The 128,947-nt window shown below is 47.4% G+C and overlaps 1 protein-coding gene across 1 annotated transcript; it reads right to left on the bottom strand.

Annotated features, from left to right (window-relative positions):
* Positions 1-54,658: 54,658 nt before the first annotated feature.
* Positions 54,659-107,583, bottom strand: KCNJ3 (potassium inwardly rectifying channel subfamily J member 3). The gene is made up of 3 exons (XM_074144862.1): positions 106,906-107,583; positions 100,544-100,760; positions 54,659-55,960 (listed from the first exon to the last, which is right to left on the bottom strand). Exons 1-3 carry the CDS (start codon positions 107,581-107,583, stop codon positions 55,368-55,370), a joined length of 1,488 nt encoding a protein of 495 aa, XP_074000963.1. The 3' UTR covers positions 54,659-55,367.
* Between the last annotated feature and the right edge of the window lie 21,364 nt (positions 107,584-128,947).

Raw genomic sequence — 128,947 nt, forward strand, 5'->3', positions numbered from 1 at the left:
ACTGCTCTTACAGACTTTTTCCAGCACTTTTTAGACACAATCTTGATCAAGTACAACACTTTGCGAGGCAGAGAGGAGAACAGTAAGGACATATGACTCTAAAATTCAGAGTTTCAGAAGAACCTCAATTTCAACGTGAGAGAGGTGGCTTTTAAAAATGATAGAGACTGAATGAAGAAAAAAAAACCAAAACAGCATTAATAGAATAAATAAATGTTAAAAATCAATTAAAAAAAAAAAAAGTGGTGTTTTTTTTTTTTTTTAACTTGACATTTTAAGAAGCAGTCTCTCCTGTACCGTGGAGGGGACACAACAAACTTTACTTACTCTGTGCTTCTCTCCAGGTTTTATTACAACTCTGCCTCATAGAATCGAGCACAAAGCAAGCCAGACAAGAACTTGCTGGCTGTCTGACAATATAGATGAGTGCCCCAGCCTTGAGTCAACTTGGGAAAAAAAAAATTGATACCAGATTGCACAATGAATTGACATACTAAATAAGTATTTAACAAATAATTAAAACAGATAGCTGTTGCTGCTTAACTGACTAGGATAAATTATCATAGAATAATAGAGTCATTGTGGTTGAAAGAGATCTTTCAGAGCATCAAGTCCAACCATCAACCCAACACTGACAAACCCACCACTGACCCATGTCCCTCAGCACCACGTCTGCCCGGCTTTTAAACACCTCCAGGGATGGTGACTCCACCACTGCCCTGGGCAGCCTCTGCCAAGGCTTGACAACCCTTGGGGTGAAGAAATTTTTCCCAGTCTCCATCCTAAACCTCCCCTGGCACAACCTGAGGCCATTTCCTTTTGTCCTCTTGCCTGTTCCTTGGGAGAAGAGACAAACCCCCACCTTGCTACAACCTCTTCCAAGGCAGGTAGAGAGAACTGTTAATATTGTAGAGAATTTGTTAATAGCTAACAGGTACAGGTAATTGTAGAGAAATTGTAAATAGCTGTATTATTTACTAGGTAGTGGACTGTGGTAACCACGCGGGGTGCGAGGAGAGCCCCAAGGATGGGGTGGCCAAGGGTCAGTAGCGCAGCACAGTGTGAGCAGTGTCATCGTCAGGAAAAAGGAAGGTTCTTGAAGCCAAAGGGGTTCTCATTGGAAAGGGAGGTCAAGAGATGAAGAGGGTGGGAGAGGAACGCTGCCTGCGCCCAACCCATGCTCCACACTCCATAAGGTTGTTGGTCAGCACATGTAGGGTGGGAGCAGGGGAGAGAAAGACTGGCTATTAGATAAATAACCACTATTTTATCATACAATGGCTGGAAGATGGGTTGACAGTATTTTGTACTGTCCTGCTATTGCTCCGTGTGCCACGCCATCCCTGTCATCAGCTTCAGGCTCTGCCCATCCTCTGCTTCTTGATCTCTTTCCAATGAAAAAGCACTTTAGTCCAGTATTATACTTCGTACAATACATTTAGTACAAAGATATTCAATCTAAATATATATTAAAAAAAAAATCTGTTATGCAGCAGAGCAATCTCTTTGATTGGGATTTGATTGATTATTGCTTTCCCTAAGAGAAATTCTATTAATTGCCTTGTTAAAATAATTTGGAATGCTAATAGGTAATGTTTTCTTATTTTGAAGGCACAGCCCAAACCCGTGTGTCTCGCTGTCGCTGCCTAGAAACTCATCTTTCTGGCTTGGCAGCATTTCAGGGCTGGGGTGTTTTGGTTAAAGGAAAACAGCCTCTATCTTTTTTTTTTTTTTTTTTTCCCTAGAAAAAACAGACTTTTAATTGCTCTCAAAACTAATCACTAAGCTGGGTTTATCAGTGCGGCCAGTTGACATTTTAGCTGCAGCACTGGCTCTTTGGCTTTGACATTAATGACATCTCGTGAAAATGCTAATGTGTTCGTAAGAGATGATCCTGCTTATTAAATATATTATACTGATTTGCAGAGTGTGTTGTTGAAAACATGTATTCCCCCAATCAAAGATAAATGTATTTGATGTGCTTTATATGACTCCGCTGCTAATCAAAATTAATCAAGGTCAGAACTTTTGATTAGATTTTTTTTTTACTGTTGTGGCTAAGATTAGGCTAAAAGAAGATACTCTAATCTGTACGGTATGTATATTCATTTTTATATAGGCTTTGGGAGGGTTACTTTTAAATGTATATGGCTGGATTTTTCAGTGCCTATTTTAGCAATGGATTTGATAGATGCAGGGGATAAAAAGTGCTAGATGAGAGCTGGAAACACACGACTGACCCACTCACCGATGACGTGCAGCAGCTTCTCAGCTGCCGGAGCCTAAGAGGTACGTTCAGTTGTGTGAATTGTGAGCGTGTCGCTGTAGGGTTTGTGTTGGGTCCGAGATCAGGACGTTATTTTATGGATATTAGCTTAAAGAAAAACTCATAACACGTTCAAAAAGGCAAGTGTTGCCACCAAACTGAGAAGGATGCAAATCCCAGATGATGGCACCTACTACATAATACAATGTGATGGTACATACCATCACATTCAAAGCCAAGTATAGAATGGGACATATTTGCTCATGAAACAAGTAATATAGTTTCTTTTCTTCCTGTAAACTTGTTCTAAACTAAACTAAAGATGTTCTTATTTTTAAAATAATGGAGTTTTGAGATTACTTTTTTTCTTTCTTCAGCAACATAGTTTGGTGGCCATTCTGTTTGCTTCTAACCACTAACTCCACTAGCATCGTGCATAGAAAATGCAAGCCCAAAATGTAAATAGTCCTTCTATGTGCACAAAAATTATTATATATATGCCTATATATAGACGCATATATCTCTTAATATACTTATGAAGAGGGATATCTCCATAGCAGAAGATGATGCAGCAACCTGATCTAGTTGGAGATGTCCCTGCTCACTGCAGGGGGTTGGACTAGGTGACCTTTAAAGGTCCTTCCAACTAAACTATTCTATGATTCTGTGATTCTCTGATTACTATGGCAGCGTTGCATTATGGGGGATGTGGGAATTACTGACTCCTTGTATCTGGAAGTTCCTGGTAACTGGTATGGCTGTCTCTGGCAGCCCTCATCCAGAGATGTTGGCGGGACCGACCACTAAATCCTGATTGGGAACAAGGACAATACCTGAGACAGTTTCTCTTCAGTTTTTAATTACATCCTTTCCTCAATTTCTTGAAATTTAAAAAAAAAAAATTAACAGCTGGTGTAGAAAAAAATATAAATAGTCCATGGGAAATATCTTCCTTCCTCTTGAAAAGGATGTTTGAGGTTTGGATAAAATAGGGTGAAGGAATTCCCATTTATGGGAAGCAAAGCCAGTAAAGTATCATGAAGCTGTGATGTACCCAGCACCTCCTGGCAGGGCGATGTCCCTCTTCTACAGTCATGGATTCCAGACTAGCAACCCTTGGAAAGGTTCAAGGGTAACAGAGAAGTGAAATATGGCATGTATCAAGAGTTTAATTAAAGAGGGAATGATGCAAAGCCCCTCAGATCATTTAAACAATAGCTCAAGGGGGTCTTCTCTTATAATAGGTAATTACCAAAACGTTTCCTTCCTATATTCCAAAGGAAAAAAAATGAGTGTACTCATCTATCAGTTGGTTAGTACCAAGGTTTGTAATAAATATGTACAAGGCATTATCAGGGTGAAATATGCTTGCTATCTGCTCCACTCTTTAATTGTGAAAACGAGTCTTTCAAAAATCAAGCTAGTTAGGTGTTTCAAAGCAGAAATATTTTAAAATGTTAATTACCTCACACTGGTGTAAAAAAATCCCCGTATAGTAAAATGGCAAATCAAAAGAGGAAAGACCAGTGGAGCACTGGTTGGCCGGCCTTGTTGGTACCAGCCCAGATCAGAGGGAGCAAATGTGCTGGATTTAAGGGGGATAAATCGCATTTTTAAACACGGGTTTAAATTACACTGTGTGTAGTACAGAGTGTGTTTAGAGTTAAACGACACGTGTGTGCTGTGCTGCAGTGTGTCTGTGGGTCCCACAGTGCTCTGGCAGAACATTCAGACTCCTCACAGGACTCCAAAAAAGTCCAACTATGAAGACTTTCGTAATATCGATGCCCACCCTTTGGGTCTGGATGTGTCATGGGTAAAGGCAGTGCTACTACTCTTCATATTGTTTAGTATTTATCCCTATTATCAGTAGATGGTTCCTGGGAAGAACAGCTGCAGATCCAGTTTAAATATGTTGGGTTTATCACTTTATCTAACTTACATACGCATTTTGCAAACTGTACCTGTTAATTACGTACCTGAAACCTTGCCCGTGCTGTTGTGTTTGCTAACACCATGTTGACACCGCAGCTTTTTAAGCAGGTTGGCACAGCCCAGAGAGAATTTTGCAAATACTGGGGAAATCGAGCATTGATCTCTTCTGGGGATGCTCGCTGCTTTCCTTCTTTATTACCATTATGATTAAATGCTTTAAGAGGCCTATTTTTCCTATTACTCTGTCACCAGAAACCATAAAAATCTCTTTTAAATTATGCTATTATTTACTTATTTTCCTGTTGTCTGGAGAACAAATACTTTCATGTCGCAGATGAAAATTAAAAACCTCACTGAGGCTTCCCAAACTCTGGCTGGTTTCTGTTTCCAGCCTCTTTAGCGCTCTGTGCCAGAGCCTCATGCGTGTTTAACACACCTCCTCCCTGTCGTTGTCGCCCAGGGAGATTTATCTCCGGCATCTGTGTCACGAATCCTCAGAGAAGCTGCTGGAAAAGGAAAATTGGACTGTGTATCACCACTGTGGCGGCCCCCTTGGCAAAACACCCCTTGAAGCTGTGCCAGCATCCTTTGGGTTCATTGCTCAGCCACAGCAATGCCTGGATTTCCCCATATTACCAGAATTCCCCACATTATCAGAATTCCCCATATTAGTAGCTTTAGTCAGCCGAATCATAGAATGGTTAGAGTTGGAAGGGATCTTGAAGACCATTTAGTTTCACCCTCCTGCACTGGGCAGGGACACCTCCCACTAGACCAGGTTGCACAAAGCCCCGTCCAACCTGGTCTTGAACCCCTCCAGGGATGGGGCTCTTTTCCTCCCCATTTTGGGGCAGAGGAAGCCCAACAACGGTTGGCTTCAGCTGTGGTTGGATGGCACTGGAGACCAAGGCAAGTGCTGCCCATGGATGCTGGCAGAGCCAGAGCTGGTCCCTCCCTCTTGGTGCTGCCATGGGGCTGATTGTCTCCTGCCCCAATGGTCCTGAGGTGACACCAACCCCCATGAGAGCTGTAATGCCAAGTGGCACACCATTGTCCTTGCTGGGCACTCATGAACTTAAAAATGTTCCTTCTGCCATCTGTCACTAGGGAATCCATGCATCATCCATTTAGTCATAGAATTGTTTTGGTTGGAAGGGACCTTTCAGATCATTGAGTCCAACAATCAACCCAACACTGACCAAACCACCACTAACCCATGTCCCTCAGCACCACGTCTGCCCAGCTTTTAAATACCTCCAGGGATGGTGACTCCACCCCTGCCCTGGGCAGCCTCTTCCAAGGCTTGACAACCCTTTCCGTGAAGAAATTTTTTCCCAATCTCCATCCTAAACCTCCCCTGGTGCAACTTGAGGCTGTTTCCTCTTGTCCCATCGCCTGTTCCTTGGGAGAAGAGACTGATCCCCCCCTGGGTACACCCTCCTTTCAAGGAGTTGTAGAGAGCGAGAAGGTCTCCCCTCAGCCTCCTTTTCTCCAGGCTGAACACCCCCAGCTCCCTCAGCCGCTCCTTACAAGACTTGTGCTCCAGACCCCTCACCAGCTCCGTTGTCCTTATCTGGGCTCCCCAGATGACTTAAAAGAGGTGATATATTACATTTCTGGCTGCCAGAACCAGCATCCAGTGTGGGAATAGAGAAGCTCCAGCCCTCAGTGGTGGAGCAGGAAGAGTGGAGGTCTCCATGGGGAAGATCTGCAAGGCTTCACTGGGAGACCCTTCATTCCCCGCATCACAGCAGTTCCATACACATCACCATTGCAAAATGTGGCATTAAATCCTGTAGTTGTACCCCTGATGTGGAAGAGGTTTAAGTATGACAGCCAGAATGTAGCCAGGGCTGGTGGAAGGGGCTGGAATTGGGGTCTTGCTTTGTACCGTAACCCCCTGAGCTGTTGCTTCACCTCCATCCTACCTCCAGCTTCACAGCAAAGGGTGTCCAGTGGCACACACCAGCCTAATGCCACCGGGGACCCCTGTCCCCAGGCAGGGCTGTGCCCCAGTCGGGCACCCAGCCCAGGGAGGGAGGGAGCCCAGTGGCCACCAGGCTGGGCCGATGGACCTGAGGGGTCCCCGCTCCCAGAGGAGGTGACAGACGTGGTGGCTCCTGTTCAGAAACCGCTCAGCTTCAGGAGGTGCGCTTTGGGGTTTTGAGTCGGCAGCTCAAGCATAAGGAATGAAACAAGGCTATATTTAGAGCCATGAATAATTCTGCGCTATGAATGAAAGAACATGTCATGTGAGACCCGCACAGAGAGGCACTCTCTACGTGCAAGGACTTTTCTCCACTCGGGTGTTGGGTTTCCTTTGGGAAATGGGATTGTTATTCGCTTTTGCATGATTCATCCATACGCAGAAAAAAATCTATAAAGGTAAAAACCTCTTATTCGCATACATAGATAATGAGCAAAAAAGTTATAAATGCCTAATGATATTCAGATATTTCGTAGATTCATGGCTTAGAACTTCTTATGTCTTGTATTTTCTCCTTCCAGTCCTAACTCAGTCTGTTTTCCCAGGAGTATAGGGATTGCACTTGGAAAGCATGAATGTACAGGGTTGCTAGGGAGGGCTGTTTAATTTTTGTATCAAAACTAAAGAACTGAAAAGGAGGTATGATGACTTAACAGTTAATTCACTCAAAAATATTTTCTGTAATAGATTTAAGTTATGGCCCGTCAGGAGAAAAACGTCAGGAAAGGTTACAAAACACTTGGCTATCTAATTTCAAAGTTGTCTGCGATTCATAAATTGGCTTCCCCTGATAGAAGATGTATTTCAGGATTTCTCCTAGCTATAAAAATGTAGGAATGGCATCATAAATCAGGCCACAGATTCCCGGAGTCTGACTTGCAGTGATCGGTTCACATAGGGATAATTTGTTCTAGAAAACACCGAATGCAAATGATGTTCCCGTGTTGCCCGTGCAGACCTTGTTCCCAGCCTCTCCTGAGTCACTGCGCACGGGAGCTGGGGATGCTCTGACCTTTCAGCTTTGAAAGATGGTGTCTGATTTCCCTTAGTAAAAACGTAAAGGTTTGAGGAATCTCTCCCTGTGGCCCATTTTTCTGGTTTTCATTTTTCATGCTCATGGTATGCTCACATGTAGCATAGACAGGATGGCACCATCCTGGTCCATGCATCAGGGACCACCACGGCTACAGCCACCAGCATCTCCAGCTGGACCTGTAGGGTTCTGCTCTTCTGCTGCTGCTGCAGAACACTCACAGTCACCCCCCCAGGGTCTGACCCTGCCACACCATCTCACCAGGGTCAGCTGGTAACACCTCGGAACATCTCTCTTTTCACCTTATGTTTCACATCAGAGGGTGGTGAGACCCTGGCCCAGGTTGCCCAGAGAAGCTGTGGCTGCCCCGTCCCTGGAGGGGTTCAAGGCCAGGCTGGAGGGGGCTTGGAGCAACCTGGTCTGGTGGGAGGGCAGGGCGTGGGACTGGAAGGGCTTTAAGGTCCCTTCCAACCCAAACCTTTCTATGATTCTATGATCAGTTCAATCCATTTTCCATCTGTTTGGATGGAATGTCCATGTGTCAGGCTCCCCACACACCTACCCTCTGGGTTACAATACCACATCCCAGGTAGTTTGGATGCAGAAGGGAAACAGTGCAAAGAAAAGCTGTGGCCAGACGGGGAGGTCATGTCAGAGCTGCAGCCTCAACCCTCCAGCCTTGTATACCTTGGACAAAGCCTGCAGCAAGAGCACATACCCAGCCTCCTTCAAGATCCTGCAAGGCCATGAAAGGGTTATTGCTCATTACCTAATTAGCTCTAATGCTAATTAGGAGCACATGCCCCGTTTCAAAATCAGGCCCAAGGGTAGGAGCTCCCCTGGAAGGAGCAGCTTGGGACAACTGAGCTTCATCTGGCCATAGTCCTTGCTGCTGGTGTGGGGAAACAGGTAAGTGTGTGGTGCCTGTGGGACACAGGGAGGTGGAAATAGGATTTTTGAAGGGGATTGAGCAGCTGGAGGTGGGGTAGGTTCTGTTTGGTGTGGCCTTGGAGCTGGAGCAGCTGATGGTGGTCTCCATGCAGCTAGTCTGGTCCTGTGAGACTTGCCTGCCCTGGGCAGGGCTCCCTGGCCCTGCAGTGATTGCTGTCCCTACAGCGAGGGGACGGCACTCCACAAGGCTGAGCAGATGTGTACCTGGGTCAGGGTTTGTGCTCTTGGAGGTCTCTGTTTCCTGGGTGATAATGAAGGTGCTGCAAGCCTTGGATCCGTGCAAGGAGGTCACCCCCATGGCAGCAGAGTGCTCTGTGTGTGTGTGTGCAATTACTTTCTAGATGTAAAAGTCTGCTTTTTTGGCTTTTCTGCTTTGTCTAATGTTTGAGATGAAACTTTTTAATTGGCTTCCTGTTATGAGAAAAAACTCTGTGTGCCTCACGGGTTCTTAGAAGTGCTCGTGAACCTGGACACCATGTGTGAAATTGTCTAGAGCTAAGAGAGACTTGCAGAGCTGCTCTATGTGTAGCTCAGCTGTAGCGTTGAGTTTGCAGACCTACTTCACAACCCCATTAAGTGTATTTATATTTTTTTTTTAGTGATTTGTATTGTTTTGAGCACAACTGGAGCTCTGCTGCCAACTGAGTTAACTCAGCTAACGATGCTCTGCCATTGTGGAGGGGTTGGCAGGTTGGATGGGAGACAAGCTGGGAGACAGGGTCTGGGCAAGGTGGATGGCTGCTTCCCCATGAAGTCTCTTATCTGTAGTCCCCTGGAGATGGGTGTCCAGCCCGGTCATCTCTGTGTCACACTCTGGAGCCTTTAGGTCAGTGTTTGATACGAGTCTGAGCAAAGCGATGGTGGGAGGAAAGTCCCAGAGAGTGGAAGGTGCTGCCAACACTGATCTCTCTGTGTCAGGAAATGTAAAATTGAACTTCTCAGCTTTGTGAGCGTGTAGGTCTTTGGGTGTTTTTTCTTTGTTTTTTATTTAAAAATAAAAGGAAAGATCACAAATGTTTTTTCTTAGCACGTGCAAGTGAGTATCTGGGTGTGAAATACCTGTATACCTCAAGTTACACCAGTCTGGCAAGATCTCAAATGTACTTAGCCTCCTTTTCTTCCAAGCCATCTTCAACACTACTCTCCCTAGAAACTCTTCATTTTAAGTCAAGGATGCTTAAAAAAGGGAGCAGCATGGCTACGGGTGCAGCTCGAGGGACCGCCCATGCTGCGCCAGGTCCCTTGTCTTTTCACAAACTGAGCTGCCATCAAGATATCTGAGCAGGCTCACAAGGAACGCTGCGTTCTTAAAAAGGCTTTGCGACATTAAAGACATCTGTAAGAGCCGTGTAACTGCTGGTTTGGTTTCATCAGCTCCTGATGTTCAGGTAGACGTGTCTGTGGAAGCCCCGTGGCAGCTTGGCTGGCTGTTCTCCTCTCTTCTGGACCAGGAGTGTGCATGTGAAGGGTACGTTTCCCAAACTCTGAGTGGTTCCAACCCTTGGTACTAGATAAACATAGTTCATATAACTTCCCCAACCTGCACTGAGGAATTGCTTAATCCTCACACATACAGCTCCTAAAAAAAAAAAAAAATTGAAAAGAATCTCATTATTTTGTAGCATATGGAACCATTCCAATCAAAAATAGCTTGTCTAGAATATTTGCTGAAATATCCAGGTATAAGTGGAAAACATAATTACCAGCTTCATGCGAAAAATGAAAACACTGTTTAGGCTGGAGGAGATTCAATCTGTTGAAGTACATTTCAATCTCCATCTGATGCTAAATAGCTATCTGCATTGCAGATAAAGCTGTATTTGCATGCAGACCTGGATGTTGTCATCTCTCTTTCTGCAATTGTTTTGATTTGAAGTCCCTTGTACAGACTCATTAGCTGCCTGGAATATCTCAGTCTGTAAGTATCTCTCTGGAGGCAACATTCAAGACCTCTTGAGGACCCCTGATTATTTTATACAAGTGTTTTTCCTGCTTTGATGGAGCTCGCTGTCTTGGTCACCTTGATTTAATCTAAAATGAATGCAGTCAGTGTAACTCCACTGGGAGGGGGGAGAAGGGGCTTGATTGTAGGCTTAATTTCTAGGCGACACAAATACAGTTGAATATACCCTGGGAGTCTGAATAAAAGTGCTTTGGACACTTTACAGGCTTTAGAAACAAACAGAAGAACCCTCCTCCTTCGTCTCTATGGAAAATCATAAGCTTTCTGACCTGTGTGCTTCATCACTATTATTTCTAAAAGAGTCCAGAATCTACGTGGAATGCAATTGCTTTAGCCCAGAAAGACTTTAACCCTTTACTGCAAAGACAGGCTACTTATGAAATGTCAATATATGCATATAAGGACTTTTCTGAATACTGAAATGGAAATTATGGAGTGATTTTTCTATTTCTGCAGCAGTATTTGTTGTTAAGATGCACCTACAAGAACAGAGACTTTTTTGGGATAAATCCCTGCTTCTAAAATAAATGGCTACAAGTGTGTTCCCCGTAATCCATGGCCGGTTTATTCCATTTTCCATGCTATTTGGACGCACATGTCAACAGGACTTTAGGGAAAGACAGCCACGCATGCAGATCAGAGGTCTAGCTATTACAGGAGTCTTCTGGGTTTGTGGGTTTGGTTAGCACAGCTGTTGAGAAAATAATTGAAATAGTTAAGTATTTAAAATAGTTAACCAATAGTTAAAATAATTAACTATGCCAGTGTTAAGTGATCTGCATCCTTTCGTGTTTATCAATTTAATTTATTTCCATGATCTGGGCTAGTCAGAAAATGGGCAGCTCTTTAATTTAGAGGTTTGTTAGCAACACTGGATAAGCTCTACCTGGACATCTCTTGGGTCTTAAAATGGTCTGCAAACTATGTTAAAATGTCTTTTTAAATGTGAACCTACTTATGTTCTCCCTCTTCTCAGGTTCAGTGTTCTTCACACCAGTGAAAGAAATTTATGTATTGCATGTTGTCATGGTGAAGTTATTTTCCTGTGTGGTATGAGGGTGCTGGGATCTTGCCATGGAGCCCCTCCTACTTGCCCAAGCTGCTGCTTGGTACCCCAGGAACATGGTCATCTCGGGTGGTGGCCGGGAGGAGCCGTTTTGCCTCTCCTTTGCCATGTTCTCATGGGTCAACGATGTAAGGAGACAAGAGGAATACAGACATGCCCTTCATGTTTAAATCCCCTCTAAGCAACTTCTGTAATGAGAATTTTCCCCTTGTTTTCCCCAGTGATTAACTCTGGACAATGAATGTCACTTACAAACTCTTGGAGCTCCCGGAGCTCCATCGTGTCGCAAGCTGTTAACGAAGGCAGGCAGCACATGTACACAACTGTTGCTGCCGAACATTAGTAATCACATTAGCCTGGAAAATGCAGGCAGGGCCCATGTTCATTAGCATGTATCCCTTCAGCTGAGTAATTAGAGCCTGTTTGTGAGAACAGCCCCTTTGATTGGGAGGGTGACGGTTCCTGGTGAACATCTCCCTGATACAGATGGGAGCGGTGCAGGAGCAAGCAGGATAGCTCGTCAGTGCCAGAAGGGATTGAAGCAAGTGTTGGGGTTAATTGCAGTGAAACCCTTCTGTGATGAGCTCCACTGCAAGCGAAAGCACACGGGGGCTGGGGATTCCCGGTGAGCTCTGGGATGGATTTGAGGGAGCTGCCTCTAACCCAAACCTGAAATTAGCCATGCCCATAAGTCTCCCTTTTCAATACTCGGGATGATACGTGGATTGATGGCTAGACACTTAAACGAGGATGAAATGCCTTTTGTACTAATGGATTTTCTGGTTTATTATGTATGTATTCACGTGAAAAATACTGTTTTGTGATGTTTTGACATGCATGGGGCTGAGCGGGAGCTGCAGATCTCGGGAGCTCGTTTTAGTCCTGCGCAGGTGGCTCATTTTGCTAGTAAAAATCAGCTCATTAACTGTTTGAATAAAAACAAAACGAAAACAACCAAACAAAACCCATTTGGGCCAGGACCCCTGGCATGGTTGATCTGGCCTCCCTCTCAAGACCAAGGTGCTCTGCACCTTCTCCCTCTCCACGAAGGGAGACGTTGCACCCTCTGTCCTGGCTTTTGGCCACCCCCTTGGCGAGAGGTTTTTTCCTAATATTTAATCAGTCTCCCATACCCAGGTTTTCCTGCTCTCCCTTGTCCCCTCTCCATGAACTACAGGAGGGGTCTGACCCCATCTTCCCCCGCCCTCCCCACCAGCAGCAGAGGACATGGTGAGGCACTACGGCTGCTCTCAGACCATGAATCCATCATGGTGGGGATGGGCTGCTGAAGAAAAGTAGCTAGGTGTTGGAGTAGACTTCTTGAATACAGCCTACAAATGTTTATGTACATCTTCATGTCTTTGGAAACTTCTTGCCTGCACCCTCTTTAATGGGGGGAAAAAAAAGAAAATAAAAAATCAACAAACCTGAAATAATTGTTCAGAACATAGCATAATTTGACTCTTGGAAAAGTAGCACTGATGCAAGGTGTTTTCTTTCTTTATTTTAAACTTGATGAAAAACCTTTCTGTGATCAATGCCCCATCCCTGGAGGGGTTCAAGGCCAGGTTGGAGGGGGCTTGGAGCAACCTGGTGTGGTGGGAGGTGTCCCTGCCCAGGGCAGGGGGTGGCACTGGATGGGCTTTAAGGTCCCTTCCCACCCAAATCATTCTATGATCTGTGCTGAGCTGTGGGGTGTTTTCCTTTGTCAACCTTCTTTAATTTGGATTGAGTTTCATTTCCAGCTGAATAGGTCTATACTTTTGAGATTGGTTTCCTGAAAGCTAGCACCAGTGTCTCTTCCCCTGGGGGAGGTTTCTGCACTTCTGCAGACACCGATCCTGACCTGGATGGTGAAACAGGAGGATGGATGATGTCTTCTTGTATGGGCATCCCTGGGTCTCGGCAGCAATCAGCATGCGGCACTGGCCTCCTTCCTCCCTTTCTGGCCCCATTTTAATGCTGTATTTTCCACGTGTGGGCAAAAGCAGCATCCGAGCTCTGCACTGCTTTTCTATTGAGCATAAAGAGTTGGGGATAGAAGCAGTGAACATGGCAAGCTCCAAACAACCTGACATGCGTCTTCAGAAGGACTTAGTTAAAATACTGAGAAACTTGATGTAATCTGCTGCTATTTACTGTGTTTATAGTCATTTTACCATCTACAGAATGAAGGTAATGGGCTACTAGTTATTGGCTGAAGCTAATAGACCTTATAAAGGAAATTGTAATTTTTGCTGGATGTGAGGGGCTATTATCCTTTAGATTAAGACCAGCTCGTTGCAACTAATGAACTATATCGCACATAATGTGCGAGATGAACTCTTACTACCTCTATACAGAGAGCTTTGGTTAATCTTCTAATTATTAAATGAATAAAATTATTCCTAATAGCATGTAATTTTGTGGTCAAGCAGATAATTACCTTTCTTGCATAAAACAGTAAAAATCTTCTTTGGTGTAAATCAGCATGTGCAGTTATTGACTTCATGTCTGGATTGCAACTCGTTTGTCTCTGTCCCTGCTTAACCCTGAACCAAAGCTCAATGGATCAATGAACTGGGCTTCTCCACAGCTGCTGGTGCTTGTGTCTGAGCTTGTCTGATCGACCTGCGTCCTGACTCTTATTTATGCTATTCCTGATGGTCCCAACCCTCCTTCTTCTTCTATTTATTCCTCTCTAAGCAGCCATCTTCTCCTAGACAGAAATTCTTAAATATGTGTATAAAATAATTAATGTCTTTAATATAAACTGTGGTAATAGCTCTTTCCTTACAAACCCTACCTCCAGAAATTGCTCACCATAAGAGCTCTGACACTTCGATACCACTGATGCGTGCTCAGATGCCTAAAGCCCCCAAGAGTTAGGAAAAGTCTTTTTTCACTGTGTGAATGTGCTACTGAAATACAGAATAAACTTTGGATCTTTCTGAGCAAGGGGGATGAGGTGGGGCAGGGAAGTGATGGAGCAAAGAAACTAAAACCAGCTGCAGCAAGTTTTGAGACCAAGAAGCAAACAATTGCCAAATGGCAGGATTTCTGTGGCGAGACACAGTGCACCAGCACGACACGTGGGACACGGACACCTGGAAAAATGCTGTAGCTTCACAAGAACTTTGTGTGGGCTAGACACTGGCTTTAGTGAACTGGTGATGGGCTAGATTTTGGTAAAATGAACTCAGGGTTGAGCATGAAACAGCTGAAATTCAGGACCCAGGGTACTTTGCTCCTCGCTGCATCCAAATTGTGGAGGTGGTTGATGACCAGGAGAGTTGTGGCTGCCCCATCCCTGGAGGGGTTCAAGGCCAGGTTGGAGGGGGCTTGGAGCAAGCTGGTCCGGTGGGAGGTGTCCCTGCCCATGGCAGGGGGTGGGACTGGGTGGGCTTACAGTTCCTTCCAATCCAAACCATTCTGTGATTCTCTGACAGCTCTGTATGTGCCTTGCGTGGGACGTGCATGTGCTTCCCACCTGCATGTGGGGTGGGGGAGGAAGGTGGAGGCACCACTTTGGACTTTGGTTTAGGGTGTATAGTAGAAGATTGTTGGTTTGGGAGCTCAGTCTGGGCAGCGGGCATGGAGCAGGAGCTGCTAGATGAGTTCACTCTAGTTCACAAAGCAAGAGGTCATACCTGCTGCCCTGGCAGTGGGGGATGCTCCCAGAGCTACCTTTCATTTAGTCATGTATGACTGAGCTTCTCCAGGATTTTGGCTTGAGTTCACCTTTGAGTGTCAGACCAGGACCTAGACCTGCTCTAGGCGGACCTGCTTTGGCAGGGGGTTGGACTAGATAATCTCCAGAGGTCCCTTCCAACCCCATATCGTTTATTCTGTGAAGTCAGCAGTAGGGCTCCAGCCTGGTTCTCACAGTGGGTAGACCCTGACCCTTACCAGGATGGATGTGCCACCATTTCTGAGGGTCTCTGCAGCTTTGCCTCCACTAGATTTCAAGCTGACTTTAAGAGCTCTTGATGTTCAGGAAATGCTGAAGATGTGCTTCTCCTTGCGCTGTGCGGTTTGGTCTCATTTGACCTAATCGGTTTAGTTTTAGTAAGGCAACTGCTGACTTTATCCTTATTAAAATTTTATATTGCTTATAAATAAGAAATGAGTTTCTAATAATAGCCACTTTCTTTGCTTAATTAAGGTATTTTCATTTAATGACTGCTGAGTGTTTTTCTGCTTCCTGTTTTGTTTCTTAACACCTTGTCTTAATGATGAGGTAGTTCGAGGAATTACACTCAGGAGGAGGAAGGACTTTCTTGTACCAATTAGAGAGTCTCCAGAGAGGATGCCGTGAGTGGTGACACATTAGGTGTTACCGGGGGCTCTTCCTATTAATGAGTTGCAGATGCATCCAATGAGGTATTCTGGGATCACGCTGGAAAAGGTAGGTGAGAAAACAAAGGCAGATGACTACAGCAAATAGGACTTCCTGGGGCAGCTCCCCTTTCCTCAGCAAAGGACAGAGCTGCTGCTTTCATGAATAAATCAAAGGGAGGGAGAACCACAGAAGGAAAACTAGCACCTTAAACTAAGGAACTTTCAGTGAAACGCTGTAGAGTATTGCTAAATGTCTTTTAACAGCCCTTCTCACAAGCAACAGGCACACCATTGCATGGATCTGCTGTGGTTGTTTTATTTCATTCCCTTAAAATACTTTTAAAATACAGCTGCTTTAGAAATAGAGATAACTTTAAGATGGCACTTTTGTAAATATGTCAGTATGAACACTAAGAAAAATCATGATTTAAAAGAAAAATATTAATATATGTAATAAAATCTGCAAGTGCAGCAGGTATTTTCCCGTGGCTGGATGTTGTGCAACTATATCCCATGGCCTCTGCCATGGTGGTGGCTCATTTGAGGAACTTCAGCTCAGGTCTCCATGTGTTGGGATGTAATGACCTCCCTGCAAGATGCAGGAGCAGAGCAGGGCTGGGCTGGAGGGGTGATGATGTGCCCAGACACCAGGGCCTCTGCCATCAGAGCAGAGGGAAAGGGAAACCCCATCACTGGAAGTGTTCAAGGCCAGGCTGGATGGGCCTTTGAGCAACCTGCTCTAGTGGAGGTGTCCCTGACCGTGTCAGGGAGGTTGGAACTAGATGATCTTTAAGGTCCCTTCCAACTCTAACCATTTGATGATTCTATGAAACTGGGAGCAGCGCTGACTGTAGCAACGGTGACATCTCTCCCTTTGTTAGCCCAAGTGCCAATGGGCGCCCTCATGGGGTGAGGGTGACCAGGGGCGTACGTGTGAAGGGGAGGCCCCCAGCCCCTGCTCCATCCTCAGCTTCCCTTTCTGCAAGAATTCAAAATCTTTGGAGGTGATGCTTGGACAGTAGAATCACAGAATCTTTGTGGTTGGAAGGGACCTTTGAGATCGAGTCCAACCACCAAAAAAAAAAAACCAAAACAAACAAACAAAAAAAACAAACCACAAACACCAAACAAACAGACACAAACAAACAATCTTGGGCACTAGAGAGAATCCGGAGCTGGAAAGTGTTCTCCCAAATGGAAAGAAGAAAATTTGCATTTCTCTAAAAAACCCTGAACAATAGACCTCCGAAATAGACTATTCCAAACTATTTAAAGGCAGGTTCAACCTCCTAGTAGCGTACGTTATTATCTTTGTTAATTATACTATTATTTTCATTATCTGTGTTCCCACTGGAGGAACACTGTGAATACTTTGAGTAATACTGTCTAGTCTTTGTATTTCCAAGAATCTTACTATGGTTTAACCTTGACCTCAAGTAATCTCTGGTTACTTTATGTTAGGTGTGTACTGGGAAAACTGTTGTAAAATGTATAACGAGAAAGATTATTTGCTTAATTCGCTCTCCTCAAATTAACAAAATCATACATTGATTGTTTAATTGTTCTGGTGGCCAGCCAGGTCATGGCCCACGTGCTGTGGATGGAGTCTCTGCTGGATGGAGGCTTCTGGTAAGTGGCATTTCAGTCTTTGCAAGCGAGAACAGAGGTTTCTGTAACTCTGCTTTTTCCCCACTCTCCTCCCTTTTCAGGAAACTTTGTTTATGGCAAAATAAAACCCAAGAAAAGCTGCTTCAAGAATCTCAGTTAATCTTCAGTTTTAAGGCAGGAGTCATTAAAGGCATTATTGCTGCGCTCAGAATGTTTTTTTCAAAAAAAGTATTGCACTGTTTATTCCCTCCATACCACTGTAGTACTCTTCTGGAAAATTCTTGAGCTAAGATTTAAGGATGATTTTCATAACTTTTTACTAACTACAGTGTTTCCTCGGGGTGTTGGCAGCCAAGTCCATACAGTGACAACCTCCGGGAGATCTTCATTAAAGGGTGGCAGAGATGAAGCTTTTAATCCTACAGAATTAAAGAAAAAAGTCTTTTTTTTCTAAAAATAATAAATAAATAAATAAATAAAAGTCTGAACAATATTTTCAACTGAGAAACAGCCACAGGAAGTTACCAGTTTGCAAATTCCCCAGCAGTTTTTCCTTAGCAGAATAGCTCCTGCACTTTGAAACGTCAGAGCTTCTGCAGTGATTGCTGCTATGTTGCATTTTGAATAAATGGTCATATTGAGTAATATTGGTCATGTTAGAGTAATACAGTGTATAATGTGGAGCTACACTTAGGACTGTATGTTGGGGAAAAAAGTGTTTCCCACACAAAAAGACATTTCTACCATTTTTCATCAGAGTTCAAGGCTTCAGATAGTTTAAACGAAATATAAACATATTCAGTGTCCTGCTTTTCTGCCTTTCAAAAGCAAAATTGTTGGTTAAACTGAAATTCCACCTACAGTGATGCTTGGAAGGCTTTGACCATGGGCAGCTCATGAATTCTGCCTCCCTTAATGTCTGCAGATCCCTATTACTGACAGTGTTTCTAAGTTTTTTCATAAATGTAAATTATTTTTTCTTATCTGTTACCGAGTGCCATCTGTCCAAGGCCAGTGTAGGTGGGGCATCTGCCTTTTCTCTTGCCTTCACCCTCCGGGGAGACCTCAGAGCCCCTTTGAGTCCCTCAAGTGGCTCCAGGAAAGCTGGGGAAGGGACTCTTGATGAGGGAGGGGAGCCATAGGAAGAGGGGGAAGGGTTTGACCCTGAAAGAGAGGAGATTGAGATGAGATGTGGGGAAGAACTTCTTTGCTGTGAGGGTGGTGAGAGCCTGGCCCAGGTTGCCCAGAGAAGCTGTGGCTGCCCCATCCCTGGAGGGGTTCAAGGGCAGGTTGGAGGGGGCTTGAAGTAACCTGGTGTGGTGGGAGGTGTCCCTGCCCAGGGCAGGAGGTGGGACTGGGTGGGCTTTAAGGTCCTCCATCCCCCCTGAGATACTGGTTAACATGAAAGTTTCTCTTTGGATGCTTCTCCTGTGATGGAAAGAGCTATTCCCGTCTCCCAACAACAATCTTAATGCCAAACTTGACATTTTGCCTGACAAAGCCCGGTGATTAAGGGACTTGTTTGGGAGAGCTGGCCCCTTTCGGATCTCTAATTGCACTGGGGAAGCAGTTGTAGTGACCAAAATATCTGTTCCCCAGCCTGAGAATACTGCTGGGCAGTCGCTCTCTGCAGGAGAAGTGACTCATCTCTGCACTGTAAAATAGCTTTTTGATGTTTTTTCTATTTTCAGTTGCCAACACTGATGTAACTTTTATAGAAATGTGCTATTAATAATTACCAAATGTAAGGATTTTTTTTTTTCCTGGAAAATACAAACACCTGAATCCTTCCTGTAGGGAAGAAGATCATCTACTAAAAGTCTTCCCTTGGTCTTTGAGGTGACTGGAGAGAGTACTTAAGCTTGTGTGCATTCCCCTTTTAATTTATTTTCTGACTCTTAGAAGTTTACTGAATTCTTTGTTCTTTCCCTTCCTAATAGGTAAATTGAAGGTGTATCTGTATTTTAAGTGTTATTCGGACACCCCTTTCCCTTGTCCGGGGTGATAGGACTGATAATAGCTGTCATTTTTCTCTCATTTGTTAGAGTATGGAGGGATTTCTGCGGGGAAAAGTAAGTAGACTGTGCTGCTTCAGTTGGGAAAATGACAGAAAAGGCACCTGAAATGAGTGAGCAGGATATATAAAATAGCCAATGTCATGGAGGCGGTGATATTATGAGAAATAGGAGACATAAAATTCATATGAAGCCCGAGGGAAGATGTGGAGGAAGAATAGGCTTTCATCCTCTGTAATGAGGCTGTGAAACTCATTGCTCCAGCAAATTTGCTTGAAAACCAAATCTGATCAATTATTTATAATAAATAAACGAAAAGCAGACAAACAGGTTGTTCAGCCTCAGAATTCAAGCTCCTGGTGAAACTCTCAGGACAGCGGTAGGAAAGCAAGGGGTGAATATTTGGGAAGGGCTGATGGAAAGTAAACCTTTAGTTGGCTTTACGTCCAGAGGGGAACAAAAACTGTAGCGTTTGACTCAATTCTAGGTTTTCACTGGCTTTTGCAAAGGCCAAACTTGGGTTGAAGTACGTTCCACGGTGTTGGAAGAGCTTTAGGCAAAGGCAAATAACGAACCTGTAAATAGAGTACGGATAAACCCCTCTGGGATGACACAGTGGAGTTGGGGCCACTTGAACTGATGTTGAGGACCCCTTGGGGAGCTCTCTGCAATGGTGGGGGACAACATGGAAGGGAAGAAACGGGTAGGTATTGAGGTGTCCTTGCAGGACCTGGGCAAGGAGCTCACATCATGGTTTAGCCGTGTCCCAGGTGTTCCTTTCAGGCCCGGCAGATTCCTTTTAGGAAGGCTCTACTGATGTTACATGGTAGTCTTAATTAAAAAGAAAAAGACTAATCACATTTTTGGGAAAAACATGCATGTCAGTTGAAGCTGTAATTGAGAGCAGTATTGACTACTAATTCAACTCTTATTTTCACTGGTTCTAATAGACTAATAATAATTTTTATTTTCTGGGCTTATGATTATTCATTAAGCAAACTTTAACTGTTGACAAAAAAAAAAAAGAAATCAGAATGTTGGATTGATACGTCGTGGCCCAGCAGAAAATGCAAAACATGAGTGTTGAAGGAGTGGAAGGAGATACACTGAATTATCCGTACAAGATCTCTGCCAGACAGAATTATACGTGCATCTCTTACATTTTAATTTAGTAGCAAGCCTGAGTGACTTCAATACACGGCCTGCATCTTGAATAAGAAATATTACTGCTGATAACTCCAGTATTTTTTGAGTTATTCTTTCTTCCTCCTGCCCTAGCATTGTGTGCCTCCATGCCTGGGGTCCCCCCAAGGGTGGGGTGATGACAGTGGTGGTCCCCAGACCCTCTGGCTGCCCACTGCCATGACCTGGGAGCTGCCGTGGGGCTGCAGAAGCCTGAGGAGCACTTTGCTTTTGCTGAAATATTTTGGCTATGGAAACTTAACCATTTATTTTTATAACGCTGTCCCAGCCCTGCCTTGTTTTAATCCATAGTGCTTGGGTCTGCTGCAGTGATGGGCCAGGGGGAGCAGAAATCCCTGACATATAAAAAACATTACAGACAGGGTCCCCAGCTGGCATTTGGGTTAGGTGCTAGGAAAAATAGCTTTCCAAACAATAACCTGGAATCCAGTGGAGGGCACAAATACAGGAATTGCACCACATGCAAAATATGCCCCTGTATAAAAGAGCGCAATTCACTGCAGCACTTCACATTAATGGAACGTTAAACACTGTCCTTTTTATGCAAGGTTGTTTCTATGGCAACTGGACGGGATTGCTGGGACCCAGTGTGTCTCTGCTCCATGCACCAGTGGTGGGAATTCTGTTCTCTTCTTCTCCCCATTAAAATTGGCAGTGTGTTGTGGTTGTTTAGAGGATGGGTATGATCTTGGAGCTCCAGACCTTCTCTCTTGCAACCAGTCTTAGACAGATGCCCGTGTTCTGCCTGTTTGCTTGTGAGAGAATTGTGCAATTTTTGGAGGGGAGTGAGATCTAAAAACTTGCAGTCCCGTCATCGATGGTTAGTCATCTGTTTGGGGTCTTTCTTCCAGTCCCTCAAGGGGCTCCAGGAAAGCCGGGGAGGGATTCTTGATGAGGGAGAGGAGCCATAGGAGAAGGGGGAAGGGTTTGACACCAAAAGAGGGGAGATTGAGATAAGATGTGGGGAAGAACTTCTTTGCGGTGAGGGTGGTGAGAGCCTGGCCCAGGTTGCCCCGAGAAGCTGTGGCTGCCCCATCCCTGGAGGGGTTCAAGGGCAGGTTGGAGGGGGCTTGAAGTAACCTGGTCTTGTGGGAGGTGTCCCTGCCCAGGGCAGGGGGTGGCACTGGATGGGCTTTAAGGTCCCTTCCAACTCAAACCATTCTGTGATTCTATTGCACCTTGCCATGATCCACCCGCTCCTCCAGTGCCAGAAAGTCTCTCTGGCTTCAGACCTCAACCTGTATGGCCACCACTGTCCATATCAGCCTTCAGAACACACTGAGCTCACTTAAACAAAGCAAAACCAAAATATCCCTGTGTCCCCCCCCCCCGGTTTTCGTGCAGTTTTGCTTCTGTTTTGTTCAAGACTGATTCAAAATGGCTTAAAAAGATCTGTAGGCTGCAGGTGACAGCGCTGGGCTTGGAGCTGGTGGTCCTCATTCAAAAGGGAAAAGCAGAAATACTTATTAAATGGCATAAAAGGTCCTGATGATTAGACTGAACTAATTAATGAGTACCCGTGATGGGCCGTAACGACAAAACTGTATCATTTTATTGTCTATAACAGAAAGGGTATTTAATGAGGTTGCGTGGGTGTAACACTGCCACAGTGACACCAACTGCTGTTCCAAGTGCATTGTGCCTCTTCATCACTTTTTTAACAATAACGATACGGAACATTTATACCACAGCTCTTCCTTTTAAAAACTTGGCAACAGGAAAAAAAAATATCTTTCCCTACTTTCTGTGGCTTTTGAAATATACTTTAATCAGGATTACCAGAGTACTGCATATGAAATACAGCACGTCTGTAACAAGAAATTATAGATGTGGAGCGATGCTTTGATAAATCACTGCCCCCCTTTCTCAGAGGGCTGAAGACAGTATGCATGGTGTGTAACTATAACAGGCTTTCCCTATGGTGGATGCTTTATGGTCTTGAAATGGAATGTGAATTACTTGCAAATATCTAATGAGCCTCAGCCCACGACCGGAATAAAACAGGGCAAATAAATCTTTCCCAAATAGCAGGATTTAAGTGCCTGCTGGAGTTAGGGAGCTTTCACGCAGCTGGCAGAGTTCAAAGTGTGTTCATATATACCTCAGCTTCTCTGCCCGTTTTTTAACTCAAATTACTCATGTGAACTGCAGGGTGGTTTGGGTGCCAACAGTGGAGCTTGGCTTTGGGTGGGTTTTTTCTTGTTAATGACAGATGTAAAGATTTTTTTGGGTGGTTTTATTTTTTTGGGTAAATGCATTTGGATTAGTGGTCACAGTCAGCATTTCTTTCCACTTAAATTAAACCTGCTCTGTCCCTTGGCTGCAGCAACGGTGACTCTGGTCCTTGATGGCCACATTGGGATGAGGACCAACAGGAGGGACACAGTGCCCTGCTCCGACTCCCCTGGAGAAGGGGGAATCCAATCACAAAGCCATTGGGTTATGCAGCCTCTTGACAAACAGTTATTCACTAATTAGACTCATCTGCAAGCCCAGAATCTCAGTGGATTACAATTATCCAGCGTATTTAATACTGCCCCTTGTCCTACTGCTTTGTCCATTTTTTTTTCTTTCTCTTTTTAAAACCTTTCACTGAATCAAGACAGACCTGTCTCTATAGAAACAGATTCTGTGGTTTTCTACAGTCAGTTCTTAAGTGTTTCATTTAATAAATGTTCTGAAATTTAAAGGTAGGGGGAGGATATAACGAGGAAAAGGAAATGATCGGTTACAAAGATCTCCAATCTATGAATTAAGGGAACGTTTTACCCTAATGTAGGGGGGGAAAAGTGAGTGAAAAATTACTTTGAGTTATATATATTTCATCAACGCTTTAATACACGTGAAAGAATGGAAGTATTTAAATGACTTTTCAACCAACAGTGGCCATCTCACATAACCAAAGTTTAATGGGAAATAAATACAAATTTAAAAGGGTATCAGTCACTGACAGATTTATCTCCCTGATGTCAGCGCTTTCCCCTCTCTGAAGACAAATAGTTCAGTGTTTATTTGGTTAAATCCTCTACTCTGATTATTATAGCTTGTGTCGTTAGGACCACTATCAGTTACAGGTTTTCCCACTCAGTTCCCAGCGAACACACATACCAAACTCTTAATTTCCTTGGGAAAGTGAGTTAAAGCAACCTGGCTGTTGGGTGAGCCCTGGAGCATCCCCCCTCTCTGCAGGGGAGGATCCGGGGGGCTGGGGACCAGGGGGTGTCCATCCTCTGTCCCTGTGGTCCCACTGTCCCCAGCAGCCAGGATTCCAGCAATTGTATCTCCTTGGAAAACACTTGACTAATACCCCATATATTCTTCCTCTATGAGTAGATGCCATATGAATATACATGTCTTCGGTTTTACTTCCTAGGAAATTCTTCAAAAGGGTGAGTTGACTACATTTTTGGTTTAGATTAATCTCTTTTTTTTAGTGCATACTTTTAGCAAGTGATAGAAATTCTAATAAATGCTTGTACAGTCTATACTTTCAAAATACCCTGGAAAAATAAATTAATTCACTATTCTAGCTATGACATTAGCAGGTGCTGTGTGGGCAGTTGTTTTACAGAAACAGGAACGATCTCTTTAATAGCATGATGAAAAGTGAAATAAAAAATAAGACCTTTTTATTGCTGCAAATGGCTAAAAAAGTCTTTATAACGCTGCATTGTCTTCTGCAGAAAGCAAGGTCTTCTCATCAGAAGACTTTACGTTATTGACAATAATGTCTAAAATAAACCAGGTGGTAAATATTTAAAACATTCATATAAAGTTCACTCGAGAAGGTAATTTCACCTTAAAGTTGGTCTGTTTTATTTGGAGCAACACAAGGGCCTTGTTCTTGCTGGGTGCCTCAGTAAGAAGCAGGTTCTGTCCAAAATACCTCATGGGAGCAGAAACACCTCATCTTTCCTGGGGTAACAAATAAAGCAGCCATTCGTCTTCAGTTCTGGCTCTTCCAGACTCGGTGAGGACCTGGGGCTGCATTTCACCCTTGAGTGACCACAACAGTCCTCATGTCCCACTTAGTCCAAATGGTTCTGGGGAGGTGAAACGAAAATCCCTGGATTTATTCAAAAGAGTAAACTGGGATATAATAAGTATTCCAATTAGAAATGGGGGGTTAAAAAAAGCAACCCTAAAACCCAACCTACTGCTTCTCAGTGCTTCTTTTAGAATTTTCTAGAAAAGTCTAAAGACAATTTAGAAAATAGCAGACCAAGGAACTCCAAAGCCTTCCTGACCTGGTAGAGCTCTGAGCAGCACGTGCTCAGCAGTCTGAAAGTACTTAGTCTGGGCTATTTCTCAGATTACTGTTGTTTTTCCAGGGCTGGGAGTTGATGGTGTGACTCTCGTAGCCCGTTTTGGGAGGCTGCGGGCCCCTCTCGTGCCAAGCCTGGTCCATCCACCCAGGGTCCCACCAGCATCTCGCCTGGCTTTGGCCCCTTCACTCATTCCCTCCTGACAGCCATCGTTCCTCCCTGAATAAGTGAGCTCATAGAGAATATTCTTTAAGTTGTGACGCGAAATTTCTTCTCTTAGAAGTATCCCCCATCAGAATAATTTACCAAGAAAAAAAATTACCTGTGCTATCAAACTTGCATTTGTATTTCAATCCTGAAATTATCTAGCTCCTAGCCATTGCATTGCCTTGGTTTTATCTGCAGAGACTTTCTTCCATGAGTTCTTTGCGTTCCCTTGGATGAAATCTGGGAGGTTTTCGCAACAAAGCTGTTTTTTCTAAGCTTAGAAATCATTCTGGTGGCTTTATTCTGGCACCCCTTTGGATGCATCATACTTTGGTACCAGCCAAAAAACCTACAAAGTATTTCAGACCAAAAATCTGATCTTGTTCTCTACTAATGAGCACTAAAATCCTGATTTTCTTTGTAACCTTTTTTGAGACTTGCTTAGACTTTGTGGTGCAAACCTGCTGAGGCATAGCCTGTAATTGCTTCTGTCTGCTTTTGAACAGTCCAGGTTTTTTTACCTTTTTAACTTTTTAACTTTATATACTTCATATACTTTATTTTACTACATTTTTTTTCCATAAAAAAAAAAATAAAATTCCATAATAAACTGATTTCTTATTCACCATTTGTTTTCTTGGCTGTCACAGAAAACTTTAACACCTCTTTGGATTTTTTTGGTCTCTGGAGGATACCTTATTTCTCACATTTCTGTAAGGGGTTTTGTGCACTTTATTACATGTGTTGGGATTTTGTTCAAAGGCCCTATAAAATTTCCCTGGGGATGATGATGATGATAATGTAATTCAAGGATAATATAATGTAGTTTGTTAAACTGTCCTCAGTTTGCTATGAAATGAAGAGGCTGAATTTTTCAAAGTAAATTCCAAAAGACCAGTCTTTGGACTCAAGTCCTGCTCTGGACTTTGATGATCTCCTTTGAACTTTGGGAGTTCCAGACTGAAATGGCTCTGGGCTGGTGCTTCTGGCTTTGTAAGCTGAGACAGCAGGAATTTTTTGCTTCCTCTTAAATACTTCAGTGCATTGCTGTCTTCAGGGAATTAAAGATTTGCTGCTTCTGACATCCCAGCCTATTTTGGGGAAGATGCTGCTCTTCAGTTGCCACCTCGCTTACGTGCTCAGATTTTTTTAAAAAGACCACTTATAGTCTTCATGGGCGTAACTCTACAGATGGGAGGTCTCTTCCTTGGATTTAAAGTGCATCTAAATGCGAGGTACTGTATGCAAAATGGCATATGTTCTGCCTTAGAGCAGGTTCCCGAACAGCCTTAATTTCAAGCTGGGATCTTAATTGTGAGGGTGTAATTCCAGTGGCCCGGGGGTCCTTCGCCAGCTGCCAGCGGGTGTTCTCTGGCTGCAAAAGGTAATCGAGGGAAATACTGGCAGAGTTGCAGATGATTAGTTTTATACTCTAATTACTGTCCTCTCTGCTGGTTCTCCCCATAATCCTCATAGTGGCGGTTGTTTCCATTGGCTGTATGTCCTACGGGTTTTTCTGTATCCTCTATTTCGAGCAGAAATTCAACAGAAGCTTCCGAGACTGCCATAGCCAGAGCTCCACTGATCTTTCCTCTTTTTTAGCCTAACAATAAAAATGTGGTCAACTTGTAGTAAAAGCAAGATTTTTTCTTTTTAAAAGTTAAGCTTTTTCTAATTGTGCAGGCCATGCAGAAAAGAAGGATGTTCATGGGATTTCTTTGCATCCATCTTGGTGGTGGAGAGACCCTCTTCTATCCAAACAGTTTCACCTGTTTCTCACATCTAGAATTTAATGGTGATGGGAGACATGAATGAATTTTTCCCTACATCTCTCATGGAAGTTAGAGCTTCCCTTTCTAAATTGAATTTTCAAATATACATTTTAAAAGGAAGCACTCATTCTTTTTTCTTTTGCTTTTGCAGGCTCCATTAGAATTTGCAAACTAAGGTTGCCTTCCCTGAAGGAAACAAATTTTTAGTGCTTCTAACAGAGCTTGAAATGACAAGTAAATAGGCTTTGGCCTCATATACATTAGCGCCTTTTAATATTCTAGCCATTACCATAGAATAGCTTCATAAAATTCTCTCAATTAGATATAATTTGTGCAACTGGAGCAGGCAGAGATGATGCAAATGACCAATAAACAAGAAGATTTAAGATCATTCTTCGAAGTGATGGATCTCGTGGAGCTGAATTCTTCAACAATTTCCTTGTTGAAGGAAAAAGATGAGTGGTTAATGTTAGCTTTAATCCTGTGGCTCCTTAGAGAAAGGAAATAGGTAAAGGAAAAAAAATAAAGTTAAACAAGTCCTCTAATAGGCTGGGCTAGTAAGTATTATTTCTACCAAAATGTATAGACTCTCCCTGAAAATTTGGATTCTGTTGTGGCCCATAAATAAAAATAGGGGGTAACATATATTAATGTGCCCTGTAAATGAGGGGAGATAAAATTCACCACAGAGACCTTTGCAGCTGGTAGGGGGAAGTCCAAAATGTACCTGATGGTTTAAATGTTGCTTGGAGCTGTGTGGCAGGGCACGGGATGGCAGAGATCCCACCACGCTCACCTGGGGTCCCCAAAGGAACCCGTAACAGGCACCGTACGGGAAACTCCAGATCATAAAGTACCTACAACAAAAATTTTAAGTCTTGAGCTTTCCAGGCAACAGGCCTTCTTTTAGCAGTAAAAATCCTTTAAATTTGGGGGTTTTTTACTGAGTAATTGTGCTCAAGTTCCCTTGTGAAACTCGGCTGTGCTGAGGTCAGCAATGAGCCCGATGCCTGTTTTGCCCTGAGAACTGAATTAAAGGGGGAAAAGGTAGAGAGAAGCCTTTTAACTAGAAAAAGTAGATCTATTTTTAACAAATACATCCTATCCCAGCCAACAGGATGAATTCCCAGTTATACCTCCACACTCCAAACACAACTCATATAAATACCACAATTAACTCCTTACTCTGCTTAGACCTTGTGTTCCTCCCCCAAGGTCAAAAGCTGTTAAATAGAGAAGGAAATCCCTGATGGGAATTCCCGAAGGATGCGCACAGGAAAGCGATGAAGGCGAGAGAGCGCCTGTCGGGTTTGTAACGGCTCCCGGGAGGTCAAGCTTCTGGTGGGTGGGAAACAACCCCAGAGAAGCTTCGTTAAACTAAAATTTTAGAGAATAAGATCTCTGGCTCTCCGTCCCCTACGGGTCTGTTCTGCTGGATGCTCAAAGGTCTGGCTGTTGAAGGTGGGGATGGAGGGAGAGGAGGGGCTCAGGAAGTCAGTGTAGAAACCTAATGAGGTTCAATAAAGGCAAGTGTAGGGTCCTGCACCTGGGGAGGAAGAATGCCAGATACCAATATAGGTTAGGGATGGACCTGCTGGAAAGCACTTCTGAGGAAAAGGATCTGGGGTTCCTGGTGGATAGTAAACTGAGTGCGCTAGTGGGTAGGTGCTGTTTTGTCTTCTGGATGGATCCTTCCTCTGCAGAGCCCAGTGCTGGAGTGACAACATGTAAAAGAGCAGTTTAGGCTTATCTCAGGTGTGGTTTTGTCATTCTTTTATTAGCAAAAACAGTCTGAATGGGTTTGCAGGTGTTGGGGGTCTGTCAAGGACCAAGTGCATCTTTGGTTGTATCTCAGGAGACCTATCAGTGTTGCATGCCTGTATTTTGATAGAGCGGAGTGGAATTTTATACCTTTAAATGTACTACCACTGGTTAACTGTTTTTGTCTTTGGTTATGGTTTTTAGAGAGCACTTTATTTTCACTGGAGTAACTCGTTCTCTCCAAACTAACTCATACTCTTTGAAGTAACTCATACTCTAACCACAGCGAAAGTTTTTGTGACGCTAATTGTGAAATACTTTAATTACTCACAAGTGCCCACGTTATCTTGGAAATATATTAAAATGGGTAACAAAAGGGCAGAAGAGGAAGTCTTCTGAGTGGTCTCCAGCCAAGAGCACCAAATCCCTTTGTGTTTGCTATTGGAGTAAAACTGGTGCCCCGTGTGATGTTGGGATTTCCATCTAGGTGTGCCTGTCCCCTTCCCCAGGCCAGCAGCCATGTGAGGATGTGGGATTTGGGGCTGGGCTCATCCTGGGGATCCACAGCCTCCCCAGAACCGCTCCCGGGGGGATGCAGAGGGGTCCAGCTGCCAAGAGAACTCTTCAGCCCATTCTAGAGGGTGAACGGTGGTACAGGGACTCTGGTCCTTCCTTATGCTGAATGGATTTGCAAAAATCAGATGGCTGAATTGCATCTGTAAGGATAATGGAAGGAAAAGGTCTCTTCAGCAGAAATATAGCTCTTTCCTTCCTGTGCTCATCATCAAGTGTAATTATTCTGATCAATACTGGATATGCCTTGGTATATTCAGACATTTAGGTTAAATTGCTTCTGTTACTGCTAGACCACATACTCCTTTTCATTAGGTTACACCGTAGAACCTTTACCAGGAAATATTTTGTCCCTTATATGTGGGTACACACAGCTATATACATGTCTCCTTGTCACTCAGGACTGCACCCCAGCCCGACTGCTGAGGAACAGACTTTGTCTTTCTGAGCCCCGTAAATACACATTAAAAAAACAAGTTTTCACTGCTTAACTGATGTACAAAATGAAGTCACAGCCTCATTACAGCTGGTGGCCGGTGTGTTCCCTGGCAACCGGCCTTCACCTCTTCCCTCACCATAGTCCTCACCGCCGATTTTGAGGAGCAGAGCAAGGGTTGGTGCATGATGGACGGCTGGGAAAGGCGTCCTGCTCCATGGCTGGCTCTTCTGCCTCCTTCTCATTGTGTCCCACCGCTTCAGACCCATCTGCATGTGTTAAACACAAGCTATAATCCGATTAAGCAATACAAGCCATTTATCACTCAGCTCAATTAAGGCGTGAGTCTGCAAAGAATCCAGTTAAAATCTGGGGATGAATTAAGCAGACCTCAGGTGTTTCCTGGTCTGGTATCTGCCTCTCTGTGCAGAAGCAGCACCCACTGGCTCGTGACGTCTGGCTGTGCCACCACACCATGGCAATGCCATCCTCCCAGTAGGGCCAAAGGGATGGCCACCATTTGGGATGGTCACCAATGTTTGGAGGGAACAGGATGGAGAATGATGAAAAAGTGGTTCAAAGCTAAGAACAACCTCAGTTACTGCCCTCCGTGCTCTGGGCTCTTTCCTCAGCTGCATCCGTGTCCCTCGAGGACCTGTGCTTCCGTGGTTTCTGCACACCAGCCATGGTCTCCATGTCAGACCATCTATTCTTGTTCCTCTGAACCATCCATCATCACCACTCAACCTCCTCATGAGAAGCCTGAGCTGACCTCTCTGCTTTTTCCACCGCTTTCATCCCTAATTGACCAGCATGAATTTTTAAAGAACAGTTTTTTCCTGTCTCCTGCTGCCTGAGCAGCATCTGCGCTGGCACGGATGGTACCATCCAGCTCCTCAGCCCCATTCGGGTCCTTTCAAGCCATGGCAAAACTTCTAAGGAGTTTTTAGGAGGTAACAAACTTAGTAATAAATTTTGGGAGGTCAGAGGGAAGTGGGGAATGGAGGAAAGAGGCTACATGGGCTTCCCCTCCTACCCCACTGCCTGGGGAAAATCCCACCACGGGTCCCTTCCCTGCAGCTCCCACCCGCTGCTGTCTCCCTCCCCAGAGCAGCGTTTTGGGGGCTGGGAAAGAAAATTTCTAACTTCAGCATTATGCTTGCATGCTTCCAGAACTCGAGTCCTCATTAGAACAGAGCTTATGTACTCAGAGGGAAAGCAGTCAGCAAAATTGCTTTTAATATGGTAAGAATTATTATAAATGAATAACAGTAGCTCAGCTCTTTTGGGGGGACTTAGGGGTCATCTTTGATTTTTATCATAAGTTTTTTAAAGAAGAGGAGTTGTAAAAATAACAAATGAAAGATTTTCTATACTGAACAGTGTAATTTTTACCTTTCCTTATAATATTCTGAGTGTTGGCTGCCTTTGATGCCCCCAGAGGCAGGGGAAATGGATGGAACTGCAGCAGGAGCTTTGGCCATGATGGTTGGGAACTGACTGAGGTTGGGACCTCTCCCCTGCTCCACCCCTGTAAGAGCTCTCCTGTCTGACACCCTGATGTTTACTGGTGGTAGATTTTATAGTGGAATTAATTAATTAAAAAATATTTAAAATTTTGGGTTTACATTTTTAATTTTAATTTTACTTTTTAAATTTTCATTTTAAAATTAATTTAAAAAAAAAATGCCCATGCACTCCTTAACTGTCAAGATGAAGAATACTTCTTTACATGGAGAAATTCAACAAGCAGATGGTGCAGACTGAGCAAAGTCTGCCTGTGGGGCTGGTGGGGGCTTTGGTGTGCCCTGAACTGGGGTGAGGTTTAGCCTGGGGACAGTGAGAGCATCTGTGGTGGGAGTCAGGGTCCGCATCTGAGGACCCAGGGGGAAAACTCTGCAGCTGACCTGAGCACAATGGGCATGGCAGGGCTGAGGGATTTCTGGAATATCTGTTATTTGGATCAAAAAGGACCATTGGGTCCCTGCAGCCCCCGCTCCAGCCTTCCTGGGAAGGGTGGTCAGAGACCCCATCCCCTACCTGTGCCTGAGACATTATTGGAAATAAATGTAAATTAGGCCAGTGCAGTGTTAGCCCTGAGCTGTGCTTGTAAAATGGTTTTAGTGTCCTTTTTTTTTTTATTGATCTCTATGCAATAACACTGATAGAAGAGGGTTCTGTAAAACGTGCTTCAGATTGCTCAAAAAATCAAATCTGACCGCTGTGGGAAATGGACTGTAATTTCATGTGGCCTCTTATTTTCTCTCTTCTGGCCATGCTAAGAGCTGTGGCTCTTGGTGTTCTGGTCTGCTGATGAGTTGTGCTGAGAGGACACCACTGGTCCATCTCCCTGCATCTCACCTGCTCCCAGTGCAGGCTTCTAAAGCTGCTTTAACGGGAAGTTTTTTGTGCAAGAGGAAGAGATTGAACCAAAAAGGAGAAAACTCCCATGAAAATTTTACACTTCAGGAGTGGCTTTATTATTTTTCACCTTTAGAGCAGTAAATTTGGGAGGAGGGAAACACACAAAAAAAAAAATTCTATGTGTTTTGAATTTGTGATTGTGCCATGTCAGGAGGAAGGAGTCGTAGGAGCAGGCTGTTGGAAATGGCACAGTGAAAAAAGGAAAATAAAGTATCTGAGAGAAAGTTATCGCCACTAACTTACAACAAGAGGTGGGATATCAGGGCTGTGGTGAAATTTGAAGGCACGTGTTGAATGGCAATCAGGAGATTCATTGAAAATTACAGTTCTTGCTATAGTGGCGTTTCCTTTTCCCTCAAAAGGCCCAAAGTTGTTTCTTTGGGACAGTGTTTTGGAGTACGCAGCCCTGGGACCTGATGTTAGCACCCCCTTTATTCATCATCCCGAATTTATCCCCAAAACCCAAGAGGTGTTTGGCACGAGCCAGCCCTGCTGGGATCACACCACCGTCCCCTTCTCCCCTTTTCAGCTTCTCCGCTGGATCCTTTCCCCGTGTGTGTTGCCCCTGCCCGGCTCATGCAGCTCGTTACCCCAAGCACGGCAATAACGAGGGCCCACTTTCCTGGGATTTAAGGTGAGATTCCAGGGAGGGCCGGGATCACGCTTTGATCTTAAAGGCTTTGGTCTGGGTTAGATACGGCGCTACCATTTGATGAGCTTCAGTAGAGGCCGTGTCCCTGTTTGTTTCAGTAAATAATGCATTTTGGAGTGCATTTGGAATGCACGTACCGGAACTCTCACCCCCGGGTGTAAGGCCCAGTCCGTGGTGTTCACTCACACAAGTTTCTTCAAGATAATGTGAATTTTTTGTCCAAGTGAGGACTTCACATTCCATCTACAAAACATCAGGCTCCAACTTCTGTTTGTTTTTCTAAATAACGACATCCTTTGGCAAGAACAGGAGCCATCCGCGCCGTGTGAGGGTTTGTGTTGCAGAAGGCTAACAGAGATGTGGTTTTTTAAAAATATTAGTGACTTTTCTTCTTCTCGGGTAGCATTGCCCGTACTGTGTGTTGTGGCCCTCAGCAGCTGCCGGCTGAGGTGAAGAATGGGCAGGAATGCCGACACACTCCAAGAAAGTAGATTATAAATTTTTTTCTATCTGTAAATGCAGTTCAGGATGCTGAGGGTCAGGGCAAGAATACTACTAGGGAGAAAAAAAGAAAGAAAAGGAAGAAAACCCGACCCCAGAGCTGATCCTCTCCGGGCAGCGCAGGAAGGGCTCCCGTGGTGCTGTGGGAATATAATTTTTAAAGGAAATATTGTCTGCGTTCCTGCAGTTTCACATCCCTAGGTGTCTGCAGATGCTGGATGGCCTGGCTGCCTTCAATGCAGCCTTTATAGGTTGAACAAATGCAATAAAGGTTTATTTAAAATACCGCAATGCCGCTTCTGTCCAAACAGATCAATGTAATGGTTATTTAGTAGAAATAAATTCAGTCTGGCACAACGGAAACAGCAGCAGGAGAAGCTAAATATAGCGATGGTAGCAGCAGCCCCTGGTGTACCATTTCTCTTCCAACTGCCATGTTGGTTTTTCATGGGGCAAAAAGACACTGTCAGTGCTTGAGGGGCTGGATTTGTCCCCCAGCCTCACCCAGCGCAGTGCCCGGTATAGAATCAGTATGGTTTGGGTGGGAAGGGACCTCAAAGCCCATCCAGTGCCACCCCCTGCCCTGGGCAGTGACACCTCCCACCAGACCAGGTTGCTCCAAGCCCCCTCCAACCTCGCCTTGAACCCCTCCAGGGATGGGGCAGCCACAGCTTCTCGGGGCAACCTGGGCCAGGCTCTCACCACCCTCACAGCAAAGAACTTCTTCCCCACATCTCATCTCCATCTCCCCTCTTTCAGGGTCAAACCCTTCCCCCTCTTCCTAGGGCTCCCCTCCCTCATCAAGAGTCCCTCCCCAGCTTTCCTGGAGCCCCCTGAGGGACTGGAAGGGGCTCTAAGGTCTCCCCGGAGCCTTCTCTTCTCCAGGCTGGACACCCCCAACTCTCTCAGCCTGTTTTTTTCCTGCTTTTCTCCTTTGGAAGGGATGTTCTACAAGGCAGAACCAGGCAGGAGGACAATACCAAGGGGGCTGTGCCATCTCCTCGGTTCCTGCACACGAAGGTGTTCCTGTGCAATGCTTGAACCTCCTCTAAAGCTCCAACCGGCTGCAGGATGTGGCCAGGAGCCAAACCCCTGCTCCATCCTCTCTGGGTTCTCTGGTGAGGAGGTGCCAAGGGGTGAGAAATTGCAGCATTTTCTTCAGCAGTTTGGGAATCGTGTTGGTCAGGTTTGTCCCATTGGAAAGCACAACCCCTCCTTGCTCCCACCTCTGCCCTGGCCCCGCTGGGAGCCCGAGTGGGTGCGGGAAGAGAGCTGCAAGAGTAAAAACCACATCTTCTTTCCTTCTGAGAGCTCCCCCTGCACAGACGGACCCATCCTGCGCCAAAATCACTTGGTTTCAGGTCCGACAGAGCCCCTAAAAGGCACCAGTTCCAGGCCATTAAGCTGAATTAATTTTGTATTATCATTACTAAGTTACCTGTTGGAAGGAGAATTCTCCCTCCTTTGTGAAGGACACATTTTACTTCTGCCAAAACATTTGCAGCTCAATGAGCAGAATTAATCTATAATTTGGCAGTTAATGTGTCCGCGAGCTCTCATGAAAGAAAAAAAACTTATTAAACTTAATCGGGCTTTAGGTTTTCATTATTTCTGCTCTAATAAACGCAGGGAACCGTACTGCAGGAATGCAAGGGCTGAGCATGCGTTCGAGGGGAGGGCTGCGGCCCCCCCAGAATGAGGGGTAACCCCTGCTGGGAGGGTTCCCCTCGGCCGCTTCGGGATATGGAATTACTGGAGTCAGCTCAGCACAGCCCCTTCCCCTTTCTGCTACGCACAAACACACATATATATATTTATATATATATTTTTAATGTATATAAAAAGTATGGTTGACATCATTATGTTAGTAAACAGAATATATTTTATATATATTACATAGTTACAATGTGAATTGTATATATACATATAAATGCTGATGCTGTTTACCAGCATTGCTCCTTTCCCAAGTAGCTGTTGATATTCAGGACCTTGCTAATTACTTTCACAGTAAGAGCTGAAATTAACGATGCAGAGTCAAGATATTTTAAACCCTCTCTTCCTCTCTCTCTTTCTCCGTTGTGGTTTTTTTATTTTCTCCCCAGGCACCTGACGTGTTGCTCTTCGGGGAGAAGAGCTTTGGGGCTGTGCCGGGGCTCTGCCGCGCAGCTCACGGGCACCTCTTCCTGGGGTGATATTTTTTCCATCTCTTTTTGTAGCATAAAATCTTACTGTGCCAATATATCAATTTAGAGTCATGTCTCTAATTGACCTCATTGTTTTCTTAGTGATATCTGTGATTTATGGGTCTCAGGGATGTGGATGGGGTCGCAGGGTTGGGATGATGGGGCTCTCGAGCTCCGCAGACCTTTTTTCCCCCCTCCTGCCCTGACGTGCTTTCACACCTGGGGCCTTTCCTTGCTGAGTAAATTGTTAGTGCACACCTTGTTCCTCTTCTCACGCAGCTCGTATCCCTTTGAAAAAAGATAAAACAACAACAAAAGGCCGCTTTTGTGTCATGCGTGAAATCACTACTCAAACGCCAGAAAAGGATTCTTAAAGAATTTGGCTCATACGTGTGAACTACTGTTGGAAAATGCATGTAATTAAACTTTTTTTTAGAAATTCATCTGGGAATTTGAAACGAGTGTCTGCAGACAATAAATAGAAATGAAGCTACCAGGATGATGAGGGAAACCACAGAGGATGGGAATGTGTGAACACAATTAATTATAGTGAAAAGTTACAATTACGTTTAAAAATTACTTTTCATACTTGAATGTTTTTGGGAGAGTTTCGGTTTCTTTAAATCCAGAACATCAGGCTGGATGCTTGAATCATCACGGTCAGTCTGCTCTCAGCATTGCCTGCTTTCCAGCAGAGCACTCGGTGTCCCTCCCTGCCACCCTGCGTGTGCCCAGGCTGCCAGCATCAACAAGAAGCCATATGTGCCAGTATTATTTAAGAAATAATCAAGGAATACTGCAAGGTTTATCTAAATTGGAAACTAGAAACCCATTTTTTTTAAACTGCAGCTCACCAAGAGCTCTGTTCTGCTCACTGGTCCTCTGTCATCGGGATTCTGCTTGGCTCTCCTTTGCCTGCTGCGGTGGGAATTTGGTATAGGCAAGGGAAAGTCAGTTCAGCCACCAGCTGCTGCTTTGTGGAAAATATATTTCAGTGATTTTTTTTTAACTAAGAGGAAAAGAAATAGGTTGAATTAAGAAATATTAATATATTATATATAATATTTCTATTATTGTTGTTGTTGTTATTATTATTATTATTATTGAAAAAGCCTTTACAATGCAAGTACTAAGCGCTAAGACTTTTGCAGATGCCAAAGCTAAAAACTATTTATTCTCCCAGGAGTTTTAATCAATTAAATCCTTCAGAAAAAAAAAGACGTGAAAACCACTCTAAAAAGCACAGTATTTGAAGTGATGCCCGTTCTCTGTATTCTTTGTGTACATACGCATTTCAGACAGCTATATACAGCTTTTCCCTTATATTGACAGGGTATAAAATCACTCCATAGTGACCGCAAGCTCCAGCCAAACGTTGAGACCGAACTCATCTCAGTGCAACGTGTCCCCAGGAGTCCCCCAAAACGCTGGGGGATGCTGCAGCTTGGGTTTGCCTGATCCCTGCAGTTCAGGCACTTTCCACAGCCATTTTATTATTTTTCTTGTAGTTTTCTCGTGATATTTATGGTATTTGCGTATCAGATTTACCTAGAAAAATTATCACCCATGTCAGCTCAAGAGCTATGTATATATATATGTATATTTTATATATATAAATAATGTGTGTATATATATTTATATACACATATATATACAAAAATAATGTGTATATATATTTATTTATAGATATATAAAAATAACGTAGCTTTGTTGCTCGTTACTTGGGAAGTTTATCTAATGGTTCCCTGTGGATATACTATGGCTTTTTTTTTTCCTTTCTCCTGGGACTGGGAATGCTAATTATAGTCAGTATTAACTAATTGCAGCCAGCAGCCCAGCCCCATCACCAGCCCGCCCATGCTGGCCGTGGCTGGTCCCACCGGTGGGTGCCCGGGTGTCTTTGAACATAATGGAATATTAGAGAAATAATTACAGTACCGGGTGTTTGCGCAGGCTAGATGCAGCACTGAGAGGCTAGTCTGCCTTGGTTTGCTACTCGGGAGAGGGGGAGAAACCATTCCAGAGAGAGAAAACCAAATGATGTGCCCTGGGTCTGTTGTGCTCTTCCCTCCCCATCTCCCACAGCTGCAGAAGGAGCCTGGGAAATTAAACTTTTCTTTCTTTTTTTTTTTTTTTTTTTTTGTTTTCCTTTTCTTCTTTTTTAATTCTCCCTCTGTATTTGTCCAGATATCCTGTTAGTTCAGTTTATTCTGTCTGCCGAATGGGACAAGTTGGTCCTATTTCACAAGCTCCAATGAGAATTTTTAGGGGTGAAATATATTCAGGAATACCGCCATACTTCTTGTTTCGTTTGTATTTAGCTCGACTCTGACTTTCATTTTCACTGGGGATTCATTCAAGAATATCATGGGGTTTTTAATAAATTCAGTTGCTGGTAAAGTAACTGAAAAATTAATTTAATAAATTCAGCTACTGGTAAGTAACTGAAGAATTAAGGCAGGCAGGCACTAGGCAGGGGAAGAAGCAAGAAGTGAGCACGACCTGGCTAACAATTCCAGAAGTGGCTGGGAATTCAGGGTGCTGCCACGCCAGGAGCATCTTCAGGGCTCTTAAACCTGTGTGGGAGGAAGAAAAAAAATCCCCAGTGGGCCAACGCCTGCGTGGGCAGGTAGTCTCCTCTCCTCCCAAAGAGCCATGAAGGTTTTCTGCTGTTTGTAACCCAAACTGATGCCAGGCAGTGAGAAATTTCGGTTCTGCTTCTTCCCTCTGCCCATCACCTCCCGTGGTTTGCGTCTCTCCCGGTGATGGAGTTAATTGCTGGGGGCTGGAGGGTTGAAGCATCGCCAGGGAACTGCTGAGAAGTCAGACCTGTCCCGCTCGTACCTGTGACACTTTGGCTCCCCCAGCTAATTAAAAAAAAGGTGTTTTCATTCTGGCGGTGGCATGTGGGTGACGGTGGCACGTAGACCTTCATAACTCATCTGATTCCTCTTCTTTATGCTGAGCAACTGTTGTATGACCTTTCAAAAAGGCAAAGATTTTCCCTTAAAAGTCAACGGTAGGAGATATTTCATTTTCCTTTGTCCAGTCGGTTATTTAAAGCTATCGGTGTTGTCCTTAGGATGCCCTACATCCCTGGCAGGGCCTGGATGGGGCCTTCTCCTCTCCAGGACCAGAGCAGAGGTTGGATTCCTCGCTCCAAGGGTGAGTTTATATGACGGTAAATTCAATTACTTTCTGTCAAACCAATCTTTTCTGTTGTTTTTTGATTTTTCTTTCAATTCACCGAGGTTTTGTCCCCAGAGTTTCTGGTTCCATACACAATAAGGTGCAATAACACACCTTGGGACTGGCACTAATTGTCTGGGTGTTAGAGGACAACACACATGGTGGGACAGGCAGAGCCACTGGTGGGTCTCCCCCAGGCACTGGCCCAACCCTGGGCCATCTGGGGTGCCATGGGGGGGGTAGGGGGTGTCTCCCCTCTTCCTGCTCTTTGTGGTCTGCTGGGACCAGGGATGGTCCTGCTGGAAGTCCTCCAGGAGGGCTGGGGGACTGGAGAGCTGCGGAAACCCAGGCTGATGCACCCCTGCACCAGTCCAAGCAGAGCTCTTGGGGCAGCAGGGCAGCTTTATCTGTCGCGTTTAAGAGTGGGGAAGAAGTTCTCAGCCACAAAGACAACCTCAAAACCAGCTCCCTTTCACAGGCTGAGAGCAAAGACTTCAATTTAGCCAGTTTTGGTTCATGCAACTAATTATAAAACTAAACTATAAAATAACCAGCACATTATTCCCCCATGGAAAGTTAAAGTCTTCTGGGGTCAAGTCTTTGTCTGCTGCTGTCAGGATATTCTCCCTCTGCTCCACTTCCCCATGGGCTTTTCCCGTCCAACCCAGCCGTGCATCAGTTGCCAGGTCCCTTCCAAGCGCTGCTCAGGGGCTGGTGTCTAAAAAGAGAGAATCCCAGTGGGAATTCAGTTGTCTGGTGGTAAAAGAACTGAGGTGTGACCTTTTATTTTTCATCGAATACTCCAAGGGCTCAACAGAAGCGTTATTTCTGGGGGTCAGGGGTTAGTGAGGACTGGGCGGGATTGTACCCCTGAGGGGGTGCCCCAGGCGTCCTCCCCACCTGAGCAAGCTCAGCTTGCTCTTAGAGTCATTTTACATCCAAAAATGTCTGCTAACGCAGCCATACTTAAAAAAAATGATCTATTTATCCCAAAAGAAGGCTTTTAATTAAAACATTTCTCAGAAATACTTTCAAATGTTCATCAAATCAGTTCTCACCGTATTGGTGGACTGAAAAAAAAAGTTAAGACTTTGTTAAAAGAAGAATATTGGTTAAAAGATGGTTTGTGGCTCCGGTAATAGTTTTGACGGACACGTCAGTAGAAACACAAAATGAAAACTGAAAAATCAGTCAAGGTCCAAAGTTATAAAATAACAACCTGGATGAAATTTTTCCAGATATTGAAAAAATAAAATTAAAAAATCAATGGAGGACCCCGTTGGCTGCTGAGCCGCTGGACCAGAGGCCACAGCCCCCCCCTCTCCAGGGACTGCACGTCCCCTGAGGATGCTCCTGGGGACAGGAGTGCTTGGGGGCTACTGCCACCTCTCCCATCTCTGTCCCCACAAGGCACAAGCTCCGACCCCACACCGCCGGCAGCGTTTTGGCATCACTGGCTGAGCCTGCTGCCTGAAGCCTCGGTTGGCTGCCAAATTCAATGAGCCACGGGGGGGGTTGTTATGATTTCTTTCAGTCCCCCACAGTAAGTCTATTAAGGACTGCATACACTCTTTATAAAGCCTATGCTTTATACAATTTCATCTTTTGATAGTTCTCAAAAGATATAGTATATCCTATAGAGTATAGATATAGTACATAGACTATATACACCATGTACAGTCTATCTCGTATGGCCCAAATCATTTTGGTAACTAAATTTGAAGTGCCTTTCATGTTGCCATCCCCTAAAAAATTTTTAAAAAGGCTGACCTGCCGTTTTCAAGGATGGGTTAAGGACTAGAAAAAAACTATAGAGAAAAACCATAAAGAAAAACTTCCTCGCCCCAAACCTCCCACCAAACCCATCCTTAATGCCGTTTGCACATCCCAAAAGTCAAGCGGGTGCTGTGCTGGCAGCGAGGGGAGGATTTCTCATGAGGAGGATGTAAAAGAGGAAAATCCCCAGCATGAGGGTGAGGAGTGACCGTGAGCGATGCTGCTCTCGCTGCAGCAGGGTCCTCACGGGCAGCCCCAGGACACGGGAATCCCACCACCAGATGAACCTGGCCACGGTTCAGAGATGCTGAGAAAACAAATACAGTTTGATTATTTATTTTTTTTTACAACTGTGGCAAATCCTCAATAAAATGTATGTGGTTATGGGGATGATTAGCATGTTCGGGGTGCAGCCCCAAGCGCTGTTTCGGAAGACCGGGTACAGAAAAAACATCCTTTACTCCTAGTTTCCCCCAGAAACCCTGGGAAGGTCTTTCTCCCCAGATATCTGCAGGACCGGGGCGGGGGGTAATCTCCTTTTTGTTCCTGCTCAAGGCTGAATAATTAATTTCCAACTGCCGATCGGAAAACACGGGGGATGCAAAGGGGAGCGGTTGCCATGGCACCACAGGCCGGGCTGCCTCCATCCTTTCCCACCCACGCCACCGCTCCTCTCAGCGGCAGCACAAGGCCAGGACAGGGTTCCCAGGGGATGAAGGACTAGCTCTGGAGCCCGATGTGCTCCACAATGCCCCCAGACCCGCTGGGGCACCCGGGGACGGCTGGGGGGATGCTGGGGGATGCGGCTCTGGCCGGTGCCTGGCTCCCAGCACCAGCTGCAATGCAGTCAGCAGCCCCCTCCCGGTGACACAGCTCCAAAAACACCCAAAGAAAAGTCTGAAATTAAGCCTAAAAAGCCACTGCGAGGTCTGACATTTGAATTTCTCTTCTCTCCCTTCAGCTCTGCACCAGCGACGTGTCAAGGGCAGGGTGCCAGCACCACGCCAGGATAAATTCCCACCCATAAATAAGGGATGTGTGTTAAAATCCTGTACTATTAATAAAAGTACGTTATACTGGTCTCTTAAACGCTGCGGCGCGTGGGTCGCACATACACAGCTAACTAAGCCCTGCTCCTACCTCTCCATCCGCACATGTACTGCGCCTGCTGCTCCTCCGCTACGCCTTTTAAAAAAAATTTAAAAAAAATCCATCTGGTATATTAGCATTTCTTCTAATTAGTGTCAACTCTAATCACAGCCACCTCCAGAAAAACACAATATACCAGGGAAAGCTCTTTTACAAATACCGACAACATTTCAAATGGGCCCGGCGGCACGTAGCAATGCGCCCCACAGAAGTTTTTACCCAGAGGAGGAAAAAAAAAAAAACCTGGGAAATACACATAATGGTTCATCAAATGTGAAACACTCGCTCCTGCTTTCCCCTGCATACAGGCAAGGGCAAAAATAAGAAAACATCTAATAGCGTTTATTGCATATTGATCACTTTTACCAGACGTGTCCTGCCTTCCTGCCCTGAATATTTAATTTATACATGATATTGGTAATTTAAATGGTCTTAGCAAAATATTTCTGAGAAATCTCTATATAGGCCTGTGAGAAATATCTGCACTGGACTGAAAGATGGGCATTGCAGAGATTTAAAGCCTGGAAAGTATCTTGGTGATCAGCTGCCTCCTGATGAGCACGTGCCTAAAATGCTGCCAGCACCTGCACCAAGCCTCGACCTGCTGCTCTTGAGAAGCCTTAACTTAAATACCTTTGGCCAAATCCTCAGGAAGGTTGTTCCAGTGGCTGATTGCTTCCTCCAAGCACCACTGGGAATGGTTGGGTTTTTCTAGCCAGTTGGTGTTACCCCCAGCAATGCCTGTTGGCTTCTGGTCCTTGTTTGAGGGACACAGGACTAATTTCTCTTCTAACCCTTGGGAAAACTGTGCTTTTAGAAGACTCTAGTCACAGAATCACAGAATGACATGAGGTTGGAAGGGACCTCTGGAGATCATCTCCTCCAACCCCCTGCCAGAGCAGGTCCACCCAGAGCAGGTCCCACAGGAACGTGTCCAGGTGGGGTTTGGAATGTCTCCAGAGAAGGAGACTCCACCACCTCTCTGGGCAGCCTCTTCCAGGGCTCTGCCACCCTCACAGCAAAGAAGTTCCTCCTCAGGTTTAGGTGGAACTTCTTATGTTCCAGTTTGTGCCCATTTCCTCTTGTCCTGTCCCTGGGCACCACTGGAAAAAGACTGGCCCCATCCTCCTGACACCCTCCCTTTAAGTATTTATAGGCGTTGATCAGATCCCCCCTCAGCCTTCTCTTCTCCAGACTAAAAAGCCCCAAGTCCCTCAGCCTTTCCTCAGCAGAGAGATGCTCCAGCCCCTCATCATCTTTGTAGCCCTGTAATGTCTGAATTTGTGAAAATATTCCCTTTACAGCCAGCTATGGAATGTGGGTTTCAAGGTCTCAGTGTTTTCAAGCTCCCCAGGTGCGGGGATGAGGAGGAGCGAGACCCGGGCACTCGACCCAAGCTGCCAACGGGGTTATTTCATACCATGAACAGCACATTCAGTATAAAATAAATATATTTGAATTTCAACCCCCAGGTTTCCTGTTTTTTCCCCAATTCCCCTTTGGAGGAGGGGCCATCAGGTGATAGACTAATTGTCTAAACGACAATAAATTGTGGGTTTCTCAAACCATACCACCCCAGCGGGGTGTTACGTCCCCAGAGGGAAGGGCTACCAAAACACGGAGACACAAGCCAGACACAGAGAAACCATAAAAAAAGGTTAAGGCAGAGCTAGGTCTGACCTAAACGAGTAAGGTTGTTGGTGAGAAAAAAACCCCACCTTTTTCCACCCCCAAGTTAGATTATATAGGTGTGTGCACATAAATCCATGTGTGTCTATATTCTCCTTCCATAAATGATGATGTTATTATATACATATGAACGGATAAAGGCCATTGCTCATTACAGCAGCTCGTTGCTTATTTACAATTGTTATCGACAGCAAAACTTTCCTAAGCAAAGGGCTTCACTGAAACAGTTAAACATTAAATTTTACCTTTTACAGATCGGCTAGATGTTACACATCCCGGGAAACCTGTACCTCACCTCTGCTCCGTGTGGGATCTTCGGCAAGTGTAGCTGTGCTGAGAAATACCCTATTTGAAGTGGAAATACCTTTTAATTGATAGGGTTCATCTCTGTTCCTAACTCCAGGTAAACACAGCGAAATAGTGAATTTTCCCCCTCTGTAAAAGCGTAATTTTCCAGTCATTCCATGACTTTAGTACTTCAGGGACTGAGTAATCACGCGATCCACTTTTCTATTTGCTTTTCTATTATTTATTTCTTATTTCTCCAAGTGAGGCGAGCGGTGAGCTAGCGTTTGGAAGCGTAGCACATTTAAATATTTCAATTCTACCTCACTCCGAAGGGCAATCCTCCCGAGTGCTACGCTGAGGCTTCTCGCATCGGGGAAGAGGTATCTAAATATGCATTTTAAATATTAAAGATTTAAGCAGAGGCACGCTGATATCCGCTGTGGCTGCCGGCTGTGATGTGAATCATAAGAGGATAGCAGGATAATCATTCAGTTTTTACTCCGGCAAAACTCGCATTCCAGGATTTCAGACCATGTTGAGAACAACTTCAGTTCCCAGTGGCGTTTACGGGTGTATAAGGATTTTATAGTATTTCCATTTTAAAACCTACTGACTTCACACGCCGTGTAGCAAACTCTCCTGGTGGATGCAGAGCTCCCCTTTGCATATGGATACCAGAGCCAAATTCCGAAACATTTGGCAGATTTCACATCTAAGGACAAAAGGGGAATAATTTATAAAATACATGCCTTTTTTTTTTTTTTTTGTATTAACTGCTTCCCAAAATAAAGTTATAGCTTTTAAAACTCATGTCTGCATCGGCCTCCTTTTTTCTATTATGATGTAGGGCATCTATGGATTTTCCAGTTTCTGATCTGCCCGTGACAATACGATATTTCTGGCTCTACAAGACCAGGATTGAAAAACATCTTCTTTCTTTTTATTTTTTTTCCTCCCTTATAGTAATTCCCATGTCCCTGGCATCGGGACGGTGGTGGTTATTCACTGTAGCCTATAACTTTCGTATGCAGTTTTGCCACAGTGATTTTTCACGGGCTAAAGCCCGAGCTCTTGCCCATAAATCTCAGTTGATGATCTACGTGGAATTAGATGCTGTATTTTCACTGCTGATAACAGAGACCTTGCAGAAAACAGGGAGCCGAAGGCAGCCAGGACCACAACACGTTTATTCCCATCTATCACCATAGAAACAGATAATCCACAAACAGTCCATTTCCAGAAAGCCAGTGTACAGGATGGAGCAGGAATCAGGCTGCCTCGTTAAACAGCACTTCCTGCTCTCTATTGAGTGCACCTGAGGGGAAAAAATATCTGGAAAAAAAGGTGTTTATATGTATAATTCACCCCAACACCTATGGATGGATGATGCTGGGCATCCACCTGGACAGGCCAGCTGTGAAAAAGACCAGGTGGATTTTACTTATACATATATTTACTTATACTTACATCCACTGGCAACAACGGGGATAAAGACAATCCCATCATGACCCTGTCTACAAATTTCTTTGCAAGAGACCCAAGATATTCATGGAACAGAGCAGTGATCACATCCCAGGGCTGGATCTGACCTCAGTCCAGGTGTGTTCTTCTCTTCTCCTTGGATTCTGGGGCTCTTGCTGATACCTTTATTCACATTTTACCCAGATGTTGGAAAACTGTAGAGCCTGACACAAGGCATCCTTCAGGAGGAACACTCACTGGAGAGGGAAGAAGGGATCTTTGTAGCCACCACTGTCTTGTTTAAGCCACTTGCAACCTCATTAAATAGATGGAAAAAAAGAAAAAGGCATGTCTAGAGCAGGAAGACGGCTCATAAATTAAGTTACAAAATCTTTTCTTGTGTTTTTGAGGAATATTTTGCAAGGGAGAAATAAGATGACAGAAAGGATGCTCTGCTGGAGCATCAGGGGGCTGCACATCTGCAGCCAGGCTGCAGGACCCCCCCATCCCCAGCAGGGTGACATGAGCTAAAGGGATTTCAGAATAACTGCTTGTAATGTGCTTGTCCCACACCAAACTGGCTGGGAAAGCTCCCGGCACTTTAGTCACGGGGTGTTAGACCAGACTCCCGAGGCAGAGCCTGGGGAGACGGCAGCTCTCTCCCTCCCCGGCCTGAAGAACACTGATTTTTTTTTCAATTATCTTTAATATGCTAGCTCTGAAAAATTTGGAAAGGAAGTTCAGCTCTGCTTAAAAATACCCTATCTATGCTGCTTCTATTTCTCGACTCTTTAGGAGCAGCCTAAATGCTCCAAGCTGCTTAAAAGGCACTGAAGCGGAGTGCTAGAAATGTAATTTGAGTTTTTATCTCTTTTATTTCCCTTTCATTTATCCCTTTCATTTTAATATGAAGATTAGTTATTCACGGAAGCAGCAGCAACCTGACGCCTATGGCACTTGGCCTAACCAGACTAACTGAACTTTTTACCACAGCAATAATTATGCTAATATTCCCTTATTTATATAAAAGTAAGGAGCTTCACTGGAGAAGTCCATGTCAGCCAGAGGGGAAGACCCAAATATTTTTTCTTTTATTGTAAAAAAAAAAAAGACCTTAATGAAATAGAACCTGTGTTCTGTGCCCTGCCTGGGATTGCTCACTTGCATTACAGTGACAAACAGGGCAGAAGACTGTCCCTGCCATTAGGACACGCTGACCCAGTGCTCCCCGTCTGTCAGGGAGGGACCAGGGAAAATGTGAAAAATATAACTTTTTTTTTTTTCTTTTTTCACATCTTAAGAAATATGAGAACCGTTAATTCCCAGAGCAAGGAGTTTTATGCAAAAAAAACCAACAACCCCACCTAAGACAAAACAAACAAAAAACCAAACCAAAACAAAAAAACAAGACAAAAGGAAAAAAAAACCACCAACACAAAAAAAAAAAAAAACACAACCCAAAACCAAGAAAACAAAAAAAACAAACCAAACAAACAAAAAACTCCAAAGGGACATGAATGAGCTGATTGCACAGCATTTAAAATTGGCCTTTGTGAGCCAGGTGTGTATTTTCCATGGGAGCCACAGGGGAAGCTGTGGTCGCTCCCTTCACAATGTGGTCTCTCCCTCCCATTTACCCAGGACCCTTCGCTTTTCTTTTTCCTTTTTCTTTTTTTTTTTTTTTTTTTTTCAAGAAGAACCTCAAATGTGTCTATTTGACTACAAGTTCATTTACAGACTTGTTTAAACAGTTTTCTATTTAACCTCTCTGTACCCAAACGTCGTGGAGCCTCGAGTCAGTGGCGTTCCCGAAGCGCCGCTCCAGGAGGAAGCCAACGGCTGGTTATTTCATTCCTGGGTATTGCCAGGGCTTTGTGGTGCCCGAGGCAGAGGGATGCGCAGGGCTCACGGGGCAAAGGCAGCCTGAGTGAAAAGGACAGGGACTGACAGCTAAATCAGCATTATTTTTTTCTTTGCACATCCAGCTGTTTATAAATTGAGATTTTTGATGTCTAGATTTAAGACAGCAATAAATCATCTTCACCACACCCGGACCTACAGGCACTTAAACCCACCCTTCCACTCCGGTCTTTCTGCCCCATTAGCTGCGGGGCTGCAGTATCAGAGCAATATCTGACATTTCTTACAGAGCGTGCCATTTCCTTAGCACCAGATTTCCTGAGGGCTCAGCAAACTAAATATGTAGGCACAGGGGGAAAAAGAAGTACAATATAAAATACATAAATTATGCAACAGCATGAAGGTATCCATATGGAGGGTGCGTGGGCCGGTTGAATAGAGTGTGTGTGCGCGTAGAATTGTAAATGATGGCTAATAAAATATTTGCGCCGTGCAGGACCTGCACTGGAGCTGATAGACAACACCCCAATTTGATAGCCGATACTTTAGGAATGTAATACAACAATTAAGAATAGGTCTTGTCAAATAAACTGTTGTTTCTTGCTTTTTTTAATATTAAATTCTAAATTATGCATTAGGAAGGGGCCATTGAGTTTTTTTGAATGTTTACCACTAACGCCCAGCACACAAATTGTATTTTGTGTCCCCCGTGAAGCAATGTTCCTTCCACAAACCAGCAGTAAAGCACTAAATATTACCAAAAAAGTCAATAATACCTGTTGGTATCAGGACCCTTTTGCTGACGCAGAAGGTGCTCGAGCTGTGTGCTGAGCAGGGTAAGCGAAAATAGGAGGAAATTGGGTATATGGAGATAAAGGTGAAAATAGGAGGAAATTGGGTATATGGAGATAAAGGCGGCGGTGCTTCCTTGGGGGTGTTGGTGGTGGCTGTGCCTGCCATGCCGCGCCGCTGGAGGTACTGAACGGTGCTTCAAAAATGAGAAAGAAATTGCATTTGTACTAGTCCCGATGGATATTTTTGTGCACTGCGGTTTCGCAGCAAACTCGGGGACCGACTCTCAGGATGTCCCAGCTGGGCAAGCTCAGGACATTCAGGTTTTGGCCAACAGGTTGATTCCCAGTGCCAAGCCTGCAGCCGGCACCATTTTTTTCAACTCCATCTTCAAATCTTCCAAGTCGAAAGTACATTCCCTATTTTTAGCTCCATGCACAAGGCAGTTCATGTATTGTCCAGCTGCAGCCCTGCATTAAAAAGCACCAAATTATTGTCTTGGGCTGTGGTAAGGGGGAGATGAACTCTGCTGCTTTTTGATTTTTCGGAAGGGGGAAAAAAAAAAAGAAAAACCACATAAATTTGACATTCCGGCATAATGCCGGTGCCTTGCCCTGCAGTGGTTAACACCTGCCCGGCTCCCCCCACCGCTGCACACCATCAAAAGCCAGTTAAAGAGAAATCAATTATCTTCACTGAGAGCTTTTCACTCAGTTTTGCCACAGGGAATGGCTTGAAGCAGAACAAATGGCGATATTCCTGTAAACATCAATGGCAAATTATATTCACGGGCTCTTTGCATGCACATTTGTATTTTCGGATTTCATCATCTCATTACCGAGAGTCTGTGAGACTGAACAACTTCGGTGGAAAGACGGAGGAGACAGACGTGTTGATGAGATTTTTTTTTTTTTTTTTTTTTTTTTACTTTTCTTGTGGTGGTGTTTCTGAACTCGTCTCCTGCGATGCTTTTGGCACCCGCTCCCGCCGCTGCGGTGCTTTCCGTCACGCCGCTGCCGGTTCTACCCGCTGTGGCCCGGGGAGGCGGCGGAAGCTTCGGGTGGCGTCGCCGTCCCTCGCAGATATCCCCATCGTCACACCGGGGCATCTCCCCGGGCGGGAGCACACGCGCGCGGCAAACACTGCACGGGGACAGGGCGCTATTAATTAAAGCAATGTGGTTCAGGCATCTGAAGACATGGTTAAACCGTAATAACAAGTTGGAAAAAAACATTCCCACGTTGACTCTCCAACATTCCACATTTATTTCCTCGACAGAGAGGTGTTGCCATTTTTTTTTTTTCTTATCAGCAAGGAGAATTTTGTGACTGCAGGAACAGTATGTTATCCAATAATATATCTGAGGAAGTATGTTGAGAGTTTTCCCCACTTTGCATGAAATGAAAAAACCTAAATTTGGAATGTACTGATTAAAAGAAGGACAAAATACTTTGGTTTATCGTCTTAAAGGGCAGCTTGGCTAATTTATCTAAAAAAATAAAATAATTTTGCTATAGAGTGCGGATTTATCAAAATTGGCAATTGGTACAAAATATTTTGTATAGTTATCTTTGCTATAAAGTGTGGATTTATCAATACTGTCAATTAATATAAAAATGTTTTGTTTATTTCCTTCTTGGAGCGGGGTGTAAGGTCATGTTTACATTCCCCCTGAGCATCACCCCAGCACGGGGCTTAATTTTGTCCCGGTGTTGGGCCACGCATCATTTTGGCTTTTCTTTTCCGTCTTACTGACGAAGGCTCCAAGAACGCTTAAGGAAATGGCACCTGGAGCCATCCCAGGGAAAGGCTGGAGGATGCCAAGAGAAGAGTCTCCCCAGGTTATGCTGACAGCGAGCGACGCCGCCGTGCCCACACTCCTCCATCTGTCACGAGCTCTCCACCGCGCGCAGTTGGGGTGGAAAGAGTCCAAAGACCTGGTTCCCAAGGCAGCGCCCAAACCGCTTATCTAAACCCACAACCGTTTTAGACAGAAACAAATGTAAAAGTTCGGAGAGTGGAAATGGGGAATAAATTTGAATGAGCAAAGAGCAACCATGACTGCTACATAGACATCACAGATTATACGCTTCCTTAGAATCATATAATGATAGAAGCGTTTGGGTTGGAAGGGACCTTAAAGCCCACCCAGTGCCACCCCCTGCCCTGGGCAGGGACACCTCCCACCAGACCAGGTACCTCCAAGCCCCATCCAACCTGGCCTTGAACCCCTCCAGGGATGGGGCAGCCACAGCTTCTTGGGGCAACCTGGGCCAGGCTCTCACCACCCTCACAGCAAAGAAGTTCTTCCCCACATCTCAGCTCAATCTCCCCTCTTTCAGTGTCAAACCCTTCCCCCTCCTCCTGTGGCTCCCCTCCCTCATCCAGAGTCCCTCCCCAGATTTCCTGGAGCACCTTGAGGGACTGGAAGGGGCTCTAAGGTCTCCCTGGAGCCTTCTCTTCTCCAGGCTGAACCCCCCCCAACTCTCTCAGCCTGTCCTCACAGCAGAGGGGCTCCAGCCCTCCCAGCATCTCCGTGGCCCTCAAAATGTATATATAATTATTATGTGCACACTGTATATTTTCTTACCTGTATATTGCCTTACCTCCCATACCCGGATACACGGACAAAGCTCTGCTGCGCCCACAGCCTTTGCACTCACCAGAAGATCTCATTCTCACAGCACGCTCCTGCTGTTCCTCAAACCTCCACCAGCTTGGCAAAGGCCATGCCTGGATCCAACAGAGATGGGCACTGACACAGAAGCTGCTGCCTGGGGCTGCGTTGGCTCGGGTGAGTGCCGGTGGGCTGGCAAGCAGTCTCAAAGACAAACTGCATGGTTGGTTGCCATGTGGGATGTTCTACTCGCTTCTCCATCTGACAGGAGGAAAGTGATGGTAGCCTCGGTGCTTTCACTGAGTTGCCCAATTGTCATGGCCATAAGCTGGGCTTAATAGTGAGAAAACACTCGTGGCGGTGGGGTTATCTCCATCCATGGCTTGGCAATGCCCACAGTCCATGAGCGTTATGAATAGATCTACTAGCTTGGGCGAGGACTCTATGTGGTGGCAATACTTGGGTCAAGGTCACTGTTCCCTCCAGGGAGATGGACATGTCTATTCCTGATGTGGGTGTCTGACGGATGAAGCAGATAGGGAAGTCTCAGCCAGTGGATGACTCTCAGCTAGTTCATGTCTATAGTCAAAACATACATAGCCATGAATTAGGAGAAACCTAATTCTCTGCCTTGCTCATGAAGAAGGGAATGATGAGATGCCTGCCATCCCCGAGTGATGGTGCTAAAGCCCATGGCTCTCCCCCAGCCACGGGTGGGCTGTAGTGTGATGCTCCCCAGTTTTATCACCTCTTGGGGCTCCAACCATGTCCCCCACAGCAGAACTCATGGGTGGAGGGCCACCAGGAGCTGCTGGAATAGTCCACCCTGGCTCTCACTGCCGCTTTGGGGCCAGCTCTGTCCACAAACCTGCTCAAACTCTCCCAAAAGCAGTTCATCAGGTGCCAGAGGTGAGGAGAAGCAGCTCGGTGGGGTGGGGTGGGCTGGGGGGGATCAGGCACAGCCCAACATAGCAGCGAGGGCCTCCCAGCCTCTGAAGGACGAGGCACAGATGTTTGTCTGGGGGAATAATAATTCAAGTGCATTTTTGCAGCAATCAGAGGGTGCTTGGAAGTGGTGTAAGCAGATTTAACGCCACCGGTCCTGCACTCAGCCTAAATAGTACTTACAACCCCACAAAAATTAGGCTGCCATAAAAGGATGAGTTCACTCATTCTCTGCCCCTCTCCTTCTTCTTCTCACTCTTTCCCTATTTTTTTACATGAAGCAGAAATGTGAGAAGCATAACTGTAAATCACCTCGAATCCATGGAATTGGCAATTCTATTATCGCACGAGAATGCTGAACTGCCCTCCCTGCCCCCTCCTCCCCCCACCCCAATATTCACTCACAGCTAATATTTTTTTAAAAAAATCTATGGATGCAGCTGCCTCCAGTGGTGCCCTCATCCGTAAATCCTGCCCATGCTGGGGTTCAACTCACAGGAGAGCAATGGGCTTGAGCACTATTGCCCCCAGCAATGTTCCGCCTCCTCGCCCTGGGCAGAACAGAGCCCCTGCACCTCAGGTGTTTAAATTCTCCTCCTCATTTGCCCCAGCAGAGGATGAGAATAAATTTCCTTTAGAGCCCTTATACCGGGGATGCTTCTCTTTACGGTCCTCACATCGGGGCTCAGAGCAAGGCGAGCAGTTAACTGGGAAAAACAAAATTTTGTCACCTTCCCTCAGCATCCTCTTGAGGGGAAGGAGTTAAAAAGTCAACTATCGCCACATATCTTTTGTCTTTCTTTTCTTATTTCTATTTTCTTCGCAGAAAACATATTTTTCCCACCCTGAGCGGTGATACCCAGCCACTAACAGGGCAATTCATAGTAAAAAACCAAAGAGGAAGGTCTGCTCTAATGGGGAAGGATCTGATAGCCTCGATCGATTTCTTTAATTCCTGGGGCTGGATGGGGGAGATAAGGATAAAAATTCCTACTTCTCTGTGCAGAGAGAGAGAGAGCTCCCCCGTCCCTCTGCTACAGAGCAAACGGCATCTCATAAATTAATGTAAAGTTCAAAAATTCGGCAGAAGGTGGGCATATCGGGGCTGCACACACTAAAGGGGAAATCAGAAGCCCTTAAGCAGCTTAAAGGCGTAGCCGTTTATTAAAGTACTAAAAAGTGGACTGGAGAAAAGACAAAAACCTTTAAACCGAACAATTTTTGAAAGTTTAATAGAGCTTTAGATAAAACTGAGCTTGCAGTATTAATGAATACAAGAGTTTGTTATTCTATTCTGTATAATTCAAATAAACTTGTACATTTATACAGTTATAGACTGCATGCCAGAAAATGCATTTAGTTTGTTCTAATCTGAATATGTACAATTTACAATATAATTCAAGCATAAATTCAGCAGTAGAGAACACAGACCGGCTGTGCAATCAAACAGTTCACTTCTTCTTAGCATAAGCATTAGGGCTGGGCTAAAATCTTAATTAAGAGGGAAAAAAAAAAAAAAGTGGCCACACCAACCACACCAATAAAAAATGAAAGAGTAACCAGAAATAACTTCCTAAAATGAGTCACTAAAGAAAGTTACCATCCGTGTCTGTACTTTCACTTTGGTTAATGACAGACACACAGACACATACGCATATTTTGATTTAAAAAAAAAAAAAAAATCAAACTTCTCCGTTAATCATAACTTAATATTTTCTACAGTGTTAATTTAATAAAAGTGAGGATACTTTCACATACTTTTGGGTGGGTTTATAGAGGCCACCGAGGAGGCCACAGCCACTCAGATTGACAATATATTTTACAGCTATGACACTTCTCCCTGTCACCTATTTTAAGTTCAATTTGTAGAACACATCCACACTGCTAATTAATTCAGTCTCGTACACAGATTCCACCCAAAGTTTCCCAAAGAAAACCGCCCCTTGGCTCTCCTGAAGCCAGGACCTGGGGTCCCCCCGCAGGTGGGAAGATGCTGGTGGCCATGGGGCACAGCTGGTCAAACACCATTGCTCCCAGTCTGGGGACACATCACATCTGCTTTTCCATAAAGAAACATCAACAGGACCATGAGCCACCCCCGCAGCTGGTGACAGACCTGGGCAAAGATGGGCAGCCATCAGGTGGGACCTTGATGTCCCGGGATGGGGACACCACCTTGAAGCTGTGCTTTGGTACCTGAGCCACAAAACTGGAGGCACCAAAGCAGTGTCACCGAGTGGGACATTGGGTCAAGCTCCGGAAGCATCTCAGTGGTCCTCCATCCACCCTGAATAAACCAAAGGGGGTTTTGAGGAGAGGTCAAGCTGCTGGAGACCCTGCTTTCTCACCACGCTAATTAATGTTCTTGGGTCTCTGGGTTGGTCTCGGTGGTGGTTTTACTCTTGACACCTGGCAATTGCACATGGCTATTTCTGCTGTCAGGCAAGGACTGGTAGAAGAGTGGTACAAAAATCAGTGATATTTTACAAGGCAACCTGAGGAAGTGTTAGCTGGGGAAAGTCCGGGTTTTACCTTGCCGCATCAGCAATCCCCTCACCACATGTGGAGAGGACAACATCAGCACGCCCTGCCCTTCAACAGCAACGAGCAGAGACTTGGAAGTCCAGCCAGAGGTGTCAAAAGCATGCAGTTCCACCCAAAAACCATGATCAACAATGAAAAGAAACTTTGGAAGTCAAGTATAAAGTCCTTGGGGGTACAACCAACTGGTCGTACACTGCAATTCCAGGGAAAGCCCTGAGCCCAGCCGTGTCCGAGCCAACCCTCAGCTGAGCTGAGTTTCTGTGCTCTTACTCCATGCCAACATTCGGAACAAAACCAATTATTTTTCCTCAAAGATCATCAGATCTGTTGTTACTGGTTATGCAGCAAGCATCGGCATCGGTGCGGGATGGTCCAGAGCCCACGTGTCAGAAGTGCCTGGCCACCACCGGAGCTATAGGGCACCTCCTGTCCCATGCCTGGCCGTGCCTGGGACCTCTTGGTTGTGGTCTCGAGGGTCTGACACACAGACAGTGTCACACAGAGCCCTATCCTACCTGCTGGTGGTGGTGGGTTTCATACCCACCTCCCCATCGGTGTTGCCCATCGCTCCATCTCACCCAGCCCTCCTACCCCATAAAGGATCCCCCTGGTTGCAATCATGACTTGACACCCCAACCCAGACCATGGACCACGGGTGTCCCTGGGCACCACAACAGCCCACCTCCCACGTTTTGGGGTGCTCCAGCAGTGAAAACCATGGTGATGGGGACACCCGCACCCCAGCCCTCCCAGCTCAACCCCCCCCCAGAGCAAAACAAGGTGGAAAAGGAAACCCAAACACAAGGACAGAAGGATATCCAACCAAACATTTATACAAAGTATTACTCATTTTGAAACCCACAGGGTCAACTTCGGTTAAGAACATGTTTAAACATCATTTTCACCACAGAGAAAGCAGTAAGGCGTGAGGCAGCGACGTGCCTGCCCAGGCTTGGGACCATCCCCGGCATCGCCGCTGGCCGGCAAAGCCCGGGCAGAGAAATCCGGGCACTGCAGAACTGGGGGGGGGAACTGACTCTGCCTTTGGGGTGCAGTTCATCCAGAGTAAACCCCTGCTTGGCTTCGTGGAGACATTCAGCTCTTTTCACGTTTAGTTATTCTGCCAACAGGAGAAATCAAGCTCGTCCTGCTTGCTTAAAATGGGTTTCTTGCACGTATATTATAAATCACGAAGATTTTTAAAAAAATTTTTACTAATTGTATCTAAAGTGTGAATTTTACTCATTTATTGAGTGTTTTGCCTAGGCTTATTAATACAAGTTTCTCCTCTAAACAATGCCTTATGAAATACATTTTAACTCTTTTCCGGTAGTCTAGACGCAGGAAAAGAAACCCCAAGAAAACGTTAAAGCAAAATAGAAACCAGCAGTTCATTTAAGGCTAGCAGATTTGGTGTGAGGAATTAACTAATACACCTTTCTTTTAAGAAAAATGACATGCACCATAACTACTTTGTTGAACAAAACGTCACGATCCACATCAGGAAAAAAAAAAAAAAAACAAACCAAACATTTTCAAATCAAATTATAACTTACCCTGAAAGTTACCCACTCGCGTGTTTTACCTACCACTTACTCTTAAGAAATACAGGGGAAAGGAACGCCCCTTCCCGTGGTTTTTTTTGGAGAATATACAGTATAAATATAGTAGGAGTCATGCCGTAAAACTATATGCAAAAATTGCACACTATTATTGCATGCGCGTTGTGATAACTACATGCCAACGAACAACCGCTCGCCCGTCGTCCCCGGGTTCCTACTTACAGTAGGGCATCCCCTGGGGATGCTCCGCTGGGGACCACAGAGTTCAGGACACCTCGGGCTGGTCAGGGAGTGGGGGGTTCTGCTCTCCTGCCCACCCTGCCCCTCGCCAGCAGAAGTTCAAGCTCGACTCGGCAGCTCCAAGTCCCGCCGGGTTATGTAAAACGATCCGAATTCATCTTTCGCAGTTTGGGCGGAAGGTTGCCTTCCATCCGGCCACCGCCCCCGCCACCCGACAGCTTCTGCAGCTTGGGCGGGAGGTCGGCCACCGACTGGCTCATGGGATCTGACATCATCTTGGTGGTCTTAGACACCAGTTTCTCCTCCGAGTTCCCCGGGACTGAGCTGATCCGCTGGAGTTTCATGGGTAAATCCCCCATGCTGTAGGCCTTCTCAGAGGTGGTGGAACTCATCCTGAGGAGTTTTTTGGGGAAGTCTTCCCTCCCGGTTATTTTCTGCAGTTTTGAAGGCAGTTTTGTGCCAACTTCGTCCAGCCCATCCAGGCACTCCACCGAGTTGTTCCTTTCCTTGCTGTTGCTCACAGCAGGCGCTATCAAGGGAGAGGACATGAGCAGCATCTCCTCCTGCTCCTTCACGCTGTAGGGTGGGGTGGGCACTTCAAACGTGGCGTGGAACTGGGAGTAATCAACTTTGAAGAACCCCTCTTCCAAGGAGATAACGGGGAAGAACCGATGACCCCAGAGCACCTCATCCTCGGTGTAGGACGTCCTGGCTTGGCACGTCATCCCTGCAACGAGCATGGGAGAAAAACTCCCACCGGTTATGGACAATTGTGGATGCACATAAATTTTGGGGGGGGAGGGGGAGGAGGTTGAATTTTTCAGTGACACATATTTGATGTTTTTAAATGCATAAAAGGAAAGGCGTTGGCATGGCTGCCATTAACATGCAGGAGCTATTAAACTCTCACCCTGAAGGTGAAAGGAGCCAGAAATAGAGGAGGGAACGTAACTGAGTTAATTCACATCTACCACCATGGCCACTTCTGGAGGTGCTGCTGACAAAGGGAGACACAGGGAATAACTGATAACCCCCTATTAAATTAGGAAGTGTTGCTAACTGTCATGTAAAGTCGGACTTGTCAGGATCTTAAAGAATAACTAAGATATTCCATATTTTCATCGTACTGATGAATGCCCACAAACCCTACACTTTCTGCATCGTACGCACAAACCAAGCCCCTGCCCATGCGTTCCGACCCACCAGCCAGCAGCAGGAACGTCCTACGAAATACATTTATTCCTCTTTAAGGGCTTCACCAGCAATCTGCTCACCCAGCCTGCGCTGCCGGGCTCAGATCCAAGCTTCAAAAAATTTAAAGGGAAGAAAAAAATATGACTAAGAGGCACAACACCGCCCTTGCCCTTCCTCCACCGCCTCCCTCCTCCCAGACTTGGCCATCCCGGTGACCCATCCGGCCTCGGGAACCAGAGGGAAACGATGCCTGTGGATCTCTGGAGGCTTCTAGAAGAAATCCTGCTGCTCCTTGGTTTTTTACTTTTTTTTTTTTGTAAATGATATCTGTAGCAATCTGTAAATAGAATTACCCTGCCATTTTATCCTAGTATAGCAAACTGGAAATATGACATTTGGTTTTCAGGAAGCTAAATCTACCTCTGCAAACACATCCTCTGCTTAGCTGGCAGGAATGCCTCTCAGTCAGGAGAAAATTAAAGGAAACTTTGGAAGGCACAAGAAAAACGACAGCGGGGCTGGAGCGAGGGGGAGCGGGGGACGGATACGCGCCTGGTGACACACAGCCAGAAAAAAATAACATTTTATTACACTTCATGCTACTGCTAATGGAACAAAAGCTTTAGTTGCGCATCGTGATTTCCACTGCTAATACATCTGAGTGTACCACAAGACATAAAACTCAGTTTTCTGTTTTATCTCTTCTGAGAAAAATAGGACCCCAGTGGATTTTTGCGCTCCCACGGCCGGGGAAGGCGCCTCACCTGAGCCCACACACCTCCCGGAGCATCCCCCGACACCCAGCAGTCCTCCCCCCTTCCCACAGCCCCAGCCGGGACAGCATTTTACGCTTTATGGTGTATTTTCACCCGGTCACCGGTGTGTTCCAGTTCTGTTTACTACGTCAAGTGGAAGCAATCACATACCTAATGGGTGTAGAAAAAAAAAAAAAACCTTCAATTTTTAAAAAAATGGTAATTAGGGTGAGTACTTCTTCCATCTGTGTCCTTTACTCTGCAGCTGCTCGTTAGCTGCACCTTCCCCACGAAAGCCCAGACCTTTCCCCCTCTGCTTCTTCAGACCTGACTTCCGAGGGAGACCTCATTAGCTAACGAACACGTCTCATCACGCATGCAAATGGCGGGAGCCGCGTTTGGAATGGGCTCTGCGGTGCCTGTGAAAGCAGATGGCTGGTTAACTCCCCTGACCTACGCTTTAGATAACAAATTGCTTAAAATGCAATTCTCCCTGTATAGGGAAGGTGATAATGGTGGCCCTGGCTGTGTCTCAGGCTTTGCTGAGCCGGGGAAGAGCTGCCCCTCTGGTGTCATCCCATGGGGACACTGCTGGGGCAACCACCCCGGCCACAGCGACGCTCCTCTGCAGAGAGCTGACTGCTGGGTGGGAATCCCCCCCCCCCAGCTTTTTCTTTGCATTGGTAACACTAAAAAAAAAAAAAAAAAAAAAAAAAAGAATTAAGCTTTATTGTCAAGGGTTTGCTATCAAAATGCCATGGGGGGTGTAACAAGGGGCAGTGGGGGAAACACACGGGACAGCAACACTGCCAGGGCTTGGGGAAGGGGACCACTTGGCACCTGCATCCACGTCTGCATCCACATTCCCATCCCATCTGTATCCACATCCCCTCCCCCATCCCCTCCTATGCCCATCCCATCCACACCCCAATCCCCATCCCGACTGCATCCCCATCCCATCTGCATCTGCATCCGCATCCACTACCCCATCCCATCTGTATCCACATGCCTATCCCCATCCCCTTCACACCCCAATCCCCATCCCATCTGCATCCCCATCCCATCTGCATCCGCATCCACTACCCCATCCCATCTGTATCCACATGCCTATCCCCATCCCCTCCCATTCCATCCACACCCACATCCCCATCCCACCCCGTCAGCATCCCCATCCCCATCTGCATCCCATCCCCATTTGCATCCCCATCCCATTTGCATCCCTGTCTGCATCCCCATCCCATCCCATCTCCATCCCCATCTGTATCCGCATGCCCATCCCCATCCCATCTCACAGAATCACAGAATCTTCATGGTTGGAAGGGACCTTTGAGATCATCGAGTCCAACCACAATCTCACCCCCATCCCATCCCCATTCACACCCCCATCCTCAACCGCATCCGCATCCCCATCCCTATCCCCAAGAGATCCCCCAGGTGCTGCTGCTCTCCCCGGGCAATGTCGGGGCACAGGACCTGCCACCCGCTGTGTTGGGCTCCCCTGTCCCCGCCAGCCGCTGTGCTGCAGAGCTGTTTCTGCATCCTCATCCTGCCTCTCCCAAACCTGCCGCTGCCAGTAGGCTTTCGCAGGAGGAATTTTATACCTGATTCCTAACAAAAAATGAGCTGAATCTCAGGAAAACCAGCTTCATGTTTTGTTCCATTGATGGAACCCCTTGTAAGCTCACTGGAGAGAGAAATATTTGCAGGTATATAATTTTTCTTTCAAAATCAGTTTATCCTATTCACTAACAAAGGCGAGGGTGCAAATTATTTAACAGCCTCTCAGGACGACGAGCAGCAACGAGAATGCTCGTCATTACAGGGAATACCTGTCACGCAAAGCAGACGATGCGGAGAGGTGCTAACCTGCTCTGAGAAGCCCTTGGACAAGAAATCAATTTTCCCATTTTCCTCCAGTTCCGTTGTGTTTCCCGGCCCTTCCTTCCCTTTCTGTTTTCTCAGGAAAGCCTCAGACTCCTGGCTATAAGTTCTGCAGTGGCTTTCTGCTGTGACGGGCTTCGAGCAGCCAGTGCCCAACAGCCCCGGCTGTAACCATCACCTTTGTGCTATTTTTGGACAAGTTAAAGCTGGCAGCGGGGCTGGGGAGAGGAACGGTCCTCGGGGGTTCCACCCCACACGGTTTCGGTGTCTGCATCCCCATCCCACTCCGGGAACGCCTCATCCCGCTCCGAGCATCCCAAAACCATTCCGCCGCTTCCCACAGCAAGGGCAGGACGGTCCCCAGCCCAGGCAGGTTCCCACACCGCCCACAGCGTCATCGTGACAGGGACACACACCGGCCACAGTGTCATCGTGACAGGGACACACACCAGCCACAGCTCGGCTCTCCCCTTACCTGCACCATCACCTGCCCGGGCAGGAAAGCACCACACCGAAAATCAACTGGTATTTCCGTGATTTCCCAGAGAAAAAAGCAGGAGGAGCGGCTGGGTGCTCCTGGCAGCCCTTCTTGATAGCTGCCTGGGGATTATTTTCCATTAATTTAGGGTCAGATAAATATAGGCCTTTTACTTTAACGCAGAAGTAGTTTCGTGATGACCTTTAAAACATAAGATGCATAAAGCAGGAGGAGGCCGGCAGCCGTGCGGGGCCCAGCAGCCTCTAATGCATCAGGCTAACAAGTTTTCCTCTCCTTCTGTTGCTATGAAAGGCTTTTTTTGTGCTTTTTTTTTTGTGCTTTTTCTCTTTTCCCTAAGAAGTTATCCATCAGCAGGGTAGGCAGCCAGCAGATCTTTCCGTGCCTTCATCATGGTAATGGGCCCGTTAAAATTTTACCAAGTTGTCTATATTATTAATATTCATTCGCCGTATAAATTTTAAACTCTCGTTTGGAAGCAAACACGCTGTTCTGTGGTGCATACAATTCAAAAGCCACCCATTTGTCAGAGTTAAAGGTTTCGGTAGGTTTTGCTCATCACTCCTAAGGCAGGCTTCCACCACGAGGTGGGCATGTTTAGTTTGGAGAAGAGGAGGCTGAGGGGGGACCTCATTGCCCTCTACAACTCCCTGAAAGGAGGGTGTAGAGAGGTGGGTGTTGGACTCTTCTCCCAAGGGAATAATGACAGGAGCAGAGGAAATGGTCTGAAGTTGTGGCAGGGGAGGTTTAGATTAGATATTAGGAAGAATGACTTTACTGAGAGGGTGGTCAGGCAGTGGAACAGCCTGCCCAGGGAGGTGGTGGAGTCGCCATCCCTGGAGGGATTTAAGAAATGTGTGGATGTGGCACTTCAGGGCATGCTCTAGCGCCCGAGAGTGTGGGGGTCTTTTGTGTGTGTTGGGTTGGACTCGGTGGCCTCAGAGGTCCTTTCCAACCATGAAGATTCTGTGATTCTGTGATGTGCTCTCCTGGGCCGTTAACGGCCAGTGATTGCAAAGCACATCAGCAAAGCTCTGCCTGCACACAAATCACAGCAACGCACCTGAAAAGAGGAATGCTTAGGCTTATATTCCAGTGTAAAACCCAAACCAAGTGTCCAACAAAACACCTCTCTCTATTATTTCAGAAACAGAGGCTGTGAAAACACCGTTCGCTGTGTCCAAGGGCAGAGCTTCCCAGCCGGCAGCAGGGCTCCGGAGGCAAAAAGCGATGCTGGTTTGCCCGAACTCCCCATGATTTCACCAACGTCACTCTGGGGTATTTGGGGCCATCCCTACCCAGACCATCTCTTGCTGTTTCCAGGAATTATATTCCTTCTGCACAAACCAGAAGCTGATGCTGTTTTCAAAGTATTAGGAATAATGAGCTTAAAGGAAGGCAAGGGCAAAGTTTTGGGACTTGTCTCCTCTCGGGCACAGGGTGAAATGGCACTAAAGTAGAGATTTAGTATTAAGCATTATTAGAAATTTTGCTGCTGATTAAATTCAGTCATTTACACCCACCCGTAGCAATCTGGCATCCCTCTGTAGAGTCCGGCACGTAATGCCATAGTCCATAACACAGGAAAATCCCAATTTAGGAAAAATTTCCATTAACTTCCTTAAATAACATAGAGCAGAGCAGCTCTGGAGGATGAGCATGGGTTTAACCAATGGATTTCTCTCCTCAAGTTTGATACGAAAGTATCTTTTATTTTTTTTAATAATCATCCTTCTGCTTTCAGCATTTGCTCTATCTGAAGCAAGTATTATCACTGGAGAAAAATGCTTCTATCTGTCCTCTCATAAGTTATTAATTACAAGTTGTTATTTCTAATGAGGTAGAGCTCTTGGGTTTAGAGTCCTAGCTGAGCTGGAAAAGGGTTTGCAATTATCCCACCCCCAGCCAAAGAGCAGATTATTTAAGCTGTTATTTTTTCTCTGTCTCTGGCTATGGCAGGTTTAGACTCAATATTCCGTTCCCAGGAAACACCAGTGAGAAACAGGGTTGTGCAAATCCTCAGAGACACCTGACAGCTCGATAAACGCATAACACAGAGGAGGTTTGGTGGCACTGGGGTGATGCTGGGGTCAGAATTCCCTGGCATCTGAAACCCTAGTAATTCAGTTAATGAGCCTGATAGCTCCTAGATTCCCTACAGTTCCCCAGGAAGGCGAAGGCTTCCCAAAGGACAACGGTTGTGGCCACCAAACCCACCAAAAATCCATCATTGCACTGAATCCCGTCCCATGTACGTTGGCCACGACGTCCCCGTCGCTGGCTTTGGGTGGCGATGGGCACCACGCTCTTGCTGAAGGTACCACAGCGGGATATGGACAACCCATCCTCCATCCCCACGCCGGGCTCAATTATGGTCATTACCATGATTAGCGCTGGCTTTAGACACTCAGGAGGGTCCTGAGATACCTCCTGAAGTGTCCAGAGAACGGTGAAAATCCACAGCATCCCACCGCTGCCAGCACCACTGAGAGCTGCCTCCCCCCGTTAATCAGGGGGCAGATGGAGGACAAAAAAAAAAAAAAAATAAATCTGTAAATAAACGCTTTGGCTAATTCTATCCTATAATAACCCTCAAATTATGTCTAAATTTCTGAAGCACCCAGATGGAGCTGGCTGCATTCAGGCAATTTCTAGAACTCGGAATATACTGCCTCGAAAAAAAAAAATCTCTTATTGATATGACCCTCTTCTATTTCATTGCAGGAGTTGGCTGAGAGTTGAGAAATCATAGATCACTAATTAAGTTCTAAACAGCAACCCCCTCCCTCCCCCCCCCCGTGAGAGTCTTCAGAAGCCATTTAGGCACACAAAGGTTACGCGGCTCTTTCCTCTCTCCGAAGTAATGCTAGAAATTTCTCCTTAAAATCTTTTTGGGTTTCTGGGCTGCAATTTGCTGGCCGTGGGCTGGGCGCAGGGACAGCAGGAGGTGTCCTTCTTAATGTGGAAACATGGAGAAGTGAATCTTAACCAGGCAGGGAAAAAGAATTATTTTGGGATTGCGACAACTCAACAGCGCATCGTCCCAAAGGCACCGAAAAGGGGGATCTTGGCATCGCCCCCCCAGGAGGGGAGCGAAGAGAAACCCTCCAGCAAAAGCTACTGGCAAAAACACACAAATCCAAGAAATGTGGGCTAATATTTTGTCAGATGTTTTTCTTTTTTCTTATTAAGAGCCAGAGCCCTGCATGTTAAACCGCCCGGACCTACGCTGGCTCCCCGGGTGGCTCTTCCATTCACACCCTTTAATGCACATTTCAGGGGGGGGTTACCTCCCTTAAACCCACAGTTTATCTCAAAAGCCTCAAAAACAACGTGTTAAAAGTTAATCATCCAGCAATGTTAAATTAATTTCTAAGAATTAAGCTAAGTCACAACTGCAGTCTAAAGCCCGTGAAGGCAAGAGCCAAACTTGATGTGAGACCTGATATAAAAATACAGTCCCTCTTGCAGGACTAAGGAAGATTTACAGCTCTAGAAATAAAAAGCAGCTGTATGATTTCCACTGCAATCCCTCCTCTTCCAGGACTGTAGAGAAAGTAGGGGGGGGAAACACCCCTGTTTTTATCCCATTTAGCTAAATAAGAATGAGACACCCAGATGGTAATATCTGGCCCCCACGCCACCCTAGATCTGAAAAACCAATATCCGTCTGAATTCTGTGATAACCAGAAGATGGGAGCCCGAAAGGGGAGGCCGGAGCCAGAACTGGGAATGAAGGATGCTCTCAAGCTTTTCCTCCCCGCGTTTGTCGCCAGGTTATTTTTTAAGGCAAGTTAAGATGAGGAGCTGCACCCCGGGAGCCGTGCAGCCTGACGGAGGGGCTTCTAAGCAGAGGGAGAGCGTGGTGTCTAAACTCTACCACTGCCCATCCGTTCGGAAGGAACAGCTATTTTTAGCACCAACATTTTCCCATCACAATTTCAGAGGTGTTTTGTTTTGTTTTGTTTTTTTCCTATTAAACTGATGATAGTTTGAAGTGCAATAAAACTTTCTGTCAATTTGTGGTTGGCAGCATCTGCTTTAGTGCGCTGCTACTTTGGCAGCCTGATTTTCTTTACTAGAAAGGAGATGGGCAGTTACACATCTATGCATTCCATACATCTCATTACTTTAATGTTTCAATTAAAAAAAAAAAAACATTTTTAAAAGAGAAAAAAAATATGGCATTTCCCGAAATGTAAGAGACAAAGAGTCTTAAAGGTAACAACTGTAAAGAGGTGCTCTATAAATGCCTGAAAATCTGAGTGTGTGAAATCCAAGCTCTGCCCACCCTGTGCCTGCCTCCCTGGCCAGGACGAGGCAGGGGCATTGCCTGTCACTATCACAGCCACCACCATCCCTGAACCCAGAGGTGGCTGTGCCAAGGACCCAGAGAGGAAAAGTAGAGGGGGATGAGGGAAAAACATATAGATTCTATAAGAAGAAAATAGTCCAGATTTTGATCATTGTGGATAATCTGAGTTTTTTCTTCCTGTAAGGAAGGAACAGATACGGTCCCTGTTTTGTTTACGTGCCTTGGTGGCCAAGAAGGCCAATGGCATCCTGGGGGGCATCAGGAAGAGTGTAACCAGCAGGTGGAGGGAGGTCATCTTGCCCCTCTGCTCTGCCCTGGGGAGGCCCCATCTGGAGCACTGGGTCCAGTTCTGGGCTCCCCAGTTCAAGAAGGACAGGGAACTGCTGGAGAGGGTACAGCAGAGGCTATGGAGATGCTGAAGGACTGGAGCATCTCTCTGCTGAGGAAAGGCTGAGAGCCCTGGGGCTGTTCAGCTGGAGAAGAGCAGACTGAGGGGGGATCTCATCGATGCTGAGCAAGAGCTAAAGGGTGGGGGGCAAGAGGATGGGGCCAGACTCTTTTCAGTGGTGCCCGGGGACAGGACAAGGGGCAATGGGTACAAACTGGAACACGGGAAATTCCATCTCAACATGAGGAGGAACTTCTTCACTTTGAGGGTGTCAGAGCCCTGGAAGAGGCTGCCCAGAGAGGTGGTGGAGTCTCCTTCTCTGGAGACATTCAAACCCCCCTGGACACGTTCCTGTGGGACTGGCTCTGGGTGGATCTGCTCTGGCAGGGGGTTGGACCAGATGATCTCCAGAGGTCTCTTCCAAGCCCACAGCATTCTGTCATTCTGTGATTTCTCTGGAAATTTAAGTCCACAGCAGGCCCTTCCAGAACACTTAATGCTTAATCACCACTTATCACTGAAATATAGACATTGCCCCCAGAAAAGGAGGTCAGAGATTAAACAAATTCAGCCCGTTTGCAGAAAGGGAATCGAAGTGGAGCTGAGCAGCTCCAGGAGAGCAACGCACATGTCCCTGCGAGAGTCAGACACCAGTCTGATGCTAAACATCTTAATTTCTCCTCGTGCCCAACAGCAAACCCAGGCTTCTGCTCCACCACTCAATTTAGACACGTTGTTTATGCGCCGGCACTATAAATACCTCCCCGGTTTATTCAGACCGTGCTCTTCTCCCAGGAACTATCTTGACACTTAAAAAAATAGCGGTTGACAGCCAAGGTATTTTTCTTATCAGCCAGTTCCTCTTCCCGGGGTAATTTTTAATCACTCACACATGCACAGTTCCCTGACACCTCGCAGGCAGCTCGCCTTGATGCTTACCAGGACCACGGCTACCCATCCTTAGCGCAAATTGTAACAGGTTTCGAAAATGTCATAAAAACCGTGTTTCCAGAGCAAGACGGCACCGCACATATTGATGCTCCTCCCAGGTAAAGGAAGGCAACAGGCTACTGCCCAGTGAGCTCGCCTCCCCTCGTTTGTATTAGCCACTTACCCAAAAAAAGGGGAAAAACCTGCCCTTCTGCACAGTGGGCTGCAGCAGCATTTCCCGTTCTTTTGGAAAAACAGAGCCAGGAGTGCAGTTTTCTGAACAAAGCTGCCTAACGGCAGTTACTGTGCCATTACCAGGAGTGCAGCTTCTGAACAAAACTGCCTAATTTAATGCGGTGATGGAAATTCATGCTATCTGAGAATCTGGCCTGGTATTTTTATTCTCTCTTTTTTTTTTTTTTTTAATTTTATTTTATTGTAACCCAAACGCCCCCATATTATTCTGAGAGACTCCGATCCGTTCCCTTCTCCCTCCGTGGGGGAGTGCGTCAGGGCTGATTTCTGACTTCAGCCCCTTCACCCCCTCGGAGCAGATTTTTACTTTTTTTTTTTTTTTTTTGCAGAGCCATCTGCCACGTTCCCAGTTTTTTTGCATCATTTCCCTCCTACCGGGATGTTATTGAAGAAGCAGCCGCAGCACCAAAACAGACGCATTTAATTCCCCGCTCCATGCGGTTCTCTGCTGGGACGCGTCGGGAACGGTTCTGGTGTCGGGCACGGGAAGGAGGAACGGGATAGTGGGATGAAAGAGGGATGGTCGCAGGGAAAGGCAACGCACCCGTTCTGGGATGGAGATACTTACGGGATGCTCGTACGCAGAGCTGGCAACACTTATAAAGTGGTACTTTGACATAAACCAGAGTTGCCCATCCACGCCCTAACAAAGCGCAGTGGATGCTCTCCAGAGCCCCCCCTCCAGCCTCACGTATTCTCTCATTTTCACGGATAACACGGTCCTGCGACAACTCTCCTCATGCTAAGAGCTGACAACGGTTTCAAAACAAGAGGCTGGAGCAGACAGGGAAGGCACATCGCCGGCGGCAGAGGGTACCAGAGCCCTCCCGCCTTGGTGGCCGTGCCGGGAAGGTGGGGATGGCATCAGCCACCTCCCCAGCCCGGGCACTGCATCCCATCTACATACTGGAATCCCGCAGAAATTCCGCATGGCTGTGGGCACACGGCAGCTGGCGAGGGGACATCTTCCATAACCCAGTAACTCTTTCCAGCTCCCCAAATTATTGTAAAGTAAAAGCGTTCTGTTCAACGTTAGTCTATGCATAGCTCCTCTCATAGGGGAAATAGCTTCTAAAAATAGAAATGAACACTTAGCATAAAACACACATTTCAACCTAAGGCGATGCTGGGACTTCCCCACCGTGATGACCTGGTGTGGTGGGAGGTGTCCCTGCCCAGGGCAGGGGGGTAGAACTGGGTGATCTTTAAGGTCCTCTCCAACCCAAACCATTCTGTGATTCTATGATCATTTTCCTCGGCCGTGAGGAAGGGTAGTCATTCCCAGGGCCATGGACACGCTGGAGGGCAGGGATGAAACCACCACCCTCACTATTTCACCCCTGCTCCACCAATAGCAACCTCTAATTTTAAAAGCACAACATACTCTATTTTCTTTAATTAATACCAAAATAACCTTCTTCCCTTGTTCACTATCACAAGCCGTGTCCCCTAACCTCCAACTGCCTGAATCAACTCCTCGCCTCGACTGCTTAACGAGAAGCCCGGGGTAAGGTGCCTCTGGGCTGGATTTCTCTTCAAATCACAAGTACAGTCTTTCAGCAAGAATTAAAAAGCCGAGTTCTGCAATTAATGGAGTCCCCGCTGCCAAAAATGCAGTGTTTTGATTTGGAGCACAATGTAAGTGTGTGCTGGGGATGCTGGGGAGGAGACGGGGGGAAGAAGAGATTGTTTTGCTAAAACCTGGGGTCAGAGGATGCCTCAGGAATATACAGCAAGAGGGAAGTCTGCCAATCAGTCAGGCGGAAAAGGGGACAAAAAGACATTTAAAATAAATAATTCTCCTCGAATGAGAACATTTTAACTATGAGGCAAGAAACACGAAGCCAAGCCCCAGCCCTTCCCTTCGAACACACGATTTCTTCAGCGGCCCTGTGCTTCTCCAAACACCCACCCAGCCATATGCCGCCCAGCACCAAAATAGAGCACTTCAATCTTCAGGGCTTTGGCAGACCTCAAAAAAAAAATAGTCTGAAGAAGCATTTCCCGTTAGAGACTGCCTTCCTGGGATGGAAAAACTATTTCTCTTCATATAGAAAAGTACCATTTGCTGGTGCTATGCAATATGGCCATGTAGTACGTGGATTTTCAGGCTCCAGGTTACAGGAGCATCTCTGCCTGTGGTGGTGGAGGGTGACCTGGTGCAGCACTGGCACCCCCTTCCCAGCATCCCTGCATCCCTGCCCGCATCCCCGCTATGGGAAAAGGCTCTCAGGGGATGCCTGGGAGACTTATGTTTAAATATACCATAAACCTGGCAGCCAGTTTCTCGGCTGAAAATAATGTGCCGTTGAGTATGAACTGTATCAATAGAAGGATGAAATACAACATGGAGCTGTGCTGGGAAATAAACATTCCTTATTTAGTCTTGTTGCTCTAACGTATGTATTAATTTCTTGAGTATCTTCGCCACACTAAACATTTAAAGGCAATCAATTCACCCCCAGAACTGCTTCAAACCAATGGGCTCCTGTACCGGTGTCATTCCTGCCCCTGAGCTGCAGCCCCGCTGGCCCGTGGCCACTGCAAACAGAAAATACAGACCCTCATACAGACCCTGAAATAGGGAAAACCTCATTTATTTTCCTCTCTTGCTGCACTATTATTTAAAAACTGCGGTGGTCGCCGATTTCCCTAGTACTCCTGTGTACCCCAGCGGTAGCTCAGGGCTAGATCCAGGGGTGATGGAGGCACTCAGCTGCTGGAAAGCTGGGGACAGCCCACAAAGAGAGGGGAGAAGGGGACGAATGACCTCCTGCTTTGGGACTAGAGCAAACCCACAGCACAGGAATGACATGGACCTGTTGGAGCGGGGCCAGAGGAGGCCACAGAGATGCTGGGAGGGCTGGAGCCCCTCTGCTGGGAGGACAGGCTGAGAGAGTTGGGGGGGGGTTCAACCTGGAGAAGAGAAGGCGCCAGGGAGACCTTCGAGCACCTTCCAGTCCCTCAAGGGGCTCCAGGAAAGCTGGGGAGGGACTCTGGATGAGGGAGGGGAGCCACAGGAGGAGGGGGAAGAGTTTGACCCTGAAAGAGGGGAGATTGAGCTGAGATGTGGGGAAGAAGTTCTTTGCTGTGAGGGTGGTGAGAGCCTGGCCCAGGTTGCCCCGAGAAGCTGTGGCTGCCCCATCCCTGGAGGGGTTCAAGGCCAGGTTGGACAGGGCTTGGAGGTACCTGGTCTGGTGGGATGTGTCCCTGCACTGGCGGGCTTTAAGGTCCCTCCCAAACCAAACCATTCTATGGTTCTATGAAATGCCTGGAGAAGGGGACTGCCTAATGCTGGCCACCCTAACAACCCTAAACCACCACCTTCTGTGCCCAGGGACTGTTCTGCTCCTTTCTGCTGTGCAGAGAAATCCTGACGTTATCTTTAAACCAGCTTTTCTCGCTACAGCTCTCTCACCCACATCTACCTCCGAGTGCCCGCCTTGTGCTTGAAGCATTCAGAGTTCCCAGCTCCATCACCAGCATCTCCCAGCCCGGTACAGCTTCTGTCATGTATTTAAAATTAATGCACAGCGCTTAACACGAGATCCCTTGAACTAAACATAGCGTTTGCCGCGCAGGCTTTGGTTTTAGCTGACAAACATCCTTGCAAACATGCCAGGCACACAGAATTTCCCAGGGAAGGGGCCGCATCAATTCTGTCAGCGCCGGGGGAAAATGAGTTTCAGGCCAGACTTGACAATCTCTGGGCTGTAAAAATCTCTTCAGGAAACCAGACACACCTTCCTGCACCAGATATATATAGATATATATATATATAGATAGATATATTTAGAAAACAAGTTAATGCCCTTCAGCACAGCGCTCCATGCCCCTCGGCAGGAGAGTGGCCTCACCGGTTGCTACAGGGACCTGAGCGCCAGCATCAATTATCTGTACTGGGTTTTAACACCAAGAATTACATTTAAATTACAGCAAAGCCGCAAAAGCAATAGTATTTGTACAGCTTTTCAGACGCGATCCGCGAGAAGAGCATCCATGCAAAGGCTGGGAGAAACGGGATGCTTCTCCAGGAGAAGCCAAGGCCCAGCCAGGTGCCCACCCAAAATATGCAGTTTTAAATAGTGCTCTTAGTCCCGGCAGCTCCCACGGAAAATAAACACAGCTGCAGGAAGGCGAGTGGAAAACCAGGCAGTACATCCTTGCAAATACAGTCCTTCATCAGACTTCATTTCCTGAGAACATTTTCAGGTTTTCATGAACATCGTACGTGTATACACATCCAGAAATGTCTCCGAGGTTTCAAAATAACCAAGAACTTCAGCAAGGAGAAAAACCTTAAGCCCCAGGATTTTCCCATCTGCATGCAGTAATTTGTTGATGGTGTGGCAGGTAGCTCCTGAATAATATGTACGAGCGAATCCATCTAACCCGAGAGCTATTTATATTTTGGGAGGTAATGATCATTCACTCTGGGTTTCTCTCCCTCCCCGGCGTGTTGTAGATGTTTCACCACCGGCTCAGGACAAGCTTCAACAAACCTGCTCTGCTCCCTTTGATCAGGACATGGCGCTTTTTGGGCTGAGTCAGATGCTACGTCTCTCAGCCCTGAGCGAGGAGGCAAAACGATGTTCTCACTCGTATTTTCAGTGCAAAAAGCTCTCCCGAGGTGTGATCCCAAACACCAGCGCACACCACTGCCTGCCTTTGTGACCAGCGGGGCAGACTCTGCTCAACCCAACCAACTGGGAACACTGCTAAAATCTAAAGTTGAAATGGCTGCATTTTTTAAGGATGTTTGTTAGCATTATTTAACAGGAATGCTGTGAGGGTTGTGAGACCTTGGCCCAGGTTTCCCAGAGAAGCTGTGGCTGCCCCATCCCTGGAGGGGTTCAAGGCCAGGCTGGATGGGGCTTTGAGCAACCTGGTCTGGTGGGAGGTGTCCCTGCCCAGGGCAGGGGCGTTGGAACTCGATGATCTTTAAGGTCCCTTCCAAGTCTGACCATTCTATGATTCTGTGATAACTGCTTTAATTTTCCTAAGAGCCTTGACTGAGCCCCAGGTACCTGGTGGGACATAACTGGGTTTTATTCTTCTCAATTGAGCAGTCCTGGCTACAAAGAGCGGTGAAACAAGTTGCCTGTTACCTTGGGTTTTCAACCTTTGAAGGCAGGGCTCATCCACCACTCCGGTCCCTGTCCAAGGCCAGTCTGTAAGCCCTGACTGTTATCCTTAAGGCAGAGATGATGGAAGACAAAAAGATGCTTTTCTTGCAAAAGCCACGGGATTAGTTCACTCCCCCCTTATTCCTCAGAAGAAAGCATACAGAGCTGTGTGGCTACTGTCACGTGGCTGCTGGCTACATGAAGCCAAGCACCATGCTTTCTTAATAACAAAAACACTTTTAAAATGGGCCAAGCACAGAAAGGTTCATGATTTCTTGTCTCTAATGCCTGTGGTGCAGCTCTGAAAGCCCTGGGAAAGCCCTGGAGAAGAGCTTGGGTGGACAATGACGGGCTGAGCCCTCCAGCTGGTGGGTGGTGGCACTATTCACCCTTCTTCCACCCAGCGGTGCTCTGCAACTTCAACCCTGGGCTGCTCCTTGCCAACAAGGGACCCCGCTGCCCCTTCTACCTCAGGACAGAGTGGCAGGAGTGTTAATGGGAGTGTAAGCGAGAGAGCAGGATGCCTCCGCAGGGTATGGTCCTGGCCCAGATCCCTGCAGGAGCCAATGAAGAGCATCCCGTTTCCATGTGTCCTAGGGGATGAGCGTTAGGTGGTTTAGAGGCAGGCTCAAGCTGGAGCTCTCAACACATGAGCAGCTTTAAGACAAAAAAAGAAGCTAAATGGGATAGTTCACCTTCAGTATTCCTGTCCAGAGGTGCCCTGACCCATCCTTCGCTCTCCCCTCCTGTACTGGCCATCACGCTCTCTGCGTGTAGGTCCCTGGAGGACCCACCCGTAACCCCTTCTCGTGGGACCATGGGGACCAGCAGACCTTGTGCCTCCCTCTGGAAAGGTCACCTTTCCCTTGGCTGAGAGCTGTCAACCTCTCCATCCTCCTGGGGATGGTGAAGGACCTGAAGAGGTAGAGACCACCCGGCAGCTGCCACCTTCTCTTTGAATTAACATACTGGGTCAACGTCTCAATGGTAAACGTAAAGATTTAAAGAAGCCTTACCACTTGTAACCAATGAAAATCAGGTCTTTCCACAAATCTGAGATGTGAAAATCAGCCTGCTGAGATCTAAGGTCTCCCATTCCTACAGTGAGCAGAGCATCTTCCCATTACCTCCCTAACCAACCGAGCTCTCACCCCTCCGAGCTCAGGCCTCCAGAGAAGCTTTCAAAAATGCCTCTTCATGCATTCAGTAATTCTGCATCATTTTATTTTTCCCCTTGGTAATCTATTAGACTGATCTCTGCAGATTGTACAGGTGCATTCATATCACCAGGTGCACGACATTTGCAGCATCATCAAACCTTGCCCGTATTAAAATAAAAATAAAAATCCCAAAATACACCAGGAACGACATTTCCTGGTGCAGAGGCAGGAATGGCAGATAAGGCTCAGAGTTATTGAACGCTGCTTTCTTCATATGGTCCCATCTTCCATTAGGGGTTTATATACAAAGCATCAAGAAGATAATATAGCAGAAAATAATTTCCTGCAGCGTGCACAGGAGTGAGACTATTACAGCAGTCAGCGAAGGTTAATTAGTGACTATATATACTGCAATGTGATGTCGTGCAGCATACTTGTTATTTCCATGGGCACCCCAGGAGAATAAATAAGCCCCAACTCAAAGCTGTACTGTACAAATAACCATATGCCTATGAGGAGTTTCTAATTTTATCTACAGCCCCTTTTCCTTACATTCGAACTGCACTGATATTAACTCTCACCAGGCTGGCTTAAAATCCTCTAAGTCTGGGCCCTTTTTGACATTTTGGGGAAAATCGTGCCCTTTCTTTCTGAAAATTTCAAAAGCAACTCAGTATTTTTGACGTTTCCTTGTGAATTTTGCATGGTATTCTTTGTCACTCCCAATCCCAAACTGCTTTTCCTCTAGAAAAAGACCTGTTGGGCTACAGAGGGGCCTCCGCTCCTTCATACAGGGTGAGGCAGAAGGAGTCAACACAAAGTGTTGAGCTGTTTAGATGGCAACCACCATGAAAGAACTGTTCAAGTTTGCCGGTCTCCATCACTTGTTCAGTTTTAGGAAATGTGAAAAATAGACCCAAGAAAGTATTGAGAAAGCCTTCGATGAACACATAAAGCACTAGAGCAACCTGCTCTAATGGAGGTGTCCCTGCCCATGGCAAGGGGGTTGGAACTCGATGATCTTTAAGGTCCCTTCCAACTCTAACCATTCTATGATTAAAATCTAGCAAGCTTTCCTGAGCTAAATAGTTTTCCTAATTCAAAGATTTGCTAATTACTTCCCAAAATGTGCTGGTGGAACTGGTCAAACCCTCAGGGCTGGGGACCTGCCATGCTGCCAAGAGGAGCCAGAGCATTGGCTTTGCCCACGGCTGCCCGAGAGACATGCATGGGCAAGGGCAAGATGGAGAGGTGGAGGAGGAGGGCAAGAGATGGAGATGGATGGGCAAGAGAGGTGGAGATGGATGGGCAGGAGATGGAGATGGATGGGCAAAAGAGGTGGACAAGGAGGGCAAGGGATGGAGGTGGATGGGCAAAAGAGGTGGAGATGGATGGGCAAGAAATGGAGATGGGCAGGCAAAAAAAGGTGGAGGAGAAAGGCAAGAGATGGAGATGGGTGGGCAAAAGAGATGGATGAGGAGGGCAAGAGATGAAGATGGACAGGCAAGAGAGGAGGAGGAGGGCAAGAGATGAATGGGCAAGAGAGGAGGAGAAGGAGGAAGAGAAGCTGCTGGAAAGTACCCAGTTCACCAACAAGTACTCTGAAAAAACACCAGCACCATGAAGCACTCTACAGAAAAACACCCCTCCTTTGCCCCCCACCCCAATTTCTCTCTTTTGTGATATCGTTGTACTCAGAAATTCAACATGACAGGCACAAACGTTGCCAGGGCTGTGTGAATTATCATTCTTTGCTATGGAAGAGTCATTTAGAATCATAGAATTGGTTAGGTTGGAAGGGACCTTTCAGATGATCGAGTCCAACCATCAACCCAACACTGACAAACCACCACTGACCCATGTCCCTCAGCACCACGTCTGCCCGGCTTTTAAATCCTTCCAGGGATGGTGACTCCACCACTGCCCTGGGCAGCCTCTGCCAAGGTTTGACAACCCTTTTGCTGAAGACATTTTTCCCAATCTCCATCCTAAACCTCCTCTGGCACAACTTGAGGCCGTTTCCTCTTGTCCCATCACCTGTTCCTTGGGAGAAGAGGTGTTGTAGTTTTTTCTTTTGAGAAAATACAGCTTTTTAACCAACTGATGAACGCAACTGTTTGTGCCAGGTTACAAATGTGCTATTTCCATGCCCAAGCAGGGCCCCACACTTCCGTGCCAGCACTGGGGCACCTGATGAGCTTTTTCCCCTTCCCACAGCACTGTTGAGTGTTTGTGGCTGCCACAATCTCTCACCAGAGCCCGTTTGGTCCCAGCAGTTCTGCAGGGCATTGATTAGCCCCCCTGGCCATCACTGTTCAATGCAGCAACAGAAATGCAACGCTGAAATGAATCAGATTTCGAATAGATACATTACAATAAAGGATGATGGAAATTTTCTGAATTCTAGGGGAAAAAAGAGTGCATTATAACAAAACCAAAGTCTCTCTTCTCCTACTTTAAACTCCCCAGCTGGAGCCAGTGAAGACGGGCACTTCGATGATTATTATTATTATTTTAAAAGCAAGGACAATTTCATCACCTGAAAGCCAGACAATGCCAGGACAAGCTGGAGGCACAAGCACAGTCCACGCAGCTCCCCAGGGAAAAAAAACCCCTCCCTTTTTCCACCCAAAGTCAGCAAAGGTGACTCCTTGGAAGGGAGTCAAGGATGCCCTTTTCTCGGCTGCCAGCGCCTGTCGCCAGGATCTGCAGCTCTTTATTTCTCTCTCCCTCTGAAGGACTCTCCTCTGCAATGTCACACTGCTTACGTACATTTAAAAAAATCAGTAAAACTTGCACAAACACAAAGTTGGGAACTTTAATCAGTTTCTAGGACAAGCCCAGCTACATCTCAAAAATCCTGGCTTCTGGCAGGAGCCGTGACCTGGCATCACCAGATGCTCTCCAGAGTGTAGTTCTTCTCTTCTCCGTTTGCAAAAAAAAATAATAGTCCTTTCTTTTTCTTTTGTCTATTTCTTTTTTTTGTGTGTGTATTACTCACTTCTCTGTGCGCTGAGGTATGAAAAGACATTTTGTGCATTTCCAAGCTATTATACTTCTCTCTCTGAAAGATGCAATGTTCCTGAGACCTAATAGAGAGAAAAGGTCTTCTGATGCTGCTTCTCTGTTGCAGCCCCTCATATAAAACATGACTTTTATATTTTATTTATATTTTATTACCTTTATATGTTTGTATAAATTTCTGGATAGCAGCCACTGCTGCTCATTTTATACATTTTATTTCTAAAAAACACATGTCTATTCTTTTCATTGACCTAGTCTAGGAGAGCATCTAGGAGTCCAAACGCCCATTATCAAAAGTAAATTCTGGTCCATTGCACGTGATTTACTTTTGTAATTAACTTTGTTAATTTTACCCTAAGTGAACCCAAACCCAAGTAAACTACATGCTAACAAAACCTGTATTTATGAAAATGAATAAATTGCCTAGACTTCCTAACGGCCGTGCAGTGCACTTAGCCCTTCCCTTTTAACCTCCATCAGGAAAGCAATGATTTAAAGCAAGGCAGAATTACAACACGTTTCACAAACCTGTCCTACTTATATTAACTTTTCCAAGAGTAGCCCATTTAAGCAATTACTACAGAGCAGGAGATTAAATCCCACAAGAATCAGTCAGCAGGTTTAATTATTGTCAAAAGTAAGTTAAACAAAGAAAATTGAGCGTAGTTACTCTACTTCTGTAGAGTAGATTAAAATAAAGTCTGAAAGTAAGGTATGGGAAGGCTCAGATTACCTCGAGGTCTCTATTTGAATGTGTGAAGTGCTCCTTAAAATCCTGTATTTTTGGCAAAAATGTTATTTCCCTGCAACTCCACATAACAGTGGTAACTTTTCCACGAGGAAAAATAAACCAAAACAGTCTAATTATATGTCTGGGCTACAATCGATTTCCCACGAGAGCAAGACAACACGGCATTTTTCCCCGGGCTGCCAGGGAAGATGCTGCCTGTGCAGCGCTGAAGGCACCTAAGCACGAGGTGGTGGCCATCCCTCAGCACCTTCCACAGACCCCAGGGAAATCAGGTTTTTCGTAGAACACCCAAAATCCCTCAAATCCGGCTATTCTGACCCACACCTGGGCCAGACCCACCGCCGTGTTCGCAGGGAACGGCTGGAATTATCGCACTACCTGAGAGTCATTAATCACCCTGTTTGTGTTTACTGATGTTCTCGGGTTGATCTGTTCAACACTAATGAGCCATTTACTCTCAATTAGAAGCCTCTCGCAGAACAGAGCTCTAATTCCAGCAAGTTTTGCTGATGAATGAATTACAAGGCGAGCTCAGCCTCCTGCAGGAGCCTCCCCTCCCCGTGGGACCAGGTGCCCTGAGCCACTGCACCCAGAAAATCTTATTTACCTTAATGCTACTGTTAATGACACAGTCCCACGGGTAACATAGACCCCCAAACACACTGAAGAGTGGAAAGACGGGATGGTTTCAGGGGCATCATGGGTCAAGCAACACCTCAAGGCACGTTTGTCGGGCAGGTTTTAAAGTCTTAAGCTCTTCCAGGTTAAAAAAAAAATAATAATAATAATCAATTTTTTTGTTATGTATGAGGCCTGAATAAAACATTATATAAATTTCCCACAGCTTTAAAATCCCGCCCAGGTCTGGCTGCCGAGTGGCGCCGCGAGAAACAGCCACAAGCGGAGAAATCTGGCTCTGCGACGCCCGCTTGAAAAGAAATATTAAATATAAATCTGTGCTATTTCATCACGCAACATTAAGTCAGCAATGTTCCACGCTGGGAAATTTCATCCCCATTACCGCGTACCGCCTGAATTTAAAGCATCTGCAGCATAATGAGGAAGACGAAAGGAGCTGCAGCGCAACGCCGCGAATATGCTTAGCACCACGGTTTGCAGCCCGTTAAGACGGTTGCAGCTGATATATGTGAAGTGCCACGCCACAAAATAAAAAGGCAAAAAAAGAATGAATAATTAATAGGGCTCTGCAGGGTAGTTGGGAAGACAGCTATATTTAGAGAGAGGCTCTGGGGTCTGCTTTCTCTCCGGTCTTTGGACTCCGGACCCTCCCTGGAGGTATTTAAAAAAAGTGTAGAATCACTTGGGTTGGAAGGGACCTTCAAGACCATCTTGTTCCAACCGCCTCCCACAGGCAGGGACACCAACCACTAGACCAGGTTGCTCCAAGTGCAGACATGGTTCAGAGGGACATGGTTTAGTGGTGGACTTGGAAGTGCTAACAGTTGGACTCGATGATCTTAAAGGTCTCTTCCAACCAAAACGATTCTATGATTCTATGATTGTCCCTCGGCACAAAGCACCAGGTCCCTTCCCTTCCCAGTGAGGTTTCCATACCGCAGACATCAGCATCTCCAAGAGCTGAAATTGCCACTCTGAGATTCAAAACACTTGGGAGCAAATTCTCCGTTACATGGAAGGTGACAAACTGGAGACAAGGAACCAAGAAGAAAAAAAAAAAACCCTAATTATTGTGCTGCAGAAGCTGGCTGAGAAGCAAAAACTGAGAGATTCACTTGGTCATGTCATGACAGCATGCAAAGTAGGTGTAGATGGAAAATACTGGGAAGGATTTAATAACTTAAACAAGACAGAAGGTTCAGCAACTTTGAGATTAAGGCAAAGGAAGAAGAAACCTGTTTCGGAAAACTGCCAGCCCAACCAGCAGCACGGCACCCGCTCCCACTGCTTGGGTGTCCCACGGACATGGGGCAGCATCACCCCATCATCCCGTGATGCGCTACAGCCACTGTAACCACTGCCAGTAGGGAAGCTGAGCGCAGGACAACCAAAACCCCTAAAGATGTCCACACTGGACTCTGTTTTTCTGCCGCCGTAGCTCAGTGTGCCCAAGCTGCCTCCAAAAATTCTTAACAGACTCTTGAGAAGGCACTCAAGAGTCCCTGCCTCAACCCCTGCCTGGCACATGCCCTCCACAGCTGTATTACCTCAGCACCAATTCTGGCCTCTTATCTAGGGTAATATTCCTAAATTAGAGAACTTGCACTTCCAACGCTGCTACAGCACTTATCACCCCAGCTGGGAACTTGGTGGAAACGTAGTTTTTAATGTGGGAACCAAAATCACAGCTTCCCAGGAGGGAAGGCGAGAGGGGGGTGACCAGCAGAGAGCCTCGGCGGGCGATGGGCTGGGACCACTGGTCTCCGCATGGGAAGGAAACCAAATCCAGCGCCCAAAGCAGCGCATTATTGATTCACCACTCCATCCAGGCATCGTCTTTATTAACCTTCCACCTTCCTCTACTCTGAGGTCACAATTTTAATTTCAGAGTTGTTCCAACTCTCAGTTACTCCGGCCCCAGAAGCAAAAAGGCGAAACCAGCCAGAAGCCCACATCCACCCTACGCTGGAAACCCAGGAGAAGGGAGCGGGAGCATCTTGAGTTTGCTGGAGAAGGCGCTTTGCAAGGCGCCCGCGAAACGGCTCCCAGCAATCGACAGAGGGAAGACGGAAAGACCTCAACGCAACCCGGGCTGGTCAGACACGGCGGCGTACACATGTCCTTAATCACAAACAATTAGTCACGCCGCGTCCTCGGTTATTTATGCAGGAGACGGGGCGCACTCAGCTTTGTCCTGAATTATCCCTTCGCAGACACAGATCGATATCTTAACGAGGAGCAGAGGAAATTTCGTTAGAAAAATGGTTGCTCCAAGAGGCCACCTCATTTCTGCTACATTTATTTCTGTGTTTCGGTGTTATCTTCCCTTCCACCTGCTCAGAGCAAACGCACGGCGATGCCCGGTGGGACTGGGGTGCCCAATTTGCACCGGAGCAGCCGTGCGGGACCCCTCAACGCCACCACTCCCACAAATATTCCATAAAAGCCCATTTTACAGCTGCGGAAGGGATGCCGACACCACCTCCCCCAGCAGGGAGGACCACTGTGGCTGCACCATCCCTTTCTCAGAGGTTCATCCCAAAAGCAAGCGTCCTCGCACCCAGCAGCGCTCACCCTCCCTGGACATTCTCACCCTTTTTTTGGTCTCTTTAAGCCCCGATCGCTGCTCACAGCATCGCCTCGTCACCAAAATTAGCTATTTCCGACAGCGCCTGTGCTGGGGGAACCCATTAGGGTGATATGACTTAAGGAGGCGATTACTTTTTTAAACCCTCGCCTTTTTAATAGGTAAGTAGGCTTTTTACATCGTTTGCTTAGCTCAAGCACAGGTCATTCATTTTTAATTTTTATTTTTTTTTTAAGCCGGCAGAAGCCCTGCTGGCTCTGCAGGGGCAGAGCCGACTGCAGGCAACATACATTAATAAAAAAAAAAGCAAAGCATTGCTTAACCAGTATCCCCTGTCAGCCCCCAGTACATACAGTGTATTTTCTACCCTTACTGAGCAGAACTGATGTCACCATGTCCCCGGGAGCGGGCAGGGACCCTGGGGGGCAGCGATGGCTGGTGGATTCTCATCCCTGTGGATGTTCCCCGTGCTCACACTGGGCTGCCCAAACCTTACTAGACACATCGCACCCCCAGATTGATGTCCTATCACCAACACAGGCATTCTTGTAATTACTAGTGATATTTAAAGCATATCACGTTCAATTTTTTTTTTTTTTTTTTGTCTTAACTATGCCAAGGAGTTGACTTTCTATCAATACACAGATTTTGCAAGCACATTTGGTGCTGGCAGAACAAAAAAAAAAAAAAAAAAACCCAACAGAAACAAGTGATTCCGCCACCAGACAGTAAAACGGTCCATGAAGCCTATTTATCCGGAGATTTATTGATTGTGGGATTGGAGCTGGTTCAGCGTGTTATCTGTGTGCGACTGGGGAAGACATGATGCAGTCCCGGGCTGGAAACCATCCACTGTTTATTCAGCTTCTGGATCCGCTTTCGGCACGTGCCCTGCCCGTTGTGTTAAAATCCCTTCTGTTGTTGGGGATTTATTTCAATTTCTTTCTTCCTAGAAGCATTCTTTGTGCTCAGGTTTTGTCACAAATGATAAAGACCCAAGAAACCGCTGTATGAGGTAGATGCTAAGACCTTGGCAATGAGCTGTGCGAGCTTACGTGCCAACCCGATAGAGCAGACACCAGGACCAGGATCGGTTATCCCCTGTCCAAGCACAGCTCAGGGTAATCTCAACATTAAACCCAGGAACTCCTTGCAAATAAAAGCTCAGCAGCATCCATCCCAAGGCTGGGTTGGAAGAGACCTTAAAGCCCACCCAGTGCCACCCCCTGCCCTCAGCAGGGACACCTCCCACCACACCAGGTACCTCCAAGCCCCCTCCAACCTGGCCTTGAACCCCTCCAGGGATGGGGCAGCCACAGCTTCTCGGGGCAACCTGGGCCAGGCTCTCATCACCCTCACAGCAAAGAAGTTCTTCCCCACATCTCAGCTCAATCTCCCCTCTTTCAGGGTCAAACCCTTCCCCCTCCTCCTAGGGCTCCCCTCCCTCATCAAGAGTCCCTCCCCAGCTTTCCTGGAGCCCCTTGAGGGACTGGAAGGGGCTCTAAGGTCTCCCCGGAGCCTTCTCTTCTCCAGGCTGAAGCCCCCCAACTCTAGAGGTTTGGTTGGGGAAAACCCAACATGCTGAGTTTTTCTCTGTTTTACAATATTTTAGTGCTACTAAATCACCGTGTCTGTCCCAGCAAGGAGCCAGGGTGTGTAACTGGACTGCCTCCCCGCTGCTACGAGGTAGAAAATAACCCCCACGGCTCTTCCCTTTTGGGGAAGTTCACCTTTGGGGGCTCAAGGAGGACCATGGCCTCAAGGAGAACATGCCACTGGCTCCCACGGTACAAGGGGAGCATCGCTGGAGAAGTCTGCTTGAGACGCCGATTGAATAAGCCACAGACGCAAGGAGGCATTTCAACCATTATGTTCAGATCCAAACCGAATTCTCAAACTCCCCAATAAAGCACGAATGTTGACTTTTGTTAATAATTAACTACAAGAGGAATTTAATGTCTTTGTGATAAGGCATCCCCGAGCTGCATCGCAGGCAGGAGGGATGCTCCCTCCTGTGACATCGCAGCCCCCAAGGACCACAAACCTCCCTCCTCTCAGGACCTGCCCGTTCATCTCCCCCGGGGAATAGAAAACGGGGCTGAGCTCTGTATGTTCGTTATGAAGTACATCACCATGGCACTGGTGACGGCTCTCCACATGCAGGTGACCTCTCCAACACTTAACTTCCACACCATGGGAAGACAGGAAATAGGAAAGGGTAGTCATAACCCTTCCAAAACCTGTATTTAGCTGGAAAAAATCAGACCAGGCACCTAATGGCACATCAGTTCCCCGACTACTGCATTTACCGAGGCTTTTGAACGCAGCAGCAGTTACAGTACGACGATCACAGACCTTACAATCACACATCACCTTGGCGATGGTTTGGCACGTTGCATGTTTCTCTCTCGAAAATCAATATATCGCATAAAGCCCCTCAATAAATAACCGGCCAGCAGCGACGTGCGCCGTCACCCGAGCAGAGCACACAACGGCGCCACGCTAGAGTTTCTTTCCGTAAGTAATCCAAACCAGGAATTCCTACCAAAAGGCACCGACGCTGCGGACATCAAATATCAACCAACAAGCAAGGCTCTTCCTAACTTTCACTGAGAAATTAATTACTAGATACTCGACAATTTTTTTAAAGAAAACTGAAACTTTTGGGAAGTTCCGAGGCGAATCCCGTGAGCTCCTAAACATCTTTCCACAGAAATACATCGGAAATTGTGCTTCATGATATCAAACGCCTCTCAGTATTTAGGGATCCTCAGGCAATTATGAAACTCTTTAGCAAGTCACATGTGATGGGAGATTGAAATCAGGTCAGATTAAGGAAAAAAAAAATCCTTTTAGCAATGTTAATTCTGCCTCTTTTGCTGCATTTCTGCTCCCTGCCTACCATGAGAGCTGCCTGTACCGGCCGGGGACATGCAGCTGTGTACAGTGAATGCATAACCCACAAAATGCAAATGGCTTTTTTTTTGGTCTACCGACTTGCCAAAATACATTTTCCTCCGAGCATGAAAAAATTCCAGTCTTAGAAGTTAATTGACTGGAAAGTTATAAATAACTGGAAGCAGAGAATTACAGTGAAAGCACACTTTTGACCCCGCCAGGGAGGAAGGCAGGCAGCGAGCACCCAGATCTCCCAATAAGAATAAAAGTTCCTAACCTCAAAAATGAGAATTTAGTGAAAAAAAAAAGGAGGAAAATGGACTTTTTAGTGTTGTGCTTGTTGGTCCTCTGGAAGCCAGGATGCCCAACATCTTAGAATCATAGAACGGTTAGAGCTGGAAGGGAACTTAGGACTAGATGATCTTAAAGCTCCCTTCCAACCTAGATAATTCTATGATTCTACCTAGTTCCAACAAGATGGTTCCATGGGCAGGGACACCTCCCACCACACCAGGTACCTTCAAGCCCCCTCCAACCTGGCCTTGAACCCCTCCAGGGATGGGGCAGCCACAGCTTCTTGGGGCAACCTGGGCCAGGCTCTCACCACCCTCACAGCAAAGAAGTTCTTCCCCACATCTCAGCTCAATCTCCCCTCTTTCAGGCTCAAACCCTTCCCCCTCCTCCTATGGCTCCCCTCCCTCATCAAGAGTCCCTCCCCAGCTTTCCTGGAGCCCCCTGAGGGACTGGAAGGGGCTCTGAGATCTCCCCAGAGCCTACTCTTCTCCAGGCTGGACACCCCCAACTCTCCCAGCCTGTGTTAAATCTTTTCCCAATGTTGCTATGACATACACAGATAAAAAAAAACCTCTTTGCACCTCTGTGAACCCAGCCCACCCCCCAACTCTTTTCCCCTCTGAAAGCTGATGTGCCAGAAGCAGGTCAGAGCAGATGTGCTGGGTTCTGCAGCCAGTGCAGATAACCATAACAGGCAAGTTTTCCCAGTTCCTCCTTTATTTCTACTGTAGCTGGAAATTTTGTACAAGCAGAACAGGAAAGGATGGAGACTCCTGGATGCAATATCACAGGTCTCTTTTTCACCTTCCTTTCTCTTCAATTTTTTTTTTTTAATAAACTTTTTTTGCACCCATAGTTTGCTGCTTATCAGTAATGCATTAACGTTTGAACCCCATCACACTTGCCAATGGGTTTTTTTTGACTTCAGAATAATTCAGTATAACGAGCCAAGATAATAATCTTCTTTACTGGATGCTTCCAATAGCAGATCAGTGTTAAATAACTCAGTCAAAGCGTGTCTGTGTAAGGTAGGATGGCTCCTGCGGGAAGAGCGAGCGGGCAGGCTAGGGGGTACATCCCACCAGCCCCCAGAGCATTGTGCCTGCAGGGATGCAAGGATGGGGTGATGCAGAGGTGCAAGGATGCAGGGTGCAAAGATGCAGGGATGCGGGGCTGCAAGGGAGGGCTGTAATGATGCGGTGATGCAAGGATTCCAGGGATGTTGGGCTGCAAGGAAGCAGGGTGCAAGGACGCAGGGATTCAGGGCTGCAAGGATGTAGGGATGCAAAGATGCAGGGTGCAAGGATGAGGGGCTGCGGTGATGCGGGGCTGCAAGGATGTGGGGATGCAGTGACGCAGGGCTGCAAGGACGCGGGGCTGCAAGGATGCAGGGATTTGGGGCTGCAGTGATGCAGTGACGCAGGGCTGCAAGGATGCAGGGATTCAGGGCTGCAGTGATGCAGTGACGCAGGGCTGCAAGGATGCAGGGATTCAGGGCTGCAAGGATGTAGGGATGCAAAGATGCAGGGTGCAAGGATGAGGGGCTGCGGTGATGCAGGGAGGCAGTGACGCAGGTCTGCAAGGGCAGGAGGATGCAGCTCCCCCCCCAGCCTCCCCCCACAAGCACAGTGCCTGCAGGCTGCTCCTCTCCCCCCAAACCCAGCCCTGCACAGAAAGAGCCCCCGGGCTCTTCCCAGCTCAAGCACATTTTTCCCCTCCATAAAATGCAGGAGCTCCTCATTACATTTCGGATGAGCCTTCCCCCAGCGCTCTCCTGAAACATCACAGCATTTTATCCACAAAAGGCTTTCTCCCCTTCTTGCTGCCAAAGAATTCTACTATAATTCAGTCAGTTAAAAGTAGCACGTAGTGAAGGTTTGATTTTGTTAACACACACAGCTAAAACAGCTGTCCTCTTTAGCTTAAATCTCACCTTGGCTCGACACAAAAAAACCCAAAACAAATCAAAATAAAACAAAAAAACCCAAAACAAAAACAAAACAGACACATAACAAGGCTTTAAAAGAAAACTACAACTATTTTATGCCACCCATAAAACCGCAGAAGCCCTGCAGCCAGTACAAAGCGGCTGCAAATTATCCCTCCGTCTGAGGGTGAAAGAATGAACCTTTGTGGAGGTTCCTCCCTCGCAGGTGAGCCCCCCAGGAGTCGTAACCCAGTTGGGGATGGCTGGGAGGCGCCGGGGGCTGGTGGTTTTTTGCTGGGGGGGGGGGGTTTGCTTTTCTCTATTGGCAATAGAAATGCGTGTGTGGAAACACAAGACTGGAGTTCCACCGGTTTTCCCACTTCTGGGAAGGGCTGCGGTCCCTGCCTGCCCTTCAGCGGGCTCCCAGGTGGCTCCCAGACAGGCCTGCGCAGAGAGGTTTTGGGGAAAAAAACTGTAAATACCACGGTCACATGAAATAACCACATTTGATGGATGGACCAGCGGGAGATGCTGAGGGCACCGTATCCCTCCACGGCCACACACTCCCGTTCCCGACACCACCGGGGCTCCACTGCCCCTTCAGTGAGACTGTGGGATTCCATCTCAACATTCCCTTTGCTTGATGGTGACCAGTTTGCCGTAAACACCATTTTTAGCCGTAAGCAGAAAAGCTCCACCATCCCTGTGCCACCCCTGCCGTCCCCGAGCACCACACGGCCTGGCTGCATCTCAGCCCACCCAGACAGCCCAGGACACCACGGTACTTCAGGGCAAGCAAACCCCAGATAAGCTCTTTAGAATCACAGAATCACAGAACATTCATGGTTGGAAGGGACCTTTGAGATCATCGAGTCCAACCAACAAAAAAAAAAAACAAAAAACAAACAAACAAAAAAAAAAACCAAAAAAAACCCCAAAAATACCAAACCACAACACCAAAACCACAAACACCCTCCCACAACACACCCACTACCACACCCCACACCCACCCACAGACGGACACAACCCAACAATCTCGGGCACTAGAGCATGCCCTGAAGTGCCATGTCTACACGTTTCTTAAATCCCTCCAAGGATGGCGACTCCACCACCTCCCTGGGCAGGCTGTTCCACTGCCTGACCACCCTCTCAGTAAAGTCATTCTTCCTAATATCTAATCTAAACCTCCCCTGCCACAACTTCAGACCATTTCCTCTGGTCCTGTCATTATTCCCTTGGGAGAAGAGGCCAACACCCACCTCTCTACACCCTCCTTTCAGGGAGTTGTAGAGGGCAATGAGGTCTCCCCTCAGCCTCCTCTTCTCCAAACTAAACATGCCCAGTTCCCTCAGCCTCTCCTCGTATGACTTGTTCTCCAGACCCCTCACCAGCTTGGTGGCTCTCCTCTGGACACGCTCCAGCAGCTCAATGGCCTTCCTGTAGTGAGGGGCCCAGAACTGAACACAGCACTCGAGGTGAGGGCTCTCCAGTGCCCAGTCCAGAGGCACCATCACTGCCCTGCTCCTGCTGGCCACGCTGTTCCTGACACAGGCCAGGATGCTGTTGTCCTTCTTGGCCACCTGGGCACACTGCTGGCTCACGTTAAGCCGGCTGTCCACCAACACCCCCAGGTCCTTTTCTGCTGGGCAGCTTTCCAGCCACTCTGCCCCAAGCCTGTAGCGCTGCCTGGGATTATTGTGACCAAAATGCAGGACCCGGCACTTGGCCTTATTAAACCTCATCCCATTGGCCTTGGCCCATTGATCCAACCTGTCCAGGTCCCTCTGTACATCCTGCCGACCCTCAAGCAGATCAACACTCCCACCTAGTTTGGTGTCATCTGCAAACCTACTGAAGGTGCACTCAATCCCCTTATCTAGATTATCAATAAAGATATTAAACAAGACTGGCCCCAAAACTGAGCCCTGAGGGACAACACTGGTGACCGGCCGCCAACTGGATTTCACCCCATTAATTACAACTCTCTGGGCACGGCCATCCAGCCAGTTTTTTACCCAGTGAAGAGTACGAACAAAGAGAACAAAACAAGTGTCCTCCAGCATTCTAAACATATAAATGATATTAGAAGGAGCCTCTTCTCAGGCTTCCAGAACACTAATGGGAGAGGTTTCAGTGATATTTAATTTTTTTTCTCGGATTGCAATTCATGATCCTTTAGGTGAGCAAGTGCGTGAGGAACCACCCATGAGATGAAATATTTGGCAAAAAACCTTCTATTGTGCAGTGCTTGAAATAAAGAATAGCGAGCATAAAGGTATCCAGGACCAGCAGCAGGTATCCATGGAGAAGACAGCTGGGCATTTCTTCCAGGTTTTAAACAGAGAGAACATCTGCCGGAGGCAGGTACCCTGATGAATATTATTTTTAAAAAAATTAAATAATACTTAAGAGGTATCAATTGGCTGCTGATAAAAAAACCCGACAATATCATTAGTCATTTATTGAGGATAACCATCCAGGGAAAGTCTGCCTTGCCGGTTATCTGATGAGTTAACTAGGGAAAGGAAATAAGTTGCTACATAAAAATAATGGCTAAGACTTGGATACAATACACAAAATACTCTCGTTGAAGCAGAGCACCCCTGGCCCCGCCGCTGCCCAAATACATAAATATTGCATATTTATGGCAATTACATCCCCGAGCACCCGCAAGGCCGAGACAACCCTTGGCCACCACGAGCCACCTCACCAGCTCTGGGCTTGGGGATTTCCCTGTCAAAATACCCAGTGAGCTGCATGCCCCAAAACTGAGGAAATTTACTTTATTTCCCCACCAAGGCTTGGTGAGAAACAGAGAAAAACATGGATCGCTCACCGTGATGAGGACACTGACGGGTCTTGTCCCACTGCCAAAGCCCGTGGATTTCAAAAAAGAAAGAGGATACGGCATCTTTTGTGTGCTCAGATGGATGCCAAAGCCAAGAGGACAGGGAATATTCAGGCTCATCTCCACAAGAAATAAATCTTGGTGCGGGTCCTGGTGTAGAACCATGGGCGAGATGTGGGGACCAGCACCCAACACCTTCTGGCCACCATGAGGAGTTCCACAGGGTCCAGTAGCACCATCCCCACCAGCTACAGCCACACCAAGCCATGGAAACACATGGGCACAGGAGACTGAGCCCCATGCTCGTACTGGGACGTTATTGCTAACAGCCATAACTGAGCTTGACTCCCAGGAGAGGCAGGAAAAACCTCCAAAAACCTCCAAAACTGGGCTTGGGTTTTTGGAGAGTTGTTCTCCAAACAGAAAACACAACAGAAGACCTAGTTCTGGAGCCACCTTTTACACTGAGCAAGCAAGCAAGCAAGCAAGCAAACAAACAAAAAGGATTAATAGACCATAACTCCAGGTAAGTGCATCGAACGAGAGACCCAGCCTCCTCGCAGGGACTGTCCCAGCCAGGGCAGCGTGGGGTTCAGGGTGACTCCAACTCCACCATCCTCCCAGGCAGCTCCCCAGCAGCCGCAACCCCAGGGAAAGGCCAGGCTGAGCTCTGAGGAGCAATGCAGACAAGCAAGTCCTTGATTAATAAAAGGCAGCCCGGCAAGAAACAGAGTCAGCAGACGGTGCTTTACCTTAACTAAGTTTAACGGGCTTAATTTCATTGTTTCTGCCTCCTCAAACAGTCCTGCCTGCCCTTCCTCCCCTCCTCCCAGAGGACTCTCCCCTCCGTCCTTCCCACTGGGAAGGCCACAGCCTTATATACTTATTCATTGTTTATGGTCACAAGTTGGGAGGAGCTCAGATTGAGTTTAAAAAGGGTGAAATGCAGCTACTTATATCTTTTTTTTTTTTTTTTCCCCCCAGAATGAAACAAATTCTAGTTACTGGCCATGTATTTTCTCACTAAATAACCTCTCTCTCCCTACAATAGAAATTAAGGTACATAAACAGAATATATCATCGGATGCTTTACTCAAGGTATATTATTGGTACGTTTGGAGACGTGTCTTTACTAACAATCTGCTAAACAATTGTCTTCTATTGGTACCACAGATCTTTTTCCTACTTAGTCCTGGGAGCTGAACTCCCACTGAGTTATTCTAGAGCATTCACCGATGTCTTGAGATTTTGATGCCTTCCCAACCGTGCCAAGACATGTCACCTACGGTGAAAATGTGGGCAGCTGGGTGGTCCTTCAGAAAAAGGTGGTGATTTCAGGTATCTCAGGGGACTCCATCTCCATCTCAAAGGCATGGCCTGATTTTGATTTTCTCTTTCCTGACACTTTCATCAGTTAGGATAGTTTCAGTATCAAGTTTTCGCTATGAGGGAAAAAAATTTAAAACAGAATGAGTCTTCATAAACTTGGCTGCAGTGATGGAAATTAAGAAAGAAAGTGCATTTCTGTACCTAATGAAAGAAATACATCTTCTCAAGAGCCATCTACCACGCACGCTCAATCACATGCCATTAAGCCATGGCATCCCTTTGTACCCTGTTAACACCAAATACACTAAATATACTTTATACTACAGACCATGGCTTTGTACACCAGCCAGAGGTGTCCACCTCATTTACCCCTCTACAGGGCTGAATTTACTATACTTATATACTTCTACATAAATTACTTATATATACTTGTACACTATATTTATTACACTACATTATCGCCCTATGATCTGGCCCAGTATCAGCCATCAAAAATGACCTGAGCAGCGTAATAAAGCAGCAAGAGACTCTCCAAGAGTTGAAACTCATCCTAATGCCTTTCTGCCATCAACATACTGTGAAATATTGTCACTTCAGTAGCTTCAGTATAGAATAAAATGCCTATAAAAATTTTTTAATGAGTTTTAAAAGTCCACATAAGTGATTATGCAAAAGTTGAAGAGAAGAGAAGCCTTTGTTAATTAATAACCAAAGCACACAGAGAACGAGCACTTATTTTTCTTCTCGGGAACACAGGCAAATCTTTGCCACTTCAGATGCACCCTGGAAACTTCTAAAGAGTATATTTGCAGTTTTTCATTAATAATAAAATGAAATTGGCACTATCACTCTTCCTAGTGACAATTTATAGGGAACCCCAGAAGAAATCCCATAAATGTAGGGAGTGCCAGAAGGTCAGGCTCCCTCCTTCCCACCATTGTGCTCCCCCAGCATGCTCAGAAGAAACCTGCCATCTGTCTGACAGAAGTGCTCACTGGCTGAGAAAACGCCAAGGAAACTCCTCGCAATGCAGATATCCAAGCCCACCGTGAAACCCCTGGGCAGATCATTCCTCGTCATTGGTCAAGTGCAGAATTTAGGAAAATCTTACAAATAATACAATACAGTACAGCTGTATCCAAGGGGCTGGGGGACTGATGGATGGCACAGCCTCACCTGGTCCATGCCCTTCTGAATTAGTATCATGGAATGGTTTGGGTTGGAAGGGACCTCAAAACCCTGGGCAGGGACACCTCCCACCAGAACAGGTACCTCCAAGCCCCCTCCAACCTGGCCTTGAACCCCTCCAGGGATGGGGCAGCCACAGCTTCTCGGTGCAACCTGGGCCAGGCTCTCACCACCCTCACAACAAAGAAGTTCTTCCCCACATCTCATCTCAATCTCCCCTCTTTCAGTTTAAAACCATTAAATAAAACTGAATTAGGATGGTTTACTTAAAACTTGTGTGTACATGCTGTGACAAACAGAAGGATGTCACCTGTAAGCCACAGCAGCTACGCTTGCAAAGAGTACAGCAATTTAGGAGCCTTGATTTATAAGGAGCAAATGCAGCTGAACAGCAAAGGTAAGAAATGGTTCACTCGGAGGAGACCCCTGGCTCCGAAGGGTATTTCTACCATCTGTTGGGGAGGATAACTATGGTTTTGTGCTTATTTAGGTGAAAGGGTTAGGGCTGGATGACTAGGTCCAGCTGGGGAGCTCTCGGTAACGAGCACTTCACATCTTCATAGCTGAATTCCCAGGCAAGAGACTAAAAACCTTGGGTTTGTAACAGGTAAAATTTAATAGCAAGAAAAACAAACATCTGAAGACTGGAGGATGCCGATGCTCAGCAGCGACTCTCCAGAATTTCCAAGTAATGAAAAGGTACAAGGAATTTTTAAATTTTGAAAATATAAAAAATTATCGTGTGGAAAAAAAAAAAAAGGAACACAGCAATGCACAAACTGCTCCAACCCCTTGTCTTGCACCAACGCGATGCTAATTAATCCTGGTTTACAAACTGAAGTCAAGCTAGAAGGACTCTACAGAGCCTGCTACCAGGGCTCTGTTGGGCAGAGCCCTGGTACGAACCTCTGTTGGACAGAGAGGAACCTGAGGAACTTCAACAAAGGCAAGCGTAGGGTGCTGCACCTGGGGAGGAATAACCTCCTGCACCAGGACAGATTGGGGCTGACCTGCTGGAGAGCAGCTCTGAGGAGAAAGACCTAGGAGTCTCGGTGGACAATAAGATGACCATGAGCCAGCAATGTGCCCTTGTGGCCAAGAAGGCCAATGGCATCCTGGGGAGCATCAGGAAGAGTGTGACCAGCAGGTGGAGGTCAGTCATCCTCCCCCTCTGCTCTGCCCTGGGGAGGCCCCATCTGGAGCACTGGGTCCAGTTCTGGGCTCCCCAGTTCAAGAGGGACAGGCAACTGCTGGAGAGGGTACAAGGATGATGAGGGGCCTGGAGCATCTCTCTGATGAGGAAAGGCTGAGGGACTTGGGTCTGTTTAGTCTGGAGAAGAGAAGACTGAGGGGGGATCTGATCAACGCCTATAAATACTTAAAGGATGGGTGTCAGGAGGATGGGGCCAGGCTTTTTTCAGTGGTGCCCAGGGACAGGACATGAGGGAATGGGCACAAACTTGAATGTAAGTTCCATCTAAACCTGAGGAGGAACTTCTTTGCTGTGAGGGTGGCAGAGCCCTGGAAGAGGCTGCCCAGAGAGGTGGTGGAGTCTCCTTCTCTGGAGACATTCCAAACCCACCTGGACACGTTCCTGTGGGACCTGGTGTGGGTGGACCTGCTTTGGCAGGGGGTTGGAGTAGATGATCTCCAGAGGTCCCTTCCAACCCCATGTCATTCTGTGATTCTGTACAAGCCTCTCCCAAGAAATATTGGTATTTCCACCCCTTGATATCACAAGATTTTTTTTGCTGATTTGCTGCCCCGTTGCTCGTCCCCTGCCTCAGAAGCCCCATTACAGCCCCGTCCCGCCAACTTCAAATCAGGGAAAGCCACCACACAAAGTAATCAAACAATCTCCATCAGCTGGAAGACAGCAAGGTTGCGAGCAGGGGCAAAAATGAATTTGTCAGAGCGAATCAGGTCAAATCAACTTAATTTCCTCCCAAAGCAGAGGAACAGGGCTGCTGAGCAGGAGAGAACACGACTGCCTGCAAGAATGTAATTTTTTAAATTTATTTCACAATAATATTAACAAACAAGAGGGGAAAAAAAAAAAAAAAAAGAGAAAGATGCAATATATGAGGAAATGGCTAAAAAGCGCAGCTCTTGGAAGCAGGATGCATTGCTACGCCAATACCAAAAATGCAAGTTTTCCCATTTAACTTCCACTAAATTCTGTTTAAGGTGACAGCCTTGCTGGAAGCCCAGCCTGGTCTGTGGGGTGGTCCCTGCTGGGAAAATGATGTCTCCATCCTTTATATTGACCCTGCCTGGGATCTGGGGGGGGTCGGGGACCAAAGGGGCTGAGTGTTCCCTGCAACCACAGAGCCCTGGGCACTGGGACTTCTCCCACTGCTCAGATGTGCTTGTTCTGCACAAACACAGCACCAGGAACAGGCAAAATGGCCCGAATGGATTTAAATAAGATGTTCCTCAGATTCACAATGCCTCAAACTCAGATCCTGGCCCAACCCATACGCCCCCGAGTTACACAGGTCTTTAAACTGTTCTTCCTGCAAATCCCCAGCAGCGTCCTTGTGACTCCAGTACCAGGGCTACTGTTAGCCACAGCTTTTTTCTGTCCAGAAATACTAAAAAAAAAATCCCTAAATCATTTATACAACTCAGGAGAGGCAGAAATGGTACGAGGATGAGAATAAAATTATGATCTTCATTTTACGCTTAACTGAAAAAAAAAAAAATAGGTAAGGAACAGCACTGTGGAGTTTTCTTATTCGCCCATGAATTTCGCAGAGAGGAGAAATTCGGGTCTATATTTAGTGAGCAGCATCTCCGTGCCACTGCCCGTCCCTGTCGCCGTCCCCCAGCCCCACCGGGGACATCCTGCATCCCCCCAGCATCCCTCAAACGCCTCCAGCCGCAGCAAGGAAGTGGGTATTCATAATTCTCTCATTGGAGCCCTTCGATTTCCCGGAGGCACAGCGCAGATTTACATCAGAGATCAAGTTTTAGTGCTCCCGAGTTTTCCGGATGATCGCACATGTCACTCCCCCAGAGACTCCCAGCCCGCGCTGAACCCTCCGACACCTACTCATGGGAAAAATAGAACTAGCTGTGTATACTGATGCTACAAGGTCTGCCCGTGCCAGCACACACAGCAGAAGATCAGCAGAAAAAAAAGCTTGTTCAAGGAGAATGTCTGCTGTTTGATTAGGCGTGAACAAGTATTTTATTATTTTTTTTTTTTTGCAAGAGACATGACTTCTGATGAATCACCGGTTATTCGGATTATATATGGTGAAAGGAAAGCTCCTGCAGAGCTCCAGATTAAAACTACCAGCGTTTTTCTCTCCTGTATCTCCAAAGAGATCTAAGGGGGGAGAAAGAAAAAAAAAAAAAAAAAAAAAAAAAAAAACAAAACACAAAAAGGAGGAAGAGGCATGAGAGGCATGAAGGCACTCTGCAGTGAAATTCCGGCTTTGGGGAATTGCTGCCTTTCGCGGGAGGAGGGATGCGTTATCCAAAACCCAACGGCTGCGACTTACGTAAGGGATGCAGGTACCAAAACTGTTCTCGCCCAGTTTTGTCTCCTTAAAAAACTCGCACACAAACCCATATGCTTTTCCCAGAACCTTAAATTTTTTCATTAGCATTAAAAAAAATATATGTTTATTCCCCCCCCCCCTCCTTTTTTTTTTTTCTTTGGGTCCAGGGGAGCCCTTTGGCCGTGCTGCACCTGAGCAGCAGGGGGAGGCTGGGCGGTGAGAGCCCCAATTTCAGCACATCCTGGCTCTGGCAAGTGACAAACGCGTTTGCCGGCACGGCCAGCAAATATCGGGTTTAAAAAACTAGCAGGTTTTATATAATGGTAGCACTGGAAAAAAAAAAAAAAAAAAAAAAATTGCTGAACTGCTAAGACCACAACATTTTAAATTGCTGGTTTATCATCTTTAGGCTATGCTTAGAAAAAAAAAAAAAAGCCACTTTCATTTTGTAGAAGGGCTGAGTTGCTCTTTCCCTGTCACCTTCCTGTCTAACACTCCTTACTGATGTCTCAGGACTAAAACAGTGGTGGAGTCTCCCTCCTTGGAGATACGCTAAAGCCATCTGGACATGGTCCTCGGTAACCAGGTCTAGGTGGCTCTGCTTGAGCAGCGCGGTTGGACCATTTGACCTCCAGAGGTCCCTTCCAACCGCAACCACTTGTGATTCTGTGATAAATTGCAGAGAAGTGGTTCAGAGAGATGATTTCTAAGCAAATTTAGCCATCAAGCTCATAGAATAATAGAATGTTTCGGGTTGGAAGCCTTAAAGCCCCCCCAGTGCCACCCCCTGCCCTGGGCAGGGACACCTCCCACCACACCAGGTACCTCCAAGCCCCCTCCAACCTGGCCTTGAACCCCTCCAGGGATGGGGCAGCCACAGCTTCTCGGGGCAACCTGGGCCAGGGTCTCAGCACCCTGAGTTATCCCTGGTGAAAGCTGGCTTGTGCTCCCCAAGATCCTCATCCCCTCCCACTGATGGAGAAGGTGAGGACTCCCCTCATCCCCTGCCAAAGCCCATGACAAAGACGTCCACGACACACATGCAGGTCCACCATAATCCACCAAACCAGAGCTACCAACAGCTTGGTGCCATCCTCATGCAGACGGGCAAGGCCAGAGCAAACAAGGAGCCATCAATGGTGGAGCAATGCTGGCACATGTGGTGCCTGCTCTGCACCTTCAGCTCCTCGTTCCACCTCCCTATCCCAATTTCTGTCCTGTCAACACAATGAGGTTGATGATACCTTACAAACACCAAGATCTGGTCACAAAAACTGCTTTAAGACAGTGGAGGAGGAGAGCGAGAGGATGACCAAGCATCATTTATGAAGACCATCAACCACCAAATGCTGTAATGTTTTGACTCTGGTTGACTCCTCCATTAACCCCAGAGGATTTTCCCCCTCTTCTGTCCTCTGCCCACACCACTTCACCCGTGTCTGCACAAAACCCCCCAAAATCCAACTGGTAAGATAAAAACAGAATAAATATTTTAAATTCCACATCTAAAGCTGCTAAATTTTACTGGGGATTCTTTGAAGCTAAGCAACCTTGAAAATAACGCACAGGAAAAACCTTTTTAAATAGCCCTAGAAATTATCTAAATCACATTCGCTTTCAGATCTGTATTACAGCCCTTTGTTCGCTCATGTTGTTTCAGTTTTGAAATCATTCCCATGTATCTGTTTCCGAGAGAAACCTTCCTACGGAGACCCAACCGTTTCATAATTCAAGCTATTCATGTTTTTAAAAGTAAAACCAGTGGAATATGCCTTTGATTCCATCTCTATTTATTTAATTAAAAAGCCTGGCAGGCTGTTTGATTTCTTTAATCAGAAAATGATGTGAAAAGGTTTCCAAAATAAGATTTAATGAGTTTTGAAAATGGATGCACATACCATCCCTGCCAGGTTTCTCTATGTTTCAGGTTCTTATTATTTATTTTTTTAGCAATTTCAGCAGCTTATTGGCAAGTCTCAGGCTAATACTGCAATTGTAAAAGGCTACGTACTCCCCAGAGCAGGCAGAGACAAAGCCCCAGAAGGCGAATCCAGCGCAAGAGTCAAAACTTGTTCTCCCCATGAACACCACCGGGAAGGTTTGCTGCCAACAGAGCTTCAAATTCTCCATCACAATAATGTGAAATGGGGACAATAGGTTTTGAAAATAAACGCTTTGAGTGTTCTTCAAAATTATATGTTATCATAATAATGGAGGGGTTGAATATATATCAAAAATAATCCCAAATGATTAGCAATTACCCTTATGAATCATAACCATCTTTGGATTCCACACAGCCATTGGAACATCTCAGCTGTGAGTCTCTCCCACCACTGATTGACACTCAATAGATGGAAACAACCCAAACCCCAGAGCCAGCCCTGAGCATCCCCCGGCATTCCCAGGGCAAGGTCCTGGGCTCTTTGGGGTGACCCCAGAGCTCTCCCCACCCAGGAGGTTGAGTCTTCAGGTGATGAAGGAGGTAGAGGAGAGGCAGGAGCCACCCATGGTTACCTAAAGCATCCATGGCCATGACCTCTCCCATGACCTCCTAAAAAATATCTGTCTGCTGAGACACTTTTCCTTCTGTTCCCCAAAAGAAAGGGCTGGAAAAGGGAAGGGGAGGAGAGAGGGGCCCTGCAGATCTCAGCCCAGTGATCCCACAGGGAGGTCCAGGAGGGGTCCGAAGACCCCAGCTTCCTTCCCTCCGGGGATACGCTGCAGCCACTTCCCACTCCCCACCTCTCATTATCCACAAAGCCTAAAAGCTGTAATTAAGGAGGGTGAGGAAAGCATAAAGAAATGTTGATATTTCCAGAAATTAAAATTTCAGTGACGAGGCAGTAAATTAACTTAATCAAGTTGGGAGGCATCTATGAGAAATCAGTTTTATATGATTTAATGAGAGAAGGCATCGGAAATGGTGATTTTAATCAGCCAAGTGGGATTTCTAAGCAAGAAGATCCTGCTTAAACAACTCATTAGACTTCTCCAAAAAAAATCCTCACTGCCTCTGCAGACAGTCAAAACAAAATTTATTGTATATATTTACTAATTCTCTAAACCCTTTGGCAACGTTGCATATCAAAAGTCAACTGATTAAAGCAGAAAACAAAGTTAAAGAAAAAAAAAATATCTTCATAAGCACCTGCTGGACAAACCCAAGAGGCTCTAAGTCCCTACGAAAAGCCAGAGCTGGCTCAAACCGAATGCTATTAGGACTCCTAAGTCCCTATTTATTATAAATACAATATTAGAGTGAGAAATATTCAATACTTTCTAATACTTTTTATAATTTGTAAGGCATTTGCACCCTGTCCCACACCACACGGCCACAGGGGAGGACCAAGACGAGAATGACGTGAGAAATGGCAAAGAAAAGAGGATCGTTCAAAGGCGGTACCCTCAGATGGTGCTGTCCCCGTGTCACCCCCCCGGGCGTGACGTGTCTCCCAAACGCTATGGCACCACACGCTCACACCGCGGTGCAGAAATTGCTAAATGTGTTTTGAAATCATCACTTATGGGACAGTTAAAGTTTGGAGCATTTCAAAACACGTCAGGAGCCCTGCATCCACCCCACCGATCCTTCCAGCGACTCCAATTCTCTCTTATCTTTCCTTTGTTAAACCAGAAGTCTGCAATTTCGCTTTACAGGTATTTCTGCCTCCTTCAGACCCAGACTAAAGGCCACTTCTGTCACGTCGGTACAAACAGAAGAAAAGAAGTGCTAAGAGTATACCATGAAATAAGTATTTTTGTTATTTGTTATTATTATTCACTCGCCATCCAGTTCTTGACGTTGGGGCCAGCAGATCTCCGCAGGACATGGGAGACGCGCACCAGTGACTCGGTTCTTTACAATTTCACAGCGTTTTTTCAGGCAGACGTAGAACATCATTGACTTGAAAAAACAAACCAGGAGCGCAGGCTGAAAGCATTAGCTCCCCCTTTAAACTCTGCAAGTTGGAAGAATCACAGAATCACACAACCTTTATGGTTGGAAGGGACCTTTGAGATCATCGAGTCCCACCACAAAAAAGAAAAAAAAAAAAAAAGAGAAAAAAAAGAAAAAAAAACAACAAAAACCCACCACAACACTTCAAAACAAGAACTTCGATAGATATCGAAGTCTTTTCCATTAAAAATCCTACAAATGACAGTTAGCGAAGACGCTGGGGGGACGCCTGGTGAGGACGTGGCAGTGGGGAGCAAACAGCCCGGTTCCTCGGCACTGCCTTTCTGGGGCAGGTTAAAAAAAAAAAAAAAAACAGCTTATCCCCATGGTATTGACGCTCTCCAAGTCAATTTTAACAACAAAAGAAAATCAGACAGCAGCGTTAGACACCTGGCTGTATTATAAGGTTGCTTTAAATGACCACGTGCAGAAGCCATGTCATTTTATCAGATCCTCTGAGGCGGCCGTCAAGTCAGAAGCCAAGCGGCACCTCTAGAGCTGGGGGAAAGAGCTGTTTTCGGAGGCAAACGTTAGAGCTGGAGTCCAATTTTAAACTCAAGAAAGAGTTCCCAGGAGATGCCCTGACGGGGAAATGCTGCCCTGGCCTGTGGCAGCACAGGGATAAATGCCATCAGCGCAGGAAAGGGCTCGCGTCACCACCCGGCTTCAGGTTGGCTTTTGGACCTCTTGCCTTTGGCAAGAAACCAAATGCCAGGACTGCCTCACTGTCTAAATTCATCCATTTTCATAGCGTTCTAGCATTGAATTATCGTCTTCGGAGTTTCAAAATCCAATTTGATTATAATTCATATTTAATGATACAAAATGATGATTTATTTTTTTTTACGCAATAATTGATAGGAGGGCAACAGGTAACCACTGCAGAGGCAGCTTTATAGGCTGAAAGGTAGAAAGTTCTTCACCCTGCAGCAAACATCTATTTCACTCCTGGAAGAGACACCCATCGTAAGAACAGGGCTGTAGAAGAGAGCTGCTCTCCGGAGGCTGCTGTCCTGTCGGCACAGGTCTCACTCATCATTGAATTAAATACCGCTCCTGGTAGGATTAACAGAATGTTGTGATTGCGTTTCCAAACATAAAACACAAGGGACCACAGCCAAGGTCTAAGAGAGAATCACAGAATGGTTGGGGCTGGCAGGGACCTCTGGAGATCATCTGGTCCAACCCCCTGCCAGAGCAGGGTCACCCAGAGCAGTTGCACAGGAACGTGTCCAGGCGGGTTTTGAATGTCTCCAGAGAAGGAGAGTCCACAACTTTCAACACTCACAGCTCAAACTTCAGCTCATTTGCAAATCAACCAGAATTTATTTCTTTTTCCTCCAACCTACTTCCCGCAGGCTCCAAGTTCACCATCCACGGGACTCTCCCCAACTCCATGGATGTCAGTCCAACCCCTCTGAGACCCACCAGTACCACCATCACCACGCTCTCTCCACCCACACGCCATCAAAATTACTTGGGAAAGCCTTTTCAAATGTATGACCTACTCACTCACTTTCCCAGACAAAAAAACAAACCCAAAACAAAACTAAAAACCCAACAAACAAGCATCGTTTTTACACCTAACCCAAAATAGCACCCTGGCTTCCAAACAACTGGGAGTTATTTCTGTTCTTGCCGTGCCAGCAGACATTTAAGGCTTGCATTGCACTTCTGACATCGCGTACACCCTGCAGCGAGGGCAGGTAATGGTCTCACACCCAGGAGGAAGAGCGCACAGAGTGGCTTCGTCCACAGAACATCCAGCAGAGCAAGCTGAAAATTATTGTGTAATACTTCTAATAACCCCCTTCAAATTATTGCTTCTGTTCTGGAGTGACCGTGGGCTGTTACATGCAAAACATATAAATTAAGATAGCTTAGATGGAAGATTTCAGCAAGATATTATGTCCGCAAAGAGAAGGTGTTACATATCCCATATGAATCACAGAATGACATGGGGTTGGCAGGGACCTCTGGAGATCATCCAGTCCAACCCCCTGCCAGAGCAGGTCCACCCACACCAGTTCCCGCAGGAACGTGTCCAGGTGGGTTTGGAATGTCTCCAGAGAAGGAGACTCCACCACCTCTCTGGGCAGCCTCTTCCAGGGCTCTGCCACCCTCACAGGAAAGAAGTTCCTCTTCAGGTTTAGATGGAACTTCTGATGTTCCAGTTTGTGCCCATTTCCTCTTGTCCTGTCCCTGGGCACCACTGGAAAAAGCCTGGCCCCATCCCCCTGACACCCACCCTTGAAGTATTTATAGGCGTTGATCAGATCCCCCCTCAGCCTTCTCTTTTCCAGACTAAACAGACCCAAGTCCCTCAGCCTTTCCTCATCAGAGAGATGCTCCAGGCCCCTAAAATATGAAACATTTTCCACTTTTTTTAATAGGAAAACAGAAATTGCCCACGTCTGCACTCACAGATCAGTGTACGTTCCCACAGCAAGGCCTCCGCCTCACCAAGCGTGGTTTGGCTTTAAGGTGAACTTTAAGGTGGGAACTGCAATAAAGAACCTGCTGGAAGAGCACCAGGACAGAGAGATGGGTCCCGCCTTCCCATGAGTTGCCTCCACCCCTCCTTTCTTTATAAAAAAGCAAAAGCTACCTGCTGGAAACCATCAGCGAGAAGCGTTGCAGTTTATAATACACACACCACCCCCCCCCAGGGTTTATTATAAGGCAGTGCCACAAAAAAGGCCTTTTCCTCCTCGCCACCACCGGCAGCACCTCCACCTCCGTATTTACGTGCTCTCACCACTGCCGACACCAGTTCTCCTCCAACCCAGCTGCCCTCCAGCTCCATAACTCCCCTCCTTTCTCATTTATTCACATTTTTAAAGATTTTTTTTTTTTTTTAAACTTTGAAACCCTTTCATCCTTCCACGTGTTATCGAGATAGAGCACATTTTGCTCTATTTTACCCAATATTCATCTCATCTTATAAAACTAGGTCACAAAATTTGCAGGCTTACGAGTTAGGCTTTACAGAGCAAGAAAATACCACCTTTTTTTTTTTTTTTTTCCTGTTCTGTGTATAATGCCTAAGTCTGAAATATTTACAGAAAACAAACTCGGGAGTATACAAACACATCGCTTTGTTTTAAAATTCCAGTGAGCTATTTACAAAATCCCGTTTCTTCCCTCATTTGTGTTTTAAAACAGTTCTGCTAGTAAAAAAAAATATAAAATAAAATAAAACAAAAAACAACCTGGAGTCCTGTGGTCTGCACGTCAGCCCTGAAATCCTTACAGAACCAGCTATGTTAATAGCGGCGGGGTTCTTGAAATATCAGGGAGTTTTTCTTGAAATATCAGGGATTTTTGATTGAACACCACGGATAATTCACCTCTGCTGCCCCCAGCCCCCCAGGGCACTACAACACTGCAGCCTTGGAGCTTGCCCCCCGCGCTAGAACAGTAGCCCGGCACAGAAACGCTGCCACATAGAGACGGAAAAATTATTAAAGATCTTCTGAACGTCCCCTGGGAAGCATCAGCCCCCAGGGCCGGGCCGGGGCTGCAGCATCGCTGCCGGGCGACGATGGATCCCCACATCCCTGCATCCCGAGCCACCGTGGCAACCGCGACCCAGGTTTCCCGGCCGCGCCGGGAGGACTGGAGCACGTCGCCTTGGTAACAGACACGTTGCCAAACATGCCTCCAGCATTTTCCCTGCCAAACATCCCTCCAACATGTTCAACGCGTAGGAAAAAATACGACTTGGGCCGCCTCGAAGCGTTTGCACAATTTGACCGCGTCGTTGGGAGAAAGGGCAACCTGAAGTGCCCGGTTCTCGGCCCGTGGATGGGGAGACCGGCGGGGCCTCGTCTCTTTCACGGAGCTCTCCCTACTCACCCGTGGTCTCCACGATGCCCTCCAGGATGACAACAATCTCGAACTGCTCCGTTTGCATGCTGCGCTGGGACAGGTCGTAGAAGGGGCTCTTGGCATCTATCACATGGCAGATGGTGAGCGGGGACACCAGGAAAAGCTGGTCAGCCCCCGTGCTGAAACCCACGTCCAGCTCCAGCTGATCCAGCGGCAGGAACTCACCCTCCGGGGTCTGGCGGGACTGGACAGGTAGCGAGGGGAGAGACAGAGAGAGAGATCACCGCTGGAGCAGCCATCCCTGAGGCATCCCGACAGCATCCTGCATCCCTTGCACCATCCCTCACACAAGGCAAACCCCGGTCCAGCCACACGGTCATGAAATTGGTGGAAACCCAGTGTTGGCCGTGCAGAACAGGGATGGATTATTTCTAACACACAACTTACTGCAGTTGCAGCTCACGGCCACCAACACAAATCATGGAATGGGTTGGAAAGGACCTTAAAGCCCACCCAGTGCCACCCCCTGCCCTGGGCAGGGACACCTCCCACCAGACCAGGTTGCTCCAAGCCCCCTCCAACCTGGCCTTGAACCCCTCCAGGGATGGGGCAGCCACAGCTTCTCGGGGCAACCTGGGCCAGGCTCTCACCACCCTCACAGGAATCTCCCCTCAAGATACCCAAAACCTCACAAAATCCACACTGTGACCCAGTGACCGCAGGCGACCACCTCCAGGGTCCATCCCACAAGGGACTGTCCATCAAGGCCTTGCAGAAAGTGGCAGCAGATGATCAATTACCAGCTTTTCCCATAAAAGAAAGTTCCCCGGCACCAACTAATGATCCCCAAATCAGCCACACACACACTTCTCCAGGGACACTTTGAGATCCTTGCCCTTTGGACAACAGGAGCCTGGAGAAGGGGATGCTGTTCCGGCTTTAGCTGCCCTCTAAGATGCTACAAACCGCAATTTAACAGCTACAGACCTCCATAAAAACCACATCTGGAGCTGAAACCTCAAATTCAGCGTTCTGGCTCGTGCGCTTCACATCCCTGTTATCAGCAAACCCCTGCCCCAACGCTCCCTCCCTGGCTTTTATTCCCACCTTTTATTTCTTCTCCCCGTGTTGTGAATAGGCAGGAACAGAACACTATAGCCCTTCCCAGCCATCATTTTTATTATAGAATTTTCCATTTCTATTGGAGAACTTGCCATTAGTTGCTGCTCGGGGTTTTAAAGGGAAGTTTTGACAACTGTTGTATTCCTCGTGCACAGCTAAACCCCCAGCGTTAAATCTCTGCTTGAGAAGCATTTCCATCATTCCCGGCATTCCGAACCGATGCGGAACTCCCCTCAAGGAGCAACACTGCTGACCTGAAATAGGGGTGTTTTTTAATTTATTTTTTTTTTAATAGGAGCCCAATTACACTTGCAGGAAGAAGCGTGATCTTTCCCCTAACTTTTTTTCTAATTCTGTTTCCATTCTCCTCGTGTACGTAATTTGGGGCGGAGTGGGGGGGGAGGCAAAGGGACCAGCACAACCATCACCCCCTGACTATCCGTGCTCCCACCAGTGACACCAACAGCTCCCAGAGAAACCCAGTCCCGTCCCTCCAGTAAAACGCACTGGGAGCTGGGAGGATGCTGGGTGCATCCCCTGGGGCGGGGGAGGGAGGGAAGGGGTGCAGCTACGGCCGAGCTCCCCCCAAAAAGGGGGTCGGGAGGCTGACAGCAAAAGGCAGCCGACAGAGCAAAACTGGATTATGCGCCTCGCTCGGGATTTGGTTTCTATTTTTAATGTTTTCCCCCGAATGGCGGCTGGATCTGAAGGAGATCTAAGCCCAAAAAACAAACGATCCCGCCTTTTCGCTGCCCCGAAGTTTCAGTTTAAGAAATGGGCTTAAAATTCCTGGTGTGTGAAAATTCAGATTTATCACACCTGGCTCTGCTACCCCCACCCCGGCACACGGCAGGCAGTTTCAGAGAGAGACGTCAGAGCCAAGAAACATCTAGAGCACATCTGCATAAAGAGCCTGCCGGCGGGGTTTTGTTTGTTCTTTCTTGAGAGAGGAGTCTACTTTTCAATAAAAAGACAAAAAAAAAAAACCACCAGCAAAGCAGCAAGTAACAGCCGTAAGCAGGGCAAGGAGCAGCTCTGGGGAGGGAACTGCCTCCACCAGGCATCCCGCGCCCCTACAATATTGTCATAGCCACGGGAGAGGCCAAGGCTGGCCCATTTCGGGGTGACGTTGTCACTCTGGGGACACCCAGACCCCCCCGGGCTGGCTTGGATGTGGCTTTGGGACAGAGGGAAAAGGTGGCCCCGGGTCAGAGGCGATGAAATGCAATTAGGAGTTGCGTGCAGCAGGCTTAATTATGACGGCTAACGGTTTGGGGAAGAGGTTTTTAAAGGGCTGGTTGTAAAGTCGTTGCTAGTTCTGCCCCCGGCTCCTCTGTCGAGGTCTCCAGCTGCCACCGCTACTGTCCAGATAACGTCCATCCACTCCTCCGTGGATGCTCTCTGAATATATGGGGATATAGATGGGGATACCTACCCCAAAACCTTAGACCCAACCAACCAACCAGCCAAAAGCCCCCTCCCAACGGGGATGGGATGACAAAGCAGGGTGAACTATGATTTTGAAAAATAAATAAATAAATAAATAGAAATTCTTACAGAAGGGACATCTTGATGATGAAAAAGGAGAGTTAAAGACAACGTGGTATTTGAGGGACACGGGAAAATCCAGAGAAACCAGGAGGAACATCAGAAAGGTGAGACGGGGTGAGCCGTGGTACCGGGAGGACCCTCCTCCTCCTCCTCCCACCGCTCGCCCCAGGGCTCCTGGGATTCCCAGGAAATCCCAGCACCTCCCTCACAAAACCAAAAAAAAAACCCAACTTATTTTACAGCTGCAGTAAAATCAGGTGTTACATTATTCAGCTGCGAAGTCGTAAACACGAAGTGTGATTGCATCTGCTGGGAGGGAATGGGGATAAAGATGGAGAGGTAAAGTGTTACAGACAGCCCGAATATTATTTTACAACTACCCCTGCGCCACGGGCAGCGTTCAGCCCAAGGCGGGGGGGGGCACGGACACGCTCCAGCTGCTGGCTGTTTGCTATTCCAGCCAAGGCATTTGGGGGAAGAAACGACCTTGAGCGACTCCTTTGACTCAGTACAACACGGGCAGGAAAAGTACAGGGCTTCCAAGTTTCACCCGAGTTCTTCACAGTCTTGGAGATTCATTAAAAAGAAACAATAATAATATTACAGTGAATGGGTCTTTGCACTGACTTGCCACTTTCAGGGTTTTATATCTGTGGTTTTTCTCCAGTATAGTCTAAGCTCACCAGGGGAAAAAAAAGTAAAAAAAAAAAAAAAAAAGTAAAAAAAGCCACACTGGGATTTCCAATTTTACATAGATTTTGCAAGCAGAATTATCTTTTACCAAAAAAAAGAAGCGTTTCAGCAGAAAATCTGCGAGCAGCCCTGCAATTAACTCTGCCCTCCTGGTTTTGCAACGACCCTGCACGAAGGGTTATGTGTAACCCAAAGCAGAGACACCCAGGCAGCCGTAACCCCCTGCCACACAGTCGCCCTCCTGCGAGCTGGAAAGACCCTCCGTGTGTGGCAGCCCCCCCCCCGAAAAGAGATTCCTCTCCCTGCTCCAATCTTTCCCCCTCCCCCCCCACCTTTTTTTCCCCTTTTTTCCTGTTTTTCCCCTTTTTCCTTTTTTCCCCCTTTTTTAATATTTTTTCCCTTTTCGTTTTTTCCCTTTTATCTTTTTCCCTCCTTTTTCCTTTTTTACCCCCCTTTTCTCCATTTTTTCCTTTTATCTTCCCTCCTTTTTTCTTCCCCCCCATTTTCCCCATTTTTTTCCCTTTTATCTTCCCCTCCTTTTTTCCTTTCCCCCCCCATTTTCTCCATTTTTTCCTTTTATCTTCCCTCCTTTTTTTCTTTCCCCCCATTTTCTCCATTTGTTCCTTTTATCTTCCCTCCTTTTTTCCTTCCCCCCCTTTTCTCCATTTTTTTCCTTTTATCTTTCCCCCCTTTTTCCTTCTTTTCCCCCCATTTTCTCCACTTTTTTCCTTTTATCTTCCCCCCTTTTTCCTTCTTTTCCCCCCATTTTCTCCACTTTTTTCCTTTTATCTTCCCCCCTTTTTCCTTCTTTTCCCCCCATTTTCTCCACTTTTTTCCTTTTATCTTCCCCTTTTTTCCTTTTTCCCCCCCCATTTTCTCGATTTTTTTCCTTTTATCTTCCCCTCCTTTTTTCCTTCTCCCCCCTTTTTCTCTTTTTTTTTTTTCCTTTTATCTTTTCCCCCCTTTTTTCCTTTTTTTCCCTTTTTTAATCTTTTTTTTTTTTTGGCCAGGAGGCCTGGCCTCCCCCTTTGCTCCCCCCCCAGCAGCAAAAGTCTGTACTGTGCAGAGACCCTTGGTAGGGGATGCACAGAGCCAGCTCTAACTGTAGCCATTGAAAAAAACCACATTTTAGCCCTTTTTTCCTCTTCCCCCTCTCCCTCCACGTTTACAGCTGCCCGTGTCCAGAGCTCCCAGGTGCTGGGAAGCTTTGGGCTGGGAAAAGGCAGGCAAGGGACACTGCGGGATGCCCGGGGCACCGTGGAAAAGTGGCCTTTTCCCTTTCCTGCCCCAACTGAAGCCCCAGGATGCAGGGACAGCTCGCCCCGGTTGAGCTGCTGCTACGGCAGGGTTCCCCGGTCTCCTCTGGCTTTCTTACTGGTTTTCACACACCTGCAAATCCTTTACCCCACTGACTCCAGCACTGCCAGCACGAAACCAGAAGAAGCAACAGCCACGAAGCCACTCTTCCACAGATTTAAAGTTCAGGAAACTTCGTGGAGCCACACTAAGTTTTATGCTCCAACTTTTAAAATTCCCCTTGTGGCACCTCTGGAGACAAAAAGGGGCTAATATCAAAAATCTGTAAGGGAAATCACTCATTTTGGTCCTTTAAAGCTACTAAAGATGTATGTTAAATGAGAGGTCCGACCTCTCCCGAGTCAGGATGGCCTCGTCACAGGAGGCAGTTGGAGGGGTCACCGTGATGCCCCCTGAAGACCGGCTGATTGCTTACCCAGCTAATTGCACATCATCCAATTTACCCCTCTAAACTTCTGACAGGAGGAAACAATTGGGGCTGGCTCGTACCAGGGAAGAGCGTAACTGAGATTCCAGTGGATTATTCCAAAAGAAGAGAAGAGGAATAGACGCCTCCAGGTCAGAGCTGCAGCAAGAGCATCTTCACCCACCTCAGTCCCCGGGCACGGCAGTGAGGAGACAAATGAAATTATGAAGATTCTTTAAATTCCTCTTCCCCCCCCCCATCTTGTTCAGTGTGGGCACTACCCCTCCTTTTACCACAGACTCCCCCGTGTTTTAGGGTCCTGCAGCCCTCACCGAACGCCGCAACAATCCTGCCTGCAAAACCCCACCGGGAAACACGGATTTGGGCCAAACCACGACAACTTCAGGAGCCTCTGAGCCAAACACATCTTGCACCTCGCCGGACCCAGGCACAGCAGGTGGGGGATGAGCATCCCTCCATGGGGGGCAGCCAGAAGAGTGGGGAAGAAAGCAGGGTATCCCTCCAAGGGGTCCCCTCCCAGCAAAGGGACCCTGCCTGCCCCTGCAGAGCATCACCCCGAGGGCAGGGCATCCACCCCGAGGGCTGGGTACCACATCCCCTGCACAGCAGCCACCCCGAGGGCTGGGTACCACATCCCCTGCACAGCCACGGAAAGATGCGGGGTGCTCTGCATGCGTCAAACGGCAGCCGAGCCGGCCCCTTCCACCCACTCCACATTTATTTTGTCTCCCCTATGAATATGCGGCCGTTGTAGCAAGCCTCAAAAAAAAAAAAAAAAACCCACTGGGTTTTCCCTGGACACACAAGGCCATTAGCACGATTTTTAAACGTCTAACCCTAGCATGCTGCTTTCTGTGAAGTTCACGCACCATGTAAATAAAGTTCTGCCTGACTGGGCTCACCGTTGCCCCAAAGCACAGAAATATGCCAGAGAGGCAAACAGCTTCCTTTTAAAAATGCACACCAAGGAATTCAAGCTATAAGTATTTGCTTGTCAGAGAAATGTAGCATTTCAGAGAAATATATAAATATGCATGTAAACCCAGTGCCGAATATAACCATTATCCTGCAAGGCTGCCAGTAAATCAGAAGGCTGAGAATAAATCTGGTGCCTGACGGCTGAGCCCGAAGAGCATCGCAGGGACACAGAGACAGCCCCTGGGCAGGAGCAAGGGATGGCAGGGGCCAGCACACAGGTGGGGATGTGGAGGGGGACAGCAGGATGTCCCCAGGGGACCGGCGGTGGCAGCAGGGCAAGCGTGGCAGGCATGACACTTACTTTGAGCAGCTTGCAGCGGATCTGCGCGGAGACCATGTGGCTATTACGGAGGTTGCCCACCCTGAACATGAGGGTGAGCTTGCCGTCCCGCATGGAGATGGCGGCGTGCTCGCTGAACATCAGGGTCTCGGCCCTCTTCTTGGGCTGAGACATCTTGATGAACATGCAGCCGATGAGGAAGGCATCCACGATGGAGCCCAGGATGGACTGGAAGAGGAAGAGGATGATGCCCTCGGGGCATTTGTCCGTGATGTAGCGGTACCCGTAGCCGATGGTGGCCTCGGTCTCTATGAAGAAGAGGAAGGCGGAGGGGAAGTTGTAGACGTTGGCCACGCAGGGGGTGTAGCTGTCGTCGTGCGCCTTGTTCAGGTCCCCCCGCATGTAGGCGATCACCCACCACATGGAGGCCATGAACAGCCAGGCCACGGTGTAGGTGAGGATGAAGATGAAGAGGTTCCAGCGCCACTTGAGGTCCACCAGGGTGGTGAAGAGGTCCGAGAGGTACCGGCTGGTCTCGCCCCCCAGGTTCCCGTGCTGCACGTTGCACCGCCCGTTCTTATCCACGAACCGCTGCCGCTTCCCCCGCGGGGCGGCCCGGGGCGGGGGCAGCCCCCCTCCGCTGGCCGAGGTGCTCACCACCTGGTACTCGTCCCCCAGCTTCCTCCGCAGCGCCGACATGCTCCGCTCCGCGCTGCTCCGCGCCTCTCCGCGCCCCTCCGCGCAGCGCCGCCGCCGCCGCCGCCGCCGCCGCAGCCGCCGCCGACGAGCCCGGCCCGGCCCCTCCCGGCCCCGGCCCGCCCGGCTCTGCGCGGCCGCGGAGGTTGGGGTCTGCGCGGCCGCGGAGGCTCCGCTCTGCGCGGCGCGGCCGCCACCCACGCGGAGCCGGCGGCAGCGGCGCGGCCCCGGGTAGGGCACGGCCACGCCCCCCCCCGCCACGCCCCCTCCTGGCCACGCCCCTTCATCCCGCTCTCCGCATCCTCATTGCGCCCCGCATCATCATCATCCTCCTCCTCCTCCTCCTCCTCGCCCACGGTCTCCATCCGTGCCGCCGCCGCCGCCTCCTCTCGCCGCCGCGGAGCCCCGGGGAACCTGCCGGGGGGGGGGGGATGTAGGGGCCGAGGGGAGGCGGGGCACCCCGGCTCCTTCATGTTCCCTTTTATTTTTATTTGATGTCACTGGAGAAGGTGAACACAGGCGGGCAGGGCTCCTCCAGCCCTCAGTCCCTTCACTTCGCTCAGCGACGGGAGGAAAAATGCTAAAAGTGACAAAAAGGGCAAAGAGTCATAGAATCATGGAATGGTTTGGGTGGGAAGGGACCTCAAAGCCCACCCAGTGCCACCCCCTGCCCTGGGCAGGGACACCTCCCACCAGCCCAGGTTGCTCCAAGCCCCCTCCAACCTGGCCTTGAACCCCTCCAGGGATGGGGCAGCCACAGCTTCTCGGAGCAACCTGGGCCAGGCTCTCACCACCCTCACAGCAAAGAAGTTCTTCCCCACATCTCATCTCCATCTCCCCTCTTTCAGTGTCAAACCCTTCCCCCTCCTCCTAGGGCTCCCCTCCCTCGTCAAGAGTCCCTCCCCAGCTTTCCTGGGGCCTCTTGAGGGACTGGAAGGGGCTCTAAGGTCTCCCCGGAGCCTTCTCTTCTCCAGGCTGAACCCCCCCAACTCTCTCAGCCTGTCCTCCCAGCAGAGGGGCTCCAGCCCTTCCAGCATCCCCCCATCTCCAGGGCTGGGGGGGAAGCGGAAAAATCAACCCAAAAATTCAGATAAGTACTCATTTCCAAACTAAGAGCACAAAAAGATAACCCAAACCTGGCACTTGTATCCAGGGGATGGTGGATGCTTGGCCAGTGGGGATTTTTAAATGGTATTTAGCAAAAAAGAAAAAGCAGGGGATGACCCAGTCCTGAGCTGGAGCGCTGGAGGTCAGTGCGGGGCTGAGTTCGGCGGCGCGGCCAGCAGCAGGTCAGGGTGATCCCATGGCACCGGCCGGGCTCTGAGCCCTCCCCAGCGCCGTGTGGGAAGCCCAGCAACGCACCTTGCGTGTCTGGAAAAGCTACATGGAGGAAGCTTAGAATAATGCGGTTTAAATGTCTGGTTTCAAGGGTGGTTTTTTTTCTTGTAAAATCATCTCGCAGGAGCGCTGAGTGAGAACATACACGGTATGAGCAACAATCAGCCCCCGGGCGCTGATCGAGCGCTCCGTCCCTCACGCGCATCTTCCATCCCTTATTATAAACCTTATTCCAGTCGCCAAAAAAACTGGGTTTTACCACGAGGGGGGACTGGGGATGTCCCCCACCCTCGTTACTGCCGGGCTGTTTGTAACACACTCACGGTTCTGGCCCTTGCTCCCATTTCCTTTCTGCAATAATTTTAATAAAGTTTTACAACAGCTTATGCGAAGCTAGTGGTGGGGGGTTTTTTTTCCGCCTGATATTTTCCTTTAGCGATCGGTGCTGCCCTTGTGTTTCCCCGAGAACCTTTCCATTCCCCCGCCGATGAGCCCCGTGTGTTTTCTCCTTTCGGTGTGTCCCTGGTGATTCCCCGAGGAGACAGTGCACCAGGAGGCTGCCCTGAGCAAATCGGCATTATCAGCTGCATGTCATAAACCGGAATCATACCTCGTTTTATAACAATTATCATTACACCTTTTTCAGCATTAGTTTCCTAGGATTTTCCCTGTCACTGCATTTATGTTTATTTTATTTTTTTTTGCTATTGCAAAATGAATTTACTTTTACCAAAACGAGTCCTGCTTTGCTGTTTTCTATTCAGGCTTAATCTCTCAGGTCCCCTACCTCGCTTTTTTCTTCCTGCAATGTGCCATGTCTGTTATATTTCCCCCATGGTTAATACAAATCACAGAATCACAGAATGACATGGGGTTGGAAGGGACCTCTGGACATCATCCAGTCCAACCCCCTGCCAAAGCAGGGCCACCCAGAGCAGGTCCCACAGGAACGTGTCCAGGTGGGTTTGGAATGTCTCCAGAGAAGGAGACTCCACCACCTCTCTGGGCAGCCTGTTCCAGGGCTCTGCCACCCTCACAGCAAAGAAGTTCCTTCTCAGGTTTAGATGGAACTTCTTATGGTCAAGTTTGTGCCCGTTCCCTCTTGTCCTGTCCCTGGGCACCACTGAAAAAAGACTGGCCCCATCCTCCTGACACCCACCCTTGCAGTATTTATAGGCGTTGATCAGATCCCCCCTCAGCCTTCTCTTCTCCAGACTAAACAGACCCAAGTCCCTCAGGTCTTGAGGGACGTAGCACAGCATACAAATGCTGGGTGAAGCTCATCCCAAGCTACATCTACACAGCATTATGCTACTGGAACCCTCCACTGGTCCCCACCGGCCTCTCCAGTTTCCCCTCTCCTCTACTCGGGTATTTCTTTTTAATTCCTACAGCCCTCCCTGCTTCCCCAGCCTGGCCTCCCTCCCATCCGCAGGCTAGAAATGGGCAAAGATTTCATGTTCTTGATCACAATGTTATGGTTACAGAAGTACAACCGTCCAAGGGGAGCTATTTCCTCCCAATTACTGGAATTAAAATCAAAATTAGTATCGCTTTTGGGAAGCCAGGCGGATTGACAGCGCGCTTGCTCTGTCAGCCCTGGAGAGGTAAGGGAATGAATGAAAGCGAAAAGGAAAAATGAGAGACTTTACAAAAAAAATGTCCTCCATCACGGGGATGATCTTGGTGACAGGAACATCCTGCTCTGGAGAAAGCCCCACAGAGAGTGATTTCCTCCCAGCCCGGAGCCTGACGGGAGTCCCTGCTAATTCCGTTGGGCCATAGCTGGGGGACACAGTGAAAACACCCAGGAACCAGTAAATTGTGCCTTAACCTCTGATTCCTTCTGATGGCCGTGATGCTCCTCACTTCAGGCCCTCTTCTTGACTCAACCCAGACCCCAGCAGCTACCCAGCGAGGAAGGAAAAGCCCAGAACACTCCTTTCCCAGCCAAATTGAATGTTTTTTCTCGGTGATGAGGTGTGCCGTTGGCACAAGCAGCCCTGCCACTGGGAGGGGAGGAGGTGAGGGTGCCTGGCATGGGATGAAACACTCCGTTTGGATGCAGAGCCACTCAGGAAACCCAGGCAGGGATCTCCCATTCAAATTCAAATTGAGATTCTGAATGTTCTGGGGTTGAAGAACAGAAAATTCCACCATGAATCATCAAATTAGTTCATAAGCAAATGCACACCCAGAATCCGAAACACGGCGAGAGAACTGCACAGTTGGCGGAATTCCTGGGTCCCTGGAAAATCTGGCAACCTCAGGGTGACCATGGAGGACCAGACCAGGTGCAAGACCAACTTCAGGATCCTACAGCACAGGTTGTGGCAGAGGACAACACGGACAACACGAGTTATGGCAAAGTCTTCAAGTTTCTGTGAATCCCCACAACCGCAGTGAGTGTCCTCTCCCTCCCAGTGCCCTCTCTGCCACCACAACAGCCTTCAGGTCTGCCCCTCACCTGAAAATCCAACTCCCAGAGGCAAAAGTCCACTGCCCTCCATGGGATGCCACCCAGATACACGGGACAGGGTCCCAGACTCCCTGCTGCAGGGGCAGGGCTTTGGCTGAGTTTGATTTTTTTGCAGGAAGTCCTGGATAAATCCGAAGAAAAACCCAAGTGGCAAGAGAGGATGTCAAAAACAAGCACAAGCGTTACGCCACACTGTGGTGACATACCTGAGAAGACCCTTCTGGGCTGTGATGTCCCACTCAACCACACTGTCATGATCGTGCCACCCATCACATTCATCCCTGTGAGGGTTCAGCATAGCTGAAGGCTGAGAAGGAAAACTGGAAGTGAAGCTCTGAGCCTTTCAACATCCAAGGCCACTGATGATCCGTAAGGTCCCTTCCAACTCCAACCGTTCTACAATTCTATGGCTACAGCTGGGAAAGTTCACCCACAGGAGGAGATCAATAACACCTCCTCAGCTTCTAAAATAGAAGTCACAACTAACATTAATTCCCATATGTGCTACACGGTTCATCCTGGAGAGGCAGGGAGTTATTCCCGGCAGGACTGTGATGTCCTGATGGCATGCAGAGCCCCTGCCACCCCCAGCCCCTGGGAGGCTCTCAGGAGCTTGGGATTCTGCTGATTTCAGAGGAGCTACTTCTGATTTATAGAGTCATAGAATCATGGAACGGTTAGAGTTGGAAGAGATTTTGAAGACCATCCAGTGCCACCCCCTGCCCTGGGCAGGGACACCTCTCACCAGACCAGGTACCTCCAAGCCCCCTCCAACCTGGCCTTGAACCCCTCCAGGGATGGGGCAGCCACAGCTTCTCGGGGCAACCTGGGCCAGGCTCTCACCACCCTCACAGCAAAGAAGTTCTTCCCCACATCTCATCTCCATCTCCCCTCTTTCAGTGTCAAACCCTTCCCCCTCCTCCTATGGCTCCCCTCCCTCATCAAGAGTCCCTCCCCAGCTTTCCTGGAGCCCCTTGAGGGACTGGAAGGGGCTCCGAGGTCTCCCCGGAGCCTTCTCTTCTCCAGGCTGGACCCCCCCAACCAAAAGAGTGCTTTTTCCAACGTGGAGGGAGGGTTTTTCCCCATCCATGCTGCTCTCGTGGGTTTTTTCGCAGGTTTTGAGCTGTGCCAGGGCTCCCCTCGCCGAGGATGGATTCTCTCCATTAAGAGGGCAGCGTCCTCAGGCTGGAGGAAGCGTGAGGTTGCCCTGCACACATCATCAGAGCCATTGATTTGATTGCATTTGTGCTGGCACTTAGGAACCTCTGCTTTAATGATCGATGCCCATTTGCTGCTCGTGAGGGCACTCAAAGGGAAGAAAAAAATAAAAACGAAGTGTTTCTTCACAAGCTGCATATTCCAACCCTCTCTGCTCCGTGGGACTCCTCACAAGGTATCGGGGAAGCTAAAAATATACCTGGGTTCAATAAGCAATGGGGGAAATTCAATGAGGATCTGTCCCACAGATGCCATCTCCAGTCGTCACCTCAAGGCACGAGGGCTGGAGGTTCTACCTGGGTTTGGGAGAGTTGTCACCAAATCCCGTTTCTCCTGCTCCTCCCTGAGTATTTACCCCTCGAGAGCACAGGGTGCCCGGAGGTGGGAACTGCCATGTCCTGCCCTGACGTATGCAAGTCTTGCATAGAATGCTCTTTTTTCACACTTTTAACTCAAAATAGTTAGGAGTAGAAGTGGTGCCAGAACAGCACTCACCATGGAATAAGATGGAATTGCTCTGGGAAGACACTGCACTGGATGTACATACGATAATTACCAGAAAACATCACCGGATCCGTCATTTCTTCCAGTGCACTGCGCTTAACCTCCCTTGTAAACCAAAATCACGGTGTCACCGACTGGATTCCTGACAGCCACCACCATTTCTGAAATATTTTCTTTCCCGTAGAAAAACGTGACGTCTTTTGTCCAAATTCTTGAAAAGCTTGCAGTCTCTGCCAAGATGTAGAGGCTCAGGGCTGGACTGCAGAGATTAATAACCCAGTGTCTGCAGCAGCGTCTCTCGGTTCCACGTCAAGCCACGGATGAGAAAGGTCTAAGCAGGGTTATTAAATTTACAGACAATGCCAAACCTAGAGGCAGTGCCAGAAGAGCGAGGACAAAGCTAGAATTTAAAATGTTTTGAGAAACTGAAATAATAATTTGGAATTTTTTTTAAAAGTTACAATTCAATAAGAAGAAATTCAAAATACGAGACCTGGAGAGGAATAATCACCTTCAAAGCGACACAGGGAAAGAGTGACTACAATAGCCCCATAAAGGAAAGACAGCATGGTGTGTACTTATAACTAACTCAAATTTAGAACAACAGTTCACCAAAATGCACAGGTATAGCTGGCAACTTATAGAAAAATACAGCTGCGCTGGTCAGAAAATGAAATCAATCTTCATTGCAGATAAACAGTCAAAGCAGAAACGCAGCAAACGTCTTTTTCTGGAGAGAATAAATGGCCATTAGCTGAAGACAAGCACTCAAGCAGTCTCTAAATTTCCCATCTGTGCTATTAGCAAACCAGCATTTTCCCCATTTTTCCTATAAAACAAGTGTAAATCACGACAATAAAAATGCTGTTGCTATGAGAAGTTGTTACTGGGGCTGGAAAACACTTTCCCTCCCGCAGTGCGATGGAACAGGCAAAGAGCAACGACCTGCCCGCTCCGTAACGAGACCCTGCTGTGGGGCGGGCACTGCCAGGCTCCTGGAAAGGCACCTGCAGGAACAGTCCCACCAGCAGAGAACCAGGAATCCCATTTATTTTTGTGATGCTTTTCCCTTTCCATCATCAGGAAGGTCCCAAAGGTGGGACCTGGGGAAGCCCCCGCCCTCTGCTGCCGCGGGAGCTCCCGATTCATTCCCAGGCAAGGGCTGGAAACATCCCCGCTTTCAACCCTTTCTTCTTGCCATGGAGAAAACAAGTCCTGGCAGAAGCAGAAAATAATAAAGGAATGAACAGTAAAGAGAGACCTGGGGTTTCCTTAGGGAAAAAAACACCCACAAGAAAGCAAAAAATCCCAACCAACCAACCAACCAAACCCCCAAAGCCAACAAAACCCCCCTGGAGATCGTTCTTTCTTCAAACATGAGGAGGAATTTCTTCACTTTGAGGGTGGCAGAGCCCTGGAAGAGGCTGCCCAGAGAGGTGGTGGGGTCTGCTTCCCTGGAGACATTCAAAACCCCCCTGGACATATTCCCGTGCAACCTGCTCTGGGTGGACCTGCTCTGGCAGGGGGTTGGAGTAGATGATCTCCAGAGGTCCCTTCCAACCCCGTATCATTCTGTGATTCTGTGGTTCTTTCCCTGCTCCAAAGATGTGATAATGAGTTAAATAAATAAAATGTATTTTACTATTTTGACCTGAAGGGGTCAGGCAGTTGGATCAGATGATCGTTGTAGGTCCCTTCCAACTAAGCTGTTCCATTCCATTCCATTCCATTCCATTCCATTCCATTCCATTCCATTCCATTCCATTCCATTCCATCCCATCCTATCCTATCCTGTCTTATCCTATCCTGCTCCATTTTTATGTTTTCCATGGTTTCAGTTTAACGTAAGAAGGCGGTGGTAGGACCCCTGCCCCCGGGGGAAGACGGGACCCCCCAGCTCTGTGGCAGCAGTCACCGTCCCGCGTATTTTTCTCCCAGTCAATTAGTCTTAATTAAAGAAACCCGGATGCCCCTCTGTCTGCTTTGTATTGTGCTCATCCCTGGAGTGGGTGAGAGACGTCTGCTCCATCCCAGCGTTTCAGCTTGTCTTGCTTTCTTCCTCCACCAGATCTTGAAAAAAAAAAAAATCACCTTAATTAAATCAACATACTGCAGTGAAGGCAAGAATGGAAAAAAATAACTTGTTCTAGTATTAGAGCTAAAGCTCTTGCAGGGAATCAAATGAGAGGGGAAAAGCTGAGACAAACTGTGCAGCATTAATACAGATTGGCAACTGCAGCTATTGATTTTTTTATTATTTTTTTAAAAGTGTGATCCACTTTTGAACAATTTCCATCAGCACCAGCCTTCCCTTGCCCTGCTTTCTTTCTTTTCCGACCACGTAAGGTTAATTTGTATTCTGCTATTGACCGAACATCCAGGACACCCGGAAGGATGTGCCCTATCACCCAGGCTTTTGTTTTTAACACCAGGTTGGGATGTCTCCAGGCTGGCAGCTCAAGAAGTGACCACGGAGGGCTGAGCATCCCTCCGGAACATGAAATCAAGTGGCAGAGCCTACGGCACCGCTGGAAAACGAATGAAAGGACGCAGAAAAAGTGTCTGGTTTTCTGCCATGCGATGGCACTGCTCCGAGGTCAGTAATTGCCTGGGATTATCCCCAGGGCTCGACCCAAGCGCAGGAGTGCGGAGCAGGGATTGCTGGGGGGAGGCAGATGGCCACTGCAAGCGTAATTCGCTATTAAACCCTGGGCTGCTAAATTAGATCGTACAACAAACAGCCGTCTGAGGAAAAAAGAAGGGGCGTATAGCCTCAATTTGCATGAGATTAAACATTATTGGAATATTTTAAAGCCATACTAAGACAAGCGTATTACAAGAGTTTGTATCCCATTAAGGAAAGGGGGACCGCAAGTGACCTCCACAAATGCCACACACTTGTGTTACAATAAGCACAATACCCTTCACCAGTTGTACCCGATGTCTGGGCGGCTCAAGCCCTTTGAGCAAAGAGACTCCCGTCACCCAATTTGTGTTCCACCCTGAATCCCGCTCTCAGTCTGAGGGTGTTCCCCGCATCCCTCGTTTCCAAATGTGACTTTTGCATTTGGCTGAATAAAAATGCATTTGGGTCACAGAGGCCCCTAGTGAGTTGGGCTGTCCAGGGTAAGTAACCTCCTCCTTGTCATTAGTATGGTCCCACCACTCTGGGTCACCCATCAGCCTGGAAAAGAGAAGACCTTAGGAGACCTTAGAGCCCCTTCCAGTCCCTCAGGGGGCTCCAGGAAAGTTGGGGAGGGACTCTGGATGAGGGAGGGGAGCCATAGGAGGAGGGGGAAGGGTTTGACACTGAAAGAGGGGAGATGGAGATGAGATGTGGGGAAGAACTTCTTTGCTGTGAGGGTGGTGAGAGCCTGGCCCAGGTTGCCCCGAGAAGCTGTGGCTGCCCCATCCCTGGAGGGGTTCAAGGCCAGGTTGGAGGGGGCTTGGAGGTACCTGGTCTGGTGGGAGGTGTCCCTGCCCAGGGCAGGGGGTGGCACTGGATGGGCTTTAAGGTCCCTTCCAACCCAAACCATTCTGTGATTCTATGAATCTATACATAAATGCATACGAAATACATACCTAAAGAGGGTTTCTTCCATCTCTCCAGTTTTGACTCCCGAGCCGTGTCCATCAGTATGATTTGGGGTGGGGGAAGGATGCTGCCAAGGGCAGGGCTTTACAGGGGATGCTGCAGTGGCTGTGCACAACCCTGCATGAGCCGGACAGAGCCTTACGTGGATGGGCTGAGGCAGAGGGACGGGAACGGGGTTTTGAAGTTGGGATCAGCAAGGAAGGGAGTCCTTGTGGAAAAGATTCATCTCCTTCTTTCCATTTACCTGCCACCACCGCAGCATAGTGAGGGCCCTAAGGATGTGCCTGTGTTCTACCCACTATTATTCCCTGTCTGAGACACCCCAATTCCTGATCCACTTGCTCTTTAAATTAAAGGCTAAAATTTGTGTCCTCCAAAGCAACAAAACCTGTCCGACATGCAACAGCATCAGTCTGTGAGGAGTGTTGTTTTCCATCTATTTGCCTCCCATTCCAGCTGTGGTGTTCCCGTGCTCCCTTTCAACCCTTCCACCCCTCGTACTGACTCTGCCAGACACAGCGGTGACATTTGACAGAACAAAAAGATTCACACAGGCTGAAAGAGAGAAATAAAAGCGTGTGAGTTTGCAGCTCTTTGACTTCCCATATAAATGTCTTTTTCAAAGTTACAGTGCCAGAGAGCCGACCCTAGGTCATCCGTAGGCTTTTATGAGCTTCCTATTTGAAGTCTTGAATCATTAATTCTTCCCCAAATAAACTCGCACCTTTTGAAAATGTGTGGTTAGGTCTGTTTCTGCTGGAATGGAGGCAGCTAAAAATATACCCAATTATTTCTGCTTGAAATGTCAGCGCAGACAGGTCTGGAAATTATTCCCTTCTCATCCCATCTTAAACTAGCTGAGCTCTCCCTTCTGCAGGAAAGTTTTGGTTGCCCCTGAAAGTTAGGTGAGAAGGGGATGTGAATCTGGGCACGGATCAGGCTCCTTTGAAAAGTTTGCAGGAAGAAGGGGAAAAAAAAAAAAAAGCCCGAGCTTTGTGGAGGAAGTTAGGCTCTGTCCTCAGTCGAATTTCTCGAATTTAGGGACCAAAGGAGCTCGTTGGGCTGCAGCTGTCCCGTGGGTGGGGACCAGAAGAACAGGATGGGCTCTGGATTCCCCCTGGGTCAGCATCAGGGAACTCACACCCTGCTCCTCACGGCCAGAGCAAAAAAATCACACACGCAGACAAAACCTGCCAAAACATTAAAAAAAATACGTATATTCTTCATAGGGAGAGCACGGGCACTCTCTCCTGAGACCAAAACTTCTGTGTGGGGGGAAGAAGAGGGGTCATCCTGTTCTTTATTTATGCAGGAAAATCTTTATTCTGCTTCTCTACATCTTCCCCAGCGTTAATGCATCCAGGCTGTAACTGCCTGCCCTGCCACCGCCCCGTCCCTCATCTCCTGCCTTCTGGTCTTAAGTCAGGATCAGGAACAGAATCCAAATATCCGAAAAAATCGGTCAGGTTAATCGAGGTTGAAAACCTGATCTTAGAGCAGCTTGAGAAGGAACACGGGCCGGGGCTGGTTCGGGGATATCTGCACTAATCTTAGCGACTTAACTTGAGACAGAGAAGCTGCCCGTTTAACATTTCATCTGATTCAAGGCACGGCTTCCCTCCGGATCATGCACAGTTCAATGGAATAGCAATGTTTCACCTTAAGCCTCCCATGTTTAATTCATATCTAATAGGCGTTTTTCAGCGTTTCTCCCTGTGTAACACCTCCGGGATGTAATTTCTGAAGCCTATAGAAGGGGGTGAATCTTACACATCCCGCCTCACTTTACCAGCTGAGAAACTGTGGTTTTTCTCTCCCAGTGGCCAAGTCCACTGGCTGTGGAAGAAATTGTACTGGTACTGCTGCTTCCTTAAGCCATTCCTAAGGGGATTCGTTGTTAATTCCCCCAGGAAACAGCTCCTGCCGAACCTTTAAGGAAAAAGTGTATCCCAGTCCTACCAAGCCGCTTCCCAGGGTGTGCATCCCGCAGGTTATTGGGGTACCCAGGGTCCGGCACATCTCACTGCCCATGGCTGCACTTACCGTCTCCGTGCCCAGCTCAGAGCCCCGCCAGCATCTTCAGCCCCTTCATTGTTCAGGCAATTTAAACCAGTATGGTTAAGGATTGGTGGTGCTGTGTCCACTGGAGGAGATCCATTTAAAAAGAAGAAAAAAAAGCCAAAATGGAATATTTTGTGAAAATAGTAATTCGGAAAACATACAATTTTTTACAATACATTCTTGGGAAGCCTATTTATTTATTAACTTACTTAAATCCATTATGCTGCTCCCCCTCCCCCCCCCTCCCTTTTCATGCAAGTACAATGTAATTTTTAATTATAAGATCCCGTGAGCTTTTTTCCCTGTTCCTGCCTTTCTGTGCAGACTTTTGTGCAGTTTTCCTCAGTGCTTTCGTCCCTTTCTTTTCAATGTCTTGCCTCAGGCTTTATTTATTGCACATAACTCAAACCTTATTCCAGGCAGAAAACTATAAATTTCCCCCCATGTTCCTCTGTCACGCCTGTCATTGTGTTATCGGAGTACTTCATAAAAGCTAATTGGTTTTTACCAAATCCCTGGGAGGCAAGCAGATTTTATCTTCCCCTAATTTCACAGGCTGGGGTTTAAGACAGAGGAATTGAGGTCAAAAGTATTTTGAGAGCCCCATTGAAATATCTGGCGATGTGATCTTTTGTAGGTCTTTGCACTGTATTGCACTTTTTGTGTTAAAAAAAGGGCTTTATGGCCTCCCGTCGCAGCTCTTCAGCAAATGACACTGCAGGGCATCAACCCCAGCCAACAGAAACAGGCAGGAAAAGTCAGTTTGGCTGGAATATTGAAAAGCCGGCAAGAAAGAAACTGCTCCTCTAAAGCATGGAAGTGGTGATACTTCTGAAAACACCTCGGGGTACCCCAAAACCGGCCCAAGGAGTGGGGCAGAGCCCACTCGGGCACCTGCAGCCCCGAGCTCTCCCTTGGCACAGCCCAGAGGCAGCACCTGACCCGGGCTGGCCTTTGGAAATTCAGGTTATACTTGTGTAAAGAAGGAAAACAAAGCAAATGGGTTTGTTTCTGGCATCAAGGAAAAGACCCCGACCGCCCTGAGCTGCCGTATTGCCACCAAATCAAACCTGTCCTGTGTACCAAACAGAAAGGACTTACTAACATTAAAATAATTGTCTGTCTGTTGGAAGTATTTATCATAGATTTGAAAGAAAAAATATATTTCAATCCTATTTGCCTGTATCTCAGTGGAGACCTGCAGTGGCAGTGCTGGTTCCCCTTCAGAAACCCATCCCCAAGTGCCTGAAGCACTGCCTTGTGAGGCTTCGTTTTGCTCTGGGGGAAAAAAAGGTGAAATCTGGGCAATGCCTTTTTGTGGGTTCAGCAGGACCCGCTCCTGTGGAGCTGGGCGGGGGCGGCTGAAGGCCTGTGGGCCAGAAGCCCACCAAAGCCAGTTGCCAAGCAAGCATCCCCGGGGATGCCCAGCTCTGGCTCCCGGGGGATGCTGTGTTGGGCTCCTGGGGCACAGGAGGAATCACTGGAGGAGCCAGGGAGTAGGAAATGAAGGGTGGACCCCAAAACACGTGGAAGAACCCAAGGACTTGTGTATGTACTCAAGGACTGTGATGTAGAAACATAGAGGGATTTCCATCCCTCCTTGAAAAGAGCAGCTGGGTCCACTCAGGTCCTTCAAGAGTGTCACTAATTACCATTGCTGGTCTCTCCAGCAGGAGGATGAGACCCATCATTTTAATTTTCTTGAGCTTTTTTTTAAAGGAAACATGCCCTGCCATGGCAGGGGAGGACTGGGGGAATCACTCGGGACAGTAAAGGGGAATGTTGTGTACCACAGGCTTCTCCTCACCGCTCCCCGCTCCCGATTTAGCACCAGGCGCCGTGAATCACACTGCTGCATGCATATTTGATGACCACCTCCATCAACGGCAAAGCCCAGCCCCGTGAAGGCGAGTGGTACCCGCAGAGCATCCCCAGCCCCTCGGGGTGGGCTCAAGGGGTGATAGAATCATAGAAATTCCTGGGTTGGAAGGGACCTTTTAGATCATCGACTCCAGCCATCAACCCAACACTGACAAAACCATCACCAAAGCATATCTCTAAGCACTACATCTACTGAAAGAGGGGAGATTGAGCTGAGATGTGGGGAAGAACTTCTTTGCTGTGAGGGTGGTGAGAGCCTGGCCCAGGTTGCCCCGAGAAGCTGTGGCTGCCCCATCCCTGGAGGGGTTCAAGGCCAGGTTGGAGGGGGCTTGGAGCAACCTGGTCTGGTGGGAGGTGTCCCTGCCCAGGGCAGGGGGTGGCACTGGATGGGCTTTGAGGTCCCTTCCAACCCAAACCATTCTGTGATTCTATGAGTTGACAGCTGACAGACACGAGCATGGGATCCACACTGCTCTTCTGCTCGGTGCTGCTGCCCTTCACAACCCAAGTTTCCCAAACCTGCTATGAATATTCACATATTAACAGCTCTTTCCATGGACAGGAAAGGCTTTCTAGAGCATTAAACCATTATCCACCGGCTCTGGATGGCAAAGCCCTGGTGGTGAGCCCCTCGTCGCAGGGCGGGAATGCTCTGCCATCCCCGCTGTGCCCCGGGGGCTGCTGACCCGACTTCCCAGGGAGACAACACTCTTCTTCTGCTAAACTCGGCTTTTTTTCAAAATTAAATCATTTAAAAGCCATTACCAGGGATGTTTTCATGCAATATTCAGAAGACTATTTATCTCTGAGTCTGCTGAAAGCAGAGCAAGTCACCTACGACGGTTACGTGAGCAGATTCCCTCAGCTGCAGGAGTTCCTCCAGCTTGACCTTTAAAATAAACTCAAGTGAACAATGCCAGTGTGTGTACAAAATAAAACAGGAATACAAAGCACAATTAATGCTCTGACTCCCATGGGGAAGAATTAAAGCACCCCAGGCCCAGAATGGAGTTTTCTGTTGGAAGGAGGGTCAAGGTGATACAAAAGACAAATTCCATTCAACCTTCCTTGACCCCTTCAACGTTTTTCAACTTTTATTTTGTTTACTTTATACTGGGCTAATGTATTTTTGTTACCAGGCACATCCCCTTTCTTCTATCAGGCCAGAGGAAAGCACAACGTGTGCAGCAGAGGAAATGCCACAAAGTGAGTACCATGGGATTCACAGCCTGTAGAAGCCCCTTCAAACGTGCAAACAGCCCGACAGCCCTCAGCACTCTCGCTCCCAAAGTCTCTGCATCGCCGGGAGACTCCATGAGAGGAAAGTAAATGAAAAACAGGTATTTTGATGCATGAAAATACACCATAAATCAAGCAAACCCTCAGTCAATGCCTGGGTTTGTTCCAGAGTGCCCGGAGTTTGAGCAGGGGTGGCAGGATGAACCTGGAATCTAATTCATTTACTCTCCAGAGATATATAATTCCTCTCTTTAATATTCCGGCTGTCTTTGCAAAAAAATAACACTTTTTTTTTTTAGCTAAAATAAACGGGCACTAGGTATTATGGCAAGGCAGGAGTTAGGAATGCACACACAGGTGAGATGAGGGGATGACTTGGATGTAAAACCCAAATACTTCATGTGAGGCGAGCCGGCATTGCTGTGCATATTCACATTTATTCCAAGCCCGTGCTCCCATGTTGAACTACGGGCTCCAGGGTGAAACACTCACCAGCTCAAATGCTTTTGGTCTGCCTGGGAAGGAGGACAAGAGATCAGTGGTGGGCAGGACAGCTTTGCATTTTTCAAAACCCAGGCAACTTTACACTTGTACATACAAAGGACACTCTGCAGCATCATGGAGTGATGCTCTCCCAAACTGAGCAGAGCTCTGGGCAGCTCGTAACACACAAGACAGGAAAGGGCATGTAGGACAAAGAGATTGGAAAGGAGAGGAAAAGGGAGAGGAAAAGAGAAAGGAAAAGAAAGGGAAAGGGAAAGGGAAAAGGAAAGGGAAAGGGAAAGGGAAAGGGAAAGGGAAAGGGAAAGGGAAAGGGAAAGGGAAAGGGAAGGGGAAGGGGAAGGGGAAAAGGAAAGGGAAAGGAAAAAAGGAAAAGGAAAAAAAGGCAAAAGGAAGAGAGAGAGAAAGAGAGAGAAAAAGAGAGAGAGAGAAAGAGAGAGAAAGAGAGAAAGAGAAAGAGAAAGGGAAAGGGAAAGAGAAAGAGAAAGAGAAGAGAAAGAGAAAGAGAAAGAGAAAGAGAAAGAGAAAGAGAAAGAGAAAGAGAAAGAGAAAGAGAAAGAGAAAGAGAAAGAGAAAGAGAAAGAGAAAGAGAAAGAGAAAGAGAAAGAGAAAGAGAAAGAGAAGAAAGAGAATCATGGAATCATCCAGGTTGGAAGAGACCCTTGGGATCATCGAGTCCAACCATCTACCCTACTCTACAAGTTCTCCCCTACACCATATCCCCCAACACCACATCTAAATGGCTCTTAAACACATCCAGGGATGGTGACTCAACCACTCCCTGGGCAGCCTGTTCCAGTCTCTGACCACTCTTTCTGTGAAGAATTTCTTCCTAATGTCCAGTCTAAACCTACCCTGTTGCAACTTGAAGCCGTTCCCTCTTGTTCTATCGCCAGTTGCTTGTGAGAAGAGACCAGCCCCAACCTTTCAACAATGTCCTTTCAAGTAGTTATAGAGAGAAGAGAAAGTCAAAACTACAAACATGAAAAATTCCCCATCCCATATCTTTGCCAATTAAATCCTCTGGGTCTGGCTGGTGCCAGCACTGTTGCAATATACAGTTATTTAGTGAAACGCCTGTCCTTTGGTATCGATCTTTTCCAAGCCCTTGGTGCAGAGCTCAATTTCCCCCGTACCAAGCACTGCTTCCTCACAGCAAATTTACTGCCAGGGGGCCGTTCTGAGCACTGTGGGCCACAATCAACCCTATAATTCCTGCAGAAGTGTAACAGCAGCCAATATTTTTAAGTACCCTCTATTTATAGGCCCACTTGATGTTGTACAGTTGTATTGGTCCATGGGGAGAGCTGAACTTTGCCCAGCGGCAGCATCTCATCCCAACAGACAACAGATTTGTGGGCACTTGGAGGCAGCGGATGAGATTAGAGCGATTTAAAGATGACCAACAAGGTGGTAAATAGGGTCTTATCTCATGTGAAGCTACCCAAGCACAAACACAATTCCTAATCCTCACTGTTTTTCAGCCAAGTCATTGGAAACTGCTTTCCCATGGAGATTGAGCTGAGCCATGGGCTGGATGAGGGAGGGGAACAAGAGGAGGTGACAAAGTCCATGCAGCACAGAATCACAGAATGATATGGGGTTGGCAGGGACCTCTGGACATCATCTACTCCAACCCCCTGCCAAAGCAGGTCCACCCAGAGCAGGTCCCACAGGAACGTGTCCAGGCGGGTTTGAATGTCTCTAGAGAAGGAGACTCCACCACCTCTCTGGGCAGCCTCTTCCAGGGCTCTGCCACCCTCACAGCAAAGAAGTTCCTCCTCAGGTTTAGATGGAACTTCTTACAATCAAGTTTGTGCCCGTTCCCTCTTGTCCTGTCCCTGGGCACCACTGAAAAAAGACTGGCCCCATCCTCCTGACGCCCACCCTTGCAGTATTTATAGGCGTTGATCAGATCCCCCCCTCAGTCTTCTCTTCTCCAGACTAAAAAGACCCAAGTCCCTCAGCCTTTCCTCAACAGAGAGATGCTCCAGGACCCCCATCATCTTTGTAGTCCTCTGCTGTGCCCTCTCCAGCAGTTCCCTGTCCTTCTTGAACTGGGGAGCCCAGAACTGGCCCCAGTGCTCCAGATGGGGCCTCCCCAGGGCAGAGCAGAGGGGGAGGATGACCTCCCTCCACCTGCTGGTCACACTCTTCCTGACACACCTCAGGATGCCATTGGCCTTCTTGGCCACAAGGGCACATTGCTGCCTCATGGGCATCCTGTTGTCTACCAGGATGGGTGGGAATGATGGCAACCCCAGGGAGCCTCGCTTTCTCAGGAAAACAGGCTGCAAAGAAATTAATAGATACTCATTTTAAACACTGAACAATATATACCTCCCAGTGTTGATAGCTGATAGTCCAGACAGCAAACCATCTCCATTTCATAACAGAAAGAAGGTTTTGGTATATCATCACACCTTCACAGAAATCACCTTCTGGGACCATCTCACCCATGGCAGGTGTAGGGCTGTTACACGGTCTCACAAACAGAGAGAATTGTCCCAGTGACCCAACTCCTGCACCATTTCTTTCCAAATTTCCACCCTTCAAGACTCCCCCTCCTCCTGCCCTTCCAGCATCCCTTGTGCTCCTCGTGCCGGTCCGACCTGGCCGTCCCCCTGGAGTGACAGCAGGGTCTGAATTCAGTCCTATACTTTCAGGATAGGCAAATTCTACATCCAGCTTTAGTAAGAGGTTAAAAGGGCATTTTTTTCTCAGCTGCTCCCCAGCACTGAAACGCAGATCTCATTAAATCCAGTGATAAAATGATAACTCTTCTACAGCAAGACCAGGATTGGGCTGAGAGACCTCGTTAAACAGAATGCCAAAAACACCTACCTTTCTTTTTTAAATACAGCTTTACACCCAGAATTATGTGTAAATAGGAAGTAAACACATTGATTTGGTCTTTCCCTTGGGAATTGCATGGGGAAAAGTGGCCCTTCAGCCTGAGGGGCCCAGGAGCAGTGACGGGGACGCTCTGCAAATGAAGAGTTATGCAACGAAGGAAGTTATTAAGGAATTTTGTCTCACACCGATGCTCAGCCCAGGGATGTGCATTTCCTTCAGCAGGCCTGGATGGACCAGCATCGCTGTCGTACACGTGGCAGCAGCAGCTCCAGCAGCAGCGTGGACAGTTGGTGACAGCAGAGGCTATGGTTCGGCAGAGTGATGGGGACGCTGATGCCTTGGAGCAGGCTGGAACCATCTCCTGCAGCAGCATCCCAGGAGAATTCAGGACTGTGCGTGGCTGCACCTGCGGAAACGTTGTATTTCAGAGAATCACAGAGTCCCAGACTGGCCAGGATTGGCAGGGACCTCTAGAGATCATCTAGTCCAACGCCCTGCCAGAGCAGGGTCACCCAGAGTAGTTGGACAGGAACATGTGAACATGTCCAGGTGGGGTCTGAATGTCTCCAGAGAAGGAGACTCCACCACCTCTCTGGGCACCTTCTTCCAGGGCTCTGCTGCCCTCACAGCAAAGAAGTTCCTCCTCAGGTTTAGATGGAACTTCCCATGTTCCAGTTTGTGCCCATTGCCCCTTGTCCTGTCCCCGGGCACCACTGAGAAGAGTCTGGCCCCATCCTCTTGCCACCTGCCCTTTAGCTCTTGCTCAGCATCAATGAGATCCCCTCTCAGTCTGCTCTTCTCCAGCTGAACAGCCCCAGGGCTCTCAGCCTTTCCTCATCAGAGAGATGCTCCAGGCCCTCATCACCTTCTACTGGACTCTCTCCAGCAGTTCCCTGTCCTTCTTGAACTGGGAAGCCCAGAACTGGACCCAGAGCTCCAGATGGGGCCTCCCCAGGGCAGAGCAGAGGGGGAGGATGACCTCCTTCCACCTGCTGGCCAGAAGACCATTGACCTTCTTGGCCACAGGGGCGCTTTGCTGGTTCATTGCATGGCTCATGTCAACCCCTCTCCTGAAGACAGCTCAGGTACCCAGAGATGGGAGGGCAACAGGCAGAGAAGGCAGAGGTGAAGGGAAGGCAAATGAGTGATGAAGAAAGAGCGAGCATTTTGCTTCCACAGCAAAGCCAAATTTCTGCAAAACACGCCTGTCTCTCTGCCTGGGTGTGCTCATTATCCTCATTTCTATTCAAAAAGTTCCCTCAGAGGCAGCACCAAGGGATTAGGACCCACTTCTATTTTAAGCAGAGACAATAATAATGACATCATTAATACACATATAAGGTCTTAATTTACCTATTGCAATCACATTAGACTCACAGTCTGCAACGAAGCATTATCAGGGACCCATCCAGCACATCATTAGAAAAAAAATAGAGTGATCATAAAAAAAAAATAAAAATATTACTTTTAGAGGAGGAGAAGGAAAAAAAAAAAAAACCACAACCAAAAATCAAACCCTGTCAACATTACAATACCCCCACCAGAGCACTGAGGGCTGTTGGTCTGTGCAGGTGAAGCAAAGCTGTAAATGCCACACGCAACAGCTCCCAGGGAGGCAAACATGGGTGTGCACGTATGCACACGTATGTAAATAAAAATGTGTCAGGAGAAGGTAAATGAATGCAATACCCACCAGCATCCTGGCAGCTCACACCTGAATGGGAGCTGGCTTTGGAGAGAGCTTCTCTCCCATTCCACATGTAAAGGATCAGCGTGGCCAGCAGGGTGAGGGGGGGGATTCTGCCCCTCTGCTCCACTCTGGGGAGAACCCCCCCAGTGCTGCCTCCAGCTCTGGGGCCACCAACATCAGAAGGACATGGACCTGTTGGAGCAGGGCCAGAGGAGGCCACAGAGATGCTGGGAGGGCTGGAGCCCCTCTGCTGGGAGGACAGGCTGAGAGAGTTGGGGGGGTTCAGCCTGGAGAAGAGAAGGCTCTGGGGAGACCTTCGAGCACCTTCCAGCCCCTTTTTCCTTTCAGTTTAAAATTAAGAATATGCCCTGAAGTGCAAAAGCACAAGGAAGGAAATACAGGCTTTGTCAACTCTTGTTGGTACTCCTAACTCCAGAGCTTTCAAAAACATTTGTTAGGCTGTTTTAAATGCATGGGATATAAATCCCTCTTTTCTTTCTGCTTCTGCATCTATGAAATGCCAAAAATCTTTACTACACTTCAAATGAAAATGATTTAAAATACATTTTTTTCACATCTTGAACGTGTTCTAGAAACGCACCGTTCACATTACAGCTCCTGGGATTTCACCATCGCCATAAATTTTCATTCCTGCGTGTAGAGGTTTGATTAAAAGGAAGGAAGAACTACAACAGTCACAAGGATTTTTTTTGGTGTGGTGGTTTTTTCAAAGCAGCCTCCAGGGACGGGGCTGGGAGGAGATGCCAAAGGAGTTTTTGTGTCTCCATTTGGACCCAGAGTTCATTCGAAGCGGGGATGACTGCTGCTCATGCAGGCAGGATCAGCCTCCGCGTCCCACCACCGCGTCTCACCCATCCCTCCCTCCCAGAGGTGTGTTGACACGAAGGGAGCAGCAAATGTGGATGCTCCTTCCCTGGAACTGTGGCTGCCCCATCCCTGGAGGGGTTCAAGGCCAGGTTGGAGGGGGCTTAGAGCAACCTGGTCTGGTGGGAGGTGTCCCTGCCCAGGGCAGGGGGTGGCACTGGATGGGCTTGTCCTGGCTTGAAGTAAAACCGAACCAATTTTCTGTTCTGTAACTTTACATCCTAGCTAGGCCTCCTCTAACTCTCTGAAATTAACGGCATATTGTGGAGAAAACTGCTCGTTCTCAGACTGATAAGACCAATGTTTGTGCTCCGTGCCAAGGAACGGTATGCAGGGAGGCCCTTGCTTATCCTTATTGCTGTAACAACCAAGGGCAGACAATTTCGTTATTTGCCCCCTTAGAGGGTCGGAAACGGAAAAAATGTAGAGGGGTCACATCGGTGGGGAGGAGTGGACAGGACAGGTGACCCAAACCTGACCAACTGGGGTATTCCATCCCATCCGCCCCACGCTCAGTGTAAAAGCTGAGGGATCAAAGGGTCAGCCCCTTCCTGCGATGGCCGACGTCCAGAGAGGACTCTGTCTGTCCATCTGCCTTTGATCCCGATCCGTGTGTTCCTGACTCCAGAGCTGGAATCCAGTTCCCATTCGTCGCTGAGTCCAGTCTGGGACTTCCCCAGTGCCTGCCGGTGACGTGACTGTCATCCTGGGAGCTTGACACGGTTTTGTATAAATATTATATCTATTTCATTATTTTCTTCTTTATTTTTATTTTAATATTAAATCTTCATTAAAGTAGTTTAGTTCAGTCTAAACTTCTGAATCTCCTTATCTCTTCCTCTCTCCTCTTTTGGGGGAGGGAGGAGGGAGGGCAGGGCCATCTGTCGGTCTGGTTTTGGTAAATTCGGCCGAAACCACGACAGGGCTTTAAGATCCCTTCCAACCCAAACCATTTTGTGATTCTGTGAAACAGACCTGCTCCCTCCCACACCAAGTGGGTACCAGTCCCCACCACCAAACCAGGAGGTCCTCTCCAGAGGCTTTTCACCCAAGGTATGATGAGACAACAGCACAACCTGGGTTCGGCCTCTAGAAACCTGGGGTCAAGCGAGGTGGACAG

This window comes from Numenius arquata, chromosome 3, assembly GCF_964106895.1.
Source record: "Numenius arquata chromosome 3, bNumArq3.hap1.1, whole genome shotgun sequence".
NCBI classification, from domain to species: domain Eukaryota; kingdom Metazoa; phylum Chordata; class Aves; order Charadriiformes; family Scolopacidae; genus Numenius; species Numenius arquata.

What these genes read in the sequence shown, in the direction of transcription:
- KCNJ3 (XM_074144862.1), bottom strand. Translation starts at nt 107,583, where the DNA reads ATGTCGGCGCTGCGGAGGAAGCTGGGGGACGAGTACCAGGTGGTGAGC. An exon ending in TCCGCTGCAAGCTGCTCAAA is followed by an intron (nt 100,761 to 106,905) that starts GTAAGTGTCATG and finishes CTACCTGTCCAG; the next exon opens with TCCCGCCAGACCCCGGAGGG. An exon ending in GGGCATCGTGGAGACCACGG is followed by an intron (nt 55,961 to 100,543) that starts GTGAGTAGGGAG and finishes TGCTCGTTGCAG; the next exon opens with GGATGACGTGCCAAGCCAGG.